General features: G+C 36.4%; 1 pseudogene; it reads right to left on the bottom strand.

The window, feature by feature from the left end:
* Positions 1 to 73,353: 73,353 nt before the first annotated feature.
* LOC122220683 lies at positions 73,354 to 125,556 on the bottom strand (annotated as a pseudogene).
* Between the last annotated feature and the right edge of the window lie 18,623 nt (positions 125,557 to 144,179).

Raw genomic sequence — 144,179 nt, 5'->3', positions numbered from 1 at the left:
ATCTGGCACCATCTGCTCCCCTCCTCCACAGTGGAGCCTCTCCACCCTGCTGACGAAAGGCCTTTGACTGGCACCTGCAGGGTCTTTTGTCCTTGGGGAGGCAATAGCCCTGTTTCCAAAATACTCCAGGAAAGGGACTACTTTCTTCCAGCGTGCCCCGGAGATCACTACACTACGCTATGCACGCGAGACCAACTCTCTCCTCCCCAGGAGCACACACGAGGTTCCACTCTGGAAAAAGTTGCACATTTCCAAAACCTCGGAGTGTCAGCTCCAAAGGCTGTTTGCAAAAAAGAACTGGGACACTAGGTATTTCTCCTTCCTCTGTCTCCCTACAACAACTGTGGAGGTCCTTTTGTTGCACTGCAGTTCTATTTCCTGGGTGTTCCAAGTCATCTGACCCCAATACAGCTGTGTTTGAGGGACAAGAAAATCCAGGTCCCCCTACTTCTCCGCCATCTTAACTCCTCCCAAAGTTATTTCAAATACATATCTTTTTTAAAAAAAATTCTTTAAGAAATATCCAAACCCAACATGGGGCTCAAACTCATAACCCCCAAGATGAAGTCACATGTTCTACTGACCAAGCAATCCAGGTGCCCCTAAAGTACATATCTTTTAAATTACTTATGTGATTAGTTTTTAAGTTTAGAATTTTGCTATTTTTTTTCTCTTTTATACTCCCTTATTCTGGATTATCGTTAACTTTTTACTCCCTATTTTTTCTATGTTGGCTTTTTAACTATAATTCCTTGTTTGTTTCCTGTTTTATGGCTGTGCTAGGGATTGAAATATGCATAATGGTTTATGACAATTTATGTTACATTCCCACCAGCAAAGAATGAGCATTCCTGTTACTCTATTGGAGAAGCAATTACATTGATCTTCTGACAGCATTGTGGCTAGCACTGATTAATTTCCCTTTTAGTGTGTTTTCAGTGTTGATCTATGGCGTATTTTTACTTTTCTGTCAGATAAACTTTTGCCTTTCTTTAACTTTAAATCCATTTTTTCTTCATTGTCATCATTAGATAATTTTTTTTAATTGTTATTTTAGAGAAAGAGAGAGTATGAGTGAGGGAGAGGGGCAGAGTGAGTGAGAGAGAGAGAGAGACAGAGAAAATCCCAAGTAGGCTCCATGCATGGAGCCTAACACAGGGCTCAATACCACAACCCTGGGATCATGACCTGAACTGATATCAAGAGTCAGATGCTCAACTGACTGAGCCACCCAGACATTCCAGGTACTTTTATTTGGGTTTTTGTTTACTACACACCTAGTAAATTGCCTAATCTAGTATCTTGGTAGGTTTCCTTTACATACTAAAGATTGTTAGAAAGTTGAACAGGAAAATTCCAATATATTTTAAACTTCCAATATATTTCTTAGTTTGTGAAAATAATTTCTAATTAATTATGTCTGGATTGCAAACTCTTCTGATTGTAAATTCTTTAAATGTCAATTCTATTTTTTTTAGTTTTTATTTATTTTTGAGAGAGAGAGAGACAGAGTGCAAGGAGGGGAGGAACAGAGAGAGAGGGAGACACAGAATCTGAAGCAGGCTCCAGGCTCTGAGCTGTCAGCACAGAGACCGACGCAGGCTCGAACTCACGAACCATGAGATCATGACCTGAGCCGAAGTCAGATGCAAACCAAATGATCCACCCAGGTGCCCCAAGAGTGTCAATTCTATAACCCTAGAGTCCAGCACAATCCTGGGAACTTTGGAATGGCTCAAAAAAAGGTGTTGGTAAAAAAAGGATTATTGCCTGGAAAAATATTACCAGCATTGCCATCTTGTACTATATCATCACACACATTAACAGCCAAATGAGAGAGTTGGGATTGAGATATTAAAGTTAAATATTAGGAATTGATATCATGGTCTTAGCTAGGGAGTATGTTCAAGTGGAAGGAGAATATTGGACAAAAATTAAGGACAGTAATCACAAACATAATTCAAGAAGATAGTTGGGGCTAGAGTCAAAAGGCAAGGCAGTCAGATTCATATTTCTCTAGCCTTTATCATTAATCCCAGCCAAATATAAATCTATCCTTGATCACCATTGGCACTGAATATTGATATCAAATTTGCTTCATTGCACTAAGTTGTGGTATCCTATATTTCAATAACAATTTCTCTTTATTTCAAATGCATCAGTCATCACATTTTTCAGGGTTTGGAAGTGAGGAGACTATCTCATTCTTGCTAGCCTCTGAAGAGTTGGTTTAATGCTTAAACATAGGAGTCCCTCATCACGTGTTTGTTTTATGCGATTGAATATCAAACTAGAATCAGAGGTGAAAAATCATGACACAATTCAGATATGAAAGTATTTTGCAAATTATGATGAGATTAGGAAGTATGAGATGCCATCATTTTCAGTTTGGCAACCTGTAAAGGAAAATATTACTATTGGCAAATAATTTATCTAACAAGTAATAGAAAATAAATATTTGCCATTTAACTAACATGTTTTTAACAAATTAAAGGGAACAGTATAACTTAGAGCATTGGGCAAAAAATAATTTTGTGAAAACAAGTCTCTTGGGATACATCCTCTTTAATAAGGGGAATTATTCAGTATTCCAAATATAGGGGTGAGTTCCACTTGGGAGGCCGGTGTGAATAAGAGGAGGGATTATGCCTCCAAAGAAGCAAGTGATCTTGCTTGAAATTCATTCATTGATCTGCCCTGAGTGGCATGAGATGTAGTCATTATAAAATGGCCCCAGATTTTTTGTGATTAAACATAAAAATTGCAAAGAATTTAACTATTACCTAATGATACAAGCATCTTAAAACCTCAGCTACAACCAAGGCCAGGAAAACAGCGATAAAAAGTCAATTTTAAAATACATAAATAAAATCTTGAAATAAACAGCAGTACAAAGAATGAAATTGGGAAAATAAAAGCAGAAATGTGCTGAGCAAAACACCTTTTGGATTGAGGATAGCTATTAGTGGAAAAATCCAACAAGATGAGAAAATGAATGAGACTCACAAGAGCTGGAACACATGGTTTTAAAAGCTGAGGAAAAGAGAAGCCTTTATTTTCTTCGTAGGTAGCTGATTATGATCTTAAGAGGAAACACTTCATTGAAACCACATCTGCCTGAACGATTTTCTCTGAAGGGGCTGAAAGCTCAACAGATGAGTATTAATGAATAAATTGAATGATTGAATTAAGGCCAAGTCCCTGTACACAGAGATAATCCTAAATATCTGTAAGTGTTACTTTATCAAGGCCCATGAAATTTCAAACTAGTTAAAATTGTTAGCCTATTTTTCTATCCTTTTTTCCAAAATCTGATTTTCCTCTTACCCATTTTATATGGCTTTTAAAAAATCAGACTTATTTATTTTTATTTTTTTAATTTATTATTTATTTTTTTCTTAATTAAAAAAAATTTTAGCATTTATTCATTTTTGAAAGGCAGAGAGAGACAGAGCGTGAATGGGGGGGGGGGCAGAGAGAAAGGGAGACACAGAATCTGAAACAGGCTTCAGGCTCTGAGCTGTCAGTACAGAGCCTGAAACGGGGCTCAAACTCACTGACCGCGAGATCATGACCTGAGCCGAAGTCAGCCGCTTAACCGACTGAGCCACCCAATTTATTATTTATTCTTGAGAGAGAGAGAGAGAGAGTAAGAAAGAGCGTCTGAGTGGGGGAGGTACAGAGAGAGAGGGAGAGAGAGAGAATCCCAAGCAGGCTCTGCACTGTCATCATGGAACGCCATGTGGGGCTCAAACCCACAAACCATGAGATCATGACCTGAGCTGAAATCAAGAGTTGGATGCTTAACCGACTAAACCACCCAGGCACACCCAAAATCAGACTGTTTAAACAAAAATCTAAGGTTTCAGATAATGGCAGTTAAATAATAAATTCACTCGTGATTTATTCATTTGACAAATATTTTTCGTGTATCTATTGTTCCTAGTGTTACATATATATAATGGTGGGCAACATAGATATGGTCCCTGACCTCACAGGTTAGATGAAGAGATGAATGTAAAACACATCGTTTCCCAAACCAACATATAATTATAAACCATGATAAGAACTATGGAGACTTTTTTTTTTTTAAAAAAAAAGGACTATGAAGGAATGATTTCAGACAGAGGGAAAAATAGTATGAGCTGAGAAGATGTTACAGTATTGGTTGTTAATGAAAAGCATTGTATTCCTTCAAGGATTTTCTTTATGTGAACAGAGGACCAGTCCACCCACATAGGGTTTATTATTATGATAATACAGTGGTCTACGAGATTTTTCTAATTCTCAATGATTCATACAACTTAGAATTATATACATTAAAATTTGTTTAAATCCCTCTCTCACCTTCTCCTTGGTATTATTAAATTTGTATCAATTCATACATAAATTTTATACAGGCGTGTACATATTTTTTACTTTTATTTTTTATAAAATGGGCTCATACTATACACATTCAACTGCAACTTGCTTTTTTTACTTAACACTATGCCTTGAGAGCTTTCCTTTCCGGTACATAGAGTACACATACCATTTATTATATGTATGCATGATATTCATATATATCTGATGTATGTGATATATAGATATAAATAATGACTATATCATAATTTCTATAACTATTCTCCTATAAATGCGCATCTAGATTGTTTCCAAGATTTTGCTACTTTGAGCAATGCAGCCAAGCACATTTTTGTACATAAAGTTATATCTGTGTATTTCTTTAGAAAACAATTCCTTGGATTTAAAATTATAGAGTCAAAGGTCACATTTTAAAATTTGAGAGCTTTTATAACCAAACTTCATTCCTCTCCAAAAAAAGTTTTCTCACTAAAAGCTACAAAGGTCGCCATTTTTTCCCACATGTTTGTCAAAACTAGATATCATTAATCTGTAAAATTTTGATGGAGAGTGTTTGACACGTTTTCTCTTCTACACAAAGTCAATTGCTTTTAGAGTATAGTAAGTAGCATCATTATTTGTATCAGGATAAAATATCAAGGGGTAGTTATTGTGTCAAAGTGGAGAAGGCCTGGCTTGCATGAAGGCATTGAAATTCAAATCAAACACTGGGACAGCCAAATAAAACAGGTTTGAGTTGGAGTCCACCAGCTTGAATTTGCTAATATAAAGGGTCTGTAGTGGAAAGATCTTTGGCCCCAGTATTCTTGTCCTCCAAATCATTCTAATTGATTGTCTACTCAATGCCACATATACAGAAACTGGGCCTGGTCTCTGAATAGGCTTTTAGACCGACATATATGAAGATTCCTCATTAAAGATTGAGATGGTAGAATTTCCCTTTCTGACACTTTAAGATGTGGATATTTTCATGCTCCTGAGGACCAGCCATCCATGCATGAAAGTCAGTCAATATAATAAAAGAAACATAGAATATATTGAAAGGGATTTCTTGTGATTTTAATAGGTTTCATGCACAAAAATGAAGACAATATTTCAAAAACACTATGTGCTCTGTACAGATATAACATATTAGCTAAAAACAGGAGACAATTACCTTACAGTAAAATTCTATGAAACTGATACACTTTTAAGAAATATTTATTTTTGAGACAGACAGACAGACCTTGAGTCGGGGAGGGGCAGAGAAAGCCAGGGAGACACGGAATCTGAAACAGGCTCCAGGCTCAGAGCTGTCAACACAGAGCCTGACGCGCGGCTCAAACTTGGGAACAGTGAGATTATGACCTAGGCCGAAGTCGGATGCTTAAACAACTGAGCCACCCAGGCGCCCCTGAAACGGATACATCTTTAAAGGAGAATTCTAATCCTTTTTGTTTCACAGAAATGTAATTTAGTAAGTTTCAAATGACTGTTTTCCGTGATGGACTGATTGAAGTCATAACATTGAAAAGTAGAACAGTGTAGATGAATCAGAATGAAAATATTGTCAACACACAAATGTTTTCTCAGCCTGGAAGATTTTGTCTCTTTTCCCAAACCTAATCTGAACTGTATAGTTGACATATGTTGATGTATCTGAAGGCCATGAATATAGAGAACAGCTGGGCAACTTACTAATCTCAGTGAACATTTTTTTTCTGGTTTGTACCCCAGTGCTTTTCATGTCAATGAGCCTTGAAATTTTCCTTAGCTAGAGAAATCAAGGATAAAATTTAATTTTCTCTAATTCAGCATATATCTACTTTAATGAGCTCTCCAGGTCTCTCTTAAACTTAAGGCATTCCAGGTTTGCCTAGATAACTGCATGATAACAAGAATTCTTACAGAATGTCTCTTATGATTGAAATGCATGTCAGCCCCAGGTGAAGAATTTGTGAAGTCAGCAAAACCGAATGGGAAAGTGACATGATAGGGGTGGTGTGAACTTCAGAGTTAGTAGGTTTGTTTCAAATTCATGTCAGTCATTTCTCTGTGATTGCTGGGTGATTAATTACCACTGGTTTGTCATGTGCATTTGATGAGATTGAGTGTGTAGGGCACCTAACAGGGGGCCAGCGCATGAGTCTCAGTAAATGTTATTAGTGTGCTGTGAGTGGTTGTTCTGTCTGTCTCTGCAGTTGCCCTTCCCTCTTTTTTTATTTCCTACGTAGCTTTTTGAAAGTACGGGGTTCTTAGAGAGAAATGGTCTTCTGTCAAAGATCTATGAAGAGTGTATTCAAAGTAACTTCATCCCCCTGCTTGCCATCCAACATCACCTCGTTTGACCAAACTCCTTTGACTCTTCCTATTGGCTGATACCAATCATCCCTACCATCATCTCCTGCAAGTTTGGAGTAACTCCCAACCTTTCTCTCTCCTCTGTATTTCCCCCAACTAATTAAAAAGCAGCTTCTGAAATGATACATAGTCAAGTGATTATGCCTGTATTGAACTGGAGATTATGTGTTTGCCAGACAATATCGGCATAGCAGTATTCCAGCGTAAAATGGAAATGATGTCATGGGATTGGATCTGAGCAAAGCTAGTAAGCAGAAGAGTAGAAACGGGTGATTCAGAATCACACTGTACCATTTCCTCTTGCTCTATAGCTTCTCCATCTACCTATAGCTGTGGAAAAGTAAGGTCTAGCTTTTATAGTTTCTGCATAATCTGTTAGCATGGTTGGTCCTGAAAGTAGTGAAAAAAATCCTTCCAACGAGTAGCACTTTGGGTTGTGCCTTTGGCCATTTACTCCAAGTAGGAAGACAGCTTGAGGTATAAATCCATAGTGATTCAAGAAGAGGAACTTACAGGTTGGGCAAATGGTCAAGGACGTGGAGAAAACAAGGGTACAAAATTGACAATGAGGATTTTGGGGGTGAGGGGTATATAGTATGGGTACTGAGTATGATGAGATTTATATTTCATATAAAAGTTTCCCAGAAGTCTTCAACTGATGAGAAGGATTTTGGAGGTACACAATCCAGGTCCTCCTTTGGGTCAAGATACCCCTTCCCCCAACTATTGGGAGTGTTAGCTGTTGATAGATCATAACTGCTTCCTTCTCTCAGAATTACCTGAGTTGAAGTGAACTGACTGATGCAAGAATAGTTTCCCTCTCCAGTGCAGACCACATCCAGTTACTAGTAGATGTAGTAGTAAAACCCTTCACCCCAATTTAGGAAAACTTTAAAGTTTCCTCAATACATAGCTCTTTGTAGAATTGGCTGAAGCCTCTGTTTAAACTATAGTTTCTTCAGATTTATCAAATTAAAGTTTCCACAGATAAAATAATTCAAATATTTCCCAAGAGGTTTATTATTTTGTTTGCATTAATGATTTCATATCACGTTAACAACCATGAATATTTGACAATTTGACTGACTATGGATATATGGGTTTTATAATTTGAGTACGGCTGACCTAATGGTGCAAAAGAGATGTGTCTACCTGTACATCTGTTTATGAATTGTAACATAGGATGTGAGCATCAATTTTGCCAAATTGGCAAAATAAACAAGGGAAGTTAGCTTGAAGGAGATTGTTGCAAATGCATGAAGGATTGTTGATTCCAGTCTGGCTGAGAAAAACAGATCGTAACAGATCCACCTGACTATTTGGAAAGTAGAGCTACTTTCCCTTTGGCTGTCATCACCTGTGATCAACATTCCCAGGATTTCTGAGAAGTGCCTGTATTATTACCATTAGGATAGCCAGTCAGAGGTGCTGAGATCCAGATGGTTGTCATGTATGTATGGAGAAAGACTAACATAATTAGTTTAAGGCATATTTTATGAAAAAGGTTGGAAGGAATAGAAGTCATGACCACTTAACATGCTTCATTGGGGTGTCTCTTCATTTCTTTGGCAGTATAGCCAATGTACCTTGGGCATCCTCTGGGAGGCATTTTCATTTTACGTTAACGGATTCTAATTTATTTATTGGATAATTGATTCTATAACATTCTGCACAAAAATCAGAGGAAAATATCATTGTAGAAGCTCATGGTTTTCTTGTGTATGACATTATTATGTATGACATTATGTTCCCCCAATATGACTTAAGACCCAGGATAAATGTCCACGTGAATAGCTGTCCTCATTCAAGAGGTTTGTTATAATTTTTTGGTAGTGATACTAAGGATGATTATCAGTTAGGGATTACATTTGGCATGAGGTAGTCTCAGTGTGCCTATAGCCTTATGTCCCATCATTCTTGGTGTGTGGCTATCAGACTTATGGTTTTATGATAGCTGCTTCAGATGCAGACCATATTCTAGGCACAAAGAAGGAAGGAACAAGAAAGAGTAGGAGAATTGTTTCTTTAAGTAATACGAAGCATTTCTAGACACCCCTAGCAGAATATGGCTTATCTGTCATTGACCAGAAATGTGTCACAAAGCTATCATTGCTGCAAAGGAGGCTGAGCAAATCTGATTTGTTTTTTTTTTTAATTTTTTAAAGTTTATTTATTTTGAAAGAGAGAGAGAGAGAGAGCACAGTCAGGGGAGAGGCAGAGAGAGAGGGAGAGAGGGAATCCCAAGCAGGCTCCATGTTCTGCACAGAGTCACACATGGGGTTCAATCCCTCAACCACTAGATCATGGCCTGAGCCGATATCAAGAGTGGATGCTCAACTGACTGGGCCACCCTAGCACCCCTGAGAAATGCTAATTTTAGTTACCAAATTGCCAGTATGTACAATTGTAAGAATGAAGGAGAGAATGGATATTAGGTAGGCAAACGGTGGTTCTAACAAAATGGGTTTCCACTCTTATTTTACCTTTATTCCCCAAACTATGCCCACCATTGCTAGATTTTTTTTATCTGCATCATTGTCTACCTAAACACTAAAGGGTTAGTGATATATTTCTCTAGAGTAATTCTGTGCTTATAAAATAGAATTAGAGTATGCATAAAAATCTCTCTGGGTAGTCATTTTTATGAGAAGAGCCGTTTTCAGCGAAGAGGTTGCCAAATTATCTTTGTAATAGTTCTGCCAAATATGTAATAATATTTCACTACTAAGAAAATTACTATATTAAGCATGATCCTTGATTAATTAACTTTGAAAGGTCACCTTTTGATCAATGCCATGTAAATGATTTTATTCTTAGACCAGAGAAATCATCTTTACCATATATGAGTATATGTCAGTTTTAAAAAATAGATGAAATGTATTTTTTTTCTTGCATCTGACAATATTCAGGTTGGTTTCAGCAATTTTAATATCCCTGTAGTTCAGTTACAAAAATTATATTGCTAGTTTCATTAGCAATAGAATGACTTTTTTTAATGACTAATTCCTTGCTGAATTTCACTGGCATGCTCTTCCTAAAGAGGAAAGCTACAAAGGACAAGCTTCCCAGATTGCTAAATTTCATTAAAAAAGAGTCCTCTGGGAAGGAGACAACTTGAAAAGAAATTCAATATTTGTTTACTGTCATCATCAACTTCTACTGTCATATGGAAATGTAAAAAAAAAAAAGTCAAATGGATGCTCATGGCATTTTCAAATCCAAAGATGAGATTGTAATTGATTTCTTATTTACCAAAGGGAAAAGAAATCTAGGGGCAAAATGTTGTAGCAACTGAAATAATATAATTTTAAAATTGGTTTGTTATTATTAATCAAGTAGAAAATCTCTGGATGCGTCTTGACAGACATATTAGCATAAGATTACAATGTTGATAGTTTTTTTTATAAGAAAGTCATTAGAATTGTTGTTTTGCTGTTGTTAAATAAAGTGGTATTTGAAGGTACAGAGGAATAGTAGATGTAATAAATGCAGGAGATAAAGGGGAAGAAAGACAGAGGAAAAAAGACATCTTAGGTGAATTTTGATTTACTCTGTGTTTAAGAAGCAATTTAAATTCACACAGCTTTCTATTTTCTCACAGCCATTTGTTGACATTGACCAGCAGCGTATTTAACTGAGGTGAAAGACTGATATTTTGGGACAGACACTGGAAACATTTTTAAAAAGGAAAAAGGAATAGGTTGGAAAATCCTAGGACATTTAGAATTAACCCAGTGAATTAAATAAAATGAGCCACTTAGTTATGCTCTCCCTGAACATCCATTTAATGTATAGTGTGCTCATGGGGCGCCTGGGTGGCGCAGTCGGTTGAGCGTCCGACTTCAGCCAGGTCACGATCTCGCGGTCCGTGAGTTCGAGCCCCGCGTCGGGCTCTGGGCTGATGGCTCGGAGCCTGGAGCCTGTTTCCGATTCTTTGTCTCCCTCTCTCACTGCCCCTCCCCCGTTCATGCTCTGTCTCTCTCTGTCCCAAAAATAAATAAAAAACGTTGAAAAAAAAATTAAAAAAAAAAATGTATAGTGTGCTCCAATAGATCTTTTAGTTGAGAGCATCAAAATAACTTGTCAATCAAGACTTTTTGCTGGAGGTAAAGTCTTCACTGTCAAAAGTAAGTAATTGAAATAGTTCTCGATATAATTAACACACACACACACACACACACACACACACACACACACACACACACAGTAGCAGATCCTGGCCAAATTTCTGGTCTCCTATAGTAGGTCCCTGTGACTTTGCAGTAGGCATGATCTCTCTCATGTCCTCAGTCTGCCAAGGCTGGAAGTTCTGGGCAGCAATGCCCCTAGAAGCAGCCTTCATCAATGGTGTTGGGAGTCCAAAGAAAAAATCCCTCAGCTTCCTTGCACGTGATAATTCAGTTTACACATTCTCCCAGAGTTTCCCCAAGATAATCAAGGCCAAGCTATCAAGAGAAGTAACTGGTTCATTAGTACACCCTTTATTCCTTCCCTTCTTGATTTTATTTGCCTTCTCCTATGCTGGTGCTCCTGAACATAACATCACAAATAAACTATTACTGTTAAATTCTTGCTGCAGGGTCTGCATGTGGCAAAACTGCTCTTAAGATATAGCATGCCATTTAATCTCAATTACTTGGCTTTTACAGAAAAGAATATTGTGAGTTTTTAAACTTCTTTCTGACTGCTATGATTTATTTTTGCTGAAATTATACAGTTAATTAATTCTTCATTTTGGTTTTATTTATTTTTATTTTTTTATTTTTTATTTTTTCAATATATGAAGTTTATTGTCAAATTGGTTTCCATACAACACCCAGTGCTCATCCCAAAAGGTGCCCTCCTCAATACCCATCACCCACCCTACCCTCCCTCCCAACCCCCATCAACCCTCAGTTTGTTCTCAGTTTTTAACAGTCTCTTATGCTTTGGCTCTCTCCCACTCTAACCTCTTTTTTTTTTTCCTTCCCCTCCCCCATGGGTTTCTGTTAAGTTTCTCAGGATCCACATAAGAGTGAAACCATATGGTATCTGTCTTTCTCTGTATGGCTTATTTCACTTAGCATCACACTCTCCAGTTCCATCCACACTAGGAATTTACCCAAGGGATACAGGAGTACTGATGCATAGGGGCACTTGTACCCCAGTGTTTATAGCAGCACTCTCAACAATAGCCAAATTATGGAAAGAGCCTAAATGTCCTTCATTTTGGTTTTAGAGCCCCAGCTTTTACGTGCAATATTTGTTTATATTTATTTTCTACAAACAAGTGATAAAATAAATTGAGAGCTTGGGTAAATGCCTAGGAAGAAGTAAAAATGAAAAATCTCCACCATTTTTTTCTATTTACTATTTTGTCTAATCTCATAATTTGTCTAGCAATATCTATGAAAAAGTAAAATGTCACTATGAAACAAATTGATGTGATTAGATTCATTTAAGAGATATAAGCATTCCCACTTAATGGTCTATCACTCATTTTTCTGCCATGTAAACCAGATAATCAGAATAAGAACTTCCCCTGCCCAAATTACACATTGTGTAAAGTTTGTGTTCAGTGCTTTTCTCATGCTTTTCTTTCCTAAATTTACACCCCAAATTCTTTTTTTGGGAGTCCCATTATGCCACAGCTTCATATCTTCTTCTGCCTGCTAGCTATCCAATAATCCCCACCGAAGAATCTCTTCCTAGCAGACTTCATAAATATTCACTGAATAAATGATTGTGGGAGTAGCTTCCTGATCTTTGATCACAGCAAGACTGTTAAATCTTGAAGTAGAAGTTGTGTCCGAGACAGCCTGATGGTGGCAGAGTAGAAGTCTACTCATTAGCCAGTTCAGCATTATTTTCCTGAAAGTGATTTCTAAGTGTCCCACAGAGAATTCCTCTAACCCTCACAATAATTTTGTAAACATCTAATTCCCTATATAAAACTCCATGCTGTTTAAAATACCCAGAGTGCTTTCTGTTACAGTGAACCAAAATAGTACCTGATACCCAAGGACTTATAAGCAACAGACCTCAAATAATAGAAATAGAAATTTGTTGTTTGACCCAGTTAGATTTGAAGGCGGTCAGGAGTAGGTTATCATTAGAGGATGACATATTCATTCATGACATCAATCATTAAAAATTTAAAGACAGACCAAGTAGTGATTGCCACAGCATGTTATGGTAAGTGTAAAATCTCCAAGGACTATGGAGTGAGGCAATTTCTTCAAACTCTGCTAGAGAGAAAACAATAGAATCAGGGCTTTCAATTCCACACTCAAGGCAGTAGTATTAAAGAATCAGAGAAAATAGAACCACTAAAAAATATCTTTCATCAGAGCTGCAGGGTTTAGTAGATAATTATCAGGTACAGAATCTGATGTTGTCATTTCCTAAATAAACATAGATTAATTTTGCAGTCTCAAAATATCTTTTGTGGAACTTAAAATTTATTAGGAGTGAACATTGAGATATGGAAAGAGGTATTTTGGAGGATTCAGATACACCTGAGTACCTCAAACTCCAAAATTTCACAGAACCTTCCATATCAGTAGAAGCTGTTCTTCATCTGTTGGAGGATCATGAAGTTTGTTATCTGGCAAGTGGATGCCAATTGACATTTCTAGTCTTTGTCAACTGCTTATTGACTTCTCCTGTAACTAGAGTCTTAATGCCCATTGGTTTGCAAACTCCCCCCCCCCCGCCCCCCGCATGCCCCTTACACAGAGGGCAAAGGAGAGACTGAAGAAAGCGGTAAGCCACTCCAGATTGGTAGATGGCAGTTTTAATTAGCAAGGAATTTAACAAACATGGCTTGTCTTGGTAGCCACAAGATGAGTAAATCTCCACACCTGCCTGCCAGAATCTTAAAACTTTATAAAGAGGTCTTAATAGGGCTCGGTCATGTATAACATCCAGATGATCTCAGCACCACATTGCTTTCTCCAGTCTGTGTCCTTGAAAATAGCTCCAGCTGTGGGAACAGTAGGCAGAGCATATATTCCAAGGACCAAGGGAAGGGTTGACAGGAGCTTCCAATTTCCTGGGTCCAGCTTGAGGGCTAATGGGCAATCATGTCCTCTTGATGACCTCCAACAATCCCTATAGTGAACAGGGTCAATTGTAGATTCAGACCCCAGAGTAAAGGTTTACACATGGAAAGATTTTTAAAGCTTTTAAAATCTTGGGGATTTGTGTTGCAATAGATGCTAAGAGGGAAATATGATTTTAAGTAAGGGCTGGATTTATTCATCTGAGGGTCTTAAAAGAGACTGCCCTAGTTTGAGCAGCTGAGAGAAGTTTGGTTTGTTAACTAAAACTAGGCTAAAGGGAAGCCTCAATTTAATGAAGCCTGAGATGCCAGAAATTACTAATATAATGTAGAGGAAGGAATCCAAATGTTTAGGAAGGGAAGGCTCAGAAGACTTTTTCTTTACCAAAACATCAAGAACTACATTGATAAGGAGGACACCATCTTGCCTGAAGAGTTCTGTTGTGGTTGTCTTGGACCTGGGAAGAGGAAAAAAGGTAGGAGATGCTGCCTATAAAAAAAAGTTACCTGATTTAAAGAACCCTTTATTTCTACTGACTAGGTGGGCATAGTTATCCAGATAGGGCATAATCTGAGGAATCAGAATGGCTTGAATTTTACCGACTTCTGCAGTATTGAGGACTGAAAAAGAGGGACCGTGCACAAAATTCCTCTCTTGGTCTGTTTAAAAAGTTTATTTATTTTTATTTATTCATTTAATTAACTAACTAATTAATTTATTTACTGAGGGAGATAGAATCCCAAGCAGGTCCCACGCTGTCCGTGCAGGGCCCTACATGGGGCTCAAACTCATGAGCCACAAAATCATGTTCTGAGCCGAAATCAATAGTTGGATGCTTAACTGACTGAGCCACCTGGGCACCCTTCTTGGTCTGTTTAAAAAAAGAAAAGCTAACTTGAATTATGGTCTGTCCTCAAACTAAAATGAGAGCCAGTTCACTCCCTCCATTGTTTAATGGGAGAGTGGCCAGGTACATTTGGGGAAGGCCCATTATATATACATATTTCAAATCTTCCTTTTGTATTCTCACAGACCTGTAGCCATTTACTAAAGCAGTACTGGACTTGATAAGGTGGTATACTCAGACCTTTACAGATTTTTAAAAACATTTTTCTCCAAAGTAACAGATTCAGAATTCTATTGAGTACTACCAGTCAGAGCAGGGAAATTAAGGCAGTCAAGTAAATGGAGTTTTGACCCAAATCCATACCTCATGGTGGGCCTAGTGTCTGGGAAAACTTTCTGTGGCTATTTTATCAGTTTCTGATTTAATAATAGGAATGAGTATATTCAGCAACTTACAGAATCACCTCACTAACTAGTGAAGGCACTTATGGTAAAGAAGGTGATGTGGGAGGTCTAGAAATTTCCCATTATTACCAAAATATTAAAACAACGTCACTAGCTGATCCCTGGGGGAATTAAGTTAGTGACACCATCATAGTCTTAAAAGATGGATACAAGGATGAGGATCTTTTTATACACCTATTTACATTGACAACTTGGACTTTACAGAAGACAGATCCTGTAGGAGAGCGGATCATCAAGGGGCGAATGCAATTGTGGATGCTAGCTAGTCCACATGTTATGTATTTAGTGAGGCAAATCAGTATAACCAGTGGTGGCTATGTGACTTGATCTGGTGGAAACATTTTTTAAAAAAAAATCTAAGTGAGTAAGCAGTTTGCTTTCATCTTATTGACATAGAAGTATGTCTTCATTTTGCCTTAAAGTTAGAACAACTTTCCAGCTCTCTGCTATATGATTAATTATATTGATGATACTGTATTGGTCGTTCCCTGATGAGGAGGATATAGCAAGATGAATTGATGAAATAAAAATGTAAATGTTTGTTTGTTTATTTTTGAGAGAGAGAGAGAGGTGTGGAGGGGAGGCAGAGAGAGAGAGAGAGAGAGACAGAGAGAGAGAGAGAGACAGAGAGAGAGAGAAGGAGGCACAGAATCCAAAGCAGTCTCCAGGCTCTGAGCTGTCAGTGTGGGCTCAAACCCACAAACCGTGATATCATGACCTGGGCCAAAGTCAGATGCTTAACTGACTGAGCCACCCAGGTGCCTCAATGAAATGTGAGTAAACTCTATGTAGGCTATGTTGGGTGTGGTTAATTTTATAATTTGTTCTAAGATTTGGCAATGTTTCTTTATAAAGGACCGGATAGTAAAATATTTTAGGCTCTTTAGGTTGAGACCAAATCAAGAGTATTAGATACGTACTTATAAAATAAGAGAGAAGATAGACTTCCATATTATCTCAATTGGTCAAATTAAAATATAATAATAATTAAGTACAGTTTTTTAGAATTTATTTATTAATAAATTTTTTAAAATATTGAAGTATAGTTGACATACAATATTAATTTCAGGTATACAGCATAAAGATTTGACAGTTCTTTACATTATGTAATATTCATTATGGTAAGTGTAATTACCATCTGTCACCATACAACGTTATTGACTATATTCCCTATGATGTACTTTTCATCTCCATGACTTATTTATTTTATAACTGGAAGTTTGTACCTCTTAGTCTCCTTCATCTGTTTTGCTCATCCCCACATGCCTGCCTCTCCCTCTGGTGACCAGTAGTTTGTTCTCTGTATTTATGGGTCTGTTTCAGGTTATGTTTTTTATTTGTTTTATTTTTCAGATTCCACATATAAGTGAAATCATATAGCATTTGTCTTTCTCTGACTTATTTCACTTAGCATAATACCTTCTAGGTCCATCCATGTTGTTGCAAATATCAAGATCTCATTCTTTCTTTATGACTGAACAATATTCCTTTTTCTATATATATAGTATCTTCTTTATCCATTCCAATTGATGGACACTTAGGTTGCTTCCATATCCTGGCTATTGCAAATACTGACGCAATAAACGTAGGGGTGCATATATGTTTTTGAATTAGTGTTTTTGTCTTCTTTGGATAAATACTCAGTAGTATTTATACTGTAGTAGTATTTATACTGTATCATATAGTATTTCTATTTTTAATTTTTAAAGAAACTTCCATACTGTTTTCCACACTGGTCTCATCAATTTCCATTCCCATCGATAGTGCACAAGCCTTGTCTTTTCTCCACATCCTTGACAACATTTGTAATTTCTTCTCTTTTTTATTCTAGCCATTATGGCAGGTATAAGGTGACATCTATTGTGGTTTTGATTTGCTCAACTGTACTGTGATTTTATAAAATAAACTAACCATAACTTTGTATGGAGATGGATATCTTACTTTTTGTTTTAAATTTTGACAGCATGGGAAGTGTCTAAAGCAACTTGACACTATATGTGATTCCAAAACATTAGCTGTCATTATAATAATTTTATCATAGCATAAGTTTTGCATATAAATGTTGCTAGCCTTGTAATTTTAGGTTGAATTCATGAAGAAAAAGATCAGCAAAAAAATAGCAAAAGCGAATTTCCAAATCTATCAGTGTTCAATAATAATGGTTGAGGGTAGTTCCCATTTAGGAAAAAGATTAATCTTGGCCTGAATTTAAAAAAAAATTGCAATAAACTTTAGGCCATCAAATTACTGTATAATGGGTGCAGGTTAGGACATTCAGCTTGTATTTCTGATAAAAATTTATAGAACTGATGACCGTTAGGTTCACGAAAGTGAGTAAAGTTTACTGTTGACTTATTGGTTCAGTAACATGACTAATCCAGATGTTTTCTGCAAAGTACTTGGTGATAAGTAATACAATGAATAATTATAGATTTTAAACACTGCATTTTTACAGGATTTGTACATTTGTCCAACTAAACACTTTTGTTTTTGGCTCCAAACATATTTTTACTACCACCATTTGCAACACATCTTAGCAGATGTCATTTCAGTTTGTCCTGAGTTAGTGTTTTCTCAACTTCTTTCAAAATATTCTCTTTGGCTGTTGTTCCACTCTGTTTATTCACAGAAGCTATTATTTTCCAGCCACTTCAAACTCAGTATTGACATCTTAAACAACTGAGTAGTATTGGCAACATGTCTCCTTTTTAAGAAATTGACTATTTGATTCTTCTCCTAACGTCTTTCACTCTTTGAACTACTGTTCTTACCGAAAGGCTAATAGTCACAAAGAAGTTTATTTTCTCTTGACATATTTCCTCTGCTGCAATCAATATTGTGTAAGTAATTAGCTTGATTATTTCAACACATATTGTTCTTTTAGCACAGCTACAGTGCCATTGCATAATAAATACAATTCTTGATGATCTGAAGCGCTGCACACTTGATCTGTGCTTTAAAAGTGCAAACCCAACTTTTGTTTTGTTTTTACAGGAAGAATATGCAGTGGTGATTACAAAATAAAAGTTCCAACATGGTGATATATGACATATAAAAAGCTGCCCAGTTATAACTATATTATTGTGATTTGTGCACTGAACTGCAGTGAAAAGTAACACAAATACCCCATATACTCTCTGTTGCATCCACTCAGCTCTGCTGTTATAGTACAAAGGGAGCCATAGATAATGCATAGTGAGCATGGCTGTGCTTCAATAAAAATTTGTTTGTGGACATTGAAGTTTGAATTTCATGTAATTTTTATCTTGTGACTTTTGTCAGGAATGCAAAATTATATACCCTAAATACATGGACAAGGGTGCCTGGGTGGCTCAGTCCCTTAAGTATCTGACTTTGGCTCAGGTCATGATCTTGCAGTTTGTGAGTTTGAGCCCCGCGTCGGGCTCTGTGCTGACAGCTCAGAACCTGGAGCCTGCTTCAGATTCTGTGTCTCCCTCTCTCTCTCTCTCTGCCCCTCCCCTGCTCGCACTCTGTCTCTCTGTCTCTGTCTCTGTCTTTCTCTCCCAAAAATAAATAAACATTAACAAATTTTAAAAAAATACATGAAGGTATTCAAGTTAAGTAATGAAAACCCAGAGCACAATCATCAGTTGGTTTAAAAGAATCATAGAATGTGTAACTGTATATTAAAGGATGTTGCATCTAACTCAGTTAACTTATTAAAAAATAAATTGAGACTCTGAAATGTTAAGTTACTCATACAGGTCCTGCAGTTAATGACAGTAGTGGCTAGAAACCTTGATTTCAAATTTCCTACGTAAACCATTTCTCTAGGTACAACATGAACTTTATAAATACATTTAATGAATACTCATTTTTATTTGCTTTAAAGTATTTTTTTACTTTTTAAGCTAAAATATAAGCATAAAAGTGTTCAAAATATAATGAATACATTATTAGTAATAATAATAATAATAAGGCAAACACCAACGTACTTATTAAGCTTAAAAAAGGCACATGATGATATCCATAAACCTGAATTTTAATGCCTTTAATGTTTCATAATTTTCTATGATACTTGCTGTAACTACTTTTTCTTTTTAAACATAGATTCCCTTTCTCAAGTTAAGGAAGTTCCCTTAGTTTTCTAAAAGGTTCTCTAGTACTTTTCTGCCTTCTGGCCTAGAACTAGGGGTTTATTTATCCTTCTCTGTTGCCTCTTCTGGTCACTGTGCCTATGTCTGGGGCCAAGTATTATAGGGAAGGCAGAGAAAGGAGAAAAGCAAGGAGGCTTGCCTGCTCTATCATCTTAGGACCATCATCACTCCTTCTAAAGGAGAGAAAAGTTCCCATTCTTCACATTTTAGGCACGCATGCATGGGCCCTGGCTGTTGCCAATGGCACTCTTGTTTATCCCAATGCAAGGTTTATACCCAGCTTAGGGGCTGGGACATGAGTGAACAGAGAATGGGAGAGTTCCCCCTCCCCAACTTTCTCTGAGTATTAGGAGACTCTTTTCCCATTCTTAAAGACAGAACTTGAGGGTTTCTTGAACTATCTGTTTCTCCCGTGTGCCTGTCCTTTGGTGTGTTGGGCTGCCTTGCATCAAGGTTGGATGATACCTTAGGACAAAAAGGAGAAACTCATCATCAATTTTGTGGTATTTCAAATTCTGGTCTTCTTTTCCAGTCCACCTGCTAATTATTTATTCTTCAGACACCATGCATTCTGTCCAAGCACTCAGTGGGGAAGATGGGATACAGTGTGCCTACTCCTCCTTATCCAGAATTAGAACCTACAGGCTAAACTCATTTTTTCAGCTCTCCCCAGAATGAAGGTCTAGACAGGCAACTACATTTACCTTCTTCTTCCATGGGCCAATTTTTAGCCAGCAGACCTTGTGGAAGTTTTGCCCTTCCCTTCAGGGATCTTTCTTTCTTTTTTCACCTCTATTTTATTTTTTAAAATTTACATCCAAAGACAAAATCATATGACTTCACTTATGAGGACTTTAAGGGATCTTTCTTTTATGTGGAGGAATTCACTATGATCTTTTGCCCTGCTTTGTCTCTAGGCTTTGTCTCTTGCCTCTGTACTTAAACACAGGGAAAATGGTTGCTTCAATGCTCTTGTTGGGTTGAAACCTTCTTGGGAGCTTCCTGAGTGTAATCTAAAACTGATTCCCATATGTGGAGGGTAGGGAGAGACTAAAGAAATAGGCAGGCCATTCCAGATTGGTAGGTGGCAGGTTTAATAAACAAGGGAACTTATGAGGCTAATCTTGGATGGCAGCAAGATGAGTAGACCTCAGCACCTGCCTACCAGAATGTTAAAAGTTTATACAGAGGTCTTAACTGGACTCAGTCACATACACCAGCCAAATGACCTCAACACAGTACTGTGTCAAGGCTATGTCCTTGGGACAGCTTCTAAGAGTGGTTAAGAGAAGCAGAATGCACATTCCCAAACAAGGGAGGGGATGAGGAGCCTCTGATTGTCCAAGATCCAGCTCACAGGTCAGCAAGGAGTGACATCTTCTTGATGACTTCCCCTAACACTCCACTCCTCCTGACCAGCTCTTATAATTTCACACACACCCCTGTTCCACACTGTGCCCTGAGCAGCCAGCAGGGGGTTTCACTGGCATGGAGGTAGCTCCTTTGGTGGCTTTTTGGCTGCCTTGGAGGCAGATGCCACAGTAACAATACATACAAGAGAAAACAGATTAAGACAATGGTTCCCAAAGTCAGTGATAATTTTTTTCAACCAAGAGCCCCATTATTCAAACCATTGATTTACTAAGCCCTCTAGGCTAGTGGTAAATTCATTCAAGGCATTAAACTGTGTCCTTATGTGATCTAATGAAAATAATCATTAGCAGGTTTATCAGGTATGAATATAAAACATTCTGTTTGGATAATCGCATAGGTGCCTTTTTGAGAGGCAGTAATAATGTTCAAGGACATCCTATTTTGGAGGATTGCTTTTCTCATTAGAGACATTAGTGTTCAGTAAGGGCAGGCTGTGTTGGCTATTGTTTAAAGCCTGCTTTGTGAATTTAGTAAGGGCTTCTATGTGTGCTATGATGTTCTCTAGGTCAACGGAGGGAACAAATATGGTGGCCAAATGATCATACCAGTGGAAAACAGAACATGCCCACCTGGCCTTGGGGAGAGGGAGGTTGGCAGTTATGGGAACTTGACCTAGTTATGCATATGATACATATCGTCTGGAAGAGGCAGCCCCAACTGGCATAAGGAGATGAACTGGTGGTGGGCTATGCCAGACAGGGACCCCCACCTTCTCCCCTCTTTCAGGGGTATGTGTTCTATTCCAGGCATAGTGTGTTTCAACAAGTCCAGCTTGCAGGAGGACAGTGGGACCCCAGGGGAGATTGAGTATTTCCCCCTCACCCGGTGGGGGGGGGGTGATATAACTCACCCACTCCCATGGAACATCCCATTGCAAATTCCAGTAGATAATTCCCTTCTCAAGCCTCATGGCTTGTGTTCTCAGCAGCATAGCACATTGATTCATAGTGAGAGTTGGGGGCAAAGCACATTAGAGTATTGGGTGCCTTGGCAAGGTTTCCTGGTCTGGCATTTAGGGCAACAAGCCCGACTGAATGGTCATTCAAATGTATTAAAACAATGCATAGTACTTTAATCCACTTGGCCAAGGTGGTTTTACCTGTTCATAAATTAATCTGCAGCTTTAATATTCTGTTTTTCCTTTCTATCAACGCTGCTGCTTGCAGGTTATAGATGACATGGAGCCTCCATTCAATGTCATGTTCTTTTGCCCAGATTACAGACCATGGCCTTTGAAATGTGACCTCTATTTACTGTTTAGTCAGTGAGGGCACATGCCACTCAACTTCTCCAATTCCATAATGTCGGCAGCCTGGTTTGCACATTGGCAGAATAAATCTTGGGTTAGGCAAAAAATGGTGTCCATATAAAACAAGGCATATTTAGAACAGTCACTAGGGTCAGTTTTATGTTCCCTAACTGGTTGGAAACTCCAGTGGATTGCTCTAGACTCCTTTTGCAGTTTCCTTGGGTATGGTTTAGAACACGTAAGACCTATTGTTGCATTAACCAAGTCATTATATTTCAAGGGCAATCCACATCCTTGGCAATTTGTCATCCCACCTGGGATAAACAGTGGCTGTTTTTTCTATGCACCCACTCTATTGTGTTTATTGAAGGGTCAATTGTTAGATTTATACCTAAGCAAGGGCATCAGCTTCCTGACTGAGGGGTGTCAGTGCTTTATGAGTTTGGATGTGGCAAATAGTGGAGACTACTTCAGACTCTTGTGGGTAGACCCAAAAATCTTTGACCCCACATATCCTGACCCCACAAGGGCTTCATTCATGTTCATTCATGTTCATCTACCCTTTGGCTTCCCATTATTCAAGCCATAGGCTTAATCTCTTTAGAATGGCCTGTCAGTGCAAAAGTTTAACTGCTCATAAGTGATTATGAGCAATCTGAATTCGGCCTTCCTGAGAGGCTCTACCTGGAGGAGTGCTGTCTATACTGCTGGAAGCTGTTTCTCCATGAGGGTATATGGAGTCTCTTTCTCCTTCCAGAGTTATCTCTTTTTGTTGTCTTTGCCACAGTGCCTGACCCATACTTTCCAGAGTCACAGACACATCTAACTCAAATGGTAGCCTGCTTGGAAGATGCTCAGAATTTTAATATGATTCACTAGTATTTTTGCCTTCCCAAGATGCCTCACTACTCTGATCCCCAATTCTACATATGCTCTTTCTTTACCAGGAGACATAATGGACAGAGGCACATGCCAAGTCCTCCCCAAACCCTATATCCCTACAAAGACCTGCACTTCTTTTAGACTATTAGATGTTGAATAAGCTTCTCTGTTGTGAATCACAGCTTTGGGGGCAATATGTGTCTTACTCAACCAAATGGCTCCCCAAACCTTTTGGTGGTGCCTGTGTCTTGAATTTTCTGTGGGTTCAGCACCTATCCTCTTTCCATGCAGGTGTTCCAGCAAAGCCTGCAGAATTTCCTGCAGCAGGGGCAAGTCACATGTTAACAGTATATTATCAGTGTTATGAACCCATTTTACTGATGTGGAGAAGAACAGAGACAGAGCTTGGGCTACCATCCCACAATGTAGTGGGGCTGTGCAGGTAACCTTGGGGAAGCATGTGGAAGGTCCATTGTTGACCCTTCCATGTGAAAGCAAATTGCTCTTTTGACTCAGTAGCCAGGGGTATAGTGAAAAAAGCATTTGCTAAGTCCAGCACAGCATGGTACACTCCTAGGATTGTGGCTAAGGTATCTAAGATGGTGACAATATTGGGCACAGTTGTATAAATGGAGGCAGTGTTTTCTTCAACTTTTGGTAGTCCATCATTATTTGCCATATGCCATCTGGCTTTTTTGCTGGTTATACTGAAAGCATTATGGCCAGGGAGTATAATACCCACTTGGTGGAGTTCTTGGATAGTTTCCCTTATCTCCTTATATTCCCCAAGAAATTTATGTTTTTGACAGTTACCACTTTTTTTTAAGTTTATTTATTTATTTTGAGAGAAAGAGAGCATAGGGGTGGAGAAGAGAGAAAGAGTGAGAGAGAATCCTTAGCAGGCTCTGTGCTATCAGCACAGAGCCTGACATGGGGCTTGATCTCAAGAACCATGAGACCATGATCTGAGCCAAAATCAAGAGTCAGAGGCTTAAACAGCTGAGCAACCCAGGCACCTGAGACTTACCAATTTTCAAGGGGTGGCAGGCTTATCAATTCCCAGTTGGTGTTTCCACTCAGCACTATTTGATTACTCTAACCCAGAGGAGGAATTTTCTGATAGAGGCTTGCAGAGTTTGACTTTATAGAATATCAGTGTCCAATATGTTCTCTGGTGTTGGAGAGATTAAAAACTTCATATTCTTGGAGGCAGAATGCCCAATTTTCAGTGTCAAAAAGATCTTCCTGTCTATAACTGCTTGCCCACCGTTATCATCAATTGTGCTGGGGGTGGGGTGGGCAGAAAACTTCTGGGAGTTACCATTTTTAGAGTATGTTTAGCTCCAGCATCCACCAGAGCTGTCATCTCTTATTTATTTCTGGAGGATCAGTGAGTAGTGATCTTGACATGATGTCTCTAGTTACCTTCAATGGCCCTCATCTGGAAGCAGTATTGGCTTGTATCCTATACCTGGGGTGTGGGAAGTACCCACCAGAAATAAGACTGTATCCCTGAAGGCCTCTGTTGAAGAAGATGGGCCATCAGGGATGGTAGGACAAAATGGGGCAGGTCTGAACTCTTGTTCAGGTTTTGTCTTTCCACACGTTGACCAACACAGGCTTAGGTTGTCAATCTATCTGTTTAGATGTGGTTCTCACAGCAATGAAGTCAAATTACCTTTACTTCCAGGTTACATTTACTGGACACTTTATAGCCTTTTGGGATACCATTTTTGCTCTCCAAGTTCCTCTCTCAGGTCTTTCCGACAGCCTGTCCCTGCCCCTGGGATTTGTCAGTTTCTCCCATATAATCAATGACTTGCCCAACACATAAATATCTTGTCTCACCATTGGGCTCAGCATAGATCTCAGCGTCCCATACCCAGAGTGAGGGCACACTGGAATATCTTGCTTTCATTTCTGCAGTGAATGTGGCCTGATCAGGAACTTTAAAGACAGGGGCATAGATTCTGTCTCAATTCCAATTCCGTAATAATTTGTCTTTACTTTTCTGTAGAAATTAAGGGTTCCACGTGTTGAGAAAGTTCTCTCTCATTGAAAGCTAGAATGTTTCAGTATATAAGAGAATGAGCACTTGAACTGTTCCCCTATCCCTGAGCAACATGGAGGTACTACTCTGCCTCTTGCCCTTGCTCAGTCAGGGAAATGGCATCACCCCCTGTGTCCCACGGCCACATTAATCTGGATACTTTTTCTGGTCTTCTGTTAGAGCTTGGCAGTTACATCAATAAGCTCAGTGGGAGTATATTCTCTCATCATTTACATTTTCTGAGCTAGAGACTACCCCACTGGCTAAGGTTGCTATTTTCGTGCTTTGTTTTTTGCTTTTCTTAGTATTTTATTATTATTATTATTATTATTATTATTATTATTTTTTACTTGAGTATAGTTGACACATAATGTTATATTAGTTTCAGGTGTAAAACTCAGTGATTTGACAAGTTTATACATTATTTTATGTTTAACACAAGTGTAGGTAGCTATCATCTCTCCCCTTACATTGCTATTACAATATCATTGACTGTATTCCTCATGCTGTGCCTTTTATTTCTGTGACTTATTTATTCCCTAACTGGAAGCCTGTATTTCCCTCATCCCTTCACCCATTTTTCCCAACCCCCCACCTCTCCCCTCTGACAGCCATCAGTTTGTTCTCTGTATTTATAGATCTGATTCTACTTTATGTTTGTGTGTTCATTTTTTTAGATTCCTGTTATGAGTGGATAAATCATAAATACTTGTCTTTCTCAGTCTGAGTTATTTCACTTAGCATAATACCCTCTAGGTCTATCCATGTTGTCTCAAATGGTACCATATTACCCTTATCCTGTGTAATATTGCATTATATGTACAACATATATATATTATATGTATATATATAGTATTATATATATAACATTTTTTTTATCTATTTGTCTATGATGGTCACTGAGGTCACTTCCATGTCTTAGTGTAAATAATGCTGTAATAAACATAGTGGTGCATTTATCTTTTTGAATTAGTGTTTTTGTTTTCTTTGGGTAAATATTAGTAGTGGAATTATTGGATCATATAGTATTACTATTTTTATACTGCCTGTAATATCTTCTAGGATTTTTATGGTATCAGGTCTCACAATTAGGTCTTTAATTGATTTTCAGTTTATTTTTGCATGTGATGTTAGAGAGTGATCCTATTTCATTCCTTCACAAGTAGCTGTCTGATTTTCTCAACATCATTTATTGAAAACACTGCCTTCCCTGTTGTATATTCTTTCCTCCTTTGCCAAAGATTATTGACCACATAGTTGTGTGTTTATTTCTAGGGTCTCTATTCTATTATATTGATTTACATTTCTATTTTTGTGCCAGTATTGTGCTGTTTCAATTATGCAGCTTTGTAGCACATCTTGAAATGTAGGATTGTGATATCTCCAGCTTTGTTTTCCTTTCTCAAGATTGCTTTGGCTATTGAGGGTATATTGTGATTCCATATAAATTTTAGTATTATTTGTTCTAGTTTTGTAAAAACTGCTGTTGGTATTTTGATAGGGATTACATTGAATATATAGATTACTTTGAATAGTATGGATACTTTAACAATATTAAGTCTTCCAATCCACAAGCCTATATATGTATGTATATTTATAGTCTATCTATTTATTTTGAGAGAGAGAGAGAGAGAGAACAAGTGGGGGAAGGACAGAGAGAAGGAGAGACAAAATCCCAACCAGGCTCCAAGCCATCAGTGCAGAGCCCGATGTGGGACTTGAACCCATGAACCATGGGATCATGACCCTGAGCTGAGATCAAGAGTCTGACACTTAACTGACTGAACCACCCAGGTGCCCCCATGGAATATATTTCTATTAGTTTGTGTTATCTTCAATCTCTTTCATCAGTGTTTTATAGTTTTCAAAGTATAGATCTTTCTCCTCTTTGATCAAATTTATTCCTAGGTATTTTATTCTTTTTGGTGCAATTATACATGGTGTTGTTTTGTTTTTTAATTTCTCTTTCAGCTACTTTGTTATTAACATATAAAAAATGCTACCAATTTCTGTGTATTAATTTTGTATCCTGCCACTTTACTGACTTTATTACTTCTAGTAGTTTTTCTTTTAAAGTTATTTATTTTGAGAGAGAGAGAGAGAGAGAGAGAGAGAGAGCAGGGGAGGGGCAGAGAGAGTGGGGGGAGAGAGAATCCTAATCAGGCTCTGCACTCTCAGAACAGAGTCCAATGTGGGGCTTGATTTAATGAACCATGAAATCATGACCTGAGCCAAGATCAAGAGTCAGATGCTTCACCAGCTGAGACACCAGGTGCCCCTACTTCTAGTAGTTTTTGATGGAGTCTTTAAGATTTTCTATATATAGTATCATGGCATTTGCAAATAGTGATAGTTTTAACTTCTTTACCAATGTGGATGCATCTTATTTCTTTTTCTTGTCTGATTGTCTACAACTTCCAATGCTATATTGAATAAAGGTAGCAAGAGTAGACATCTTGTCTTATTCCTGATATTAAAGGGAAAGTTCAGTTTTTCACCAATGTGTATGATGTTAGTTGTGGATTTTTCATATATGACCTTTATTATGTTGAGTTATGTACCTTAACCCCACTTTGTTGAGGATTTTTATCATAAATGGATATTGCATCTTGCCAAATGCTTTTTATGAATCTACTGAGATGATCATATAATTTTTATCCTTTTTGTTGTTGTTGATGTGGTATATGATGTGGACTGATTTGTGAATATTGAACTATCCTTGCATCCTTGGAATAAATACCACGTGACCATTGTGAATGATCTTTTTATTATATTGTTCTATGTGGTTTGCTAATATTTTGTTGAGAATTTTTGCATTTATGTGCATCAGGGATATTGGCATGGAGTGTTTTGTTTTGTTTGGTGTCTTTGTCTTGTTTTGGTATCAGGGTAATGCTGACCTCACAGAATGTATTTGGAAGCTTTCCTTCCTCTTCTATGTTCTGGAATAGCTTGAGGAGAATAGGTACTAACTTTTTAAATGTCTGGGAGAATTCCTCTGTGAATCCATTTGGTAAGTACTTTTTAAAAAATATTTAATCACAACTGTATCTTTTTTTTAATGTTTATTTATTTATCGAGGGAGAGAGAGAGAGAGAGAGAGAGAGAGAGAGAGAGAGAGAGAGAGAGAAGGCTTGTGTGTAATGGGCAGAGAGAGAGAGGAAGAGAGAGAATTCCAAGGAGGCTCCATGTTGTCATCAGGAAGCCTGACACGGGGCTTGATCTCATGAACTGTGAGATCATGACCTGAGCTGAAATCAACAGTTGGACACTTAACTGAGTGAACCACACAGGTGCCCCCCTCTGGTAAGGACTTTTATTTTTTGATTATCAATTCAATTCCATTACTTGTATTGGTCTGTTCAGATTTTCTATTTCTTCCTTGGTTCAGTTTTGGAAGGTTTCATGTATCCAGGAATTTTTCTATTTCTTCTAGGTTGTCCAGTTTGTTGGCATATAATTTTTTATAACATTCTCATAAATCTTTTTATTTTTGTAGTTTCCGCTTTTACTTCTCCTCTCTCATTTCTGACTTTACTTATTAGGGTCCTTTCTCTTTTTTCCTTGATGAGTCTGGTTAAGGGTTTGTCAATTTTTTAAAAATCTTAAAAAAAAAATTTTTTTAATGAAAGAGAGAATGAATCAATGAAATGAAGAGCTTGTTTTTAAAAAAATATTTTTTTTTAAAATTTTTTTTTAACACTTATTTATTTTTGAGACAGAGAGAGACAGAGCATGAACAGGGGAGGGTCAGAGAGAGGGAGACACAGAATCTGAAACAGGCTCCAGGCTCTGAGCTATCAGCACAGAGCCCGACGCGGGGCTCGAACTCATGGACCGTGAGATCATGACCTGAGCCGAAGTCGGCCGCTCAACCGACTGAGCCACCCAGGCGCCCCTAAAAAAATATTTTTATCTTTAAAGCTCTTCATTTTATTGATTCATTCTCCATCTCTGTCTTTAGTTTTTATGTCATTTATGTCTACTCTGATCTTTATTATTTCCTTTCTTCTACTCTTCTTGGGCTTTCTTTTGATTGTTCCTTTAGGTGTAAGGTTAGATTGTTTACTTGGGCTTTTACTTGTTCTTGAGGTAACCATATATTGCTGTATACTTCCCTTTTTGAACTGCTTTTGCTATGTCCCAAAGATTTTGGACAATTGTGTTTTAATTTTCACTTGTCTCCATGTATCTATTTATTTCTTCTTTGATTGCTTTGTTGACCCTTTGGTTCTTTAGTACCATGTTGTTTAGTCTCCATGTTTTGTGTTTTTTCCATTTTTTTCCTTGTAATGTATTTCTAGTTTCATACCATTGTGATTAGAAAGATGCATGGTATGATTTCAATTTTCTTAAATTTACTGAAGCTTGTTTTATGGTCTACTCTGTGATCTATTCTGGACAATGTTCCATGTGCACTTGAAACGAATGTTTATTCTGTTGTTTTTGAGTGGGATGTTCTGTATATATCTGTTATGTCCATCTGGTCTAATATGTCATTGAAAGATAGGTTTACTTATTGATTTTCAGTATGGATGATCTATCTACTGTTGTAAGTGGGGGTATTAAAGTCCCTTAGTATTATTACCATAAATTTCTCTCTTTATGTCTGCTAAATTTGCTCTATGTATTAAGGTGTTCCAGTGTTGGGTGCATAGATATTTCCAATTATTATATTCTCTTATTGGATTGATCTTTTTATTGTTATGTGATGTCCTTCTTTGTCTCTTGTTTCAATTTTGTTTTAAAATCTATTTTGTCTGATATAAGTATGGCTACTTCAGTATTTTTTTTGCCTCCATTTGCATGGTGAATATTTTCCCATCCCTTCACTATCCATCTGTGTGTGTCTTATGTCTGAGGTGAGTCTCTTGTAGGCAACTTATAGATGGATCTTACTTTTCTGTCCTTTCTGCCACCCTATGTAATTTGATTGGAACATTTAGGCCATTTACATTTTTAATTTATTTTTGTTTCCTTTTTTTAAATTTAAACTTTAGTTAAAATACAGTGGAAATTGGTTTCAGGAGGGGAATTCAGTGATTCATCACTTACATACAATACCCAGTGCTCAACACAACTGCACTCCTTAGTATCCATCACCCATCTAATCCGTCTCCCACCCACCTCCCTCCATCAACCCATAGTTTGTTCTCTATCACTAAGAGTCTCTTTTGGTTTGTTTCCTTCTCTTCTATTTTTTCCTCCTTTCCATATGTTCATTTCCTTTTTTGTTAAATTCTACATATGAGTGAAATCATATGGTATTTGTCTTTCTCTGATTGACTTAGTTTGCCTAGCATAATGCATTTTAGCTCCATCCATGTCATTGGAAATGGTAAGATTTTATTCTTTGCGATGGCTGAGTAATATATCATGTCTTTATCAATTCATCAGTTGATGGACATTTGGGCTCTCTCCATAGTTTGGCTATTGTTGATAATGCTGCTATAAACATTAGGATACCCTTTGAATCTGTATTTTTGTATCCTTTGAGTAAATATGTAATAATGCAATTGATGGATCATAGGATAGTTCTACTTTTAATTTTTTGAGGACCTCCACATTGTTCTCCAGAGTGACTGCACCAGTTTGCATTCCCACCAACAGTGGGAGAGGGTTCTTCTTTCTCTTCATCCTTGCCAACACCTGTTGTTTCTTGTGTTTTTAATTTTAGCTATTCTGAAATGTGTGAGGTGGTATCTCCTTGTGGTTTTGAAATGTATTTCCCTGATGATGAGTGATATTGAGCATCTTTTCATGTGTCTGTTAGCCATTGGGTTGTATGCTTTAGAAATGTGTCTATTCATGTTTTCTGCCCATTTCTTAACTGGGTTATTTGCTCTTTGGTATTGTTTGATGAGTTCTTTACATTTTGGATACTAAGCCTTTATCAGTATGTTGTTTTTCAAATATCTTCTCCCATTCTATAAGCTGCCTTTTACTTTTGTTGATTGTTTCCTTTGCTGTGCAGAAGCTTTTTATCTTGATAAAATCCAATAGTTCATTTTTGCTTTTGTTTCACTTGCCTTTGGTGATGTGTCTAATCAAAAGATGCTCCAGCTGAGGTTAAAGAGGTTACTGTGTTCTCCTCTAGGGTTTTGATGGGTTCCTGTCTCACATTTAGACCTTTCATCTATTTTGAATTTATTTTTGTGTATGGTGTAAGCAAGTGGTCCAGTTTCTTTCTTCTGCATGTTGCCATCCTGTTTTCCCAACACCATTTGTTGAAAAGACTTTCTTTTTTTCAGTTTGATATTCTTTCCTGCTTTGTTGAAGATGAGTTGATCACATAGTTGTGGGTCCATTTCTGGGTTTTCTATTCTGTTCCATTGATCTATGTATCTGTTTTCATGCCTGTACCATCCTATCTTTATGACCGCAGCTTTTTAATATAGCTTGATTTTAGAATTGTGATGCCTCCAGTTTTATTTTTCTTTTTCAGGATTGCTTTGGCTGTTTGGGGTTTTTGTGGTTCCATATAAATTTTAGAATTATTTAGTCTGGCTCTGTGAAAAATGCTGGTGTTATTTTGATAGGGATTGCATTAAATGCATAGATTGCTTTGAGTAGTATAGACATTTTAGCCCAATCTATGAGCATGGAATGCTTTTCCATTTCTTTGTGTCCTCTTCAATTTATTTCAAGTGTTCTATAGTTTTCAGAGTATAGATCCAACTCTTTAGGTCTCTTATTGTTTCTGGTGCAATTGCAAATGGGATTTATGCCTTGATTTATTTTCCTGCTTCTTCATTATTGGTGTATAGAATGCAAGTATTTCTACACATTGATTTTATATCCTGCAATTTTGCTGAATTCGTGTATTCGTTCCAACAATTTTTAGTGGAGTCTTTTAGGTTTTCCATATGGAGTATCATGTCATCTGGAAATAGTGAAAGTTTGACTTCTTCCTTGTTAATCTGGATGCCTTTTATTTCTTTGTCACAGACCCTAGGTTTGCTGAGGTCACAAGTCTCCTGTGATAACCATACCTGCCAGTTATGGCATCCAGACCAGCCTGTTATGGTGCCCAGACTCTGCTCCAGTCTGTGCTTTTAAGGTAGAGTGGGAATATTAACTGTGTCATTTTCCAGTCCCTCTGACCTGGAGAATATTCTTGCAGCTCTGGCAGAGTTCTACCACTTGGCAGAGTTCTAGTGTTGTCTTTTTTATATGCTAGTTGTTCTCTTAAACTGTGGCTTTTTTTCTATACCCAAGGACAGAAGAATTTGTTCCTGGTCCCTTGGTAGTATCCCTCCCCATTGCCATTTGCAGCATAGGGGTTTGGGGTTCCTTTTATTACTGTGTCTTCAGCACTCCTGCTGTTGTCTTGCCATTCTCTCTATTTTTGGTTGTTCAGCAATTGTTCAGTCAGCCCTCAGTGCTTCTTCAGGAGGGATTTTATTATTAATAGTTGTAATTTGGTACATTCCAGGGAGTGGGTGAGTTCAGGGTATTCCTACATCACCATCTTGGACCAGAACTCACTGTGCTGTGCTTTTGCTCTCCTTTGCGTTAGGGATTGGATGTCAGAGTGTTTTGTCCATTTCATGGACAGTCACCACAACAGCCTCCTCTTTGCTCTTCTCAATTTTCCAAGGATTCTTTTAGTCATAGTGCACTATGCAGAGTTTTGCAAAGAAGCACATAGCTGCAGCTAGCATTTCTGAGGTGCCCCCTTACTCATGGAGTGGTCCATAAACATAGAGAATATGGGCCACCCCTCTCCACACAGAGGTTACTGGCTAAATGGACTTTCCCTAAAGATGACCCTAAGACCCTAAGACCCATTTCTTTTAGTCTCCCGGCTGCCTCACCGGCTGTTTGCTTACAACATCCTGGGGAGCTTCCCGGGTGCAATCTGAAACCAGCCCTCATGAAGAAAGCTGGTACATACTGAAGAAAAAGCAGGACACTCACACTGGTAGGTGGTAGGTTTTATAAGCAAGGGAACTTACACACAAGCCCTGCCTTGGGTGGCCACAAGATAAGTAGATCTTGACACTGCCCACCAGTACCTTAACAGTTTTTACAGAGGCTGCAACTGGATTTAGTCATGTGTACCCATGGTGGTAACACCACAACATTATTTCAAGTCTGTGTCCTCAGAGCAGCTTCTGGGTACTGGGAAGGCAAATAAAATACACATTCCAATGATAGGGGCAGGGGTGAGAAGCCACAGATTACCAGTGTCCAGCTCATGGGTCAACCAGTGTCATGTCCTCTTGATGACTAGCCTCTACCAGTTTATCATAGCTCTCTGGATTCAACTTTTACCTTGCTGTTTCTCCCCTGAGGATATTCCTTATTTTAAGGTAAACTCAGCCATGCATTGAGAAAAGGTAGACTGTTTTTAATGTTTTATATAGCTTTATACATGTTCTCCATTTGGAGATTTGTTTTTAGCACTGATGTCATACTTGCTTGTTATAGAAGTTTTGATTAATTAAAAAAATAAAATTGGTGGTTTTTGATGTGATATAGATATGATTCTAGGGAACTGCTCTAGAATGTTAACCTCCAGTTACAGTACCTTAGTAAATTAAGGACTCATCAGCTCTATCTCTATATCTAATATTTCTGTCTCGTTTTACTTCTCTCTCTGTCATATTTTTCTAGGAAATTTTGTAAACACTTACGACAAAGCAAAGTCAAACTGACTTGACTTCAGGTATTCATTTTATTACATGGATATACTCCCCACTAGATTAGAATTCATTCCCAGGGCTTGGATAGTGCCTGATTCTAAGCACTTAAGGAATATACTTAATGTAATGTAAATATCAATGACTATGGTTAATATAAGCTTCCTGAAATTTGTCACATCCATCCGTAAATATATTTAAGAAGTAACAACTTTTATGAAAATAGCTTTCTTTTCCTATACCCTATATCCTCATATTCTCTTCTTGCATTGACTTTCTGAATCTTCTCTCTGCTCCTACAAGACAAAACCAATAAATAAATAAATAAATAAATAAATAAATAAATAAATAAATAAATAAATAAATAAAGTATTAGAATAAAGTGTTTCTTCTCCTAGGGATATTTGCATTTTGCCATGCTTAAAGCCTCGAGTTATGTACCTATGATAAACAAATTTCAGGAATTGGAGAGGATTTGGAGAGAAAATTCACCCTAAAATTCAGTGTATGATTGTGGCATAATACAAAAAGAATGGCTTCCAGATTTTTATATTTTGAATTGATTTGTTGTAGGATTTTAGATGGAAAAGGTGGTTATTTTCTATTATGCCTGGAGGTTAGCAGTACATTTCAGTTCCCTAATAAAAGCCAGTGATGTTCAGTGAGATTTACAACAAGAGTATTTCAGGAATGGTGAAATACATAAAGACAGCATATTTTAGGACAACTCCATCATAGCAGTATGACTCCCTATGGTAAAATTTCTTTCAAAGGCTTATGAGCCTGATAAATTCTTCAGTAAGAGGATTCTACCGGACAGGGGATTAGGTATATCTAGAAGGCCCAAAGGGGCAAGTGCTGAATAAGATGTAATTTTAGGATTTTAAATTAGGTTTAACAAAGCCTATAGGGAAATTGAGTCCAGTATTCTGTGAACACAGCAAACTTAATGTTTGTGGCCTTAAAAATATCTGTGTAGAGATTAGTCTGTCCTCAGTGTAGAAGTCATTGCAACACTGAAGAGAGGAACTGAAGTTTATGGATGTGTTGCAGTCCAATAGGTAGTTTAGAGTTATTGCAGTAACACCTCTAGCTTATGTACTCCATGTGGAAGACTTGGAATCCCCTGATACATTTGGCTTCCTAAGTAACATGTCTGATCCTGATGAATGCCAACTCTTGCTATACTTGCAGAGTAAATAAAACCATCTGAGTTGTTGAAAGTGAATGTCAACAGCACCTCTGCTGTGTGAATCAGAGATATATGTCAGAGCAAAGAAAAAATATGCATATGGAACAAATGAGTGTCCTTACATCTAAAATAAGGATCAGGCCTAGGCTGGATGTGTCACATAGTCATCGACCCAATTTTGTTTGGTCTGGGGATGCAGCCAGCCTTGGGCTCCCATGAATCTTTGCTGTGCATTTTAGAATGAAAGTCCATGGGTTACCATGACACAACACTTTCAGATTGTGAGTATAGTGGCTCATTGGTTTGTTTGGCTTCCCTTAAGCTGTAGTAATAAACATGCACTGAGCCAGTGAATGTTGGAAAATCCCCTCTAGGCTTCCTCATTAGTCAAACCAGAGATTTAAGTATTGAACAAAGCAGATGAGCTTCATATGACTCAATTGTCCATTACATGCATTTTCCCCCTGAATCAAGCAACCTTTACAAACTTCTCTCCCATAGGCCCCTACTAAAACAAGATACTTAGAGAATGGCTCACTTGTTATCTCTCCTAGTAGATGTAGGGAGTTCAGACTGATTTATACCATTACTGTTTCTGCATTCCACCTTGCATTTTAACTACTGGTGTTTCTAACGATGCTCGATTAATATGCTACTACAGTAGCATGACCAGAGCTTCATAAAATGGTGTCTGGTATCTCCTTAGTGCCCAAGTCTCATGTTTAAAAATTAAAACACAGTTATCACCTGTGGGATGTCAGTTAAGTGTCTGACTTGATCGCAGTTCAGATCTTACTCTCAGAACTGTGAGTTCAAACCCCGCATTGGGCTCTGTGCTGGGTGCAAAGCCTGCTTAAAACACACACACACACACACACACACACACACACACACACACACACACACACACAGTTATCACCTGACATCTGCTGTTAACAAATATTCCTTTTCTGTCATTCCTACTCTCAAGCTAGAGGTTCACAAAGGAAGGGTTATGGACTCAAAGTTTACACTAACTTGACAAAGGCTATGCCTTCAAAATTTGACACCTAAAATGCTTCCCTCTCTCATACCTACTCTCTAGCTAGATGTTCATAGGCAGGGCTTATGCACCCCCAAATTACCCTTAATTGCTCTTCTTCCTGTATTTAATCTAAAAAGAAACACACCCAATGTTTTGCAGACAGGTGTGGCAGACAGACCTTAAGGTGACCCTGCATTACCACTGCTTTCTAGTATGCATGTCCTTTTATAATCTGTGGGCAGGAAGTGAGACTTGCTGCTAATCCATAAAATATGGCAAAAATGGAGGAATGCTATCCCTTGATTCAATTATGTTCTGTGACAAAGGTGCAGAACATGCATTGTGATTAAGGTCCTAAATCAGTGAATTTGAAATAATCAGCAGGGAGATTATCAGGTAAAATCAAGTGAAAGCCCTTGAAAGAAGACTGGGACTTCTCTGAGTAACAATCTCTCCTCTGGTCTTGAAGAAGCATGCAGCTAAGATGTGAAGTGCCAGGGCCACATGGAGGGGAACTGAAAGTCGCCCTCCGGGAGCTGAGGGCCTCAGTATTATAATCATAAGGAACTGAATTCTACCAACAACTTCATGTGCTTAGAAGAGGACCCCTCACCTCAATGAAAATAAGGCTCTGGCTGACACCTTGATTGCAGCTGATGAGAACTTCAGCAGAAGACACATAGTTTAGCCATTCCCCAGGTCCTGGCTCACAGAAACTATGAAATAATAAATGTATGTTTTAAGCTGCTTATTTTGTGGTAATGTGTTATATGTCCTGACAAACAAACAAACAAAGAAAAAACCTAATCTAGATGTAATATATGAGGTTTAGGATTTTATTTGATTGTAGATCTATACCCAAATGAGAGGTGAGCACACACTTGATGCTCACCTAAAACCTGTAAAGGAGGACTCCTTCCTTAACATTTGCACCTGTGATGGAGAATTAGTGGCCTGACTGGCTCAAACGATAAATCTGCCATTTACTAGCCAAATGAATTCCAGCAAGTTCTTTAACTTTTAAAAATTTGCTCCTGCATTATAAAATGAGGATAATAATAGTAACAATGATTTTGTAGTATGGTTTGGGGGTAAAGTAATGTATGCAAAGTGCCTAACCCATAGATGATGCACAACAAACTACTATCCACCAAACTGTTCTTTGCACTTGCAGTGCTCTGCTCTCTTTTGTGTATATATTTAAATCTCACATCTACTTTTAGACTCAGCTCTCATTGTTTTTGGTTACATTTTGCGGGTCCATGGGCTGGAGTGGAAGCTTCTGGAAGATAGGAACACGTATTCTTCTTGTATTCCTAGCATAGAGTGCAATGCTTGGCACCACTCAGATGCTCCTGTAACACTGTAGCTCAGATGAGTCTCCTCCCTTGAACTCAAATGTGTTTGTTTCTATGCCATTTATTTGGCAATTAAGGACTACCTTTCCTACTTTTCAAATGCTAATTATACTTTTGATATTTGATTGTCACATGCAGGTCTCAGCCCACAAACAGATTGTAAACCCCTTTAGTGTGGCAATCAAACATATTATTTCTTTATATCCTATACTTTGCCTATAACCCTGAAAACACACATAGCACATGTTAAAAGAATACAAAATTGAGGGACTTGGATGGGAATATTAAAAACAGAACATGGACCTTAATTAAATGTTTATGGGTTAAAATAATTGGAGCTTTTACTTAGGGCCCAAATACTTTGAAGTTCTGATATTTGCTATTATTAAGTAGAGTTATTATTGCCCCACTTTTTTTTTTTTGTACACTTAAATATGGTTTTACTTTACTGTCATGAATCAGACCATTGATAGTATTATAAGGTGTGAAATCTGGCCTGGGGATTGTGATGAAAAATTAGTGTTGGAGAACTTGTTAAATTTGCTTTTTAATTAGAACTCATCTTATTTGCATTTTATTGCAGATTAATTTTGAACTATTTTAGGATTTAAATAAATGAGAACATTCTTGAAATCAAGAAACCAATGTAACCATAAGAAATAGCTATTTCTTAATATGAAATGAGAAACAAAACATTAATTTTATCTGAGAAGTCACTCTGTTAGCTAAAAAAAATTGACAAAAGGCATTTTATGTTAAAGCTAAGAAAAAGAACATATGTTAATTTAACTATTGATAAAGAAAGTTTGTAGCTTAGTTTTACTAGCTGAAGAGAAGGATCAGAAATCTGGAAATTGAAGGTAAGATTTATCTTCATGATTTATCTCCAATTATTGCCCAATCTATTTTTATGTTTTCTAACTATTATAACATTTAGAATTCTCTACATAGTATATTACTTATTCATAAGTTTTGTTAGAGAGCTATTAAGATTTAATTGTCTTCTCTTTGCTAATTTTATATGATAATTTCCTTTCGTAGCTATGTTATTTGTCTAAATCTGTTTCTTTTGGCTTATCAACTGTCCACCTTGTTTTCATTTCCCTTCTCCTTTACCACTGTCATAATCTATATGAACTACATTTCTTTCTTTTCCTCCACTTTATGCACTGCATTTCTATAAAAATTCTACAGCCTAAATATAACATATCTGTTTTATCACAATCAGTAGATTGAAGGTATAAGACATCCCATTTCCCAGTTTTACATCATGCAGATTGTCCAGTTGCTTTTTTCAGCAGCAGTGCCATGACTAAAGGTGCCTTTAAATACACACACACACACACACACACACACACACACACACACACACACAGAAACATGCACCAAGCTAACAAAACTAACAAAAGTTAGCAGATAAAAACACACTATGGGATTGAATACAGTTAAGTAATTACATGATGTGAAAAATAATGTTCGTCCCTGTACTATCTCAGTGAAGTTCTTTATAACACATACTTTATATTTTTTTCTTAGTTTTAACTCTGTAAACATTAATGTCCATAAAAAGGGATAAAAACTAAAGTATGATAGCAGGAATGATTTTATCCAGAATTATTAGGGAGTGAATGTATGCTTTTCTCCTCCTGGTTCTATAGTAATTTCATACATAATGATTATTCCATTCAACCCATTTCAATACGATAATGCCCTTTTTGGAGGCCATTTTAATTTTTCTTCCTCTGAAGAAGTCCATTTTCTCTGCTAAAATGGATATTAGGTAACATTTTTAGACAAAACAAAGCCCATATCCATTCAGCATATTGGTACATTTTAAAATAAATCATTTTCTTACAGTAGAGTACAGACTGACTCTCTTTACATTATAGGAAAGTCAGTTTCAACTTCTTCAATATGACCATATAAGTATCCTAAATCTACATTTGATTCTAAAAACCTACAAATGTATTTAAAATTTATTAAATGATTTGGATCTTATAACATTCTTGGATAGCTTATATTTTTAGATCGATTTTGCAGACATAAACCTTGGGCGTAGACAGCATGACCATGCACAGAAATTGGCAAAAGGGGGACTCCAGAATAGGAGTTCATATTCACTCCATCATGTCTTGCTACATTTTTTTTAAACATTTATTTAATTTTTTTTTTTTTTTGAGAGGGAGAGAGACAGAGTGCGAGTGGGGGAGGGGCAGAGAGAGAGGGAGACACAGAATCTGAAGCAGGCTCCAGGCTCTGAGCTGTCAGCACAGAGCCCAGCACGGGGTTCTAACTCACCAACTCAGACATCATGACCTGAGCCGAAATCAGACGCTTAATGGACTGAGCCACCCAGAAGCCCCTATACATCTTAATAATGACTTGTGTCTGAGTATTTGTGAGTTTTTGGTTTCTCAGTTTTCCTCATATTTTCCTTTTTTTTCTCTTTCACGATTCATGTAGGTAAGAAATTCTAAACGTCCGTGTTTAACTTCATAAGAAACTGCCAACTGTTTTTCAAAGTGATGTTCCATTCTTTATTACTCCTACCAGCCATGTCTGAGAGTTCCAGTTACCCTTCATTTTTGCCAGAACTTGGTATTATGTATTATTCTTCTGTTTAATTTTAGGCATTCTAATATATGTATAGCAGTATCTCATTTTGATTTTAATTTCCATTTCGTTAAACATCTTTTTATGTGCTTACTGACATTCAATATATCTTCCTTTTTGAAGTGACTTTTTGCTATTTCTCATTTTAAAAAAATGGATTTTTTTCCTGAGTTTTGAAAGTTCTTTATGTTTTCTGGATACAAGTGCTTTGTCAGATAAATGATCTGCATGTATTTCTCTACGAATCTATAGTTTGTCTTTTCCTGCTCTTGACAGGATTTTTCATAGAACAAAAGGTTTTTATTTTTTTACTAACTTGGACTTAGCAATTTTTCTTTTGTGGATTGTGAATTTTTATATTTAAGAATACCTTGCTTAACCAAAGGTCATAAGAAATTTTTATATTTTTTTCTAAAAGTTATATTTTTCTCTCTCAAAATTAAATAAACTTTGAAAAAAAATTAAAAAAAAAATGGGTGCCTGGGTGGCTCAGTCAGTTGAGTGTCTGACTTTGGCTCAGGGCATGGCCTCACCGTTCATGAGTTCGAGCCCCGCCTCGGGTTCTGTGCTGACAGCTTGGAGCCTGGAGCCTGCTTTGGATTCTGTGTCTCCCTCTTTTTCTGCCCCTCCCCCACTCAGGCTCTGTCTGTCTCTCTCTCAAAGTTCAATAAACTTTGAAAAAAATTTTTTTAAGAATTCAAAAAATAAAAGTTCTGTATTTCTGTATTTTATACTTAAGCCTATGATTAAAGTTAATTTTTGTACTAGTTTAATTTTGTACTAAATTTGTACTAGTTAACTAGTTACAGTTAATTTTGTACTGGTAAGCATTTGCCTACCAGGTATAAGCTGAGGTCTTTTTCTTTTTTCTTTTTATGCTTAAGGATGTCCATTGTTTCCATATCATTTGTTGAAAAGATTATCCTTTCTCTATTGAATTGCTTTTGTAACTCTGTCAGAAGTAAAATCATATGGTCTATTTCTGGACTGTCCATTTGGTTCCATTTGCCTATGTCTGCCTTTCCACAATACTACACTGTCTCAATCACTGCAGCTGTATAGTATGTATTGAAATCAGGTAGGACAAGTCTTCCAACTGCATTCTTCTCTAAAAGAATTGTTTTGGCTTTCTAGTTCCTTTGTTTGTCCATATTTTAGAATCAGCTTATACATATTTTGTAGAATCCTATTAGGGTATTGATTGAGATTATATTGAACTATAGAGCAATTTGGCAATACTTAACATCATAAGAATATTGATATTTCCAATCAACGAATATTATATATATCTTTATTTATTTAGATCTACTTTGATTTCTTTCTTTAGTGTTTTATAATTTTTCAGCATAGAGAACCTTCAAATATATTGTTAGATTTTTACCTACTTACGTTTTGAGTGCTTTTATAAATAGCTTTTGGAGGATCTTCTTTTAAGATCACTTATAGTTCTTCACAACATGGGCCTCTTCATTGGGCTCTTCATGACATGAAATCTTGCTTCCTCCAAAGCAAATGATCCAGGCTATAGAAGAACTTAGATGGAAGCCATAATATCTTCTATAACCTAATATCAGAATTGGCATATCATCACTTTTTCCACATGCTATTGATCATACAGAACAACAATGGGACAATGTGGACAGGGCTTATACAACGATATGGATATAAGGAGGCAGGCATTGTTTGGGTCCATCTTGGAGGAGGTTATTGCGTAGGTGTTGGATTAAGATGATTAGTTTTTAAGTTTCCATTTATTAGTTATATATATGTTTTTTTGTATGTATGCCCTCAAAGAGGTCATTTTTACCTCTTTCCTTCCTTCTCATCCATGAATTCTAGCTATGTACTTTCTAAAGCATTTGCCTACCAGTCTTTGCCAACCCTTCTTTGACTCTTTTGTCCTTGGCCTAATAACAGTTACATTATGGCAACAGTGGCAGCATCTGAGTAGGGAACAGGACAACCAACACTTAGAAACATAAGGCATTTCAAACCTAAAATGAGTTATGAGGGAAAACTGCATACATTTCCAAGTAGTAGTCATGAATCTTCAATAAGGCCTTTGTCCTATAGCTGAGTTTCAGCCTCAGATATTTGTAAGTTATCCAGGTGTATAAATTTTGTTCATTAACTCAAGTGTTACTCATTGCACATGTTTTTCTGAGTTTAGATTTCTTTTGAAAAAAGTCCTCATATTTACCAAAGGGCAGAACATCCTAGTTATAAGTGGCAATTAATAGTTAATGAAGTTAAAATAAGAAAAAAAATGTATTTAAAATTTTCATTGTGTTTTATTATCTTTTGTGCATGATCGAGTGCATTTTCTGGCAAATTTTGATATAAATATCTGCTCAGCCTGTTATTTTTTCCAAGGAAGCAATTCTCAAGGCATGCCTCCTTCAGTGAGGCCCAAGAGATTTTGTTTAATGGACAAATGGAGGAGCCATTGAGCTCTTAATTATAATCACTTAGTTTCTTGAAAATTTGAGATAATAAACTTTGAGGTGGTTTTTTATGGGTAATAATAGCAAATGGGCAGAAATTACAGGATATTCTATGCCTTGTTGATATTCTCTTGTTAATTGTATTTATCACTCTGAGGTCTTATTGTTACAACATATGTATGAACTAAATTCACTCAATTAATTTGTACATCTTTTAGGAACTGCATTTATTAAGCAAAACAATGCCAAGATTCTCTGGTACAATTAAATGGCTGTGCTTAGGAGATAACAGCATTCCTTTAATTATAATTATTCCTGAAGCTTAAAAGTGTTATATATGTGGGACAACTGTTCTCCCTCTCTATACTATCTTTATGTGGACAAAGATTAGTCTGGTTAAGAAGTAAAATAATGAAAATGCTACTTGGTTTTTATTTATGATCATTTTATGCCAATTTTGATGCTGAAATAACCAAGGAAATTTAAATGTAAAATTAAGTTTGGTGCCATCAAGTGTAGTGAATATTGAAAAAAAGGAAGTAATAAAATATATGTAGAAAATAAACCCTGGGTTCTTGGCCTATTTCTCTTAAGAAATTTGTAATCTAGGGGTGCCTGGTGGTTCAGTTGGTTAAGCATCCAACTCTTGATTTCAGCTCAGATCATGATTTCACAGTTCATGGGTTCGAGTCCAGCGTTGGGCTCTGTGCTGATGGTGCAGAGCCTGCTTGGGATTCTCTCTCTCCCCTTCTCTCTCTGCCCCTTCCCTGCTTGCATGCTCTCTCTCTCTCTCTCTCCCTCTCTCAGTCTCTCTTTCTCTCTCTCTCTCTCTCTCTCTCAAAATAAATAAACTTAAACAAAATTTGTAATCCAGCATTGGCATTTTCTCTATGCATATGTCTATTTTCTCCAGTAGATTTTAAACCCTCTGAGCAAGGACTGAGCTCTGTTTATATTTTATCTACCATACTGTATACAATATATAGACCATATTAAGTGACTTATAAAATAATGATGAATTTGTTATGATCCTGGTCAAGATACACTGAGAAAAATTGCCTATAAGTAGTAAATAATTAAAATATATAGTATTAATATTAGAAGGGTGAAGAATTGAATCCAACTAAGGGTTGTAAAAATGTGTTTCAGATACAGGGCTCTTCCATTCAGCCTCAGGAGAAAAAAAGATGTGGTCACAATTAGAACTATGTTTCTATCTATAGGAGGTAGCTGAGTGTGTTTGGAAAGTGGATGGCACCAGGTCAGTGTCCTGCTAGCTTCTTCTAAGCCCCAAATAGAGTTGTCCTAGTAATATTAAACATGTCTAACCCTTTATATTGGGAAGAAGTCATCTAGGCCCTCCCGGTGTGCATGAAGGATTGGTAAAACCAAATATGTTTGGTAAGGTTTCAATAACTTTTTTCCAAAATGGCCGAGATACTCTTGACTCTCAAAGCTATACCATACAGGTTGATTGGCATTTCATAAGGTAAAACTAAGAATTCATGTTTACTAATCATGCATTTTAAAATCCAGATTTAGTATATGGTGCTGAGAATGACAAAGTAAGAGTAGGAACTCCACAAGAGGTATGAAATGCAACGTAGTAAGATGAAAATCACACAGATTTTGGATTAAGGTTACTAGCATCAAGTCCTAGCTTTTTAATTTACTGGTTGTATGAACTTAGGAGAAGTCATTTTTACCCCTTTGCTCCTTAATATCTTCATTTGCATAATGGAGATTTTATTGGTTGCTATGAAGAACTAGGAATAGGGCTTTTGAGTATTTGAAATGTCAACAAATGTTAAATATAGGAGGAGAAAAGGACCTTTCTGGAGGAGGAAAGGATATGATCTGTGAAGAAGAATCCTTGATCCCTCTGGTGGTAGGAAGATGGAGAGAGAAAGACAGATATACAGAGAGACAGAGATGTCACAGAATTAAATTTTAAAATGTTTCATAGTAATTCAATGGGCTAAAGTGAAATTGTCTTTATTATCTAAGAAAGATTAGTTTAGGCTCATTTCTCCAAGGAGGAAGAGAAGTAATATGTTGTATAATAAACTGGTGAATTTGATTTTTATTATAAATTAAACATGTACAGGTGCACCTGGGTGGCTCAGTTGGTTACGCATCTGAATTCAGCTCAGGTCATAATCTCACAGTTCATGGGTTTGAGCCCCATGTCATGCTCTGTGCTGACAGCTTGGAGCCTGGATTCTGCTTCGGATTCTGTGTCTCCCTCTCTCTCTGCCCCTTCCCCACCCTCTCTCTCAAAAAGCAAATAAACATTAAAAAAATGTACCATTTCCACCTATCTGATTTAATTTTATTTTTTTTTAAGTTTTCACATTATTCGCTCTATTACCAATTTCATTTTTCCTTCTTTTCTTCCCATCACTTAACTTGTCCCCAGTACTTTGGGCCTATGGACTGGTGTAGCTGGTTATGGATATGCAATCTCTGTCATAAGCAGTCTGGGAAGTTCCTACTAACTATCTTTCAGCTCTCTGATTCTTTCCTTTGCTGTGTCCAATCTACTGATGAGTGAATCAAGGCATTCTTCATTTCTGTTAGTGTCTTTGATTTCTAGCATTCCCTTCTGTCCTTTCATAAAGTTTCTATCTCTCTGCTCTATTATTCAGCTGTTCTTGGGTGTTGTTTACTTTTTCCATGAGAGACCTAACATATGAGTCATAGTGATTATAATTCCCGATAATTCGATATATAATTCCGATAATTATAATATCCGATAATTCCCTAACATATCTCATGTTTGAGTTTGATTCTAATGTTTGTTTTTTGTTTGTTTGTTTGCTTGTTTTTCAGACTGCTTTTTCTTGCCTTTCGGTATGCTTCCAACACCTCTCTTCCATTCCCTGCTGCCAGGGCATAGCCCCCCAGGAGCTCCAACTGATAATCTGTAAGTGCCCATTTCCCTAGGAGGTTTTTATCTTAGTACCATGAGATTGTGGAAAATTCCATTCTGCTTTTCAGAGTTTTTCCTGTTTGAACTCATTTCTTTAAACCCTTGTTTTGCATAGCTGAGTAATTCAGCAACTTTCTTGAGAAGGCTGCCACATGTTAAGATCTCTCAATTCTACAGTTATGTCATTCTGACTTCACAAGATCATCAACATTTTATTGGTTTTTATGTCCCTTAGAGGCAGTCTAGTTCCCAAGGGAAGTCTGAGTTTTCAGATGCTAGCCCATTTTCAGAACTGGAAATTGCTCACAGGGAAAAGGTGGTTGTCCATTTGATAGTTGCTCTGAGGTTCTTATTTTTTGTAATGTTAGCTCCTCTGTTCCTCATCACTTTTGCAGATCCATGGTGCCTTGAAACTGATGACTTCTTTAAGTTCTATCTGGAATTTTTAGTTGTCCTTGGCAGGAGTGCTGGTTTGCTACAAACTACTCGATCTCACTTTGAAATGGAAATTCTCCAAATCATACTATTATTATTTTTTAAGTCTATTTAATTATTTTTTTGGGGGGAGAGAGTGCAGGAGGGGCAGAGAGAGAGGGAGAGAGAGAGAGAGAGAGAGAATCCAAAGCAGGCTTCATACTGTCAGTGCAGAGCCCCATGTAAGGCTCAAACTCTCGAACCTTGAGACCATGACCTGAGCCAAAATCAAGAATTGTATGCTAAGCCAGCTGAGCCACCCGGGTGCCTTTCCAAATCATATTATTTAAACTGACACCCTTATAAAAATTGTTCTCAATATTATCTATTCTGCAGCAATAACACTGTGGATGTGGAATAAAATTAATATATGGTGTAATAAATTTCTTTAGGTTGAATAAAACATAGATTTTGATCGAATTGAAACATTTATCTCTTTAAATAAAAATTATTTATGGATAGTGATGTCATAGAGTTTTCTAAATGATCGTTATCCATAATTTTCTAATTTTATAAATGCAAGTTTTGAGATCTACAGTAATGCATTTTGTTCATTCACTTATTTTTCTACTAATGATTGGGACTGATTATCTGCTGAAAGCAGCACCAGTTGCTGAGATTAGAAGTAAAATTCCTGCCCTTGAGTGAAAACTTTAACTGTGGTAAGGATATAAACAATAAATAAGCAATTCTGGAATCATGTACTTATAAAATATAAGTAAGTATGGGCTCTATATGAACATATTAGAAGTAGTAATTAATTAGGGAATTCTGAGAGAGATTCACAGAGTATTTTAACTGAGTCTTTAAAACTAAGAATTTATTTTGAAAAGGGCATGTGAAGGGTAACAAATATGAAACAGCAAATATTTTACAGTTTAGAGTGTGAGATGGGTTGTTGGTGGTATGTCACAGTGATAAGAAAGTAGAAAGTCAAGGTTTATACTGTTAAGGGCCTTATACACCTTGTGTAGGAATTTGAACTTCATTGTGCTGGAAGGGGAGTGCTATTAAAGTGCTCATGCAGGTGAAGTTTGACTAGAGTCAGGGTGACCAAACTGAGGTTCAGTGACCTGTATATCATTTCACAGGGAGTAGAGTTAAAATCTTGATTGAAATCCAATGTTCTTGTCCTTATGATAGGCTGACTGTTCACAACGAGTGTAATAAAATATAATAACATCAATAATAATTATTATACATTTACTATGTGTTAGGTTCCAAGTGCTTTATTTTTTTTCCTAGTTAATCATCACAAGGCTATGTAATAGAGAAGAGTTCTGCCCAGAATGACTTGCTGATTATAAGTCGAAAATGATGCCTTTGAGAGAGATATTGTGATTTATTCTTTCCCCCAACTCTTGTAGATCTGGGAACTGGAGTTTCTTTTTGGAAACTAGAAGAGTGAGTAAAAAAAAAAATGGTACCTGTATCACTTCAAGAACTGAGAGACCATTTTGTGAACTTTCAGATAAATCCATTATATTATCAAGACAGCTCAGCTAGAATAAAGTACATGGCAAGGGGGAGAATGGCATATGGCAAGGTGAAGACATTGAAGAGATAACATGAATACCTTGGATAAGTTACTACATAGACCAAAAGTGTGCCAATGCCAGTTCACACCATACTAGAGCCATCACAGAGAAACAGGACTCAGGGTACAGGGATGTAGGTAGAGGATGTCACTCTATGTCGCAAAGTGAAAGATTTTAGTGTTCAACCAGGAGATTAGATTAGTCATCTTGACATGCTTCCAGGAGTAGGGGGGCTTTTGCAGCAGCATGAAATGAAGAAAACCTTGCTTCTATTAATTTGTCTAGTGGGTGTCCAAAATCTCAAAGTAATTTTAATAAGATCCATACAGTTTGGGTTGTATTCTCCAAGGTTGAAGGAGAAATTAGAAAGACATAAAACAGTCGAGTTGGGTTAGATGAGAGGATTATAAATTATACTCAGAAAATAGGAAGCAGCATGAGAGCATTAGTTAAATGCTATGAATATGACTTCCTTTAGTTGAGTCTCTATTTCATTTATTATTTAAAAAAAGTTTCCTTTGAAATCTCAGGATAAAAATCACTTAGAAGTAAAAATCAATTTTTTTTTTTTTTAAACAGAGTCGATGATTAAGGTTGAGGGTATAGCAAAGCCTTTTGTTACAAATAGTCTGGTATGTAAGATGATATCCTCTGGAGTATATTTATCTTCCATGGTTTTAACAGAGTAATCATTTCAGCAAAGACTTGAACTCTAAAGCACTAGAATTTGTTTTGATCATATACTGCATTATTGTAAAATGCCCAGGCAGTAAAAGCAAACCCATTCTGTCTTCCTGGAATATTAAATTGACAGAATTTTGAGTTTTGGTAGAATGCTCATTCATTTGATGTTACATTCTCAGATGTGTGACCCTCATGCACGCACATTATGGATAGTGCCCAGTAATATATAAAAAAGTCTTTCTCCTTAGAGGAAAGGATGATGTCTTTAAATGCTCCCAGTCTTTCTCCAGGTTTCTCCTGTTTTTCTGGGAGCAGAGGTCAGTGCATTGGACTAACCTAATTCTGGTCTTTCAACATTTTCCTACTGACGGGTTATGATCAGAGTCAACCTGCCTGTGTCTCCAAAAACGGCTCTGATTATCCTCACCTCCCAAAGGAACAGAAACTAATCATTCCAGGGTAGTAAGGATTGTATGCAATTGTTTTATTAGGATTCTATTGATAGGGCTACTATCTACCTAGTGAACAAGGCTTTGAGGCGCTGCCTTGTTAGAACACTGGATGGCTAAGATAAATTAGCCTAGAAAAATTGTCCCTAACACATAACTTTATGGACAGACTAAATACTTGTCCCATTAATAGTCAAAAGGAGATAAGACAATGGGAAGAGTAAGATTAGGGAAAGAATGAGGGAAGAAGCAGAGGGAGACAGAGGGGAAGTTTAAATCAGGTTGATTTATGGGAGGGATGGATTTCAATCCACAGATGATAAGGGTCCTGACAGCAGACTAGAGATAAATTATTTCTCAAAAAGAAATGACACTGAAGATTTCCTGAGAAAGAGAAATGAACAACCTAAAGAATAAAAAAATGAGGGAGTTGCCTAGAAGAAATAAAACCCCACAGAAAATAGCTTTGGTGTCCACAGTTGCTATGCAAACATACTCATCTTTCAGAGATAAAATGAGAGTACTGTAAACATCAGGAGACTATTTTACTATTTTATCTTTTAGTTAAACAGACTTCAAATAAAAGAGGTTAAGAAACACTATGCTATTGAAGCTTGTATGAAAAGTCAAAAGAATATCAATCACGGTATGCAGCTGAGTACTTGCGTATTCAGGAATGGATGGTAATTTCTGAATTATTTATGCTTCTCTGTTAGTAAAACCCCTGCCTTTCAACACACATTATCTTTGTATTTTTGAAGATTGGCTGCCAGCCTCAGTTTATTAGGGGGGTACATGATTGCATTTGCATTTGTATAAGAATTAAGTTTGGAATTTACAGGTGATGGATCATTCAGGCCTCCAACAGAAAACAGATGGTACACTCAATTACCTAAAAATAATTTAATACAAAGCTTTGTACAAAGGTGTATTCCAAGTGATGGGAACCTACAATGGTTCATAAGGCAGCCAGACACTACCAGGAGCAGAGTCTGTTAGAATTCTAAGGCAGGAAGCAGTTGGAGCTACAACCCCAGTGCCAGAATTAAGCTGGAGGTGTGATGGGATTGGGGTCAGTAAATATTCCAACCCCACTTCTTCCTTTTCCCACTTTGATCTTTCAGAGACTCCCAGACATTAAACCCAACAGGAAGTCAGAGGCAAGAAAGCCATTGTAATGTAGTCTGTAGAGGTTTAAGCCTCTGAAATAGAGCATGTAGGAAGGTGATTCATTTGGTACATAAGAAAATTAAGTTTGGGAAATAATTTCCTTGATGCACCTACAGAAATCCAGATGGATGTTTTTAGTTGGAGCTGAAGAAAAAATAGTTAAACCTAGGGAAATAGATTTAGAAGTAATCAAATATTGGGGCACTTGGGTGGCTCAGTCGATTAAGCATCCAACTTTGGCTCAGGTCATGATCTCATGGTCCGTGAGTTCTAGCCTCAGGTTGGGCTCTGTGTTGACACCTTGGATTCTGAGTCCCCCTCTCTCTCTGCCCCTCCCCTGCTTGCACTCTGTCTCTCTCTGTCAAAAAAAAAAAAAAAAAAAGAAGAAGAAGAAGAAGAAGAAGAAGAAGAAGAAGAAGAAGAAGAAGAAGAAGAAATCAAATATTTGCCCTTACATTTAGTCTCATACTCAGGATTCTGCCTAAAACTTTCTTTCTTTCTTTTTTTCTTTCTATCTCTCTATAAATTGGATGAGTCTATTCACTTCCATAGCTTACATTTGCATTATTATGTTATTATGTGGTCATTTTATGTTTGCTTGATATAAATGCATATTCTATTATATTTGGGCGTGATGCTTATATGTTTAATAGCAACATATTCATATCAATTGCTTCAAGGTTTTCTAAGTTTTGCAGTTCAATTCTTTGATATTATTTCTGTTTTTTTAAATGATGACTGTATCAATTGCTGATACGTATTTTAGAAATCCTCCAATGGATTGTAAATTGCGAATTTATTCTTATGAGGTTTTTTTTTTTCTTATTTTTCCTTTATATGTTTAGAAGTTATGTTACAGGGGCATAGACCTTTAGATTATTATATCATCATGTTGAATTAAACCTTTTTTTCATTGTGGAAACTTCATAATATTTAACTTTTTTTTTCTTTTACTTTAAAGTTCCCTTTGTTTGGTCCTAATATATTTTCTTTCAATCAGATTTGTCTGATCTCATTTTCTATATTTTCAGTGTCAAATTTTTTCTTTCTTTATATTTTAGGTATGTTTTAGGTATGTTTCTTATAATCTATATATTATTGGGGTTTTTAGAAACTTGCTCTGGTTATCTTTTTCTATTAACTATAGAGTTTTAGCCCATTTATTTTCATCAGGTTACTGATGTATTTGGATTTCTTACAACTATTGTACTTCTATTTGACCCACCCATCTGCCCTCCTCCCTTTCTCCCTTTTCCCTCCCTTCCTCCTTCCTTCCCTTCCCTTCTCTTCCCTTGCCTTCCCTTCCCTTCCCTTCCCTTCCCCTTCCTTCCTTCCTTCCTTCCTTCCTTCCTTCCTTCCTTCCTTCCTTCATCTGTTCTATTTTTTTCCTTCTCTGTTTCCATTCTTTTAATAGTTTCTATGAATTTAACATACACACTCAACTTTACAAAGTATAAACATTAATCAGTGTATTTACCTTCATCCCCAACAATAAAAGTATAGGACAATTTAATTGCAATTACTCCAGTGCCAATGCATATACCACTCTTATGTTTCAATTCTGCATCTTTAGCATCATGAGCTGGACACTGTAGCAGACAGACCCTGGAATGGTCCCTGATTTGGTATCTATGCCTTTGTATAATCCCCTCCCCTTGAGTGTGGGTGGGACCAGTGTCCCGCTTTTAGTCAATAGAATATGACAAAGATAATGAGATGCCACTTCTGTGACTACTTTATGACTCATAGAAACTGTATGATAATAAATGTATGTTGTTTGAAGACCATGTTTGTAGTACTTTGTTACACAGTCATATAAAATGAATATAGATATTAACATTGCTTTAATTTTATTTATCAGTGTCTACTGATGAGCCCATCAAAGTTGTTCTTCATTTTACTTGCAATGTTATTTTTATTTATAGCATTTCACTTTGATTTCTTCCTAAAATTTTCATTTCTCTGCTTTTCATTATCTCTGCATTACCTGTCTATTCTTGCATGCTGTCCACTTGTCTATTGGAGTCCTTAGCACATTAATCATAGTTATTTTATATTCGGGTTTGATAGTTCAGAGTCTCTGCCATATCTGAGTCAGGCTCTGATGCTTGATTTGTCTGTTCATACTGTGTTTTTGCCTTTTATCATGCCTTAAAAAGGTTTTTTGTTGAAAACTGTGTATGGTATATCAGGCATAGGGAATTGAGGTAAATAGGCCTTTAGTGTAAGGTTTTATGTTCATCTGGCTAGCAGTGAGGCTGTGCTTACTGTTCGCTCTAGCTGTAGATATCAGAGGCTAAAATTTCCTCTAGTGTCTTTCTTTTTATATCTCCCATTTTCTTTGGGTTTCTCTACAGGTTTAAAAAAAAAATGGGTCTGAGCCTTGTACTTCTTTTCGCTGTAATTCTCTGTTTTATATATATATATATATATATATATATATATATATATATATATATATATATATATAACACTTCCTTTCTCCACACACCTTCTCCTCATTGTATCATTCAAGCTCATATATAAATATATATATATATATAAATAATTCAAAAATATATATATTTTTATATATGAGCTTGAATGATACAATGAGGAGAAGGTGTGTGGAGAAAGGAAGTGTTATATAATCCCATGATTAGGTCTCAGTTTTGTGGTGGGCCTGGGCTTCTGGACTGTGACCTTCACAAGAGCTTCTTAGATTATTTTTTTTTCCCTCTCAGTTGAGACCAGAGGACTAGATCAACATGGGGTTGGGCATTTCTCTTCCTCCTGGTTGGTTAGTTAGGCTCTAATGAAATTCTAGTTCAGCTAGGCTTTGGTAAAATAGTCTCCCTTTGAGAGCAGGCCTTTGTTACGGCATGAAGACAGATTGTTCTTTGATCGTTACCCTGAGAATGTGGTGGGGCCACTAGAGGTAAAACTCAGAAAAGTGTGGGGCCCCTAACGTTGGGAGCTCAGGAGCTTTTATCTTTTAGGTTCATCCACACTCTCCCTCCAGCAATTAGTCAGTGATCCTTAAAGTGCTCCTACCGATTGCTGGCTCCAGTAGAAGTTTCTGTTCCCTTTTCCTGATAAACTGGGATTCTCTTTCTGCCTCTGCTCTTCAGGTAGCAGTTTGCCCTGTGACCTGGATTCTCTGATGGATCTAAGCACGGTTGACTTTCAGTCTGTTCAGATTTTTGCTGGTTGTGAGGCAAGAGTGGCAACTTCTGATCTTTATACATATCGAACCAGAAATGAGAAGCTTCAGGTTTTTTGCTCAACATTCATTCTGGAATTTGAGAGTGCAGATTGTATCACTTTCCTCCAGTCTGCAGAATTGTTACCTTCTGATACTCCCATTTCACATATATTGGAACATTTTATGTTATTTCCCTGTTTCATAGCTTCTCATATATGCCCCTTGCCTTTTTCTGTGCCTCATGTTTGATCATCTCGTCAGGTCTAACTTCCTATTTGTTAATACCTTTCCATTTTTTCTCCCAACTGGAATTTATCCATTGTGTTTTCAAGTTCAGTAGTAATCTTTAGTAATTATATTTGTTTCTTTTTGAATATGTTTGGTAATTTTTATAGTTTGTATTTCTCACTTATATTTATAGTTCTCTCTTTTGTTTCTTTAAATATATTTGACACATTTATTTTATGTTTGACTGGTAATGTGACTATCTGAAAATTTGCAGATCCAATTCTGTTGTCTGTTATTTTCAGAAGTTCTTTTTCATGATATCCTGCTTCCTTATGTTTTATGATTTTTTTAAAATTTTGGATCCTTAGAATTTTATCAGGATAATTTTTGAAGCTTTTTTGAAGATGAATTCCTTTAGAGGACATTGATTCTTTTTGGTATGTGCCTATAGGTACTTCAATTCAGCATCCCTTCAGATGAACAAAAATTATGGCTTTTGGTGGGGGGTGTGTGGAGGGCTTGAGGGAGCAAAGCAGCACTACCATTCTGAGCTACTTTATGATAAATTCTGACTGAGGTTCATAGGACTACACAAGTAGTATAAATAATTTTTGGCCACAAATATGCATAGGCTCAAGGGAGAACCTATCTCTTACTACTCAATGCTGGCAAAATTTAAACATAATTTGGGACACCTGGGTGGCTCAGTAGGTTAAGCAGCTGGCTCTTGGTTCCGGTTCAGGTCATGATCTCAGGTTGTGAGTTTGAGCCCAATGTCGGGTTTCACGCTGACAGTGAGAAGCCTCCTTGGAAAATCTCTCCATCTCTCCCTCTTTCTCTGCTCCTCCCCCACCTCAAAATAAATAAATAAACTTAAAAAAATAAAAAAAATAGCAACTTAATTTATGGATTTCCAATTGGGTCTCACCATATTGGACACACACAGATTTTATATATGGTTTTCCGTGTCATATGTGACTATCAAAAGAGAAGCTTCAGCTTGCTTGTTTTCTAACCCTCTGGACTCCATATTCATTATTTGCACTTTTAGTTGGTTTCATGAGGAAGGTGTTCAAAGTATCTAAACTTCTGCTCAGAATACAGTTCTCTCAATTTTTTGTATTAAAATTTTTTTTATGTTTATTTAGTTTTTGAGAGAGACAGACAGAGCCCAATGGCTGAGGGGCAGAGGGAGAGGGAGACACAGAATCAGAAGCAGGATCCAGACTCTGAGCTGTCAGCACAGAGCCCAACGTGATTCTCAAACCCACGGACTGCGAGATCATGACCTGAGCCAAAGTTGGATGCTCAACCGACTGAGCCACCCAGGTGCCCCTAGTCTCTCAATTTTTTAACAGGCATTTTGTAAAAGGAGTACTTTCTAAAGTCACAGACCTACTTTCTAAAATGAGAAAATTGTTTTAAAGCAGACTTCCATTTTTGTAAATTGTCAGTCTGATGGCACAGAAAAGAGAAATTTTCAATAAGAATATTAATGAACATTCTTTACAAAACATTTCTTTTTCCTACTCTCTCTCTCTTTTCCTCATGGAAAAGAATCTAAAGAAACAAAGGCAGAAAGAACAGCAAAATCAGTTAGGAGACTACTGCACTTATCCAGGCAGAGGTGTTAGAGGCATGAGCCAGAGTAGGAATGGTTGGATGGAAGAAATGTTGCAAACAGGATATATTTTTAAAATAGAGCCAAAAAGATTTTCTGTGTATTAGATTCACTAGGTGTGAAAAAGAGAAGATTCAGGGGTGACTCCAAGATTATATGTCAGAGAAAAAGAACATGTTTGTTATACAACAAAGCTACAGGTAATCCTATGACCCTCCTACTAAACTGGCTCTAACCCCCCCCCCCTTTTTTTTTAAGATTTTATTTTTAAGTAATCTCTACTCCCCAGGTGGGGCTTAAACTCACAACTCCAAGATCAAGAGTTGGCGCACCCCTCGAGTAAGCCAGCCAGATGCTCCAAAAGTGACTCCAAATCTTTTAACTTGAAGAGCAAATATATTCATATTTGTTTACAACCATAATAATTTTCAGAGATACAAGGAAATTTTCTTCAAAAGTTTTTTGAAGGGGCCCCTGGCTGACTCAGTTGGTTAAACATCCAGCTTCGGCTCAGGTCATGATCTCCTGGTTGGTGAGTTCCAGCCCCATGTTGGGCTCTGTGCTGACAGCCTGGAGCCTGTTCAGATTCTGTGTCTCCCTTTCTGTCCCTCCCCTGCTTGCGCATACACCCTCTCTCTCTTTCAAAAATAAATAAACATTAAAAAAAAAAAAAAGAAACTTGTTAGGGTAAAGGGCCTGCTTTCTGCTTCAAGTTCCCTTTTCCTGAACCTGGGACTAAGTAGAAAGTTAAAAGAAAATATCCTGGTACTGGTACATTTTCACATTATAAGTCCAGTAAAATTCTCACCCTCAGGTTTCTCTGTTCTGTGATCTGCTTCCTTTAGCTCTTGCCATTTGAAGTGCTATTTATCCTCTTACTGGTTTAAACCACATCATTGTAATGCTTTACAGTCTATTTCACAGTGAACCCATCTCCTTGTACAAAATGTTTTCTCTCCCACTTTTGACCAAGACAGACAAAGACTTTTAAATACAGCTACATTTATTAGAAAAAGCTTTGCTGAGCACTCACTATATGCATTGAGCTTGATGGGGTTAAAAAGCAATATCTGACATCAGAATGAGTGGAATGATTTCATATAAAAATTGTAAGTATAGGAAAATGCAAAAATTGGCACAGAGAAATGAACTGTGGTTAATACTAATGGTTAAATTTTATAAAAAGCAGTTGCTATGCATTAGTCACTATTCCAATTTAATCCTCAGGACCCTCTGAGATAAATTAATTATTATATTTATTTAACATTATAAAGGAACTCAGGAAGAGAAAGGTTAAATTCACGATTTTATAGATGAGAGTTTCTAGAGCCAGAATGTAATCCCAGGGATTCTGTTCCCATGTCTGTGTTTTCCAGTGCATTTCTGCCTCTGAAAGATAGGAAAAATGGGTACTATGATTTATCAAAAAGGAATGAGTCACAACAGACCTTGGAATATTTAGTCATACCTGTCTGTTGAAGTTGGGGTTTGAGGCATCACTCTGAGATGAATAATTCTAAATGATTGTTTTCCTAAAATCTGATGTTTTAGACACTTTCTGACAAGAAAATGGTTATAATGATATCTTAAGGTTTTAAATTCTGTAGTTCTATGATCTTTCCCTTTGAAGTAGGAAGCAATTTTCCCTTTGTCATTCACATGCCAGAGACATAATGGTTTTTTTTTTTCTTCCTAGAATATCTCATGCATCTGCATAACCACAGGATTCTCTGACAGTAGTAAATATTCCTTTCTGCAGCATATGAAATGCAGTAAAGTTTATTCTTCACATTTTTGGCCAAACAAAAATAAAGGATACCAAGGCATAGAGAGTTATACATTCTAGATGGTGATGGCTAATTAATGGCTCTCCCTGTTCTAATTCTACAATGCACAACAAAGACATCAATTGTATATTACACATGTTTTATCTTAATTGTTCCTCAGAGCGTTTTAATAAAAATTGGAGCCTATCTTAAAACAATCAGTTTGCTCTCTGAAAGCTCTTTGTTGAGGATAATAAATTAATAGCACCTGGTATGCCGGCTTTTCAGCAAACACAGGAAATGGTAGCCTTTAATTTTTTCCAATTTAATTTATTTTTGTACCGCAGAAATAAAAAGGCTTGGTTAATGATTGTGCTTATAAGTTTATAATATATTTGATTCCATCCAATGTTAAAGGAAGAACACTTAATCTTTCATCAACATTGTTATGATAGCTTTGTTTCTATTTCCTGAAACTTTTCTGCCAAGATTTCATCATGTGTACACAATATTTTAATCTCCTATTTCATATGCAGTTGGAAGAGAAAACATTTGGATAGAAGTGAAAAGTAAGCCTAAACTGTCACCAAACTTACAAACTACCTCCATCTGTAATCATCTTTTCTTATTATTAGGTGGGAGGAAGAATCCCTCTTCTTAACCATGGCTGACTCCTCTTCCTCTGCTCTGGATCCCAAACAGGAGCAGACCTTCAATAAATTAAGTTGGATGTATGTATGTATGTAGTATGTATGAATGCAATCTTTATTGTCCTTGAAAAAGGAAGCTTATTTGGGACTGTGTAATTTCAGCCAAGACCCCACATACCAAGAACCACACAACAGATGTCAAAAATTCTCACATTCAAAGCAAGGTGCAAAACTACTTAAACTTATTTACCAAGGAAGTGGCTTAAGACCAAGGTTGGAAGTTTCTTTGGGAGAATACAAAACAGTGTGGTTAAAGAGATCCGAGCATTAAGGCAGCTCTGGAGCCATTTTAAAGAAGCTTTGTACAGGAGGGCTGCCTTGGGGGGCAGTGAGGTCCTGATGCAGTGTCTGTGCAGAAATGAGCCACCAAGAATCCGGGGCTGAAGTAGGCACTATAAATGTTCACTTGGAGAATAAGCTGACTCTTTTGTTTATTTGCAGTGAGAGGGCACCAGCAATAGAATGGAAGATATTTCTGAAAGGGTCTCACAGACTGATAGGAGAAATTATACAGGAGTCTAAGCTCAGCCTTTTAGTTAACACCCCGTAACATGTCTAGCAATCATTTCCCATTAGGAAATAATTTCTTTATATGTGGGAGATAGTTAACTACTATGGTTGCAGTTGATGCAATGTTTGAAAATTATCTATACTTTCCTGATGTAGTGATTCACTTTTTCAAGCACTTTTTTTTTTTTGATAAAGGCACATTTTTTTTTTCCTGTAAGGATTCTGTAGGAATTGTATACTATCTTAATGTAAATGAAAGTTAGTAGTTCTGTAGATCTGGTTATAAATTGATATTTAATATGTATAATGTTTATAAATCTTTAACATTTGATATTAAAATGTATAAGCCTAAATGACATTTAAGTCTAGAGTAAGAATTTAAAAATTTGTTTTAAATGTTTATTTGCTTTTGAGAGAGAGACAGAGTGTGAGCAGGGGAGGGGCAGAGAGAGGGAGAGACACAGAATTCAAAGCAGGCTCCAGGGTCTGAGCTGTTAGCACAGAGCCCGACACAGGGCTGGTACTCATGAACCATGAGATCATGACCTGAGCCTGAGCCGAAGTCTGGTGCTTAACGGACTGAGCCACCCAGGCGCCCCTAGAGTAGGAATTTTATCATTGGGCTTTTCTCATTGAAATACAACAAGTACTATGTGGAATCATATAATTTGTTCAGTTGCCCCTCAATAGTCTATGATTTAGATCCCTTCAAAATTCATGTTAGAATTCCTACCAAAATTAGTAATCCAAGAATCATCTATATGAAGAGATAACTTAATGATATTATACTTACTTTCTAATCTAATTTAGCTTTCTTAGAGACAGAGAAAATAAGAATCAAGTAGTTATCTGTACAATTACTAGGTCAGCACTCATTTCTGTGTCACTATGATATCAAAATTGACAAAAACTGAGCATTTCAAGTGACTATTATACTCATAAAATGAAACATAGTGTTTAAAATTCTGCTTTTTAATAATTATATAAAAATGATGATATCAAAGATAAACAATATCAGGAAGGGAATGGTGAGATTTCTACTCTCCCTTCTTTGACATATTGTCAGTTTATAATCCATTATAATTATGCATAGAGTGCATTAAAAATACATTCACTGTTGAATATTCAGGCTTTTGTTTTTACAGATGACACTGGGTCTCAAAATAGCTCAGTAGTTGTTACTGTGCAAATAAGCCAAAAGATATTATTACTTTTAATCTGACAGAATTTGCAATACAGCATTAATCTCTTGCAGTTAAAAAAAAAAACAAAAAACTTGAAGAACTGCAATGTATGCAAAAAAAAAATAGATAAGGAGAAGAAATCATTGAAATTTTATTTCAAGGGCGTGACGTTTAAAGGACCTGTAAATTGCTCTACTTTATTTTACTTTATTTCACATCTGAGCCTATTTACATCTTGAGACTTGGTGACTTTGCTCATGCACTGCCACATTTAAATCTCACAATAATCCTGCAAGGTAGAAACTGTTATTAACCATATGTACCAAGGAGGAAGTTGTAGCTCACAGAGGTTAAATAACGTGTACAACGTTGCACAACCACAAATTGACTAAAATGGAACAAATTCAGGCTTGTCTTCTGCAGAATCCTTGTTTTACCCACTGGATTTAATGGAAAAACAATATATGAATACCACAGATTCATACTGGACCACAGATTTTCAATCAATACATGTAGTTCTTTCCTTCTTGCCCCAGGCACTGATCTTAAGCATTTTCTAAGTTCATAATCAATATCCAACAGAAAGTTTTTGATATATTTTTCAATATGATGGTGAATAGGACACATATATATGGACTGATACTTACATTCTCTGCTTTTCACTCTCTTCTCCATTCTGCTTTGGAAATAGGTCCCCCAAATTAACCTCATCGTGTGCATGTAAATAGTAATAAAACAGGGCCGCCTGGGTGGCTCGGTTGGTTAAGCATCCGACTTCGGCTCAGGTCATGATATCACAGTCTGTGAGTTCAAGCCCCGCGTTGGGCTCTGTGCTGACAGCTCAGAGCCTGGAGCCTGCTTTGGATTCTGTGTCTCCCTCTCTCTCTGCCCCTCCCCTGCTCATGCTCTGTCTCTCTCTGTCTCAAAAATAAAATAAAAACATTTAAAAAAATTAAAAAAAATAGTAATAAAACATAATTTATTTCTTAATTCCCAGGAAAGTCATCTCCAAGGAAGGCAATTTCTAATTCTGTTACAACAGTGGTTCTCAATCAAGGGTGATTTTGCACACACTTCTCCCTCAGAAGACATTTGGCAGTATCTGAAGAGATTTTTGGTTGTGAAAATTGGGGGTGTAGGTGTGCTATTGGTATCTGGTGGGCAGAGGACAGAAATGTGCTAAATCTTCTATATGGCACAGGGCAATCTCCAATAACAGAGATATATCCTGCCCAAAATGTCAACAGTGCCTACGTTGAGAGCCCTGTGTAGGGAAATGAATGGAGAACAAATAGAGAGTCGCAGTCTCTAAACTAGTCACACAATACATTTTCTGTTCATCAAAAACACCTTGGCCATAAATATAATATTGTGTCACTTTCTTAGAACTTCCACTCATTAAAGAAAATGTTTTAGAATGGCTTATGTCAACGATGCGTGTGTGCACATGTATAATTTTATTCAGTATCATTATTAAAATATAAGTAGAAACCCTGTTATGAATAATTAGGCCAGGTCTAGGCTTTCTAGAGTCAGGGCAGATGGGGAAGCAAATGTTGTCCTTTCCCATGGCAATCTTAATGCAAATCTTTATGGGGGCACATTTTACTTATGTATTCTTTTTATGTTCACATTTTCCCTGTGAAAGTTTGACAGAGGTGATAAAACTGAGACACGGAAACACAATTACATTCGATCCAGCAGCTGTTGCTACACAAGGGCAGAAATAAACTTTGTGACTTCCATTGTGTTTTCCACCCCCTTACTCTGAGATAGATACAGACTTTGTATGCACATTGTATCTTATAAATCAGAGTTGACAGCTCTATAATTTTGAACTTGAAGAAAAGAATGAAAAGCATCCATAAAGTAAGCACACTTTAGAACTTAGAAAAACCCAAACCAACAAATTATAATTTTGTATTTAATGTATCACTGTTGCAGCAACACCACTACCCCTCCTATCACCTGACAACACCCCAAACAACCTGGAAACAAAGTGAATACCCATTAAATAGTGAATAGAATAAAATAAAGAGATATGTGTGTTGATATATTTGGAGAGTTTTAAAATGAGTGGCATGCAGTATTCTCTGGTGTGAACTCAGACCCTCTCCTTCATTCTACGTTCCAGAATAAGCAGGGTGGCCATGGCCATCTGGCCTGCATATTCTTAGATAAAGCTTTATTTGAAGCATCACTAACATATTGAAGTATCAACAATAGATATTACAGTGAATAAGCCTATGTTGGGACAAATGGACTTTGTTTCTCCACTTCATGTGATATTCCTTGAAATCCTCATTTATTGAATCTTAATCATGTCATGGTAGCAGTATTGAGAAGGTTTATATTGGAGGACTGGCCTGGAAAAGAGACCCAATAAATTAGCCTGATTTTTATCTAAGCTAATGCCTGCTGCTAGTTTGGTCAAAAGCTGTCTATGAACCCTTATACAGTCTAGTCCAATTAGCCAGGTACCTACAGGACAATTAAGTTGCATGAAAAACAAAACAAAACAAAACAAAAACAAAACAAGAATAATTTCTGCATATCTGGCTTAAAATATTGCATGTAAGGCAATAGTATTTATTGAGAAGGATAGATTAGTTGTTGGTGATGGAGGATAGTTCTCTTTTTAAGCTGGAAATAGGAAGTTTTATAAAGATTATAACATAGTGAAACATTTATGCTAGAGAGAATAATTTAGGGTTCATTGATGTGTAGTTAGAACTTAAAATCAGAGAAATAGATAAGCTTCCTTGGATGGGTAATATATAGAGAGAAGAGAAAGAGACCCGGGACAGCTTTGGACACATCCCAATATTAATATGTCAAGCAGAGGGAAGGGAAAGGTAGAAAAGGAGTCAAAATAGGTAGCATGAAAACCAGCAGAGATGTTGTAAATCTGCCATAAAAAGAGTATTTTCCAGTCATGTTCATTCGCTAGCTATTTTGAAGAATGGAGAGGGAAGCTGAATGTGATATGAAAAGAATGACTTTTTTTTGTATTTTTTTGTTTGTTTTTCTTTAAGGTAGTAAGTATTATGCAGTGATGGAGAAGGATGCACTAGCGACATAGAAATTGGTATGGTAGAATATAAGAAGGAAATTGATAGAAGCTTCCTGCCAGAGGAATAGAATTCTAATCAGAGAAGATGTGTGAGCCTTTCGGGGCGGGGAGCAGGCACTGCACTGATCTCTTTGGTGTGGAAGCAGAACTGTTACAGATGAAAAGACAGACAGATGGGGCTCCTAGGTGTGTGATTACTAGCTGTGGTGCTTCTCTTTTTCTAATGAAAAGAAAGACAAAGCCATTCGCTGGGGCAGGGGAGGGGGAAATGTGTGGCCCACTTGTCAACAGAAGAGTTTGAAATGGTCTTTTTGGACAGTGGAAAATCAAGCATACCAGGAAAATGTGCAGGGTTGCTAGGCAATGTTGTGATCTTTAGTGATCCGTGGACATTGCTGAGTGGAAGAACATTTCGTAGGTGGTGATGACATCATGGAATCAGGGACCCTACTCTATGTTTCCTAAGAGAGATGAATAGATCCAAGTAAATATCTATGGCTGTACTTGTTTCCTCACTTGCCCTTCTGCCCTGCATTTTAACTGAATCTGTGTTTCCACTTCAGTGTTTGCCTATTTTTGGATCTGAATCTACCATACATTTTCTACATTTAGGATTTATTGTAAGAAATCTGTTACATTATGGGATGTGAATAAAGATCAAGGATATATCTGATGATATGGTTAGATAGATACAAAGACCCCTAGAAGAAATATACCAGGACCATCATGAGATACTATTTCAGCTATCTATTGAAAGAAAAAATCTGTGAGATAACAAAACTCAGAGTTCATTGCAGTAATCTAAACACCACAAACAAAGCAAAATAATTTTTAAAAAAGTCACCAACATTAAACAAATAAACTCTACATGTCAGATTTTGACTCTTAATTATTTTACAGAATTCTCTATGAAATATTTAAAAGAGAATCATAAAAAAAGTTCTAGGAGCTTTTGATTTTGTCTCCTATTATATATAAATGCTTTTTTTTTTCTTAGAGAACAAATCTGTTTAAAGGAATCTCTAGGGGAGGGTCTTGGGAAAGTTGGGAATTCCTTTATTTGGAGATCTTGGATTTTTCCTATTGTCCATAACAGAAGTAAATGTGCCAAATTCTCACTGCAGCTTTGTCTTCAAGATTTATAAAATTAAAAACTCTGCAAAAAGTATCCTATTCCTCCAACTCTAATCAAGCATATCTGAGACATCACTGCTTCAACTTGTCACAAAATAAGCTAATTTTATTGTTGCTGTTTTTTTCTCACTCTGTGACTTGTTACTATTTGTGTTTAGACTTTCTATATTGCTTGTGAAAAACTCAATCTCTGTAAAAACATGAAACTTGTCTGAGGAAGAGAATAACAATTCAGGAAAGAGGCATTACCACTAAACATTACAATAATATATAATATAATATAACATAACCATATATAACAATATATTATATAATATGTAAATATATTTATAATATATAATGTATATTAAATAATATGTAATTATTTAATATATACTATAATATGTAAAATATATCCAATAATTAGATAATATTATAATATGTAAAATATATCCGATAATTATATAAGTATAAATCTCCATTAAAATTTCTCTTCTAGCTCCCGGTGTTTCCAGAAATGAGGTCCCTCTCTGTGTCTTCTAAGTTGTTTCATTAAAAAAAAAATTTTAATGTTTATTCAATTTTGAAAGACAGAGAGACAGCACAAGCAGGGTGAGGCAGAGAGACAGGGGGACACAGAATCTGAAGCAGACTCCAGGTTCTGAGCTGTCAGCACAGAGCCCAATGCAGGGCTCAAACTCACAAACCCTGAGAACTCACAAACCTGAGCGGAAGTTGGACACTTAACCGACTGAACCACCCAGGCACTCCTAAATTGTTTCATTTTATAAGGATGATCTTAGGAATATAGAGGCCGGCAAACTTTTTTGTAAAATACACGTTTGCCCTGCTTTCTGCATGGGCTGCAACTCTATTGATAATCTATCTTTATATCTAAGTCTTCTCCACATATTTCTATGGACTCTGTTTTGCCCTAAAAATAGGACAGTACACAAATTCTTTTTTAGGGACAACAAAAGAAATAAGTAAGGTGAATAGCTATATCATCTACCTTTCCTGGTTCATAGCATCTAAATCCATGGCCCGATTTTCACCCATATGCTGATGACCATCTAGGAAAAATGTGCTAGGCTTTTGGCTGAATAGTACCTTTAAGAATCTGGGGAATTTCATAAGTCACTTGTGGTAGGAGTCAGAAACACATTCCCTGCTTCCTTAGCAGCTAGGGCATAAATGTGTACAGCCTAGCGGATAACCATTAAACATAGTCGTGTGAGACTTAGTTTCAGAAATAAGTGTGAAGGGGCACCTGGTGGCTCAGTGGGTTAGGCATCTGACTTCAGCTCAGGTCATGATCTTGCGGTTTGTCAGTTCAAGCCCTGCATTGGTTTCTGTGCTGACAGCTTAGAGCCTGGCGCCTGTATCTGATTCTGTGTCTACCTCTCTTTCTGCCCCTCCCCCACTTGTGCTCTCTCTCTCCAAAATAAATAAATATTAAAAAAATAGAAAAAAAGAAAAGAAATGAGTGTGAAGAGGCAGATGCCTTGGAATCCGTTCTTGTTGGACTGGCTTCAGAACCATTCGGAGGCAACCTAAATTATGTTAGTATATAGTGACCAGCATCAATGGTGCAAGTCACTGTGTTTTGAAATTTAAAATAACTTCAGCACCGCTGGGGAGAAACAATGCTCTCAAAGAGCAAGTAGCTTTTGTGTTTGTAAAATATAAAAACAGAAGGAATGATGTCGATGTAGCCAAAACCAAAGTCACTCCAAGGTTAGTTCATATAATTAAAAAAAAATACCAGGAGAGTAGTGTCTAAAGTCATTAGGGGGTGAAATGGTGTAAGCGACTAGTTGCGTCAGGGGCAAATATTAAAAAATACAAATGAGAATTTATGAACCATACTGTGATTGTCGTGTCAAGGATAGGAGTCTCAGCAATTTGGCAGATATCAGATCCACGAGTAATTGTTGTCACCATTATCATTATCATTCACATCCAATAGGAAGTAAATTGGAGTGTTAAGTATTTCAAGTCAAGCATGGGCTTTGGCACAAGACATATGTTAAAAGAAATAGTGTGCAAAATACTTAGTACAGTGCTTGTCACAGATTAGACATTAATAAGTGTGATTTTCCTATATGCTAGCAAATATGATTTTATGCTTTGAACATTCTATATGTTAAAAAGACTGAAACTGGTGGACCATGAAATAGCTGTGAGAACTAGAAGAACAACTTGAGAGATTTAAGATAGATTTAAGATTTAAGTACAACATCTTGGCTCACAAAATTTTTGAAAGAAAAAGATAAGGGTTATTTTGTGATCTTGATTTTTTTTATATGAAACTTTCTCTAGATTTAAACATTGGAATTTCACATACTTGGAATTTGAGAGAAAAGAAATGAGCAAAGGGAATAAAAAGAGATAGAGAGAGGCAAACCAAGAAACAGACCCTTAACCATAGAGAACAAACTGATGGTTACCAGAGGGGAGGTGGGTGGGAAGATGGGTCAAGTAGGTGATGGGGACTAAGGAGGGCACTTGTGATCATGAGCACCTGGTGATGTATGGAAGTGTTGAATCACTATATTGTACACCTGAAACTAATATTACACTGTCTGTTAACTACCTGGAATTCATATACAAACTTAAGGAAAAAATATACATGCAAATAAAAATTGGAAAAAAAGAAAAAAAAAACATATTGGAGTTTCAGCTGCTTATAATGGCAGAGTAGCTTGGTACTTTCTAATTTTCCTAGAGATAACAATTATAAAACCCAACTATTTCTGGGCACTGGAGAGCAATAAGAAACTAACAGAAACTGTATAATTTATCCTTGAAAGAGTAATTGGAATGTGAAAGTTTTGTGACTTTGTGAACCTCTGCCTGGGAGAACACCCTGATTCACAATTAAACTTGAAATTCAGAAAATCACAAGTGTATAAGCTTGAGGTGTCAAAAGATAGAGTTAAGGGCTAGAGAACTAAGAAGTTTAAATAAAATATTCTGAAAGAGAGAGGATCAGAGGGAAGCTGAGTCCCCAAATTTGCCCAAATAATTAGCTAACTCTTAAATTACACACAATTCAAAATGAAAAAAATTATATTATTATACATAGACACCAAGGGGCCCATGAAAAAGTAGCATCAAGAAGCTAAACAAACAAACAAACAAACAAACAACTAAGCAGAAATGTCAACTGTTGCCCACTTATAAAGAAGAAAAGCTTTAGAGTTTTAGTTTATCTGAGTTAAATGTACCAGAATCAAAATCACTATTCAGAGACTATAGAGTAGTCTTCTTTATTCATCCAAAAGTTATAGACATATGAAAAAAGAGAAAAAAAATATGAACCATATCTAAGAATGAAGCAGTCAATAGAGGCCAACCCTGAGATAACTAAGATGTTACAGTTATTTAAATCGGGCATATAAATAAGTTCAAGGTTTATAGGAAAACTTCCTTAATGAACGAACAGATGGGTAGAAGTCAGCAAACAAGTAAACATTATAATAGTGATCCAAATGAAAATTCTAGAACTACAAAGTACAATAGATTTAATGAAAAATTCACTGAATGGGTTTAATAATCAGCTGGAGCTAGCAGAAGAGAGAGTCAGTGAACTTGAATCCAACCTGAAATATTAGTAAAACCTGAAAAAAATGAACAGAGACAAAAAACCTGTAAGACATTAACAAGCAATCTAAAATAGATATTTTTAAACGTTTATATTTGAATTCCAGTTAGTTAACATACAGTATAATATTCATTTCAGGTGTACAGTATAGTGATTCAATAATTCCATATGTTACCTAGTGCTCATCATGGCAATTACACTCCTTAATCCCCTTACCTTTCACCCATCCCCTACCCACTTCCTCTCTGGTAACCATCAGTTTGTTCTTTATAGTTAAGAATCTGTTTCTTTGTTTGCCTCTTTTTCTCTCTATGCTCATTTGTTTTGTTTCTTAAATTCCACATGAGTGAAATCATGTGATATTTGTCTTACTTACTTCATTTAAGAAAGGGTCCAGTTTCATTCTTCTACATGTTGCTGTCCAGTTTTCCCAACACCATTTGTTGAAGAGACTGTTTTTCTTCCATTGGATATTCTTTCCAGCTTTGTTGAAGGTTAGTTGATCATATAGTTGTGGGTTCATTTCTGGGTAATCTATTTTGTTCCATTGATCTATGTGTCTATTTTTGTGCCAGTATCATACTCTTTTGACCACTACAGCTTTGTAGTGTAGTTTGAAGTCTGGAATTGTGATGCCTCCAGCTTTGCTTTTCTTTTTCAGGATTACTTTGGATATTCAGGGTTTTTTGTGGCTCCATACAAATTTTAGGATTGTTCGTTATAGCTCTGTGAAAAATGCTGGTGGTATTTTGATAGGGATTGCATTAAATGCATAGGTTGCTTTGGGTAGTATAGACATTTTAACCATATTTATTCTTCTAATCCATGAGCATGAAATGTTTTTCTATTTATTTTTGTCCTCTTCAATTTCTTTCATAAGTGTTCTATACTTTACAGCATACAGATATTTCACTTCTTTGATTAGGGTTATTACTAGGTTTCTTATTGTTTTTGGTGTGGTTGCAGATGGGATAGATTCCTTGATTTCTTTTACTGCTCCTTAATTACTGGTGTATAGAAAAGCAACCAATTTCTGTCATTGATTTTATATTCTGCAACTTTGCTGTGTTCATGTATTAATTGTAGCAATTTTTTTGGTGGAATATTTTGGGTTTTCCACATAGAGTATCATGTCATATGCAAAAAGTGAAAGTTTGATTTCTTCCTTGCCGATTTTGGTGCCTTTTATTTCTTTTTGTTGTGTGATTGCTGAGGCTAGGACTTTCAGTAGTATGTTGAACAATAGTGGTAAGAGTGGACATCTTTGTTGTTTTCCTGACCTTAGGGAGAAAGCTCTCAGTTTTCCCCCACTGATGTTTTTAGTGGGTCTTTCATATATGGCCTTTACGATGTTGAGGTATGTCCCTTCTATCTCTACTTTCTTGAGGGTTTTCATCAAGAGGATGATGTGTTTTGTCAAATGCTTTCTGCATTTATTGAGAGGATCATGTGGTTCTTATCTTTTCTTTTATTAATGTGGGGTATCACATTGATTGATTTGCGAATATTGAACTAGGCCTGCAACCCAGCAATAATTCCTACTTGATCATGGTGAATAATTCTTTTAATGTACTGTTGTTCAATTTGCTAGTATTTTGTTGAGAATTTTTGCATCCATGTTTATCGGGGATGTTGGCCTGTAATTCTCCTTTTCAATGGTTGTTTTTTTTTTTTTTTTTTTTTTTTGGTCTGTTTTTGAAATTGAGGTAATTCTGGCCTCATAGAATGAGTTTGAAAGTTTTCCTTCCACTTCTATTTTTTTAAACAGTTTGGGAATAAGTATTACTTCTTCTTTAAATGTGTGGTAGAATTCCCATGGGGAGCCATCTGGTCCTGGACTTTTGTTTTGGGAGATTTTTGATTATTGATTCAACTTCTTTGTTGATTATGGGTCTGGTTAAATTTTCTATTTCTTTCTGTTTCAGTTTTGGTAGTTTGTATGTTTCTAGGAATTTGTCCATTTCATACAGATTGTCCAGTTTGTTGTCATATAATTTTTCATAATATTCTCTTATAACTGTATTACTATGGTGTTGGTTGTGATTTCTCCTCTTTCATTCATGATTTTATTTATTTGGGTCCTTTCTCATTTCTTTTTGATAAGTCTGGGTAGGGGTTTATCAGTTTTGTGTCTTAGTTTTGTTCATCTGTTCTACTATTGGTTTTTTTTCTTGTTGTTGTTGTTGTTATTGTTTGTATATTATTTATTTCTACTCGTCTTTATAATTTCCCTTCTTCAGCTAGCTTTAGGTTTTATTTGTTGTTTCCTTTCTAGCTCCTTTGGGTGTAAGGGTAGGTTTTGTATTTTAGACTCTTCTTGCTTCTTGATGTAGACCTGTATTGCAATATACTTTCCTCTTAAGACTGCCTTTAGTGCAGTTTTGGACTGTCATGTTTTCATTTTTATTCGCCTCCATGTATTTTTTTAATTTCTTCTTTACTTTATTGATTAACCTATTCATTCCTTAGTAGGATTTTCTTTAACCTTCATGTATTTGTGGTCTTTCCAAATTTTTTCTTCTGATTTCCCTCAAGTATCATAGTGTTGTGGTCTGAAGTTATGCATGGTATGATCTCAGTCTTTTTTTACTTGTTGAGAACTGATTTGTGACCCAGTATGTGATCTATTCTGGAGAATATTTCATGTGCACTTGAAAAGAATGTGTATTCTTCTGCCTTAGGGTGAAATGTTCAGAATATATCTGTTAAGTCCATTTGGTCTAGTGTTTCATCCAAAGCCATGGTTTCCTTGTTGATTTTCTGCTTAGATGAGCTGTCCATTGTAAGTGGAGTGTTAAATCCCCTACTATTTTTGTTTTCTTATCAATGAGTTTCTTTACATTTGTTAGTAATTCATTTATATATTTGGGTGCTGACAATATGGGGACATAAATATTTATAATTGGTAGATCTTCTTGATGGATAGACCCCTTAATTATGTTAATATGCCCTTTTTCATCTCTTGTTACAGTCTTTGTTTTAAAATATAGGTTGTCTGATAGAAGTATAGCTACTGTAGCTCTTTTGACGTCCATTAGCATGATAGATAGTTCTCCATCCCTTCACTTTCAATCTACAGGTACCTTTAGGTCTAAAATGAGTGTCTTGTAGGCAGCATATAGATAGGTCTTTTTTTTTAATTCATTCTGATACTTTATGTCTTTTGATTGGGCATTTAGCCCATTTATATTTAGAGTGATTACTGATAGATATGAATTTAGTGCCTTTGTGTTACCTGTAAAGTTAGTATTTCTGGTGATGTTCTCTGTTCCTTCCTAGTCTTTTTTTTTTTTTTTTTTTTTTTTTGCTTTTTCTAGTGTTTTTTCTCACCCCCCCCCCCCCCCACCCTGAGTCCCCTTTAATATTTCTTGCTGGGCTTATTTAGTGGTCACAAACTCTTTTATTTTTTGTTCATCTGGGCAACTCTTTATCTCTCCTTCTATTCTGAGTGGCAGCCTTGTTGGATAAAGTATTCTTGGCTGCATCTTTTTCCTGTTTGGCATGCTGAATATATCATGCCACTCCCTTCTGGCCTGCCAAATTTCTGTGAATAGATCTGCTGTGAACCTGATCTGTCTTCCCTTGTAGCTTATGGACTTTTTTTCTTTGCTGCTTTCAGGATTCTTTCCTTGTATGTATATCTTGTTATTTGACTATGAAGTGTCTTGGTGATGTCTGGTGTTTTTTGAATTTGGAGTTCTCTGTGCTTCTTGGATTTTGATGTCTGTTTCCTTCCCCAGGCTAGTGAAACTTTCTGCTATAATTTGCTCAAATAAACCTTCTACCTCTTTTTGTCTTTCTTCATCTTCTGGGACTACTATGGTATGAATGTTATTACATTCTAAGGAATTGTTGAGTTCCCTAAATCTATATTCATGGTCCAATACCTTTGTTTCCCTCTTCTTTTTGCATAATTGTTTTCCATAATTTGTTATTCTATATCACTGAAATCCTTCTTCTGCTTCATTCAACCTCATTGTCCTGACATCCATTTGGATTTGCATGTCAATTATAGCATTTTAAATTTTGGCCTGACTCGTTTTTAGCTCTTTTATCTCTGCAATAAGGGATTCTCTAGTGTTGTTTATGCTTTTTTTTTTTTCTAATGCAGCTGGTATCCTTATAATTGTTGTTTTAAATTATAGTTCAGACATCTTATTTATATCTGTATTGATTAAATTCCTGGCTGTCCTTTCTTCCTGTTCTTTCTTTTGGGGTGAATCCCTCCATCTTGTCATATTGTCAAGGTAAAAAAACCCACAAAACAAACAAAGGAAGCTATATCCTACTTCCCCTACAAATAAAGCATTGCAGCATTCTATGGTCAGTAGACTTGGTGCATGTGAGTGTTTTGTGCTAGTCTTCTGGGAGTGAGGCCTGCTGTGCTGATTGTCAGGTGGACTTGCCCTATTGGAGATGTACCTGTAGGGCACAGAAGAGTGGGGTTTGGTGTAAGCTGCTCTGGCCTCCACTTGGTGGCACTGTTTTGCTCACTGAAGTCCGTTGTGCTGATGGGTGGGGTGAAAATGCATCATTCTGCTCTGTCATCCCCAGAGCAGAGAGCTCCGCTTACCCCTCTTCAAGAAGCCCCCACAGAAGAGAAAACAACCACCTGTCTTATGTCCCCTGCTTCCACCAGATCCCTGCCTTCACCGTCCTATGTCTGAGCTGTCAGCCTGCCTGCAGTATAGCACCATTATGTTTTATCTCAAGCACTTGGCTGGGTTTCAAAACTCCCAATTTTAGAGGTCATGTGGCATGGACCTAAGCTGATCCTGTAGGAGAAGGTCTTGCTGCACTTTGGCCAGTGCAGGCTTGTCCCAGAAATTGAATGCACAATTGTGCAGTGGTTCAGAATTTATAGTAGAGTGCAGCAGAAAGCTATCACCAGGGCTTATTGCCCTCAGTCAGTATCCCTGTTCCTATGTTAGTGAACAGAGCAGCTCAGTGGTGCCTGCCAGGTCTTTTGCTCCTGGACAGGCTGTGTCCCTTCTCCCAGATACACTCCAAGCAGGGGAACTCTGCTCCTGTGGGAACCAAGGGATCTGTAGTCTACACTTCCCACTCCTGTGTTCCCATCCTCCACCCCCACTGGAGGACCTGTAGGCCTACCAGGTGTGACCCTGATGATGGCATGGACCTTTGAAACTTCAGATTTGGTGCTCTGCTGGCTATCAAAACCTGCCATATTCAGCCCCTCTCTTTTTCCCAGTCAATGTTTTTGGGGAAGAGTTTTTCTTCTGAAATTCCCCACACACGCACTTTTACTCTTTCTCTTTTTTTCTCTCTTCTCCTCTCTCCACTATCAGGGCTCCCTCCCCATCGCAGCACCATCAACTCTTCTTCCCCTCACATCAACTCTCCACTGCTCCTACCTTCCATGATGTGGTGGTGTAGCAGGATTCTTGCATAGAGAGTCATGACACCGAGGTTTGTCTTTCCAGGAAACAACTGTATTCCTGTTGGCACCATTCAGTTGGGTTCGTACCCAAAGAACTGAGCCCCGAATGCCACGTGACGTAGTTTTTTTTTTTTATATTATATTTTTTACTTCTTTGTCTCCCATATATGGTAACACACAAACATGCAGTCTGATTAAGTGGTCTCATGTTACAAGGTCACAAGGGATGTTGTCAAGTACTTGAATAGCAAAGTTGCCTTAAGGTTTTTTTTTTTTTTCTTTCCTTAGGGAGGGGGCCCTCCCACAGTGGTTTTTTCATCTCTATTTGTTTTTGTCTTAAGTTTATTTATTTATTTTTTGAGAGAGGGTGAGCATAAATGAGGGAGGAGCAGAGAGAGAGAGGGAAACACAGAATCTGAAGCAGGCTCCAGGCTCCGAGCTGTCAGCAGAGACTGATGCAGGGCTCAAACTCATGAATAGCAACATCATTACCTGAGCTAAAGTTGGATACTTAACAGCCTGAGCCACCCAGGTGCCCCTCACCTCTATTTGTGCATTTTTGCTCTTTCAGTCCTCAGATCTATTTCTTGGGTGTTCAGAATGATTTGATATTTATCTAGCTGTGTTTGAGGGACGAAGCAGCCCTAAGGTCTCCCTACTCCTCTGCCATCTTAACTCCCACCAAAAGGCATATGAATGTTTAAAGCAAAAGGCTTTAACATTGCATTATAGGGTCTGTAATATGTATACTTGCATATAAAAGGAAAACATAAAGGACGGAAAATAGTAAGTAAGCTACATTATTTCAGATTTTCAATATTTACATATAACAATACAATGTTAACATTAACTGAATTATAATAGTTTAGAAATGCATATTTTAATTCCCAGAACAAGCACTAATAAAATAAGATGAATTGCTAAAACCAAAGATGAATCAAAACAGAATACAAGGGACCATTTGATTATTCTGAAAGAAGGGAAGAATGGAGGAACACAGATGAAAAGTTAGACAAAGGGAAATAGAAAGCAAAATGGAATTACTAAATCCAACCATATAGGTAATTACATTAAATATAATTGGAATAAAACTTTAAGTATAAGGTAGAGATTAGTAGGTTGAATAGAAAATCAATATTCAAGTATATGTTCTGGAAAGAGACACACATAAATTTAAGGAAACAATATGCTACAATAAAAAGATGGAAAATTTTATACTAAAACATTACCATAATAATCACTACTATGTTACAATCAGACCAAATGGACAATCATTGTTAGAACTACATAAATCACTATTTACTATTTATTATTCATAAATCACTTAACAATAGTAGAGATTTCCTAACCCAATTATCTTGGCAACAGATAGATAAAATAGAAAAATAGAAATATTTATATATGAAATATATATATATAACTTTAATGTTTACATCATATATTTCATATGTATGCATTTCATAGATACATTTTTTTACATGCATTTATGTTATTCTACTCACATTGTACAATTGTTAAACAACCTACAAAAAGTACAAAAGCCTCGTCCATTTTCCAATACCAGGTGAGAGCTAAGTTGCAAAAAAGGAACAGTACCATAAGTTACAAGGAAAGTTTGGGTGTCCTGTACAAGTTATACTGTTCCTATCTATGCAGGCTCCTTAGATCAATGTGTCTTTTCTTTTGAGGACAGGAAGGAGACTTTGAACAGGTCTGACATTGGAATGCTTCTACTTGATAAGCCTTAAAACTCTTTTGGCATTTGTAACACAGTTGTTTGAAATTAACCTTATTAGTTCCAGAAACGCACCACACATAAGCACTCTCCCACCTGGTCTTACAATCTTTGCAGCGAAAATAGCCATATTTTGGTTCCAAAAACTGGAAGTTGGGTTTTCTGAGCAAATCTGTTCCGCTGACTTCCCGTCTGCTTGCTCTTGCGTTCCTGAGGGCTTGAGGCATCTTCCTCCCCCCAGCTCATACTGGCAAAGCTACTCCCTTTTGCACTCTTCAGAACTTGGAGTTGGTGGTTTCTGGTGCTGCTGGCTGTCCTCTGCAGGACCCCAAAGTGCCTTCCTCTCCTGGTCTTCCCCCTCCTTCTGCAGCTGGATAAAGCTCCTATAACCTATCCCTGGTGAATAGACTCCCCAGACCAGCAGGGGTACCTTGTGGCTTGTGCTGCCCCAGAGGGAGAACAGTGTGAGAACCCAGCGATACAGACTTGACCATCCGCAGGCTCACCTGCACGCCCACCTCCCTGGTGTTAGCCTTGCAAAGCCTCAGGCTCAGGCTGGCATTCATCTGGGTGAGAATGGAATTAAGCTCCGATTTCTTTGAAGTTCCATAAATAGTCAGAGGCATTTGCAGGCACAAGGAAACAAGGCCTGGCCAGGAAAGTGGGGGGACCAGTGTCTTGCCTCCAGTCAGGCTGAAATATATGTATATATATATATATACATATATGTGTGTATATACACATATACACACATATATGTATATATATATATGGAATATATATAGGCAATAAATATATATAAATGTACATATATGTATTTATATATACATGTATAAATATTCATAAATATATATACATATATATGCAATGTATATATGAAATATATGTAAGTTATATATATTGTATATATATTGCATATATACATTGCATATATATATTTCATGTATACATTTCGTATATATATTTCTTATATATGTATTATATATATAGTATATATATATAAGTAATATATATGCATCTGTATGGTTTATTTATACATATATTTCATATATAATGTGTATATACTTTGTAATATATACATTGCATATATATCGCTTATTTTTATATATTTCATATATATATTTTGTATATATGTATTATATATATTTCATATATATTATATATCATAATATATTATATATTATATATATATCATAATATGTTACGATGATATAACATATATATCATTGTATGTTTCATATACATATTTTTGTATATATATTGTATATATATAGTGTATATATATGCGCAATATATATATGTTGCTTATTTATAAATATATATTGCATATGTATATTTCATATAAATAGCATATATATCCAATATATATACACAACATATATATAGCATATATATTGCTTATTTATATACATATTTCATATAGATATTTTTCATATGACATATTTTTCATATATATATATATTTTGTATGCATATAGCATATAAATATGAAATATGTATATAAATAATATATATTGCATATATATTTCTTATTTATCTATATTTCATATAGATATAATATGCAATATATATAAGCAATATATATGCATATCTATATACATTACTTATTTATATATGAAATACACATATATTTCATATATATTGCATATGTATATATTGCATATATATATGCGATATATATATGGCATATATGTATTGCTTATTTATATATATGGCATATATGTATTGCATATATATGTATTTCATGTATATATAGTTCATATATATAGTTCATATGTATATCTTTTGTATACACTATATACACACATATATATGAAATATATAATGAACTATATATATTAACTATATATGAAATACATATATGAAATATATATGAAATTTATGTATGAAATATATGTATGAAAAATATATGTATTACATATATGTATATGAAGTAATATAATTGAAATATATGTATATGAAATATATGTATTTGTAATATATATATGAAATTTATATGAAATATATATATGAAATATGTAATGTAAACATTAAATATATTTAGCAAATATGAAGAATCATTTTTAAATATAGACTGACATTGAATATTACCTAATATTTTTATATAAAGTCTATTTTTTCTGATACAAACATGATTCTAGTTTTCATTAATTAAAATATTTTTTCTTTATTTTCCAGCTTTCAGTATATATGTGTTTGAGGTGTATTTCATAAATATATATGGCTGAGTTAATTTTTAAAACCCAAGTTGAGAATTTCTAGAATGACATCAGCATATGGCTGATTCATCACTCATATCCCACACTCAACTATAACAATTTGTCATCCATCCATCTAGTGGAGAAACTCTTGCACATTGTTGGCAGAAAAAAATGTGAGTTTGGATGCATTAGAGAGGGTAAGAGGAACATTTGACTTTACTTGCATCACCTCTTCCACCATGTGGCACAGCCTAGTGCAAAGAGTTCTTGGCTCCTGATTTCTCCCGTGGGGGAAAGTAAGAGCCTATGAATGGGTGCCTGTTTCCTTATCTGTGCATTGTGCTGCCAAAGAGCCCATTTGTTTCTTGCTTCATTCAGAATACTGCATCATGAGTTGCATGACTTGGGGGGGTGGGTGGAAAGAGGCAGCAGAACAGCCAATGAGACTCTCAGAGGGCTTTAAAGGGATGCAGATTCTACTAGTAACACAACAGACTCCATCAAGAATCCTACCCATGAGCTTTCAGGGACACAGGTGATAATTGTATTAGATGTTAATGGACTAATCATGCTAATTTAGTTCAGAAATTGTTAGAATGGATAAAAATTGAAACAAAATCCAACTATTTGCTATCTAAAAGAAATGTTCTTTAAATATAATGATAGGTTGAAAGTAAATAGACAAAAATATATACAATGCAAAGTAAAAATATGAAGGTTTGCTCTCAGATAATATCAGATGAAATAGATTTCAAAATTGCATGCATTATCAGAAATAACAAGGGACGCTTCATAAATGATATAGGAGTTAATTCAATAGGAAAACACTGTAACCAGAAAGATTTGTGCCTAATTACAAACCTTCAGGATTTATTTACGTCTTCCTTTATTTCTGTATTATTCAATATGAGTTTTTATTAAAAAAAAAAAAACAAAAACAGCTAACTACAATGTCTAGATTCTGCAAAACCCTTCCTAGAACTCTCCCAACTTCTCTTGGTTAGGAGGTGGCAACACACTCCTCCGTCTGTGCCTTGATTGATGGCTTGCCAGAGTTGCCATCTTCCCTTTACAAAATTGATATTTGTGCTTCAGCTGGGTGTTTTCACCTTCCTCACATCTTCCATTGCTGTAGTTCTTGTCACTATGCTCTGGCTGTCTTTTGGGACTAGCCATATGTTAGATTATGTTTCCTGGTTCCCAAACTAGCCCGTATCCTTATCCTTTTACATTGTCTTATACTTAGAAAATCATAATTCTCATGCTTTTTCAGTCATTTTATCTACACTCAATGTATATTCGTAGCCCATACCAGTTCCTTTTATTATGTGCCATGAAGGTAATCCCTTCTATTGACTGAAATATAAAATAACTGCATCCAGTAATAAAATATACATGTGTCACATACTGTATGACTAATCTGCAAATAATATAAATATGTAGCACTCATTGCCCTGAATAAGTTAATCAATAAATCAACAATATTTATTTTACTGCTATTATGTATGTATAATCATGGTATGAACTATCATGTATTCAATACAGTACTGCCAGTATTGGACATTAGGCTCATAAGATTTACAATCCACTGGGGGAGAGAAAATGATTAATCATGGTAAAATTAGATAGCAATGAAGTAGATCACTACTGTCCAAAACTACACTAAGGCCTCAAAAAAAAAATTAATGTGAATGGAGTTGTTAAATTATTTCATAGAAATATTATAAATGAAATGTGGGAGTGAGGATCCTTACATGTATGTATACCTGGAGTATAACACCTGTAACTTGGCTATGTTAGCTATAGAATGCTTTTTGTTTAGGAAAGTACTTCCTTTAGCCAAATTGCTCTTTGACTGCTTTTTTTCCTCAGCCAGGAGAAGCTGGAAGAGTTATCAGATTGCCTTATTATAAAGGCAGGTGTGTTATGTTTGGGAAAACAATGAAATCAGGAGAGTTGAATTTATAGCTTTTGTTCTTTCACTTCATACTTGCATAGCCTGGACATTTCTGAGACTTAGCTTCCTTATCTTTTAAGGACACAATAATACGTTCTTTCTAAGCCATAAAGCACTTTTAAAGTATGAGCTGTGATCTTCATTAGCTATCTGACTCAAATATTTTCAATTACATGTAAAGCTAAAAATTGTGGACTGTGTTTCTAGGTCCTAAATTCTACAATAATCTTGAGATGTGAAGCCAAATATTAAATGAAGGAAAACATAATGAATTTTTAACTTAGTGTTACTTCAAACCAATATAGAGTTTTCTCATTTCTTTTTGTGTTTAAAAACACATCTCTTTAAGAGAATATTCAAAAGTATAGTATAAAGAATGCTGAGTAAATTTATTTTGAACGATAATGAATGACATCTCAAGCTAATTGTGGTGTTTGGAATAATAAAATTATTGCAGATTTTATATAGAACAAAATCAATACAAGAAAGAATGACATTTTCCTAATATGCGGCTATGTTGGATTGATAAAATTAATCCAATTAATTCATAATTATATTTGTGTTCTCCAGCATGTAAATAATACTAAATTGATGTTTCATAAAACTAGCCATTAAAGAACTTACAAGTTGATTTTCACATAAAAATTACCAGATTGATGAGGGCAAGATGGAAAAACTAATGGCAAAAAGTGACATAAAACATGACTATTATTTTACAGTTAAACAATGTTATGCCATGAAATGGAAAAGGCCATTACCAGCTGGTTGTTAATACCCTAAGAATGCTTTTGTGCAATAATTAAAATGCAAAAGCTAGTCATTCCCATTTTATTGGGTAGGGGAAGCCATAATGTAGATTTTTATAGGAACATTCAGAGTTACTGCTGTTATCCATAACTCTTCTGTCTTTTAAAAATGTAGCCAACAAATGTACATTGTTTTCAGTTGTGCTGATTTATGACATAATCACAGCAATTATAGCAGGGCAAGTCCTATTTGAGAAGTCAGTCAAGCCCTTTTAGCCTGATGCTGTTGAATTACAGCTTTCAAATGTACCCTTGAGTCTTTAAAGTGTCTCTCATCAAACCTTGAATGAAACCAATTTTATAAACATAGCAGAAATTAAGGGTGCTACTACATTTTAAGCTGTCACTTTAGAAGTTTGTGCATCAATTCCAACACATCTATCATTGTTCAAGATTATTTTGTGACTTTAAGAATTATTGAAATGGACTATTTTACATATTCTCAAGGGCAGAAAATCTATTCTATGTGGAGGATCATAATATCTAAAAATAGATGTAATTGTTTTGGAGGCAAGACAGAAGAATGAATATATGAATATATATGTATATGTTTCTATATATTTGTCTATATATCCCTCTATCATTTATCTATTATCCATCTATCTATCTATCTATCTATCTATCTATCTATCTCTATCTATCTATCTATTTATCTATCTATCATCTATCTATCTATCTATCATCTATCTATTTATCTATCACCTATCTATCCTATCTGGGTAATAGTGAAAAAATCCCAACTTTTAAAATAAAATAACTAATATTCTCAGTGGCACATGATCTACTTTTGTGGCAAAATTATTTCCAGAAAAAGTATTTGTGAGGCATTTTTTAAAGAATTATTACTGAAATAGTTCCCAAAGAAGATACTTTTCTGAAATACGAAGCATAATTTGATATGTAATTTATGGCATGCTTATGATTAAAAGATCTGTCTCACTCTTTTGTAATTGCATTTTAACTAAAAAGAGCTTTAGTTGATTGTAAAAATGATTTGCTTTTTGTATATTTTTAACCTTTTATTTTGAGATAATTTCGGACATACACAAAGAGAGAACTGAAAGAGAACTGAAAAGTTGCAGAAATAGAACTGAAAATTCTTACACAAAAAGTAATAGTTTCTTTAACTCAAGTACAAGGATCAAAATAAAAATTAACACTGATGCAATACTATTAACTAATCTATAGACCCTGTTTAATTTCCAGTTGTCCAAATTGTCCAGTCCAGGATCCCATATTGCATTTAGTTATGTCAGTCTTTTTTTTGTGTTTCATGGTCCTACGTTTGAGGAGAAATGGCCAATTGTTTTGTAGAATGTCTCCCAATTTGGATTTGTCCGATGTTTCTTGATGATTAAATTCAGATTATGCATTCTTTGTAAGAGTGCCAGAAAAGTAATACCATGTCTTTCTCAGTATATCATAGGAGGCACGTAATGTTTATAGATGTTATTAAGGGTAATGCTAGACAACCTGGTTCAGGTGGTACCTAAAAAGTTTCTCCATTGTAATGCTATTATTTTCTCTCTTTGTAAATAATAATTATCTTGTGGGAAGATACTGTTAATTATGCTAATATCCTGTTTTCTTATTAAGCTTTTGCCTACTAATTTTAGCATTCATGGATGAATCTTGCTGTGGCAATTTTTACTGTGATGTTGCCAAATAGTGACTTTTATTTCCATCATCCCTTCTACATTTATTAATTGGAATTTTACTAGAAGGAAGAACAGCCCATTTTCCCCTTTATTTCTTCAATGGTATATTTATATTGGCATTGACTCCTGGATATTTTATTCTATGATTCATAGTTCATTATTATTATTTATTTTTGCTCAAATTATCCCGGATTTGGTCATGGAAATCCCTTCAAATTTATTCCTTTCTATATCTCCAATAATTTGTTGTAAGCATTCGCGTACTTTCAGGCAACATGAAGTATTCCATTCTAATCTAGTACTTTTCCTGAAATCAGCCATTTTCTCAGAGTCCTTTCATTTTTATTGAAGAATGGTGTTCAGAAAACAAAATATGGGCACTAGTTATGCTCATTGCTACTGTAGTGTTACTGTTCTAGGTCTTCTTAGTGGGTACACATGGACATCTATACCAATATCTATATTGATTTCTATGTATTTTTCTATGTGTTTGTTAAGAATTGTTAGTACATACTGATTCATCTGGTTAAGTCCAACACCCAAGGGTTCATTCTAGCCTTCCTCAATTCATATTTATAATTCCTTTCTCCTACAATAAGAAAACTGCATCTCATTATTCACATTCATTTGAAGGTGAATAATCCTAATTTCATAATGACAAAAATCCCAATTTTATAATTACTAATTATACTCTTGTGAGTATAGAGTAGAATATTTGTATGTAGTTCATTTTGTCTTAGCCCATTAGCTTACAGTCAAATAATGCAAATAATGTTTTACTGAGTTAACAGATTAGTTCTTTTCTTCCCCACACAGTTTTGTGTGGTTTTGTTAGGCATTTGTAATACAGTAAGTTTGCTTTATTACTGCTTGTACCTCATTTTGTGCTTTCCCACATTCTGGATAATTTTAATTATTTACAAAATGTGTGTATATCATGCATATATCAAACTTTACCGTGGTACTAAAAGTCAGAATTATACCCAGAGGCAACCTCAGAGCCATTCTTTCTACCCCATTTTAATTGCACTGATTTTTCTACCATATTACCACCTATATTCTGTAAGTTAGCTAATTATATTAATTTCTGACTTTATGCCTTTTATCTGTTTTCTTATCTTTTTTCCTTCTACAATCTTCTTTGTACTTGTCTATTTCTTTCTGGAGTCTCCAGGGCTATCAGTTTGCCTATTTCAGCTGTATACCAGCTGGAGCAATCAATCCACAGTCAAAAATAAAGGTTTAAGTTAACATTGCCCCAAGGATGACATCATTTTTAGCAAAAATGAAGAAATTTGCATTTATATGACAACATCATGAGAATAACCTGTTAAAATACGAAAGCATATTATCTACAGCAGGACAAAGAATGAGCAGAAACAAATGATGAAAATTAAGACATATTGTGTGTTCACAGAGACTGCACTATGGTATTTAGCCTCTCTGCCCTTTTTCTAACTCTCTCTTTTTTAGAACTTTCACCACTGCTTGAAATTGTCAACTAAACATTAATTTAGATCTGAAATCTTGAAAGACTTTTAAAACAAAATATTTCAAAGATACGATTAAAATTGCTTGTTATTAATTTTTCATAATTTAATTTTTAATAGACTATTTTTAGGGCAGTTTTGGATTTGCAACAAAATTGAGACGCAGGCACAGAGATTTCCCATATATATCCACTGCCCTATGCATGCATCATCTCCCTTATTATCAAAATCACTCATCAAAATGGTGGTTATTTGTTTCTTTCTTAAAAAAAATTTTTTTTAACATTTATTTATTTTTGAGACAGAGAGAGACAGAGCATGAACGGGGGAGGGTCACAGAGAGAGGGAGACACAGGATCTGAAGCAGGCTCCAGGCTCTGAGCTGTCAGCACAGAGCCCGACGCGGGGCTCGAACCCACGGACCGTTAGATCATGACCTGAGCCGAAGTCGGACGCTTAACCGACCGAGCCACCGAGGGGCGCCTGGGTGGCTCGGTCGGTTAAGCGTCTGACTTCGGCTCAGGTCATGATCTCACGGTCCGTGAGTTCGAGCCCCGCGTCGGGCTCTGTGCAGACAGCTCAGAGCCTGGAGCCTGCTTCCGATTCTGTGTCTCCCTCTCCCTCTGACCCTACCCCCTTCATGCTCTGTCTCTCTCTGTCTCAAAAATAAATAAACGTTAAAAAAAAAAAATTTTTAAACTAAAGATGAACATATTGAAACATAATTGCCCAAAGCCCATAGGTTTACCTTAGGGTTCATTCTTGGTGTTGAACATTCGCTGCCTTTGGACAACAGTATAATGATTTATACCCATCATTATAATACTATACAGAGTATTTTCACTGCCTTAACAATCCTCTGTGCCCTGCCTATTTATCCCTGCCCCCCCTTCCTACCACACCCCTGGAAATCACTGATCTTTTTTACTGTTTTCAGTTTTTCTCTTTCAAGAATTTTATATAATTGGGACCATACAAGATGTAGTCTTTTCAGATTGACTTCTTTCACCTAGTAATATGTAGTTAAGTTTCGTCCATGTCTTTTCAGGGCTTGATAGCTCATTTCTTAGCACTGAATAATATTCCATTATCTGGATACACCATAGTTTATCTATTTGCCTACTTATAAGGACATCTTTTTTTTCTCCAAGTTTTGGCAATTACAAATAAAGCTGCTGTATATAACCATGTATGGGTTTTTGTGTAGATGCATTTTCAAATGTTTTAAGTAAATAACAACAAACACAATTGAAGGATAATATGATAAGATTATGTTTAGTTTTGTAAGAAACTGCCAAACCGTCTTCCAAAGTGTCTGCAACATTTTGCATTCCCACTAGCAAAGAATGACAGTTCCTTTTCCTCCACATCCTCACCTGCATTTGGTGTTGCCAGTGTTCTGGATTTTGGCTATTCTAATAGGTGTGTAGTGGTATTTTATTATTGTTTTAATTTGACTTTCATTGATGATATATGATGTTGTGTATCTTTTTAAATGCTTTTTTTCCATCTGTATATCTTCTTGGGTGATATGTCTGTTAAGATCTTTGGCCCATTTTGTAATTGGGTTGCATGTTTTCTTATTGTTGAGTTTGAGAGTTCTTTGTATATTTTGGATGACAAGACTTTATCAGGTGTGTCTTTTGGAACATTTTCTCCTACTCTATGGCTTGTCTTCTAGTTCTCCTGGTATTGTCTTTCACAGAGAAGTTTTTATTTTTAATAAAGTCTAGCTTATCAGTTATTTCTTTCATGGATCATATTTTTAGGTGTTTTACTTAAAAACTCCAAGGTCATCTAGGTTTTCTCGTATGTTATCTGCTAGGGTTTTTATAGTTTTGCATTTTAACTTTAGCTCTCCAGTCCATTTTGAGTTTCTTTATATGAAGAGTATAAGGTCTGTGCCTAGATTCATTTTTTTGCATGTGGATGTCCAGTTGTTCCAGTATCATTTTTTGAAAAGATGATCTTTGCTGCAGTGTATTGCCTTTGCTCCTTTGTCAAGATCAGTTGGTTATATTTATGGTGGTCTATTTCTGGGCTTTATATTCTTTACCATTGATCTATTTGTCTATTCTTTCACTAATACCACATTCTCTTGATTACTGTAGCTTTATATTAAATCGTGAATACAGGTAGTGGCAGTCCTCTGTCCTTCTCCTTTAATATTGCATTGGCCATCTGAGTCTTTTGTTTATCCAGTATAATCTTTATTTTTTTTAAAAAAAATTAACGTTTATTTATTTTTGAGACACAGAGAGACAGAGCATGAACAGGGGAGGGGCAAAGAGAGAGGGAGACACAGAATCTGAAACAGGCTCCAGGCTCTGAGCAGTCAGCACAGAGCCCGACGCGGGGCTCGAACTCACCGATCGTGAGGTCATGACCTGAGCTGAAGTCGGATGCTTAACCGACCGAACCACCCAGACGCCCCTCCAGTATAATCTTTAAAGTCAGTTTGTCTATATCCATCAGCTAATTGCTGGGACCTGGGATTTCACAGAATTTATAGATCAAGTTAGGAAAAACTGACATCTTGACAATATTGAGTCTTCCTTATCCATGCATGTAGAATATTTCTCCATTTATTTATTTAAAACATTTTTTTAATGTTTATTTTTGAGAGAGAGAGACAGAGCATGAGAAGGGGAGGGGCAGAGAGAGAGACGGAGACACAGAATCTGAAGCAGGCTCCAGGCTCTGCGCTGTCAGCACAGAACTCAACATAGAGCTCAAACTGATGAGCCATGAGGTCATGACCGGAGCCGAAGTCGGACACTCAACAAACTGAGCCACCCAGGCGCACCTCCATTTATTTTATTCTTTGATTTCATTCATTGAATTTTGTAGTTTTTCCTCTGATAGGACTTATACATATTTTGTTAGATTTATAACTAAGTATTTCATTTTTGAGGTGCTAATGTAAATGACATTGTGTTTTTAATTGCAGGTTCCACTTGTTTCTTATTGGTCTATAGGAAAGCAATATAGTTTTTTTTTTTTTTAATTCTTTAATGTCCATGGGATCAGATGAGCCCTTCTTTCTTTCTTTTTTTTTAAAAATTATTTATTTATTTATTTATTTTTAAATTTACATCCAAATTAGTTAGCATATAGTGCAACAATGATTTCAGAGTAGATTCCTTAATGCCCTTTACCCATTTAGCCCATCCCCCGTCTCACAAAAACCTCTGTTTGTTCTCCATATTTAAGAGTCTCTTATGTTTTGCCCCCGCTGTTTTTATATTATTTTTGCTTCCCTTCCCTTGTGTTCATCTGTTCTGTATCTTAAAGTCATCATATGAGTGAAGTCATATGATATTTGTCTTTCTCTGACTGACTAACTTCACTTAGCATAATACCCTCCAGTTCCACCCACGTAGTTGCAAATGGCAAAATTTCATTCTTTTTGATTGCCGAATAATTCTCATTGTATATATATACCACATCTTCTTCATCCATTCATCCATCGATGGACATTTGGGCTCTTTCCATACTTTGGCTATTGTTGATAGTGCTGCTATAAACATTGGGGTGCATGTGTCCCTTTGAAACAGCATACCTATATCCCTTGGATAAATACCTAGTAGCGCAATTGCTGGGTCATAGGGTACTTCTATTTTTAATTTTTTGAGGAACCTCCATACTGTTTTCTAGAGCGGCTGCACCAGCTTGTATTCCCACCAACAATGCAAGGTATATCTTCTTTCTCCACATCCTCGCCAACATCTGTTGTTGCCTGAGTTGTTAATGTTTGCCATTCTGATAGGTGTGAGGTGGTATCTCATTGTGGTTTTGATTTGTATTTCCCTGATGATGAGTGATGTTGAGCATTTTTTCATGTGTCAGTTGGCCATCTGGATATCTTCTTTGGAGAAGTGTCTATTCATGTCTTTTGCCCATTTCTTCACTGGATTAGTTTTTGTGTGTGTGTGTGTGTTGAGTTTGAGAAGTTATTTATAGATTTTTGATACTAACCCTTTGTCTGATATGTTGTTTTCAAATATCTTCTCCCATTCTGTCGGTTGACTTTTAGTTTTGCTGACTGTTTCCTTTGCTGTGCAGAAGCTTTTTATTTTGATGAGGTCCCAGTAGTTCATTTTTGTTTTTGTTTCCCTTGCCTCTGGAGACATGTTGAGTAAGAAGTTGCTGCGGCCAAGATCGAAGAGGTTTTTACCTGCTTTCTCCTCGAGGATTTTGATGGCTTCCTGTCTTACATTTAGGTCTTTTATCCATTTTGAGTTTACTTTTGTATGTGGTGTAAGAAAGTGGTCCAGGTTCAGTTTTCTGCATGTTGCTGTCCAGTTTTCCCAGCACCACTTGCTGAAGAGACTGTCTTTATTCCATTGGATATTTTTTCCTGCTTTGTCAAAGATTAATTGGGTCCATTTCTGGGTCCTCTATTCAGTTCCATTGATCTGAGTGTCTGTTTTTGTGCCAAGGAAAGCAATATACTTTTGTGCAATAACCTTGTATCCTGCAATTTTGCTGTAATGCTTCTTAGTTTTAGGAGTTCTTTTGTCAATTCTTTCAGATTTGCTATATAGAAAATTATGTCATCTGTGAACAAAGACAATTTTATATATTCTTCCTCAATCTGTATATATATTATTTTCTTCCTTGAATTATTGCTTAAGAAAGGACTTCCAGTTTGATGTTGAAAAAGGCAGGTAAGAGGGACAGCCTTGCCTTTTACCTGATCTTAGCAGGAAAGCTTTGAATTTCTCATCGCTAAGTATAAGGTTAGCTGTAGATTTTCTCTGCATAGTCTTTATCAAGTTGAGAGAAGTACCCGTTAGTCCTAGCTTACTAAGAGTTTCTTTGTGAATAAGTGTTGGATTTTGTCAAATGCATTTTCTGCATCTATTGATACAATCGTGATTTTTTTCTTTTTTTATCTTGCTGACATATGGAATTTAGTTCTATTAGTTTTTGTCTTATGTAATTTGATGCTGTATTGTTAGATACATACATATTAAGAATTGTTATATCTTCTTCCAGAATTTGCTCCTTGAATATGTAAATATCTCCCTTATCCCTGATAATTTCCTTACTTTGAAGTCGTTTGTGTCTGAAATTCATATATCTACTCCTGCTTTATTTTGATTAGTGTTAGCATGGTATATTTTCTTCATCCATTTACTTTTAATGTATATGTGTCTTTATATTCAGAATGGTTTTCTCATAGACATATATGGCTGGTGGTGTTTTCTGATGCAATATGACAATCTGTCTTTTAATTAGTGCATTTAGACCATTGACATTCAAAGAGATTATTGATATGGTTAGATTAATATCTACCATATTCGTTACTGTTTTCTGTTACCTTTGTTCTTTTTGTTGCTCTTGTTCTTTTTGCCTGTTTTTGTCTTCTGCTCTTTTTCTTCCTCTTGTGACTTTAATTGAGCATTTTATACAATTTCATTTCTCTTTTTTGTTAGCATATCATGTTATACTTTTTAAAAATCTTTTTTATTGATTGCTCTTCATAATTCAAATTTATTTCTCATTTCCATAGAAGAGATCAGACTGCTTAGAAGACTCCCTCTGGAACATGTTTATGAAAAGGAAAAAATAAATTCTATTATAATGGAAAACTCTTTTAGTATACCACTTCCATGAAGAATCATTTTTGTGGGTAGGAGATGATTAAATATGGAAGAAAAAGGATTGATTTAAATTCAAGGAATAGGAAACTTAATAGGCATGGGCTAAAAAAATAGGTGGATTTTAAATAGGAAGATGAAGTTATCACTAGTGAACTGTCACTGGGCTTCTGCTGGGTTAGAATTAATGATATAATGACTTTCTATGAATAAATAACCTCATCCATGAGGTAAATAAGCACTAAAACTTTAATTTTAGAGGCTATAACTGGTTTGAAATGAAAATATCTACTTCCCTATATCAAAGTAGAAAATATCTACTTCCCTATATCAATTTCTTCATCAATTTTTTTTACTTTAACTTCCAGAGTTAGTGGATCATTGATTACCTACTGAAGTAAAATAATTATCATTGTTAATGTGGACAAATTCAACATTCATAGTAAAGACATAGCTCTATAAACTTAAAAAATCCAAGAAATATAACCTCCTATAGAAATCAAAAGAATTATTTTTACAGCACATAGCATCAGTCCTTATCAGACACACTGAAATATATTCCAGCAAAGTACATATATGTGTGTACATATATAACATATCTATCTATCTATCTATCTATCTATCTATCTATCTAACATCTATCTTGTATTTAAAGTGATTACATGTTGTATATATGTTGTATAGATATTATATATTATTGTGTGATTTGTTTATTATTTTTAGGTTAAGGAGTGGAAAGCATCTGTGTTTCTTTCTCATTCTGCAGATTATATAAGTACCGAACAAGAAGTTGAATCAGATAGCTATATGTTCAGTGTTACTTTAGTCACTGCCTACAATCAGTTCCAATCACTTGTGTTGAAATCATATTTCTAAAGTATCATTGTCTGTTTTGCAAGGGTTTGATGGAAATATTTAGCTGAGCACCAAGTTATCAAAGGGCCAACATCTAATTTTGTTTCAATATTAAGTATACCTTCTTGGGGGCTTCTGGGCGGCTCAGTTGGTTAAGGGTTGGACTTAGCCTCAGGTCATGATTTTGCAGTTTGTGGGTTCCAGCCCCACACAGGGCTCTGTGCTGACAGCTCAGAGCCTGGAGCCTGCTCAGATTCTGTGTCTCTCTCTGCTCCTCCCCAACTTGTGCTTTGTCTTTCTTTCTCTCTCTCCCCCAAAATGTGTGAACATTAAAATTTTTTGTTTAAAAAAAGTATACCTTCTTGCTGCTTGTTCTCTATTTAAATGTTGTTTGTTTTGTCTCTCTTGCCTTTTAAAAAACTTGTAAAATATTTACTAGTGTTTCTTTTTATTTTTTATTGGTTTTTTAGCTATGCCTCTGTGTGTTTTTTGTAGTGGTTAAACTATAGATAACAATATGTAGACTTAATTTATGACAGACTAACTTAATTACCATTATATCATTTCATTAACTACATAAGAATCTTAAAATCCTATAATTCCGATCATTGCCCCGAATACCTTTATTCTATTGGAATATAATTTACTTATAATATATATTAATATTTCTTGTAGTGCAGGTCTGCTGCTAATTTCTTGTAGTTCAGGTTTGAGCTTTCGTTTGTTTGAAAGTGACTATTTCACAGTTATTTGTGAAAGACAGTTTTAGTGGACATAGAATTATAGGTTGCAGGGTTTTGTTTTGTTTTCCCCCCACTTTCCAGAGCTGTCAATCAATTAGCTTCTTATGTCAATTATGTGTGATGAGAAATAGACATCTAATTTTTTTTTCTCATAAATATAATATGCCTGGTTTTCCTGGTTATGTTTAAGGTTTTCCAATTTTATTTTATTTTCAGCAGCTTAACTATGATTATGCCTCGCTCTCATTATCTTTGTATTCATCCTGCTTGATTCTTGAACACGTGGTTGATGACTGTCATGAATTTTGTAAAAACTTGCAGCCATTATCTCTTGTGGCCATTTCTTCTTTCTCTCTGGATTCTGATTACTAGATATTGATAATTTCAAACAGGGGTCTGATTCAGTGATCCTTTATTCGTCTATGGGCATTCTACCATAAAGTCTATCCAATAAATTCTTAATTTCAAATATTATATATTTCTCAGTTCTACAATTTCCATTTGGTTCCTTGTTAGAGTTTATATTTATTTTTATAAATACTCCCACTCCTTCTGCATTTTGTCTTTTTCTAATCTTTTAACATACAAAAGATTTTAAAGTCCTTATCTGCTGTTTTGGACACTTGGGTCATTTGTTTGTCTGCTTCCCTTGATGGTTTTAGTCCTGAAGATAGGGAACATATTTTGCTTCATATATTTTATATTTTTCTAGATTTTATGCCAAATATTGTAGATAAGGTATCATTAGAGATAGAAATGCATATTGCTTTTTTCCAGAAAGTACTCACTGTTTTAAATGTCAGATATCCCAGGATAAGGGGTGATCTCTTTGAGCAAATTGGGATTGAACTGTGTTGGACTTGGGTTACACCCTTACTTAGTTTGGTTCACCTCTAACATTAAAAGTCTTTAGGATGAGATTGGGACCCTTCTCCCAGCAATGCTTTGGATCCTTAGCATTGTAGAGAAAAAAAAATTGTCTGTTTTTCAGTCCAGTTCTGTTTCCCATGATCTTGACCTCTCAAAAAAAAAAAATCCTATGGGGGGCAGGGATTGTTGATTGAGGAGAATAAGCCTTGTGTTTAGGGCTTCTTCAACTTTAATTATTATGTCAATCCACACTGTTTTTAAGTTTTTATTTAAATTCCAGTTATTTAATACAGTGTAATATTAGTTTCAGGTACAAAATATAGTATTTCAACACTTACATACAACACCCGGTGCTCATCACAAGTGGCCTTTTTAATCCCCATCACCTATTTCTCCCTGGTAACCATCAGTTTGTTCCCTAGAGTTAAGAGTCTATTTTTGGTTTGCTTTTCTCTTTCTTTTTTTCCCCTGTGATCATTTGTTTCTTAAATTCCACATATAAGTGAAATCATATGGTATTTGTCTCTCTCTGACTGGCTTATTTTACTTAGCATACTAGTCTCAAGCTCTATCACATTAAAAAATAATCAGCTCATTTTTCTGTGTTACAGTATAGTCTTCTAACCTTCTTAAGTGCTAATATCCAGACAAGGAATTAACTCCAGAAACAAAAGTTCATCTCTTCTCTGCTTACCATTCTCATCAATGACTTTAATAAAAATCACGTTTTAAAAAGATTTCATGATATTTCTGGTTTTTATGGTAAGAGCAATGCTATTTGGCAACTTTCTGTATTCTAACTGCAATTGACACACTTATTTCTTTAATCTGAAGTTTGAATCACTGCTTTTGTTGCATTACTTCTGTACTTGGGGAAGTTGTATGGTCAGCAGTGAACTCTTATTAACAGTGAACCACGGGGGGCACCTGGGTGGCTCAGTAGGCTGAGCGTCCGACTTTGGCTCAGGTCATGATCTCACGGTCTGTGAGTTCGAGCCCGCATCCGGCTCTGTGCTGTCAGTTCAGAGCCTGGAGCCTGCTTCAGATTCTGTGTCTCCCTCTCTCTCTGCCCCTCCCCTGCTCATGCTCTGTCTCTCTCTCTCTGTCAAAAATAAATAAGCATTAAAAAAATTAAAAAAAAAAAAAAAACAACAACAGTGAACCATGACAGAACAACGTACGGGGAAACATTTGGAAAAAAAAATACTGCTGTAGAGCCATTATATTAGGCAAGATAGTGGTTTTAATTTGTTAAATTGTCCTTAAGTCTAGCCACATTAAACATTAATAAAGCAGGTAGACCTTGTTTCATTGTTTGCATTATAAACTCTAGCTGTTTGGATTCTTGTCTGTGCTTCATAGTACTGTCAGGAAGGGCACAACTATTACAAATAAATACCATTGCTGGTATGGATGAATAATTAGGGCACAGTGAGAATGTGAGAACTTTACAAGCAACATTTATTTTAGAGTCTTGGTAAAATGATGGCAGATGAGATTAGACAATTATTTAATAAATACTCATTGACTGGTGACTACATCCAAGACACCATGGCAGGGATGATAACCAGGAAATACATTAAAATTTGTATACCAGTGTGTACTTGGAAGCCAGATATAAACTAGGAACTCCTGCCGTTGGAGACATATATGGGACAGAATCTTAAAGGTGACCTTGTTTCTCTTTTTGCTCTTTGAAGTTTACCTCCTTCCCCTCTTTCTTTAAGGAATGCATAAGAAAATGGAAATGTCATCAAAAATAGATCAGACCATTTCTGTTCTATTTGTGAAGGACTTATTTCTAAAAAGATCATTTGTTATGGGCGTATTAAAAGGCAATTGAGAATATGTCATTAGAAATTCTTGACTCTCGTGTTTGATCCTGTATTCTCTAAATTAGGGCAAGATGCAAGGATGAGCTAACAAAGGTCAATAGAAAAAAAAAAGTAAGTGACTTGAGGAAGTGTCTTGAAAAATAGAAAATATCCATGTGCATTTATTTTAGGAAACTTTAAAGTCAATGCTTTTTGAATGCTATAAGTGAAAAGCTAACTATTTTAGTACATTGTGACCCTACTCATCAGATATGCAGATTGATGTGACTTTTAAGAGTGAGCAATTAGTATCCTCAAATAGGACATTAGAGTAATTCTTTCACAAAAAAGCATAATACCTCTTGCTTTAAAGCTGCAATTATAACATACTACTTATTGTTTCCAATGTCAGATATAAGTATATAAGTATTTCAACAGACATCTATTTTTTTTTTTACCAAGTATGTCCCAGATACTGTTTGAGATGCTAGAGATATAATAACAACAAGATGGGTGACCAAATATTTCCTCACCAAAATGAGACCCTTGAAAATGGCCCTAAATAATTATACCTGAATAATAAATGTAAACTGTGACTATGACCACCTAAAGGTACTTAAAAAAAAAGGCACAGTCTCTCTAAAGCTTATTGGCATAAAAGAATAAATAAAGTAGTGGATGTTTACAATACTATGTAATAACTGTTAAATTAAAGACTTGTGGGTGGGGTGTAAGAGCAGAAAGCTGATTGTGGTGGTTAGCCTGTAGGTTGACCCTCTCTCCCAAGAATCCTGTTTATGCCCTTGTGGAGTCCCATTTTCTCATTGAATTAGTGCTGGCCCTGGGTCACAAAGCGTACTTCCTAAAAGGACTTGTAGCATTCGGCTTGGTCCCTTGAAATAGCTGTTCTTAGGGCTCTGAGCAGCCATGGAGGGAGTTAAACCACTCTAAGTGGCAGAATAGAAAGAGCATGTAGAGAGACCCCATGGAGAGGCCATGAGACCACATGATCAGAGAGATTCCCAGGAAGCACCAAGTTGTTCTAGCCCCCCCGCCATTTGCAGTCAGCCTGGCCATATTACAGGCAGCGTAGGCAAATCCTCCTCAACTGAGTTCCGCCAAATCGAAGATTTGTGAGATTAAAAAAAAAGATTTGCTTCTGATTTAAGCAGCTAAGTTTGGAATAATTTGTTATAAAGCATAGATAACTGCAACAGAATTTGGGATGCTGCCATAAAGTGGAATGCTGCTCTAACCCAAAACTAATATGCGTGGCATTGGTTTGGGGACCAGTGACAGAAAAATCTGGAAAAGCCACAAGGTGATGATTAGAGAAAGCTAGAAGGGAGTTGAGAAGGTTGGTGAAAATTTAAAGGACAGTGAGAAAACTATTATTTTAGGCTGGAGAAAATTTGCATTCTGGCAAAACAGTGAAACTCTTGCCTGCAGTACCATGGGAAATAGAAAATATTATCTAATGATCTCAGGCTCTTGCTGAAGAGCTTTCCAGATAGGATGCTAAAAGTGCCAACTGTCTAGGAGGGAATATGAGATGAGCCAGATGGATTAAAAAAGAAATATTTAGTTTTCATACAGAACCTAGAGGAAATAGAGAAGTCCCAGAACAGGTTTTTTTTTTTTTTTTTTTTCCAAACAGCAAATGTTCTCAAAAAGAAATGGCCTCAGGGCAGAGATCAAAATATGAAGTATACCTATAATATTTTTTGCTAGGTCCTCAGAAATGTGTAAGTTTGCACCTCCAGGTAAATAATAGAGCCACCAATTGTATTTAGGGCATGCCTTATCGTGCTTCTGAAGAATGTTAGGGGCATTTCCTCACAATGGCCACACATACAGCCTAGATACAGAAGAACATGTCTTAGAAAGAAATGGGGATGTGATTTTTGCCTAATGGTATGAAAGACAATTTGATACATAAGAGGCCTACAATGTTTTCGAAAGAATCATATTATGTTGGGATTTGGGTTTTTTAATTTCCAGTGATTAATAACTGGAATAGCAATCTGAACAGGAACCCTTTCCCTCTACCTTCAATGCCAAGAACCTTGCCTCTCGTGAGCCCAGGAGCTAGAGGGAACTTCTAGCTTCTATGTTTAGATGGGTTTCTTTTTCTCTGTTGAACAGCTCAGGGATTGTTCTCCTGTGTGCTGAAAAATTGATTGGAGACAGATACAAAGTCTAAAGGCACAGACCAGCAAGTTTAATCATAGGAAGTTCTTGTGATTTGGATCTATGTAGTGGGGGAGAAAGGGAAGGGAAGTTGTTTGATAATGACCTAGACATGAGTGTCCATTGCCCTGAGGCACAAATAGCTAGTGAGAAACTGAGCAAGTGGGATGAGTCTTTCCTGACAAGTCTGAGGAGTGTGGGACACTTAAAAGCAGACAGGCTGCAGGTAGAGTAATAGTGCACAAAATTGGACAGCGTGTTGTCTTTCTCCGCTGCAGGATTCTTTTTATTAATGATATCCCAGCTATCAGATATAAACCCAACTGGCACACAGAGAAAACAATCACCCATCAAAACTGATTCGTCTTTCAAAACGAGAATGATTGGAATATGAGAACAGTCAAATAAAATCTGTCCTAGGAAGGAGGAATGAAAGTAAAAAGAAAAATAAAATCACACAAGAAGAACCAAGTGTAATGTAAAATAAGAGAGTTTGGGGTTCCAAAATCATGATTTTTAAAATATAACATTCAGTAAATCATAGGAGATAACCGCTTGTGAGAAGTTCATGTGCAACAAAGAGCTCCTAACAGAGCATTGAAAGAGAAAGGGAAAGAAATCATAAATAAAAAGATAAAGTACTTGAGAGATCACTTTAGGAGACTCAATATGAGTAAAATAAGTGATCCAGATTGAAAATCCAAAAAAGGAAAAACAATAAAGGAGGGACAATAATTAAACAATTAGAGGGAAAGAAACTTCCCTAACTGCAAAAAGATCTGAGTGTAAAATTAAAGTTTTACCAATTTCCATTCTGGACGATAAAAAATAATATGTGAATCTGAACATAGCCTGACACATGAATTGTACATCTGAGCATGAATTCCTATAATGAAGAGAAAATTCATACATTTCAAGATAAAAAATTACAAACTTTTGTGTAGAGAAAAATATCTGATGGTACTGCACACCTTATTTGCACTGCCAGAACCTAAAATACTGGAATAAACCAGCAGATTGCTGAAACAAAAGGATAGAAGTCCTTGACTTGGCAAAAATATCATTCACCCATTCTAGAAGAAAGACAAACATTAAAGATGTGCAAGGAATCTGAGACTGTATTATTTGCATTTTCCATGTACAGAGAACACCTGTGAAATGACTACATAAAATAAATGAATAAATAGAGGTAGCGAAGTAGGGGGAGATAAAGAAAAAGTAAATAATCTTGGGAAATGAGCCTGGTGACATAAGTAATTTGCAGATAATAATAAACTTACCTGGGGTCTGTAATATGAATGCCAATTAAGAGCTGTTTAAGTACATGAGAAAATTTCTGGTAGGTACTAAATTGTCTCAGAAAGACTTGGGAATGTGAGGGATGTGGGTGGGAAGTAAAAGTGTTCCAGAAGTCTTAGCCAGGACTGGGGCAAAGGAAGAGAGAAAGTGGAATAAAATATTCTAAAAATCTAATCTTATTGGGAAAAAAACAAGACTGGGAAGAATCTGTACCTTTGTGGAGAAAACAGTGATTCTAAATATGAAAGTAGTAGGTATCTTGTTTATAAAATATTAAAGCCATCAGTTCCTGATTAGAAAGTTATATAAGTGAAATAGAAAATAATAAAAATGGGAAGAATACATCACATATGGGTATTATTACAACCAATGTGAAAAAGGGGTTTTTATATTGGGTTAAAAAGAAAAGCACTAATCTAAGCTGTTCAAACAACTTAGCGCACACACACACACACACACAGACACACACAGACACACACAGACACACACACACACACACACACACACACACACATTGAAAACAAAGTGCCTTTAGTTTTAAATGTTAAAACTAACAGGATGGATAAGGGGATACCCAGTCCAGATAAAGAACAAAAAAGCAGGAATGATGGTATAAATAACCATAAATGATAGAATTTAAGTTTAAGGATATTAAATGAGATAAAAATTATTGTGCAAGGATAAGAGGTAAAACTGAAAAAAAAATTAGTGGTGTTTATGTTAGGTCATTAGATGTGATTTCATTTAGCACATACATACTTACTGAAGTTAAACCTTTATTTTCTTCAGTTTTGCCTTTTATCATGTTTCTGAAAGCAGAAGATGGATGCCTCAGCTCGAACAAAGAGGGAGTAAATTCACTCTTCCTTTGCGTGTTTTTCTATTCTTACCCTCAGTGGATTGGACAAAGCCTACACAACCTGGAGAAGGCCACCTGCTTTATTCCATTCACTGATGCAAATGCTTATCTCTCTGGAAACACCTTCACAGACACTATAGGGATAATGTTTTATCAGTATTCTGAGCATCACTTAGCCCAGTCAAGTTGACACATAAGAGCAATCATCACAATCATGTTTATTTGGTTCTAAGACTTATTGTAAAATGCATTACTATTTTAATTACAGCTTCCTGGATGAAGGGGAGAAAATTGCATTACATGCACACATTTTAAATGCATCAATGTGTGGAAAATCTGTCTTAAAACTGGATAATACAGAAATCCCAAGGGTGCCATGATGGCTCAGTCGGTTAAGCTCCCGACTTTGGTTGGCTCAGGTCAAGATCTTGGGGTTTGGGAGTTTGAGCCCCGCATTGGGCTCCTCAGCTGTCAGCATGGAACCTGCTTCAGATCCTCTGTACCCTTCTCTCTCTGCCCCTCCCCTGCTTTTGCTCTCTCTCTAAAAAATAAAATAAACATTAAAAAAAAAAAACAAATCCCATAAGCCTTCACATAAAATGAATTTATGCAATGACTTTGAGGATAGGCTGAAAGGTGGAGCCACAAAGATTTATTTGGTAATAGAATATTTAAATCTTGGTACTCAAGTCTTCAAATGTTGAGAATAAAGGTGAAAGGTTGTAAACAGTTGTTTCCAAAGTTTCTAACAGAAGCACCTGTGCAAATGATACTATTACTAACCAAGTTGTAAGATACATGAAGAGAGGTGATGTGAAAGGAAGGAAGTTCAGTATGGGCCACTTTCAATTTGAGGTGCTTGAATAAGTTCTGAGTAGGTATATCCAACTGTATATATAAAAAAATTTATCTAGAGTGCAGGATAGAATTTTTGCTTTTGACAAAATTTGAAAGTGCATATGCAATATTAATACTATGCTACAATTGATGGATAGTGAATTAGTGGCTTTTCTTTTATTCAAATTAGTATTATGCAGGAATATTTTATAAATATAGACCACAATTCATTAATTCTAAGATGATGATATTTGAGGGGAGCCTGGGTGGCTCAGTGGGTTAAGCATCCGACTTCAGCTTAGGTCATGATCTCACGGTTCGTGAGTTTGAGTCCCATGTCAGGCTCTGTGCTGACAGCTCAGAGCCTGGAACCTGTTTCGGATTCTGTGTCTCCCTCTCTGTCTGCCCCTCTCCCATTCATTCTTTGTCTTTCTCTGTTTCTCAAAAATGAATAAATTAAAAAAAAAATAAGATGATGATGATATTCGAACATTTCTAAAATCAGGATATATCTAACAGTTACCATCAGCCAAATGCTGTTGTAGAAAGGTTATCAGTCAGTGCATGCACACATTTAGTCAATTTGTATTCGTGTTGTCATCACTGAAGTGAAAAAATTGGATTTTGTATACGAGTTATTGAGTTTGACATTTAAAATGTTTTTAAAAAAATCATTCTATGATTTCTTATTAAATCACAAAGTTGTGTACCCTGAAAAACGTGGAAATAGAGCAGGAGTATGTAAAGTTTTCACTATTTGACAATGCTTTACACATTAATAGTACCTACCTATTAAGTACCTACTTAAGTTGAAAATATTTTATATTGTTGAATATCGTCTATCATTTTTCCAATTAATACAGAAAAATCCAGACATCATTTTCATTAACATGTCAGATAAAACTTAAATTGGAAGTTTTAAGTTCAATCTTATCAAAAGAGCTCATCATTCTATATGTTGAAAAAAAACCCAGTCATTCTTGATTACATTGTTACTATAAAGACTCTAACAAAAAACTTTATTTTTCTCTCTTTTTTTAATTTTTAATGTTTAATTTTGAGAGATAGAGAGCATGAGTGGGGAAGGGGCAGAGAGAGAGGGAGACACAGAATCTGAAGGAGGCTCCTCTCTAGGCTCTGAACTGTAAGTACAGAGCCCAATGGGGGGCTCAAACCCATGAACTGTGAGATCATGACCTGAGCCAAAGTGGGACGCTTAACCAACTTAGCCACCTGGGAACCCCTTTAGGAACTTTTACCATATAAGGTAGTAGAGTATGTTTGTTCAGGAAGTATATTATTTGTTTCAGTGCAGAGAGTAACCAGTACAATGTCTGAGCCTTATATTCAAGTCATATGCTTCATGTAGATAGTCTGGGGCATCAAAGCACAACAAAACATATCCAAGTCAAATTCCACATTGTAAATTCTGCATGTGGATAAAAGAATAGAAAAAATAATCATGTACAAAATGTCAAAAATGGTCTTTTTCTTCTCTAATTTTCATAAGAATTCTACAGTTATTTTGGTAAGGCTCTATGCTATGTCCTCTTCAGTCAATTGTAAAATAAATACCTTTGTTTTACCATTGACTATAGTGAAAAAGAAAGGCAACACACATTTTTTTAAACTGCTAATGAGGGAAAAAAAACATTTGACTCAGAATCACAGCTTTCAGAGCTGGAAGAAACCCTGTAAGTCAAGGAGCCCAATTCTCACTATTCACAGATGAGTAAATCAACACCCAGGTATTGTTTTGCCTGAAGGCCCAGAGCCATTTAGCGGCAAAGCTAGGATTAGAGTCTGATGCTTTCACGGTCCTCATTCTAGACACTCCATTAGAACTTTTGCAATGAGCATCCATCCACAAGAGTCAACACTATTGCTTCTGTGTGTCATGAAGGGCAAAGAAGATACTTTTCATCCCATAAATTGACATATAACCCTTGTTTCTGATTGTAATATATGTGTCTGGAATGCTTGGAAATTTTAGAGACCAAAAGTTCCACAAGGAAGCCTTATACCATGTTACATACATAAATGCATTCTTTATTAGATATTAATTAAAATACTAATGATAACTTTTATATCATTAATTTTAAAAGATGATAATGTATGCAGTAGAAATTATTAATTAATTATTAATCAAAATCAAAATATAAATCAAGGATGTCATTAAGGATACAAAATAAAGATTATTTAGCACCCTCACTGGCAGTGATTACACAGTATGTCATATGTGTTTCTGTTTCTTGAAATGCTGAACTAATTCTTTGTGGCATCCATCCTTTGTGATTTTACTCTCTTGTATTTCTTTGGCTAGGAATCAATATATAATATCAGAAGAATGTCTGCTAAGCTCCAAGGAAATTGAGACTTTGACAAGCAGAAACTTGAAAGAGAAAGGGCGCTCTAGTAAAAACTCATTTCACTAACAAAACGAAACTGTCAATTTGTTTTAATACCAGAAAAATTTTCAGGGTCAGAAGCCAGCAAAGCAAAAGCATTTAATGACTGGGTGCATAAAGAAAAACTATTTATAAATAACATGTGATGGCAAGGAAATTACTTCTTTTTGCAAAACAAAATGGTGATTTCATCATAAGTGTGTTTCTAATATGTTTACTTCACTCATAGATTTCAAGTATATGTCATGAAAATCCATACTATGAAAACATATAGAATGAGGGCTACTCTCATTTCTTTTTAATTAGTTTACCTAAAAGCAATTCTTACCTATATCACAGGTTTTATAAGTTTTGGTTATAAAATGTGGTATTCTGACTTTGATTTCTGAATTAGAAGTTCTCCAAACATTGACAATTTGGTTTCTATACTAAATATTAAATATGTGAATAAACTGAGGTTAAATTATTTTCTATATTCAGCTTACCCAAAAAAACCTCAAAAAAAGAATTCAGCTCAGCCTCTTCTGGCCATTGGAAGGTGTTCAAATGATGTCAAGTAGAGGTCTGAAACGGAGCCTCAAGGAAGTAACAAGGAGGCATTTTAAACAGGTCATTGCCAGCTACTTTCTCAAGTTACAAGATGTGCTACACGTTTGCCCCATATCTTTTTTCCCTTGGACAGTTACCATCAAAGTATGTTTTTATCAATCATCATTTTCTCTTTTCAACAAAATGCTTGTTTGAATGGACCAGGTAAGGAAGGCACATAGGCTTAATAAATGCAACCTAAAGAAAAACTTGAACCTACATTCTCTCACCCGTCTCCCTACTCAGCCAGTCTCCCCCTACCCTGTCACACCTTTGTAACTATACGAGTACTTTGAATTAAGTACCATTTGTAATTCTTTTGTATTCTTTTAAAAAAATTATCACCGAAGCATAGTTGACATACAATGTTATATTAGTTTCAGGTGTACAACAAAGTGATTGGACATTCATATTCATTACTTGGTGCCACCATGATAAGTGTAATTCCCATTTGTCATTCTACAAAGTTATTATGATATTATTAACTTTATTCCCTATCCTGCACTTCTCATCTCTGTGACGTTTATTTTATAACTGAAAGTTTGTACCTCTTAATCCTCTTCAGCCATTTCATCCACTCCCCCGCCATTTTGCATTCTTAAAAATAATTAAGAGACAACCTTAGTAAAAAGTTACTATGGGCAAGGCACTTAATTTTGTGTCCTTTCTTCTCTCCACCTGTCCTCCAGTGTCACTTAATGTTTGACTGGTACCCCAGAAAGAGGACTCTAAAATAATTATATACAACAGTGAGAGAATGATGTCAGAATTGAAAGTCATAGTAACAAAGAATTATGGGACTGGGAAAGGGAACGGGTAATGGATCAATAAGTCTGTAGATAGAAGTAGAGCTTGGGAGGGGAAGAAATGAGGGTTGAAGTACAGGAAGATGGGACTAAGATGTGGTAATAAATGGGGAAGATAAATTTGACACACTTGGAAATCTTAGCAGTACATAAATTCTTTCCTGGAAAAGTTCTGAAAAATGTATCCAAGATAGAAATCCTCTCTGGCATTTTGACCGAGTCTAGTGAATGGGTCTCCTCTATGGTTAATTTGGCCTGAAGTAAGAGATGCATCTCTTTAGCGTCAAAGTGCTTTTAAGGAAATTGCATGCTAAATCCTCCTTGGTGAGTCTTAACCACGGGTGCCACCCATTTCCATTAGGTTACTTTCGACACTATTGCTCTTATTAAACTCCATATCCAGAAGGGATTGCCTGCTTCTGCAGAGGTTACTTGTAATCATTGGGAGTAAGCCTGCTGGCTAAGAAATCATTCTTACGTTATTGTTCTTGTTGCATGTATCCTAAGTGGATGGCTTTCACACTGTTTTGAGACTTGCAGAAAACAAAAGATACACTTTACATCTTAACTCAGTGTACACACACATGCAGGTAACACACACATATTCATATATGTATATATTTAATTTTTAAAAATAACAATAGGGGTGCCTGGGTGGCTCAGTGGGTTGAGGGTCCAACTTCGTCTCAGGTCATGATCTCATGGTCTGTGGGTTCGAGCTCTGTGCTGACAGCTCAGAACCTGAAGCTGCTTCAGATTCTGTGTCTCCCTCACTTTCTGCCTCTCCCCGGATTGTTCTCTCTCTCTCTCTGTCTCTGTCTCTCTTTCTCAGAATGTAAATAAACATTAAATTTTTTAAAATAAAAAATAAAATAACAATAAATACTTACTCTGCAACACACCTTGATATTTTCTTTTCTATTTCATTAAAAATATTCTAAATTGACTTCAGTATCCGCTAATGTATAGAAGGATGCTTGCAATTTGAAACACTGACCGAATTTATTTTTAAAATAAATTTGTGATTTTTCTTTGAAGCTCTTACTGTGTTTGATCCAGGAGTTTTGGGTGCAAGTACAAATAATTTTCCATGGGTACTGGAACAAAGAGTGAAATACACACACAGTGAAAGTCATTTCAGGCCAACAAGTAGTGAATCAAACATGTTATTTAACACATATTTGGGGGTTCTATTCTGATCCAGGTACTGCTAGGAGCTCAGAATACACAACAAATAAGAGGTGGAAGATTTCTGCTTTTAGAGAACTTAATCTTTTAGAGAAAAAGATAATTTAATAAGCAAGCAAACAGTGTCTGATGAGTCTAATAATAATTAGAGGAAGTCTATTCTCTTATATGCAGAGAGCATAAAGGCTTCATTTAGTTTAGAGAAGGGGAGAGTCCCTGCAGAAAGAAAGTCTTGAAAAATAAGTTAGACCGGTACAGTATGTTGGAGCCCTTAAGAAAAGAGGGATGAGTGGGGAGGATTAGGAAAACGTTTTAATAACAGAGGATGATGTATTATAATGCCTGGGGTTGAGATTCTGATTTCAAAGACTGATCGGAAGTGGTAAAAGTATATGGCTTAAAAACTCTCCATTGTTCATACAGAGTACAGAGAGGTGGCCCCATCTAGGCCAGGAGTCCACAGATAGATGTGGCGAAAACAGCCTGAACTATAGGCAAAAAGCCAAGAGAATAAAATGTTACAGAGCCAAGATTGGAAAATGTCGGCAAAGAAGGGAAGGAATAAAAGGAGTAGATGAGATAAAAAGTTAAACATAATAAGGACTAAAAAGGAGCCAATGAAATTAAGTGTATGCAGGTCTTTTCTAAGATTAGAAAGTACAGATCAAGTGTGGTAGTAAGAGTGAAAGCCAGGGGATGAAAAGTTGAAAGGAGACGGAATGAAGGTAGGGGAATAGTAGTATTAGTCTGGATAACTTAGTCATTTTGTTGTGACGGAAATGTGAGATAGAAGCTATTCGTGGAAGATGTTAGGGAAAATCAAAGTAAGATTTTTTAAAAAGATAATATGGAAAATTTCAATTATATACAAAAGTACATAAACTATCGAACTCCCATGTAATCATCACTCAGCTTAAACAATATCATTTTCTGATATTGCTTCAATTATACTTAAACCAATTGCTCCTTCATCTGCATTATTTTTTTTAAGTTTATTTATTTATTTTGAGAGACAGAGTGGGTGTGAATGGGGGTGGGGCAGGCTCTACACTGTCAGCACAGAGGCTGAAATCAAGAGTTGAACTAACTGAGCCACCCAGGTGCCCTTTGTCTGAATTATCTTTTTAATTTTTTTAAAAGTTTATTTATTTATTTATTTATTTATTTTGAGAGAGAGAGAGAGAGAGAGAGCAAGCACAAGTTGGGGAGGGGCAGAGAGGAGAGACAGAGTCCCAAGCAGGCTCTACGCCATCATTGCAGATCCTGATGTGGGGTTCAAACTCACACACTGTGAGATCATGACCTGAATCTAGATCAGGAGTCAGACATTTAACCGACTGTACCACCAAGGCACTCCTCATCTGCAGTATTTTTAAGCAAATCCTAAACACTGTGTAATTTCATTAACATGTAATGTAGTCTATTTCCCTCAAAAGTTATCTGCTGTTTAAATTAATCACAATATGATTGTACTACCTAAAAATTGATAGTAATTACTTAGTATTGCTAAATATCCATTCAGTGTTCAAATTGCTTCAATTATTCTGTAATTCATTTTACCATTTATTTAAATTTTGGATTGAAATAGAGCCTTTACATTGTCATTGATTATTGTGAGATAATACAAACTATAAGTTTGTCCTGTCTCTGTTTCCTAGCACAGGGCTCCTAAAGCCCGTATAATTTCCTAAGTGATAAGGAAATACTAGGATCACCTTTTGTTCTGTTGAGGTGACTGGGTGAGCTCCTGAATGGCTCCTGGATGAGGGTTTGTCACCAGAAAGACCAACCCATGATTAGAAGCTTGGAATTTTCAGTCTACCCTTCCATCCTCCAGAGAGGGGAAGGGGGCTCAAAATGAAGTTAATACTTGATCATGGTTATGTGAGGAAGCTTCCATGAAATGCCAATAATAGAGGATTCAGGAAGCTTCTAGTTAGTGAACAAGTAGAAGTATGGAGATTCCCAATGCTACACTGGTGGTATTTACTGAGTGTTGTTTAGAATCACAAAATGGTCTTTTATTTTACAACGAAGCTGCATTTTAACAAGCAGAGAAGCTCAGAAGGAAATGCAGAGGTATAAATAAAGGAGAGGTATACTCAATGGAACTGAGGAATATACAGATTAATTTTTCTTATTATTTTGGCTCTAAATGGAAATTTTTTATGTCAAATATATACAGCCGGCTTTTCATAAATTTCTCCAAAAAACAACTTGAGAAAACTGTTCTTTTACTTTTGTCTGAACACAGACCATCTATTGCCATACACATAGTGCATGTGAACATAAGTGTTTACGGAGACTGCGTAACTATGAATTGTGTGCAAAGGGGCTCGTGTCACGTGTCTGCATGCACAATTTTCAGTACCCTATCCTAGTGCCTGGTAACACAGAGTACAATTTTATAGTTTTATTCAGTGGACTTAAAGTCAAGAAGCCATCCCAAGAATTATTTACAATTCAGTAACTGAATGATTATCTGATCACGATACATCGCAGAGCTATTCTTACATCATGAATGCTGATACTGTGCATCTGGGTGGTAACCTGGTAACTTTTATAAATCTGAGGTTTAAATCGGCATATATGAAAGTAACCAGAGCCTGAAGAATGTGGTGACAGAGGGGTTTCTACCACAGATGATTTGTAGTTTCATAATGGAACACAGGAGAACAAGGAACTGAGAGAAGCCATGGAAACTCTCTGCCCCTTCCCACATATCTTATCCTGTGAATCTCTTCATTTGGCTGTTTTCATCTGTATCCTCTGTCATATTCTTTAATAAACTGGTAAATTTAGGTGTTTCCCTGAGTTCTATGAGTCACTCTCGCAAATTAATGAAACCCAAGAAGGGAGTCCCTGAAACCTCCAATGTATAGCTAGTTGGTCAGAAGCACAGGATAACCTGGGTTTGCGACTGGTGTCTCAAGTGGTGGCTGCGGGGAGAGGCGGGGAGGCAGTCTTGTGGGACTACCCCTTAACCTGTGGAGTTTGACACCACCTCCAGACAGTGTCAGGATTGAGATAAATTGTAGGACATCCAGCTGGTGTCGTGGAGAATTGTTGGTGTGAAGGAACTTCCCATACACACAGCGGAGCTAAGTCCCGGAATCACCCTTTAATAATGTCTTTTGTCTGACATATTTATTTACATATTTATGTATTTATTTACTATTAAAGCATAATTGACAAGCAATGTTACATTAGTTTCAGGTGTACCACATAGTGACTTGACAAGTCATTACGCTCTGCTCACTGCAAGTGTAGTTACCACGCAGTGTTATTATAGTCCAATTGACTATTTGCCTATGCTGTACCTTTTATCCCCATGACTTATTTATTCCGTAACTAGAAGACTGTGTCTCCCACTCTCCTCCACCAATTTTGTCCATTCATCCACCTGCCCTCCCTCTGGCAACCATTAGTGTGTTCTGTTTATAGGTTTACTATTATTTTTTTTGGTTTCACATATAAGTGAAATCGTATGGTATTTGTTTTTCTCTTTCTGACTATTTCACTTGGTATAATACCCTCTAGGTCTATCTATGTTGTCACAGATTGCAAGATCTCATCCTTCTTATGGCTGAGTAATATTCCATTGTGTGTGTGTGTGTGTGTGTGTGTGTGTGTGTGTGTGTGTGACATCTTCTTTGGCCATTTAGTCCATCCATGGGCACTTAGACTGCTTCCATATATTGGCTATTGTAAATAATGCCGCAATAAACATAGGGGTGTATATGTCATTTTGAATTAATGTTTTTGTTTTCTTGGAATAAATACCCAGTAGAGGAATTACTGGATCATATGGTATTTCTATTTTTAATTTTGGGGGGAAGCTCCATACTATTTTCCATGGTGGTTGCACCAATTTGCATTCCCACCAACAGGGTTCTTTTTTCTCCACACCCTCACCAACACTTTTTATTTGTCTTTTTGTTCTAGCTATTCTGACAGGTGTTAGGTGATATCTCATTGTGGTTTTGATTTGCATTTCCCAGATGATTAGTGATGTTGAGTATCTTTTCACGTGTCTGTTGGCCATCTGAATGTCTTCTTTAGAGAGATGTCTATTCAGTGCCTCTGCCCATTTTTTAATCAGTTTATTTTTATTTTATTTTATTTTTTGGTGTTGAGTTATATAAGTTCTTTATATATTTTTGATGTTAACCATTTATCAGATATATCATTTTCAAATATCTTCTCCCATTCAGTAGGTTGCCTTTTTGTTTTGTTGATGGTTTCCTTCATGCTATAAAAGCTTTTTATTTTGGTGTAGTCCCAGTAGTTTAGTTTTGTTTTTGTTTCCCTTGACCCAGAAGACATATGTAGGAAAATGGTGCTTTATGCCCATTGTCAAATAAACCACTGCCTATCTTTTCTTCTAGGGTGTGTGTGTGTGTGTGTGTGTGTGTGTGTGTACAGTGTAGGAAAGTTTTCCAGTTCCACTTTTTTGCATGTAGCTGTCCAGTTTTCTGAGGACACTTTGAAAAGACCGTTGCAGCCACTCTGGAAAACAGTATGGAAGTTCCTCAAAAAGTTAAAAATAAGAGTACCCCACTATTCAGCAATTGTACTACCAGGTATTTACCCAAGGATACAAAAATACTCATTTAAAAGGATACATGCACCCCAATGTTTATAGCAGTATTATCTACAATATCCAAATTATGGAAATAGCTGACTAATGAATAGATAAGGAAGATGTGGTTATATATACTATAGAATTTTATTCAGCCATCAAAAGGAATAAGATCTTGCCATTTCCAATGACATGGATGGAGCTACAGAGTATTATCCTAAGCAAAACAAGTCAGTCAGAGAAAAACAAATACCATATTATTTCATTCATATGGGGGAATTTAAGAAAAAATAACAAATGAGAAAAGGGCAAACAAAAAAAGAGAGACAGGCAAACCAAGAAACAGACTTTTAACTAAAGGGAAGAAACTGATGTTTACCAGGAGGGAGGTGAGCAAGGGGAGGGGTGAAATAGGTGATGGGGATGAAGGAGTACACTTGTGATGAGCACCAGGTGGTATATGGAAGTGTTGAATCACTTATTGCACACCTGGAATTAATATTACCCTTTATGTTAACTAACTGGAATTTAAATAAAAAATTAAGAAAATAAAAAGTAAAAATATCTACATCTTAAAAAAGAGACTGCCTTTTCCTATAGTATATTCTTGCCTCTTTTGTTGTAGATTAAGTGATCATACAAATGTGGGTTTATACCTGGGCTTTCTATTTTGTTTCATTTATTTCTGTGTTAATTTGTGTGACAGTACCATACTGTTTTGATTACTATAGGTTTATAGTATATCTTGAATATGGGATTGTGATACCTCCAGTTTTGTTCTTCTTTCTAAGGATGTGTTTGGCTATTCATGGTCTTTTGTGGTTCCATACAAATTCTAGTATTATTTGTTCCAGCTATGAGAAAAATTCTGGTGGCATTTTGACAGAGATTGCATTGAATCTATAGATTGCTTTGGGTAGTATGAACATTTTAACAATATCAGTGACTCTAGTCCATGAATATAGAATACCTTTCCATTTGTTTGTGTTGTCTTCAATTAATTTATCAATGTTTTAGAGTTTTCAGAGTACATGTCTTTCACGTCCTTGTTAATTTAGTTCCTAGTTATTCTATTCTTTTTGGTGACTTATAAATGGAATTGGTTTCTTAATTTCTCTTTCTGTTACTTTGTTATTAGTGTATAGAAATGCAACTGATTTCTGGGTACTAATTTCGTATCCTGCAACCTTACTGAATTTATTTATCAGTTCTAATAGTTCTTGGGTGGAGTATTTAGGATTTTCTTTGTTTTTTAAAATTTTTTTAATGTTTACTTTTTTTTGAGGGGGAGACAGTGTGTGAGTGGGGGAGGGGCAGAGAGAGAGGGAGACACAGAATCCAAAGCAGGCTCCAGGCTCTGAGCTGTCAGCACAGAGCCTGATGCAGGACTCGAACTCACAAAACAAGAGATCATGACCTGAGCCGAAGTCTCACGCTTAACCAACTGAGCCACCTAGGCACCCCACTAGTTGCCCTTTTAAATCACAGGGTTTTTTTTCTCTGCCTTAGGACAGATGAATCTGCTCATAGTCCCTTAGTACTATCCCTCCCCACTGCAGTTCACAGGATCAGATGTGAGGATTCATTATCATGTCTTTGTCTTGCTCGTCATTCTCTATGTGGTCTCTTTTTAAAAATTTTTTATTGTTTTTTTTTTTTTTAATTTTGGAGAGAGAGAGAGCAAGCACAAGCAGGGGAGAGGGGCAATGGGAGAGAGATTCCTAAGCAGGCTCCACCCTCAGCGCAGAGCCCGATGTGGGGATTGATCCCACAACCCTGGGAAATCAAGAGTCAGACGCTTAACCCACTGAATCACCCAGGCACCCCTCTACGTGGTCTCTTTATCTTTTGTTATACAGAAGCTATTAAGTCAGCCCTCAGTTCTTCTTCAGGAGGAATTGCTATATAAATAGGTGTGGATTTGGTGTGTCTGTGGAGGAGGTGAGGTCTTCTTCCATTGCCATCATGGACCAGAACCAGGCCAGGGTCTATACTTTGACCAGCCCTGCAGACCCACCACCAATAGGCAGGAGACTTCCAATTGGAAAGAGGATGTGTCCTCCTTTGGAGCACAGAGAGGAATCCTCCCATATCTCTTTTAAACTATAGGTTTCTTCTCCCGCACTCCTTCTTCTTATTGATTTTTTTGAGCAAATGGACCATTTGTCCTGCAGAATGTTTCATGGTTTGGATGTTGCTAGTTGCTGAACTGTGCTATGTAATATGTTTTCTATGCTCCACATTTTCTTTAAATTGGTACTTAAAACTGGAGTCTTGATCCTCTTGTAGTTCAATTATTTTTTGAAGACTGCTTCACATGTTGCAGTTTGTTCTTTCATCTGGAGGCACAAAATGTCCCGTTGTGTTTTTTATTGTGAAATCAGCAGCCTTTGAGAACCTTTGCCTGGGTCTATTAATTTATTAAGAGTTGCAAAATGTGATATTGACTTGTCATTCATTAGCTGGAATAAGTCTGTAAATGAGACTTTTCCTCATTAACTATTCGGTTACTCTGAGGTATAATTTGTATGGACAGTGATTAGTTTCATTTATTGACCAGTTTCAAAATTCTGAGTTAATTATCTGACATCCTTCAAAGAATACCTGGGCATTTTTAATTTTTTTCAAAAATGGTTATTATGAATGCAAGAATTTTAAATGGCTTCACAAGTTTCCACCCACTGTAGCTATTATTCTCACTGATGCTTAAACTATACCATGTTTGGACCCTGCAAACCTCTTAAAATTGGTGAGTCATTTTGACAAGTCCTCAGTAGTTTTTGATAATTTTCTTGTCTTCAGATATGTAAAATGTGACAGACTCATTTGCTACATTTTCTAGCCCAGACTTGGATTAAAAAAAAAAAAAAAGATTTAGGGCACTCAGTCCGTTGAGCGTCCTACTTCTGCTCAGGTCATGATCTCATGGTTCATGGGTTTGAGCTCCACATCCGGCTCTGCTATCAGCGCAACGCAGAACACTCTTCACATCCTCTGCGCCTCCCCGCCTCCCCAACCCCGCTGGTGCTTTCTCAAAAATAAACATTAAGGGGGCGCCAGGGTGGCGCAGTCGGTTGAGCGTCGGACTTCAGCCAGGTCACGATCTCGCGGTCCGTGAGTTCGAGCCCCGCGTCGGGCTCTGGGCTGATGGCTCGGAGCCTGGAGCCTGTTTCCGATTCTGTGTCTCCCTCTCTCTCTGCCCCTCCCCCGTTCATGCTCTGTCTCTCTCTGTCCCAAAAATAAATAAAAAACGTTGAAAAAAAAATTAAAAAAAAAAAACATTAAAAAAAATGATATATAGGTAAGGCCTAATTAAAAAAACAACTAACAGCCTAAAGAGGGGTAAGTTGAAGATGCCAAAGGACAAGGAGGGACGATGCATAGAAGGCATTTTCCGAGAAGGAGGGGTGTGCGTGGAATCCCAGAGTTTGGGGCGAAGTCTTAGCTGTACAGGGAGGAAAGGAGGAAGGCATGGAAATGGGTTTAAGTTTATATGCACAGAAATAGGAAGTTGAGGAGTTTCAGTCCACGAATTAGTATTTTCTCCCTGAAGTGGGTGGGAAAACCACCTGTTAAATATGAGGGAAAAGGAGGGTAGAATTTGTTGAGGAGAAAAGGAGGAAACTAGTCCATCTTAATCCTCATTTTCCTAAAATCCTAGAAGAATTGAAGGTCCTGCACTCCCTAATGATTTCAGTTGTCATTTTTGTTTCACGATTCTCTGCTTTTCTTTTTTCTTATCTTTTTTAATTAATTAATCAATTTATTTATTTATTTATTTATTTGAGGTGTAGGAAAAAATCATGGTTTCCATTATTAATTTACACACACTTTAACATAGGCTTATAATTTTAATAAATAGAACAAATGTTCTATAAAACAACAAATACTCCTTGATGATTTCAGTTGTCATTTTTGTTTCATGATTCTCTTTTCTTTTTTCTTCTTATCTTTTTTCTTTTCTTTCTTTTTTTTAGTAAAATGATTTAGGATTTAGGATTTTTAGGAAAAAAATAATGGTTTCCATTATTAATTTACACACACTTTGACATAGACTTATAATTTTAATAAATAGAACAAATGTTGTATCTATAAAACAATAAATACCTTAATAAAGTTTGAAAAATTTGGTCATCATTTGGCTGTCTTATCAACGTGATGATGTCTATATAAGCACTTGAAAACACTTTTGATGTTTGGATTTCTCAGATTTGTTCCAAATGTTTCATATTTGTAGACATAACCATGCCATATACAGAATATACAATAGCAACAGGCCATTTGTTGTAATATGGTAAATTAAAAAAAAAAACTGCTATCTTGCTAGTGAGGTAATGCATGTAGAAGATTCTTGCTTCCACATTGTTTTGACTTTTCTATTTTAGGTTTGTGTATATTTTAATTACATTAAATATTTTTTACAAAACTCTTTTCTTTTCTTAATGTCTTCTATATTTGCCTAGAACCACATATGACATTATAAGCATGGTCACAACCCTTATTCTATATCATGTTACTATTTTAATTTTTTAACATAAATGTATTCATATATATGTGTATTTAAATATAATTTTACATGAATGCACACTTAGCAGCAGATCATATCTGCTGTTATATAGTTATTATTAGTGGTATTTTTCTCTTTCTTTTTTACTTGGTTAAGTTCTCTATCTTCTCCCATGCTTCACCTAAACCACTCTTCAACTCTGTAACATATGTTTACACCAGCATTTCTTCTTACATATTTTCTTCACGTTTATGTAATTGTATATAAGCCTCTATATGTGCACACATACAAAAGTCTATCTATCAGAAATATGTTATTTTTATCCCAAATGGGATGATCATGTATGTTTTTTCTGCACATTTTTTTTTTCACTCAGAAAGTTATGAAAATGCTTTAAGTCAATTGGTAAAATTTAAATTTTTTATAGTGGGCTACATAGTATTCTAAAACATAAATATAACATAATTTAGCCAACCCTGTTCCTATTGATTGATATTAAACTTTTCCCCCAGTTCTTGGCATTATAAATAATATTGCAATTAATAATCTTTAGTTATATCCTTACATAGTAATGCTTTTATTTTTATTAGGTTCCTAGGAATGCCATTTCTAAGGTCAAGTGTGTATTTCAGATTTTAAAAGATGCTGCCAGATTGGTTTCTGAAAAGGATATAAAACTTGACATTTCCACCACTGGGAAAAGAATATCCTTTTGCTGGGCTTCTCACCATAGGACATATATCTCTCTCTTTTTAGAAAATGTTTGCAGTTCTAATAAATAAGAAGTGATATTTTCTTATTAATCTAATTTGCATTTTAGTTATGACTGGGGAGGTTGAAGATTCTTTTATGTTATTTTTCTCTTTCAATTTACTCCTATGAATTATGCCAACAATATCTTTGCCCATTTACTCATTTGCACTTTATATCTCTCTTGTGTATTTGTAAGGACTATTTGTGTTGAGTATGTGTGTTGGGTGCATGTGCTTGTATATGTGTCTGTGTTTGCCAGCTATATCAGTCATTTTCTGAATGTTCTGTTTATTAACCCTGTTTGTGGGGTTTTTTTTGGTAACTAAAATTATATTATTAAATAAGTTTTTTTATTCTGTTATGTATAATTTTCCAGTCTTGTATAAGAATGTCTCCCCTGGTCCTGATAGGTGTATATTCTTCTTAACTTTTTTTACAAATTTTATCTTATTTAAATTTAAATTCAGTTATTTAATGTACCTGAAGTTTACTTTCTTTTTTTTTTTAATGTTTATTTTTGAGAGAGAGAGAGACAGAGTGTGAGCTGGTGAGGGGCAGAGAGAGAAGGAGACACAGAAGCCAAAGCAGGCTCCAGTCTCCAAGCTGTCAGCACAGAATGCAGGGCTCAAACCCACGGGCTGCGAGATCGTGACCTGAGATGAAGTCGGATGCTCAACTGACTGAGCCACCCGGGTGCCCTTACTTTCTTTTTTAAATGTGTCAGATTCTGTGGGTTGGCTTATTCTCTAACAATGCCACAAATCCTGTTTCCTGGCATTTCTCTATTATCAAGGATAGAAGCTAATATTTGATATCTCAGGCTCCTTTACAGTTTGGGGGCCATATGACTTTGGCTGGACTATTGGCAAAAGTCCCTGGAGAAGGCATCCTTTCTGAGTAAAATCCAAAGCCTGTCAAAAATCAAACAAAAACCCCCCATGAAACCTCTTTTCCCTATGTCCTTTTACCCTTCTTTCTTGGCTATAATTTGGATATTATGCCTTCAGTGAAATAGGTTAAAATGAGAGTAATAATGGTGTCTACTTTATGTGGAACTTATGAGGGGCAAATAAGAGTGCATGTATAAGTATATAGCACAATATCTATATAGCGTTAACATTGAATAATTGTTGGCCATCATCATCAGACCCAGACATACTTGTCTCAGTGATGTAGAAATAGGTCCAATAGAAGTTACCAAGAAGTTTTCTTATTAACAGTGAAACTGCAGATTTTACCTTCCTTCTTGTGAAAGCAGTATAAAATTCCCTATATTCCCTGATTCTTGCTTGTCCATGAAAAAAAGTAAGAGGAAAAACAGAGAGCACTTTTGTTCTAATGTCTTCTCCTTCAGCTAACAGTAGCTCTCAGTAGGGTGAATAGCAGTATAAAGGACTAATCTAAGGTATAGGAAATGATTCATAAGCTGTACCTTTTCTTCTTTTCTATCCCAGGCTGTTGAAAGCTTATAAAGTGGATTAAATATACATAGTGTATGTAGAAGCAAAAAAAATTATAAAAATTGTTATTATTCAATGGCATGATCACTACTTTAATTAGTTACAACTCTCTTCTAGAAAGCCTGTACAAAGTGCTATGCTCTTTGAAGCTTTCTTGGAGGCATTGTGTGCGTGACTTATGCTTAAGAAAACATAAAGCATGAGGCAGAGACTTAGCATATCTTGCTCAACAACGCAGAATTATTAAGATTCAAATAACCGTTCCATTAATCAGCACTGCCACTAATGAGTAGTTAATACTTTAATAATCGTTATGTCTGTTTGATATTCCTTGTGGAGGATGTTGTCTAGGATGTTTCTTTGATCATTTACCTTTCCTTGACATAAGTACCTTAATGATGCATAGAATGTCTTTAAAATTTCAGAGGCTTAGGAAAGGAATTTATAACTGAACACGCTTAAAGAGCAGCACATATTTTTATTATTCTCCCCACTATTCCACAAAAATGATTACTCTTTCCAGTTTGTAGAAGTCTGCTTTGGATTGATACATTCCTAGATTTTAATTTATCCTAAGAATAAATTTATTCTAGGAATGAGATTCCTTATATCCATTGTTGTAGGAAAAAGGATTGTAAATTATATTGTGGAAATTGGAACAGGGTCAGGAATGCAGAAAAAAGCTTGCAAATAATTTGAGACATTTTAAAACTTTCTATTATGCTTATACTGATAACATAAAATACAAAATAAAGTAATTTGGCTATTTTTTGTTTTTTTGCCTTAGAAGTCAGTATTAGAGAAGTTCTTTTTTTCACTGCCTTTTTTTTAAGGATAACAATTTTAAGTAGTTTACAAAAGAGGTGGATTAATTAATATTCCAATTATAATCAATAAATGAATAGCTGTTTATGCAAACTAATTTTTACTTATAGATTGATAAAATGTAATATTTACTTAAGGTAAATTTAAGTACCTCAAAACAACTATCTTTTCTAAAAATTGTTTTTTAACATTTATTTATTTTTTGAGAGACAGAGACAGAGCATGAGCGGGAGAGGGACAGAGAGAGAGGAAGTCACAGATTCTTAAGCAGGCTTCAGACTCTGAGTTGTCAACACAGAGCCCGATACGGGGCTTGAACTCACGAACCGGGAGATCATGACTTGAGCTGAAGTCGGATGCTCAACTGACTGAGCAATCCAGGCACCCTAAAACAACTATCCTTTTTTGTCTCGAAGAGATTCATTAAGAAAAATGACATTTTTTCATAAAAAATAATCAGTGACGTCCGCAGTACTTTTTGAAATTATCTATCAGCTATTGCAAATGATCCTGAATTCAGAAATGCTCGATTAATAGCATTGTTACAGGTAATTAACTTGAAAGTTCTACACATTCTGTTAAGTCGCATTTAATAGTACCTAACTCTGTAATGGTTAAACAACAAATAACAAGTAAACATAATGTGTAAGGTTCTATTATTCTATGACAAAACAGAATAGATGGAACAGAAATAAACAAGTTACTGTTTGAGGCAATTGCAATAAGGGTATCCAAGGTGAGTTAATCATTGTTACAAATGGGCCAAGAATCAAGGCTGAATTTGCTAAATGTCCTTTAAATGGCCAACTCCTCCATGAAATATATTCTTTTTTTTCTTCCAGTTTTATTGAGAAATAATTGACATACAATACTGTATAAGTTTAAGGTGTATAGTACATATATTGTGAAATGATTACCACAATAGGTTCGGCTAACACTTATTTTCTCATACAGATACAATAAAAAGAAAAGAAAGAAAAAAGTGGAAAAAAGTTTTCTCCTTTTGATGAGAACTCTTAGGATTTACACTCTCTCTTTTTTTTAAGTTTATTCTGAGAAAGAGAGAGGAAGAGAGAGAGAGAGAGAGAAAGAGACAGAATCCCAAACAGGCTCTGTGCTGTCAGCACAGAGCCCAACTCAGGGCTCAAACCCACAAACCATGAGATCATGACCTGAGCTGAAATCAAGAGTCAGATAGATGCTTAACTGATTGAACCATCCAGGTGCCCCAAGGTTTATTCTCTTAGGAACTTTCCTGTATATCATACAGCAGTGTTAGCTGTAGTCATCATGTGGTACAGTACATCTAAAGTGTTTGTAGATCTCATGACTGGGAGTTTGTATCTTTGAACCACCTGCCTCCAATTGCCCCTCCCCACACCCCCCACCTCTGGTAACCACAAGTCTGATCTCTTTCTCTATGAGTTTGTTTGTTTGGTTCTTCTTTTTTTTCTTTTTTTCTTTTTGGATTCTACATATAAATGAAATCACACAGTGTTTGTCTTTGTCTGACTCATTTCACTTAGCATAATGCCTTTAAGTTGATCCATGTTGTCACAAACAGTAATATTTCCTAATTTTTTGTGACTGAATTGTATTCCATTGTATATATATACCACACTTCTTTATCCATTCATCCATCTATGGACACGTGGGTTGTTTACATGTCTTGGCTATTGTAAATAATTGTGCTGTGCTTATGGGGCCACAGATATCTTCCTGAATTGGTGGTGTCGTTTTCTTTGGATATATTCCCAGAAATGGAACTGTTGGATCATATGGTAGATCTTTTTTAAATTTTTTGAGGATCCTCTATACTGTTTCCCATGGTGGCTGTACCAATTTACAGTTCTACCAACAATGTGTGAGGTTTCCTTTTTTCTACATTCACACATAACACTATTTGTTATCTCCTGTCTTTTTGATGATGGCCATTTTACAGATGCGAGGTTATATCTCACTGTGGTTTTAATTTGCAGTTCCCTCATGACAAATGATGTTGAGCATCTTTTCATGTACTTCTTTGTCTTTCATATATCTTCTTTGGAGAAATATCTTCAGGTTTTTTGCCCATTTTTTAAATTGGATTATTTGTTTCTTTGCTATTGAGTCATGTGTGTTGTTTATATTGTTTTGATGTTAATCCATTACCAGATATATGGTTTGCAAATATTTTTTTCCTATTCAATAGGTTGTCTTTATGCTTTGTTGATTGTTTCTTTTGCTGTGAAGATTTTTAGTTCAATATGGTCCCATTTATTTATTTATTTATTTATTTTTTAGTGTTTATTTTTGAGAGAGAGACACAGAGAGAGATAGAGTGTGAGCTGGGGAGGGGCAGAGAGAGAGGGAGACACAGAATCTCAGTAGGCTCCAGGCTCTCAGCTGTCAACACAGAGCCTGACACAGGGTTTGAACCCACGAACTGTGAGATCATGACCTGAGCCAAAATCAGACGCTTAACCAACTGAGCCACCCAAGCACCCCTGGTCTCATTGATTTTTATTTTGTTGCTTGTACTTTGGGGTCATATCTAAAAAGCGATTACCATGCTTTATTCTTATGTTTTCTTCTAGTTATGGTTTCTTGTCTTATATTTTAATCCATTTGGAGTTAATTTTATAATCCATTTGGAGTACATTTTAATCCATTTGGAATTAATTTTTGTGAGTGGAGTAAGATATGGGTCCGTTTCATTCTTTTACATGTGATCCAATTATGCCAGCACCATTTATTGAAGTGACCTTCCTCCATTAAATATTTGTGTCTCTCTTGTCAGATATTGGTTAACTGTATATGCTTGGATTTATTTCTGGGCTCTCAATCCTGTTCATTGATATATTTATCTGTTTTTATGCCAGTACCATACTGTTTTTCTGACTATGGCCTTATGGTATACCTTGGAATAAAGAAGTGTGATGCCTCCTACTTTGTTCTTCTTTTCAGGATTTGTTTCATTATTCAGGGTCTTTTGTGGATCCATATAAATTTTAGAAGTGTTTTACATCTGTAAAAAATATAACTGGAATCCTTATAGGAATTTGATTAAATCTGTAGATGGCTGTTATATTATTATTTTAAAAATAGCAATTCTTCTAATCCAGGAACATAGGATACCTTCTTTGATTTACTTGTGTCTTCTTTGATTTCTTTCATCAATGTCTCCTTAGATTTATTTCTAAGTATTTTATTGTTTTTTATACTCTTGTAAATGGGATCAATTTCATTATTTCTTTTAGAAAATTTCTTGTTAGTGTATAAAAATGCTACTGATTTTATATGTTAATTTTTTATCCTGCAACTTTGCTGACTTTATTGATTAGATATACAGTTTTTTGGTTGAGTCTTCAGGATTTTCTATATATAAAATTATGTCATTTGCAAATAGAGACAATTTTACTTCTTCCTTTACAATTCTGATATCTTTTATTTATTTTTCTTACCTGATTGGTTTGGCTGGGACTTCTAGTACTATATTGAACACACATAGTGAGAATGGAGATCCCTATCTTGTTCCTGATCTTATATGAAAAGCTTTCAACCTTTCACCATTGAGTATGATGTTAATTGTGGGTTTTCCGTATATGGCATCTATTATGTTGAGGTATATTTATTCTATGCCTAATTTCTTAATTTTTTTTTAAACTGTGAACAGATGTTGAATTTAGCCAAATGTTTTTTTTTCTGTATTTATTGTGATGATTAAATGATTTTCTTCTCTCATTCTATTAATGTAATATATTAGATTGATTGATTTGCAAATGTTGAACCATTCTTGCATCCCAGGGATAAATTCCACCTGATCATGATGAATAATCTTTTTAATGTGCTGTTGAATTCAATTTGTTAGTATTTTGTTGAGAATTTTTACATCTATATTCATCAGGATATTGGTCTATAGTTTTTTGTTTGTTTTTTGTTTTTATTTTTGTTTTTGGTAGTGTCCATTTCTGGTTTGGGGATCAGGATAATATTGACTTCCTAAAATGAGTTTGGTAGTATTCCTTCCTCTTCATTTTTTGGTAAGACTTTGAGAAAGATTGGTGTTAATTCTTCTTTACATTTTTGGTAAACTTCACCTGTGAAGCCATCTGGCCCTGAGCTTTCCTTCTTTGGGAGATTTTTTAAAAATGTGTTGTTTTTTTTTTTAATTATTATTTTTTTATTTTTTAATATATGAAATTTACTGTCAAATTGGTTTCCATACAACACCCAGTGCTCATCCCAAAAGGTGCCCTCCTCAATACCCATCACCCACCCTGCCCTCCCTCCCACCCCCCATCAACCCTCAGTTTGTTCTCAGTTTTTTAACAGTCAAAGCATAAAAATGTTTTTATTTATTTCTGAGAGAGAAAGACAGAACATGAGTAGGGGAGGGGCAGAGAGGGAGACACAGAATCCGAAGCAGGCTCCAGGCTCTGAGCTGTCAGCACAGAGCTGGACGCAGGGTTCAAACTAACAGACTGCAAGATCATGACCTGAGCTGACTGAGCTCAGCTGAGGTCAGCTGACCTGACCTGAGCTAACTGACTGAGTCACCCAGGCGCCCCTGGGAGATTTTTTATTACTGATTCAATCTTTTTACTAGTAAGTGGTCTATTGAGATTTTCTATTTCTTCCTGATTCAGTTTTAGTAAATTGTTTATTTTTAAGATTAAAAAGAATTTTTTTTCCAGGTTGTTCAGTTTGTTGGCATAAAATTGTTCACAGGTCTCTTACAATCCTTTGAATTTTTGTGTTACTAGTTCTAGTATCAACTTTTTGATTTATAATTTTGCTGATTTGGGTTCTTTCTCTTGTTTCCTTGAGTTTTCTAATGAAGATTTGTCAATTATTTTTTCAAAGAACCAAATCATAGTTTGGTTCATCTTTCCTATTGTTTTTCTGTATTTCCTTTCTCCTGCTAACTTTGGGCTCAGTTTGTTCTCTCTGTGTCTTTTTTTTTTCCTCCTAGTTCCTTAAGGTGTAGACTTAGGTTGTTTATTTGAGATCTTGATTTTTATGTAGGTGTTTATCACTATGAACTCCCATCTTAGAACTGATTTTGCTGCATCCTACAAGTTCTGGTATGCTGTGTTTCCATTTTCATTAAAAACGTTCCAGAAATTTACCCCCAAATTTAATTTCTTCTTTGATCCATTAATTGTTTAGAAGAGTGTTGTTTCATTTCCATGTGTTTCGTTTCATGAATTTTCCAACTTTCCTCTTGTTTTAATAGTTTCATGTCATTGTGGTTAGAAAAGATATTTGATATGATTTAAATCTTCTTGAATTTGCTAAGGCTTGTTTTGTGGCCTAAGGCATAGTTTATTCTAAAAAAAATTGTTCCATATATGCTTGAGAAGAATATGTATTCTGCTGTTGTTGGATAGGATGTTCTATATATGTCTGTTAGGTCCCTTTGGTCTAAAGTGTTGTTCAAAACCACTGTTTCATTATTGATTCTCTGTCTGCATGATCTATCTGTTATTGAGAATGATTAAAGGCCTCAACTGTTATTTTATTACTGTTTATTTCTCCTTTTAGCACTATTAATTTTTGATTTATATATTTGGGTGCCTCAATGTTGAGGACATAAATATTTACAATTATTATATCTTCTTTATGTATTGACCCAGTTATTATTATATGGTGACCTTTGTATCCTTTTACTGTTTTTTATTTAAAGTCTATTTTGTCCAATGTAAGTATAGCTACTCCTGCTTCTTTTGGTTACCATTTGCTTAAAATATCTTTTTTTTTCATTCCTTAGCTCTCAGCATATGTGTATCTTTAAAGACTAACTAAATCTCTTGTAGGCAGCATATTATTGGATCTTGGCGTTTTGTTTTGTTTTTTTCTTTAATCCATTCAGCTATTCTCTTTCAATTGAATAATTTAATACTTTTATTTTTAAAGTACTTATTGATAGGTTAAGGACTTATTATTGCTATATTGTTAATTGTTTTCTGGCTGTTTTGTAGATCCATTGTTCATTGTTTCTTACCCTGCTGTCTTTTTTTGTGTGTTGATGTTTTTTCGCATTAGCATGCTTTGACTTCTTTATCATGTGCTTTTGTGTAATAACTACAGGATTTTCCCCTGTGTTTACCATGAGGCTTACACAAAATGTCTTAAATTTATAATATCTTATTTAAACTGATAACAACTTAAGTTCAATAGAATTCATAAAATTTACACTTGTATTTCTTCTCACTCATATTCTATGTTATTACTATTAAAATTTACATGACTTAAAAAAGATTGTGGGGGCACCTGGGTGGCTCACTTAGTTAAGCATCTGCCTTTGGCTCAGGTCATGATCTCATAATTCATGAGTGTGAGGCCCACATTGGGTTCTCAGCTCTCCTCACAGAGTTGCTTCAGATCCTCCTCTGTTGCCCTCTGTCTTTGCCCCTCCCCTGCTTGCACACACTTTCTCTCTCTCTCTAAAATAAATCAATTAAAAAACTTAAAAAAATATTGTGTACCTAATAACATATTATTATACTTTTGGTGTCATATTTACCTGATTTTCATAATCCTTACATTTGTACCTGCATATTTGAATAATTGGGCTCCTGTTTCAGACTTTACAGATTTCCTTTGGCAGAGATAGCTTTTCACCAGTCATCTATTAGTTTCTGGGTGTGTCTACTGGTAATGTATGTCCTTGGATAGGTGGGGCCTGCCATTATGGTCCGATTTTGGGTGAGGCAACTGTTCAAGCTCTGAGGGTAGGGAATGAGAGAGTGTGGCACTGGCTGAAATAGTTGGATGGGACTGCTAGCTTGGTTCCCTACTCAAGGAGGCTGAAGGATGGGCTTCACAGTTGCCTGGATTCTCTGGTCAGATTTGTAGGTGGTTGGGATTAGGTACTATATTCAGTAGTGGATGGGGCTGTGACTTAGTATCCCTGCCCTGGCAGGGCAGCTGGATGGGACCCAGAACCTATACCGTTTGTTGTTTGAGGACCCAAATCAGAATGGTAAATTACCTGGTCAGGTGAGGCTACTAGTTTTGCTCCATAGAAGGAGGAAGCCATGGGCTGTGCTCTCTGTTCATGTGCTACTTTGCTTAGGGTTGTTGAAAGGGTTATGCAGCTTCTCACATGCTCTGGTTAGGTTTCCTGGTTGAGCAGGCTGAAGGCTGTATTCAACAATGAGTGGGACTATGAATTAAATTCCCTACTTTGGTTCGGCAGAAGCAGCTCTAGAGATGGTAAAACTCTTTGTTGTCTTAACTCAAGCTGACTTGCCCTCCAAGTTCCCTGACCAAACAGGGCCACTGGCTTTGCTCTGGAAGTGGTTAGCTCTATCCCCTCTTAGCTCACGTATCAGCAGCTCAGCTTCCAGGTGTTTTTACCAGCTCTTCTAGTCAGATGAGGCCAGAACACACTCTCCACAGTGGTTGAGGCTATTATTAGCTCTTTTGCCTGTGCAGGGGGAGGAAAGTCACTTCTGGCTACTCTCATATTCCCAAGCAGTCTCTCCAGTTGGGAGGAGTTGGAAGCTACCCTCAGCCTTGGCTATAAATCATCCCTGGCCTGTGCATAGCATGGGGACACTCTGTACCTGATTCTGGCTTTGCTCTGCAGGTGATCAGTCTTTCTTGCCCACCTCTCAGCTCAAGTGCCCCTGGGCCTCACAGCTTCCAAGATTTGTCTCTAACCCTTCTGGTCAGATGTGGCCAGAAGATACTCTACAGAACAGGTGGGGCTGTGATTCAGTTCCTTGCTCAGGCATGAAAACCCAGGCTCTATTGCCAGAAAAACCCCTTATCTGAGGATCTGCATCAGGCAGATCTGTACCCACCTGTGTTCCTTGGTCAATGTGTGCTCCTAACTTTGTTTTGCAGATGAGCAAAGCTGATGGTTGGTATTACTACCTGAGTATTGCTGGTATGAAGTCAGTCTTCAAGCCCTTTCCCCTTCTCCATCACAGTCAGATTCCCTGTGGCTGAGCCCCACAGATTCCCCTGAAATTTCAAAGGTGTGGGATCAGAGTATGGGTTCTTGCAAAGCAATACAAAATGCTGGTGGTGGGGGGGATTCTGGTTGTCCATTCAGGGTTTTCTTTTCCCACTGGAGGAACCAAAGGCTTGGGGGAAACCTCTCCACGTGGTACTCTGCTGGCTGGGGAGAGGGGCAATGAGGTCAATTTGTAGCCACTTCTCTTACCCTTCTAATGGTGTTTTCCTCTCTGTGGTACAGGATACTTCAGCCTCACCCCTATATTCTAGGATTCTCTCGGGCTGGTTTGTTCTTGAGTAGCTGTTAGTTGTTCTTGTGAGGGAGAGTTAGGTCAGAAACAACCTATGCTACTATCTTGGTGACATCGCTCTTGGTCTCAGTATAAACTAATTTTTCCTATTTTGTTCTTTCACAGCACTGCCTATACCTCTATTTATCACTTGATTAATTTGGCTTTTGTTGTTAATTATTTACATGTCTAGTCTGAACTAACCTATAAATATCTTGGGGGTAGAGGCAATGTCTTATTTGACTTTGCATGCTATAGCCCGCCAATAAGAAACACTATGTGTTGTATTTGGCATATTAAAAGAAACTAATAAAATCAAGTAAGTAAGCAAATAGATAACATTTTAACTGTGAGGTTTTACTCTAGTTCCTCAAATAAAAAAATAAAAGAGGAAATCATCTCAAGAAAGCATTTTTACCCTATCTTCTAATTAAGAGAAAATAATTATTTAATTAATTTTATCAGTATTTTTCATCAATATTCCTCTTTAATTTCTTGGTTAACCCATTAATTCTTTTTAAAAAATTTAACAATTATTTAATGTTGAGAGATAGAGATAGACAGAGCACGAGCAGGGGAGGGGCAGAAAGAGAGGGAGACACAGAATCCGAAGCAGGCTCCAGGCTTTGAGCTGTCAACACAGAGCCCCATCTGGAGCTTGAATCCATGATCCATGAGATCATGAGCTAAGCTGGAGTCAGATGCTTAACAGACTGAGCCACCCAGGTGCCCTCCCATTCATTCTTTACTAGCATGTTCTTTACTCTCCAAGTATTGTTTTCCAAATTTTTTTCTTGTGGTTGATTTTGAGTTTCATGGTGTTGTGGTCTGAAAATATGTATGGTATGATCTTGAGCTTTTTGTACTTGTTGAAGGCTGATTTGTGCCCCAGTATATGATCTATTCTGGAGAATGTTCCATGTGCACTTGGGAAGAATGTGTATTCTGCTACTTTAGGATGAAATGTTCTAAATATATCCGTTAGGTCCATCCAGTCCAGTGTGTCATTCAGAGTCATTGTTTCCTTGTTGATCTTCTGTTTAGATGATCTGTTCATTGTTGTAAGTGGGGTGTTGAAATCGTCTACTATTATGTTATTATCAATGAGTTTTTTTATGTTTGTCATTAATTGATTCATATATTTGGGTGTTTCATGTTGGGGACATACATATTTCCAATTGTTAGATCTTCTTGGTGGATAGATCTCTTACTTATGATATTATGTCCTTCTTCATCTCTTGTTCCAGTCTTTATTTTAAAATCTAGTTTGTCTAATATGAGTATAGCAACTCCAGCTTTCTTTTGCCATCCATTAGCATGATAGATAATTCTCCATCCCTTTACTTTCAATCTGCATGTGTCTTTAGGTCTAAAATGGGTCTCTGGTAAGCAGCATATAGATGGGTATGTTTTCTTTTGCATTCTGATACCTGTGTCTTTTGATTGGAGTGTTTAGTACATTGACATTTAGAGTGAATACTAAAAGATATGAATTTAGCACCATTGTGTTGCGCTGTTGAGCTGGTGTTTCTGGTGATGTTCTCTGGTCCTTTCTAGTTTTTGTTGCTTTTGGTCTTTTTTATTTCGTTTTGTCTTTTCTCCACTCAAAGGGTCTCCCTTAGAATTTCTTGTAGGGCTGGTTTAGTGGTCATGAACTCCTTTAGTTTTTGTCTAGGAAATTCTTCACCTCTCCTATTTTCGATGACAGCCTTGCTGGATAAAGAATTTTTGGCTGTATATTTTTCTGATTCAGCACGTTGAATATATGCTGCCACTGCTTTCTGGCCTGCCAAGTTTCTATGGATAGATCTGCTGAGAACCTCTTCTGTGTTCCTTATAGGTTAAGGGCTTTTTTTCCTTTGCTACTTTCATAATTCTTGCCTGTGTATTTTGTGAATTGACTATGATATGCCTTGCTGATGGCCACTTTTTGTTGGATCTGATGGGAGTTATGTATGATTCTTGGATTTTGATGTCTGTGTCCTTCCCCAGAAAGTTTTCTCTTATAATTTGCTCATATAGACCCTCTGCCCTTTTTCTCTCTCTTCATCTCCTGGGACTTTTATGATTCAGATGTTATTCCTTTTTAATAAGTCACTGAGTTCTCTAAGTCTTGTACCATGCTCTTTTGCATTTGTTTCCCTCTTTTTTTCTGCTTCATTATTCCCCATAATTTTGTCTTCTACATTGCTGATTCGCTGCCTTGCTGTCATGGCATCCATTCGAGATTGCATCTCAGTTATAACATTTTTAATCTCATCCTGACTAAATTTTACTTCTTCTTTTTTTTTTTTTTTTTATTCTGCACAAAGAGATTCTATGCTTCTATGCTTTTTTCAATTCTGGCAAGTATTCTTATTATCATGGTTCTAAAGCTTAGTTCAGACATCTTGCTTATATCTGTGTTGATTAAGCCCTGGCTGTCATTTCTTCCTATTCTTTATTTTGGGATGAATTCCTTTGTTTTGTCATTTTGGAGAAGGAAAAAAAATAATAAAATTAAAAATTAAAATTAAAAAATTTTTTAAAGAAGCAAAAATCAAATAAAGGAAGCTGGATCCTAGTTGTGTTTTGGTCTGCTTGTTGAAAGAAGCTTGATGGAATGGAGAAAAAAGGGAAAGAAAATAAAGAAAAAGGTTAAAAAATTTAAAAATATATAATAAAATAGAATAGAATAAAATAAAGAAAATGAAGTCGAATAAAAACATTTTAAAAGTAAAGTAAAAAATAATGAAAAAATAAAATATTAAAAAAAGAAAATAAAAATAAAATTTTCTCTTTCTTTATGTAAGAAAAAGAAAAGAAAGACAAACAAAAAGAATAGATGAACCAGCAAACAGAATGAAAGCTGGATGACGTTATAACCACTTTCACCTAGAACTCAAACTAGGAAGCACTCTATAGTCTGTCTACTAAGCAGGTGGAGGGACTCGTGTTGGTCTTCTAGGAGATGTGCTTGGAGGGTGCAGTTGGGTGGGGCTTGATGTAACGGCTCCATTGTCCACCTTGTGGCACTGCTTAAGTTACAGGGGTGGATCAGTGTGGTACACCTGAGTGTGTGGGGAAGAGGTGGTAATGGCTTCACCCAGTTCCCTAATCTCTGGCACAGGTATTTTGTGCTCTGACCAACTCGCGATCAAGCACCCCTCCTTTGTCTCAGGCCTCCATCCACTCCCCGCCTCTACCCTGTCGGTGTCCAAGCCATCGGCCTGCCCGGCAGCACCTCCCTCCAGAGTTTTACCTCAGATGGGGCTGTGTTTCAAAACCTCAAGCTTCGGAGACCTGTATGGCTCGGACCCATGCTGACTCTCTGGAGGAGAGTCTCGCTGAACTTGCCCTGGAAAACGTTCATGTGACCATGCAGTGGCAGAGCTTCAGAGATCATGGCAAATCACAACACACAGCCAAGGCCAGGTTTCACCACATTCTGGCGTCTTGGTCCCAGTATCAGCAACCGAGGCTGGTCTCTGGGATCTGCTGGGACTTTTGCCTGTTGGGAGGCCATATGGGCTGTACCAAATGTTCTCCAAGCAGGGGAACCACTGCCAAACAAGGGAACCACTTCTTCCATGTGGCACACGGACCCCTCAGACCCTGCTGCCTGCTTCTGGGGATTCACTCTGCTTCCTCACCAGCACCAGGCACTTGAGCTCCAAAACTTCAGACTCTGCAATCCACTGTTTGTATTAATCCTGCTGGTGTTGAAGGATACCTTTCTTACTGTCAGTGGTTTTGAGAAACAGATTTCTTGTTCATTTCCCTGTGAGTGTTTTCATTCTTTCTCCCTCTTTCTTTCCAGGTACTTTCGGGGGAATGTTTTTCCTGCACTCTCCCAATGCACTGCACTCTCCCCCTTTCTTTGTCCTCTCCACAAAAAAAGGTTCCTACCCTCCACAGCTTCTCTCTCCCCCAGTTCACCCCTCCACACTGTGTCCCTGCTGAGTTCTGTGGCTCAAGTTATGCAGATCGTTGTATTCATCCTCATAGCAATCTCCTAGGTGTGAAAAATGTTTTGGTGCTGATCTAGCTGCGTTTCAGGGATGAGACAAGCTGAGGGTCTCCATGCTGCTCCGCCATCTTAACTCCTCTTTTCCCCCAATATTCATCATTTTCAGTGGTATCTCATGTGAACTGGAAAGGCTGGGTCCTTTTCCCAAGTGTCAGTAGTGACAGATATGCAATTAAGCAATAAAGAGGAATTATCAAAAAATAAGTGAGATACTCATACAAAAGTTCAAACTACCTAATTTGAATTCTTGTGCAGTGAAGCTTATTGAGAAACAACATTTTCAGGACTTTCTATAAGCAAGATACTGGTGGTAGACATAGAGTATAAGAAGGTGTCAAGGATTTCACCCCTTTTCTCAAGAAGCAGACATATACAGGAAAGGGAGATTTGTATATATAAATAGGCCAATGATATGGTATAGTAAAGGTTGTAATTGCAAACCTCAAGCTGTTGATGAATTGAAGAAAGACTGAAGTACACTCATTAATCATACACATTTGTTAAAATCTTTAAAAAGTTTGATGAATTCCTACAGGAATATAGAGAAAGCAGAGGTGAAACATGCCTGAGCAAAGCGAGTTTCAGTGAAAAGAAGAAATTTGAGTTAAGGTTTAAAGGGTGATATGGATTTTATCAAGTCAGAAGGGTAGAATTTCAGGCAGAAGTTGTATCAACAATGGTGCTGCAACATGGACATATCAAGAACAGTAAATAGAGATCTGGTGCAACTGGCAATGAGCTAGAGCTGTAGATGACTTCAGAGAAGATGTGTACAATGATATGGAAAGGATTATAAAAATATAATTCTGATGCACAGGGATGGATATACTGGTGTTGAAGGACACAGGAAGCAGGGACAAGTGTTAGATGCCATTGTCCTAGTGAGAAATTATGGGGAGTAGAATAGACTAGGAGCAGGGAAAATAGAAGAAAGATGAAATGAGAAACTCTAAGAGGATAAAAATATTTTCAGTGTTTGCGGCAAATAATTATAACTTAGACAGCTATAGGAAGCATAGGAGAGGGAAACATTTTTAGAGAGTGGTGATAAAAATTTTCAGTTCGGTGGAAGTTGACTTTGAAATGACTGAAAAATTTGAGGAAGTGACTGAAAACATTTATCTACATGGACCTGGGCCTTTGTAGAGGTTTCAGGATTGGAGACAGATTTGCAGGCTCCTGCTGGAGATGGGCATTGAATTGCTGATGGTGAATAAGGCCACAAAGGGTGAGAGGGGGAGTCTGAAGAGAAAGGAAGGAAAGACCTTATTTATGGCCTATAGACATTATGCCAGCCTCTTCATCTACATTATTTAAACAGGGTTGAGTTTAGAATCCTAGAGAAAATTAGTATTTACTGGGTGAAATGAATGCAAACAAAGGAGAAACACACAGGGGAGAAGAGTCTTTCTAAAGCCACAGCAAGACAAATTTTCAAAAGGAAAAGTATCAGCTGCAGCAGTAGAATGAAGACCGTGTATTTATCATTTAGGGGGGTCATAAACACTTTTCGTTTTTACGTGAAAACATAAACTATCTCCTTTTACATCACTGTTGTTTCTCTAGTCAGCCTGGAACCATGAAATAATCCTTAGTCTTAAACAGCCCACGCAGAATTGGAAAAGAACATTTAGTCGATTGCTGCATCCTGTGTCAGCTGATTACCTCCTCCTCTATGCAGATCAGCTGCCGGACTCCAATTGCTCACAGTAGCATCTGTTGCCCCTGATTCTGCCCCAGGCAATAGCAGAGGAGGAGTCAAAACATGCTGTGGAGAAGGTAAAGGGATGTGGAGACTGTAGGGGAGGCACAATTTTACCCCGCCCTTCTTAGGGTGTTTCAGCTGGGCCCAGGAATTCACAGACATAAGACAGATTAACAGGAGAAAAGCTTACAAATGTATGTAAATTTTACCTGACACAGGTGCCCTCACAAGGAAATGAGGACCCAAAGGAGTAGGGACACCTTTGTTATACTACGTTTAACAAAGAGAGACAATTGTGAAAAGGTGACTAAAATAAATGGGGAGGCCAAAGGAAGCTACGAATTGTTTTAACAAAATCTGTACAGAATTCTCTCAGCTTTGACTCACCATCAAAGAATGTTCCTATCCTCTCAGTACGGAGAGGGTGTCTTTCACATGGGACTTTTTAATCTCCTGCTTTTAGGAAGAAGAGGGAAATTAGAACAGCCTTTTTGTATCTGCTGAGTTTTAAATGCCTTTAGCTCAAAATAATCCTTATTCCAAAGTGGCATATTTTGGGGTGGCATATTCTCCCATCCTTCAAGCCCATTTCTTATCTAGAGTAGAATCACTGCCTGTTAGATAAATACAAATAAAACAGCGGACCTGAAAATCAGAGGGGTTTTCCTCATGCTCTTCTGTGAGATTCATTACAGTTTGTGTGCAGTTAAAAATGAGAGTTGGTGGTCAAGGTATACTTAGTTATTTTACTTAGAGGAATATATTTTAGAGGTGCCTCAGTGGCTCCGTCGGTTAAGCATCTGACTTCAGCCCAGGCCATGATCTCACGGTTCAGGCTCTGTGCTGACAGCCCAGAACCTGGAGCGTGCTTCAGATTCTGTGTCTCTCCTCTCTGTCCTTTCCCCCTCTCACTCTCTCTGTCTCTCTCTCAAAAATAAATAAATTGTAAAAAAGTTTTAAATAATATATTTGAGATACTTTAAAAGGTAATTGTTGGGCTGCCATGTTATAGGTCCTTTCTGTTGAGATGAGGGGGTAGGAGGTGAAGGAGCACGTAGAGAATCTCCTCCTTGCTTCAAGGAGTGGAGTTTAGGATGGAGGGTTGCAAATCCCATCACATTCCTTTCCCAAGAAACAAACCAGAGATAAACAAAAACGAACACATAAACAAAAAAACTAACAAACTCGTGAAGGTTTATGAGCCTGAGCTCAACCAGGAGATTGGGTTTATTATCTTTTGTAAAAAGTCTTTGCTGTCCTTTAGAACCACATGTTTTATTTCAGCCTTTCCTGAGTCGATTCTATGCACTATGCCTAATTATGCTTGCCTTAACAACCATCCTTCTGACTCCCAGGGGCCAGCCTCTTCTAATGTTTCTTGGAAAAAGTAAAAGTCATGGGCCTTGTTAAAGAAATTGTATTTTTCTTTCCTGCTAAGAGTGTTTATAAATAGGTGCATTGCTCTGCTCTGAATTATCTTGGTCTCCCAATAGGGTGAAAGTAGACATTAATTATGTTTTCCTTTTTTCGCCATCAAGTTATTTGCTCTTATTGCTCATAACAATATTTCAGCACACTTTAATTTAGAATGCTAGGGTTCTTAATCCCCAAAAGTAACAATTTTCTGCAGGAAGATAAAAAGAGTAAAGTGATCAGTCTCCCTATCTTGAAATACAAGAAAAATATAACTGTCATTGCCTAGATAAGAGAGCCTGAGGCAATCATAAAAGTAATAATGCGGCAACGTCAAAGGCGAAACCCAGCCCAGTGCAGCACAGGTGAGGAAAAATGAGTGAGGCAATGAAAGAGGGGAAGCCACAGGAATGCATGGCCACACTGGCTACCACTTCATGGCCCCCTGCACAGAGACATAGCAGCTTCTTAGCAAGAGCATTGCTGGACACGGGGTTTCTCTGGAGGATGACAAGGAGAAATCTTATCAATGACAAAGACTATGACTTTGGGTGTCTATTGGACGGAGGAAGGAGAAAGAACTTAGTTGCCTCACTAACTTTTTTGCTTCCCGTAAGTCAAAGTTTAACCATAGTAGCAGGGAACTCCCGTATATTCTGTGATGCATCATTTGGCTATTCTTGTAGAAACTCAGACTATCAAGTCCTTTCTTGTGATGGGGAGTTGCATCAGATTTGGAACTGGTTGGCCCCAGGAGGACTGAGAGGATCACAACATACTCTATTCAACATGGCAGCCTCAGTGGTGAGCCAGTGTCAGGGAGGCTGCCATCACTGAGGGGGTCTGAGGAAGTATGTAAGATTTGTGTTTCATAAAATAGCCTGGATCTTTAAAAATAACAACTAAGTGGGGCCGCTGGATGGCTCAATATTGAGTGACTGATACTTGATTTTCGCTCAGGTCATGATCCCAGGGTTGTGGGACTGATATGGAGCCTGCTTGAGATTCTCTCTCTCTCTCTCTCTCTCTCTCTCTCTCCCTCCCTCCCTCCCTCTGCCTCTCTCTGCTCACATGCTCTTTCTAAAACATACATACATACAAGTAAGCAATAGAGAAGTGAGTGAGAGATTTGTCAGGAATTCTGTCAAATGTAGGTGAATGAAAAAACATGATGATCTTAAGTTGACTTTAAAAAACAGGCATCTTCTCTTATAATCAGACTCTCAAGATTTAGTTTTACACTCTTCAAGGTTTTGTGCAACGTGACACTTTGCGGTGTTATTTAAATTCTTTTTTTCCTACATTGGCATTCATGTCGCAGACTCTGCAATGAACAGAGTGAAGAATTTTGTGCTTCAAGTGATGTACTGACCACACACTGGGTGAAAAATGATAGCAACACAAGGAGATCCAGTAGAGCTTTCATAACTCAGTTGCAGAGTTTTTGGGAAGTAGTCCATATGATTAATGCTTTTGTATTTTTTCATATTCAGACTAACAATCAGCTTAATTTAGACCCTTGAGATTCTATGATATATTCATTGAAGCCAGATTTAAAATTGCTATCATGCTGCAGGAAAGAAAATGCCCTTTAAGTGCAAGGCGCTCTCATAATTCAAGGACTTACTCTTTCAGCTATTCTGTATGAACTAAGTTCAGCTGTGGAAGGAAGGAAGTGAGAACTCCTGCTCACAAAGTAAGATTCCCCCTCCCCACCCCACCCTTTTACCGTTAAAAATGTTGCAGCAAAATTAACAGATTTGTAAGGAACTTTAATTTACAAACAGTATGAAAGCAGAAAATTATTTTTCCTCTTAACTTTATACCACCGGGATATTCTGGGGCAGGGAAGTAGACTCCTCTACTAATTCCCTGCTAATTAGAAAGAGCAGATTCAGTTCTCCTTCTTGCCCTAATTCGTCCACTGAAGAGACATAGCAAAATGGCACCAAGGACACTCCAAATAAATCACCTCCCCAATGGACACAAATTAATAGTAAATTTACTTATGGGTTGGTTTGCCTAACAAAGTTAATTTTGGTCTCACCTTTGATTAGAAAAAAAAAAAAAAGAAAACAACTTGTTACTACTTGTTGTGTGCTTTCTAAATTCCAGTTCTAAGTATTCTTTTCCAAGTATTTTAAAATAATTTTAATGACTTCCCAACAAGTCTAAGAGGTAAGTACTATTACCACCCATATCATGTGGAGAAGAAAACAGAATCACAGTAACCTGCCCAGGGTCACAGGTAGCAAATAACATGGCAAAGCTGGGATTTGAGCAGTTGGGGCTAGCCAGTTTCCTCTTGGCTAAAAATGATCGCTTTCGCACTTCTAGAACTTTAAATAATATGTGCACATGCGTGTGTATGTGTGATATGAATATGAATGTATCTGACTTCTTGTTTGTCTTGTTGCTCAATAGCAAATATGGGACCTATTTTCTAAATGGGTCTAATTTTTTTCTGCTTTATCAGAGATTAAATGTAAATCAGGAAAGGCATCTGAGATACCCTGAAATTATCCTTTCCTAACTCTCATAAGCTTTATATCAAATGAGTTAAGGAATCTACCTCCTTGTCCTTCGTAAATGTGCTCAGGTTTATGAAACATGAAAAGTGACAGATTGTTTATTAAGTCATTTAATCACTAACACATTGCCTCTCTCAAATAGTGGGATATTACTACAGCTGTTAGGAAAGTTAATAAGCTCGTAACTAAGTGATTGAGAAGAGCTGTAATACATCTGTAACTGTCTCATAATGCAAGGTAAATAAGCTAGAATTTATCTTCTAGCTGCCAGGAGACAGAAAGCTTCTCTTCCAGTTCCTCCAGATTTATTTCATGTAAATTTTGCTGTCCTTTGCCAGAAAATATAAATTTAGGGGGTGAGGCGGTTGAAGGCTTCAGAAGACTTTACTCTTGGATTCTGCCCCCAGAACAACTCCAAGCATGTTAAAAGTTAGCACTTCCAATTTAAGAGGAAGATGTGCACAAATTCACAATAATTTCATCTTTGTCTCTTTCCATAGACATTCAGAGTCTTTTCCAGTGCACATCTACGTTTTAGACGAGTGTGAGGGCATCTCGCATCCAACTTTTGATCGTTGGATTTAAACAGTTATAGTCTCACGTTACTTACTTTATTTGGCTCAGGTCTAAACTCCTTTTTAAAATTTTCATACTTTTTTTTCTGGATCCTTTTTCTTACCTCCAACCTCCCGCTGAGGGTTCAGTCTCTCTTATCTCTGCAATTTGTGCAGTGAATGCTTCTAGGAGTTGCCTAGACTCATGCATAGCTGTGCTGTGCGATGAGCTTACTCACTCCCAATTACCAGCATGGGAGGCCCTGCTCAAAGTTAATTATCATATTAGATTAACAATACTGCAGGACTGCAGTTCAACTGGGCAATATCAGAATGAAGCTGATTGTTTTCTCTTTTACATTTTTGTCACAAGGGTAACTATTGATCTCACTACCACTTAGGGGATTGCAAATGTATAATAGTCCTAGCATGGCCATTCATGGCAATGATACCTTTCCCAGAAATCGCATTTGTAAATTCTGGTTCAGAATAAGGAGTTCAGCTACATTATGTGACTATAATACAGAAAAAATAAGTCACTCTACCAACTTTTATTGAGCAGTTGCTTCATGCCAGGTGCTGTGCTGGTTCTGAACTGCTAGTACTTGGAGAATTACAAATTATTGATTTTGTGTGAGATCGTTAGTCCTTAAAGGAGTTCCCCAGAATCTTAGAATTGATCCCTTAGCAAGTAGGAGTGCTGGCCTTGGCTTAGCCATATTTCTGAAATCTTAACCATCCAAAGGGCTTTTGAATTTTTATGTTTGCTTTGATATTTAATGTAGTTAACTTAAAAGTATATATTAAGTTATTCCTCTAAATATTTAATACTCTTATATAGTTAAAAAACTAATGTCTTATAAAGATAAATCTCTTAAGAATTTAAACACTGCAAACTTAACTAGTCAAATTCTTCTAACTTAACTAGTTAGAATTAAGTTAATTGCAAACTTCACTAGTCTAAATTGAGTAGCATTGAGTCCCACATGCCTACTTCTCCTAAGTGTCTTTAGCAACATAAACTCAGATAAAACAAACAAAAATCATGACAATAGTCACAAAATTTGTTTTCCTACATATGCTTAATTTTACAAAACACTAATACTAAATTCAATTGATTCCTCATACTGTGTAAATTTATTTTGTGCCAACTTCGAGTAACAGAATCATTTATATTTGTGATTTCAAAAGAAATCGATTCAAAAGAAAAAAGAACATTGCTTTGCATTAGTCAAGGTTGCAGTATCCGGACTGGGTCACTGAGTGCTGTATTGGCCTCCTAGTCGTCGTAACAGTTCACTGGTTATGTCGATGGGATTATTTGATCTATGCTTTGTAACTTGGAACTATTGCCACCTTCTTCATTCCTGCTTATCCATCTAACTACTCTTAGTCCCAATGTATTTCATCTGAGTTTTCTATGGCTGCTTATGTCTTACTGGAATTTTATTAGTGATTTGAGAAATTTTGTAGATAACATGAGAAGGTGCAAGTAGTTTTTATTTTTGTTTGCTTAGAGGAACTTCTCATGTAAAACAAATATATATGTGTGTGTGTGTGTGTGTGTGTGTGTGTATTTAATAATTGTAATTTTACATGGAATTGTAAGAAATAATAGGCACTTTACCCAGCTTCCTGCAATGGTAATATCTTGCAAAGTTATAGTCGAACATCACAACCAGGATATTACATTGATACAGTTAAGATACAGAACATTTCCATCATAAGGATCTCTTAGGTTGCCCTTTTATAAACATAACTACTTCCCTCTTGCTCCCACCCTGTTCTTTAACCCTGTCAACAACTAATCTGTTCTCTATTTCTATAATTTTATCATATCAAAAATGTTAATGGGTGAAGATGCTCAAAAGGTATAAGCTTCCAGTTAGAAGATAAATAAATCTTGGGGATGTAATGTCCTACATGGTGGCTATAGTTAACGATACTGTAGCGCACACTTTAAAGTGGCTAAGAGAGTACATCTTACGTGTTCCCACCACAAAAAACAAATGGTAATTCTATGAGGTGATAGAGATGTTAATTAATGCTATTATGTTAATCATTTCTCAATATATTGAGTATATCAAACCAACCTATTGTACACTTTATGACAATTGTATCTTAATAAAGTTGGAAAAAAGACATTTTTGCAAAAGAATAGTGTTCCTATTTATAACATTTATTCATAATAACAAATCACTCTTCAATATATATTTGAATAAAAAGAGAATTTTCATTACCAATTTAGTGAGATAAGATGCATAACAAAAAACCCATCGGAAAAGACAATCGTCTGTAATATTTCCTCCTTTATTTAAAGTGTTACTGTATTTAAAATTATACGAACTGAATACTCAAGGTCAAATCAATGTCTGCAAAGAAGTGGCTTTTCAAACAATGCTGAATTGTCTTATATCTATTATGATTAAGACAAAGAGTATGATGGTTGCCATCAAGCAAACAGAACTCACCATTCCACATTTTCTGATAGTTAAGCAAAAGATCTATTACCTGCCTGAATGTCCTGAACGATGAATGGAATGGAATGATCACTGAACTGACATCAGAACAGCTAGGCTCTGTCAATAACAATAACAAGCCATAAGTATGACCTTGGACAAATCACTTTACTAATGTGTTCATTGGTGGAAAACTGGATCAGATGACCTCTAAATACCTGCCAATTCAAGCAGAGTTTGTGGTTAATTTTTTTTACATTATTATCGCTATTTTTTTAAAAATGTTAATTTATCACTCATCCAAATTCAGAAAAGTAAACTGTTAAATTAATTTAGTTTAGGGGCACCTGGGTGTCTCAGTGGGTTAAACATCCAACTTGGGTTCAGGTCATGATCTCCTGGCTCTGGGGTTCAAGCCCCATGTTGGGCTCTGTGTTGACAGCTCAGAGCCTGGAGCCTGCTTTGGATTCTGTGTCTCCCTCTCTCTCTGCCCCTCCCCTGCTTGCACTCTGTCAAAAATAAACAAACATTAAAAAATTTTTTTTAAATTTAATTTAGTTTAGGGGCACCTGGGTGGCTCACTCGGTTGAGTGGCCGACTTCGGCTCAGGTCATGATCTCGCAGTCTGTGAGTTCGAGCCCCGCATCAGGCTCTGTGCTGGTAGCTCAGAGCCTGGAGCCTGCTTTCGATTCTGTGTCTCCCTCTCTCTCTGCCTCTCCCCTGCTCATACTCTGTCTCTCTCTCTCTGTCAAAAATAAATAAACATTTAAAAAATTAAAAAAAAATAAATTTAATTTAGTTTAAAAAAAATCAATGTGAGAAGATATGAAGAAAGAATGCTGTCTGTAGACAGCAGAACAATTATTTGAAGTGGATATCTAGATGTGAGGACCTCCAGGGTCTTATCTGATACAGTCCAGTGAAAAATGAGCAATCATAGGATTTACCCAGTATATAGTTCACCCTTGAACAACACATATTTGAACATGAGTCCACTTATATGCAGACTTTTTTTCCAATAAATATACTGGAAAACTTTTTGGAGATTTGTGACAACTTGAAAAAAAAACCTTGCAGAGGAGCTGCATAGCCTAGAAATAGTGAAAAAATTAAGAAAACAATTAGGTATTCTTACAAGAATATACCATTGCATACAAAATATGTGTTAACTGACTGTTTATATAATTGGTAAGACTTCTGGTCAACAGTAGGCTACCTGTAGTTGAGTCCGAGGAGTCAAAAATTTATGGCACGACTAACTCCCGTGTTTTTCAAGGGCCAACCATACTGATGAGGTTCGGGGCAGATGGCCCTAAAATGTGCCACTTTGACATGTGGATTACTTTGAGCTGAAGTCAACCAAGGCCCAAAAGACTCAGGAAGAACTTTTACCTCACTCCTTCAAGGCCTAAAAAGATTTAAGTAGAGGGCTTGGTCCAGGAAGAAACTATCACTATAGATAATTACAAAGTTTATAGGCTAGGTGTTGTAAACCAGGGCTCCACAAGGCCAAGAGATCTAATTCTTTTGTATGTCCCACTGTCTTTCCATGGTATAGTAAACACTTGTTTACCAAACATCTGCTTTTCCCATCATCCTATGAATTTTCTTCCCCCTCTTTGAAGTCTCAGACTTCTACCTCAGGATGATGGCATATAAGCCTCAATTGCTTGACTGTCTATGGGACCCAGAGTGTTATGGGGCCCTCATATGTCTGTAATTAAATTTGTTTTTCTCTTAAAAAGATTTTTTTAATGTTTACTTTTGAAAGAAAGAGAGAGAGAGAGTGCAAGCAGGGAGGGGCAGAGAGAGAGGGAGACACAGAACCTGAAGCAGGCTACAGGCTCCAAGCTGTCAGCACAGAGCCCGATGCAGGGCACAAACTCATAAACTGTGAGATCGTGACCTGATACAAAGTCAGATGCTTAACAACTGAGCTGCCCAGGCGCCCCTGTTTTTCTCTTTTAATTTGTTTTAGGTCAATTTAAACTACAGACTTTTTTTAAGGTCAATTTAAACTATAGCCAAAGAATCCAGAAATGTAGAGTAAAATTTTTTCCCCTGCTACAATACTAATAGATAGTCATACATTTCTTCTGGAATGTGAGTTATCCTGGTGACCAGGGCAAGTTGATCTTTACATCTTCCCTGTTTGGTACACTGTCAGGTTCATAATAAGCACTCAGTAAATTTATCCTGACAAATGAAATAGTACAAGAGGTAGTTGAGCTGTTCGTGGAATTACACATTGTGAGTACTAAAAAAGGCCTCATCCATCATGCAGCTATTTATTTATGTTATCTAAAATTCTCAACGTTGGCTGCTAAATAGCAAAAGCTGAAGAGATTTTTAAAACATATGATGCCTACAATCCATACCCACATTTTCTGATATTATTGATTTGGAGTGGGTCCCAGCATAGTGTTTTGTAAAAGCTTTCCAGGTGATTCAGCTAGGGCGGAAAAATGAGATCTTGCCTATTTTCGTCACTTTTCCAAGAGCCAGTCACAGAGATTTGAGGTAATCAGTATGTGCATGCCCATGTCAGCACAGCGGGAACCTGTTCTCCTGACAAGTGAAGCAGTCTTCACATAACCGTGGGTGGTTTCCAGAGGAGTTGCTTTTGCCCACAAAAGGTAATTGACCTACACGAAAACAGAATAAACCATTAAAAGTTGATTCCAACACTTTTTTTTAATTGTAGAAAAGGAGTATGAATTCCTTTTAAGCATTTGAATGATTTATACCTGTCACTCATTCCATTGTGGGTTATTTTTTATCCAAAGCAAGATTTCCTGATGGTAATTAACATAGTAGGTAATATAGACAGAAAATTTTCGGTTTGACTCCGACCTCCACAATTACTGTTTGTACTTGGCCATGTTGCTCAAGTCCTTTAAAGTTAAATTTCCTCACCCTTAAAAGGGAAATAATAACATTTCTTCCACAGAGTTATTCTAAGGGTTTAATGAGATCATATATTTTAGAGAAACCTGGATACAATCCTTAATAAAGAGAAAGCATTCTCTAAGCGGTACTTTTATTGTCTTTTTATGCTGTTCCTTGAACCAAAAAAAGAGAAGTTATTTGAAGAGATTTTTGTTAAAATTCAGATGTTGATGTCAATACATAGTTTTTTGTTTTTGTTTTTGGTTTTCCAATATTCAACCTACCTCTGTTACTTCCCTGTTTGTTTAATCATTGCAGGGAAGTAAATCCCTGAAATTTCCCTTGATGAGGAAATAAAAATCAGTTTATTTGTATCTACTGAGAAAGCTCTGAATTTAGTAAGGGTAAATGTTGAGTCAACATTGAAGCTTTTTTTTTTTTTTTTTCCCACCCAAAGAAATCCAACCTACACAGCTCTCAGCAAACTTACCCCAGACCTAAGAGAGAGTCTGGTGCTCCCAGCAATGGCTATTTTCACACTCACCACCACTGGGCTGCTGCTTCTGTCCCACTGAATGTCATGGGGAAGGAAACAATGGCATCAAGCTAGCATGTCACCCGTGGAGCCAGGTCTGCAACAGTGTATTGTTGCCACCTCCATCACCAGATAGTCCTATGAACACCACACCTTCGCACTGCCTGTAGCCACCCAGACAAAGAAGAACAACTCCTTGTGGAGGCAATGCTCTAGGTCCCAGAGGAATGGGTGAGCAGAGTGAGAGGTGAGGTTCCCCTACCTACCTCAAAGCAGGATATTATGCAAAAAGGCCCTTGCCTTCCTCTAGCCTCATTAAACAAAAATTGGAAAAAAATTTTGAAAGAATTTAAGAGGTGAGTTAGTGATAAACCATTTTTCCTACAGAAATTAAAAAAAAAAAAAGAGGAGAACAATATGAAAGGGGAGGAATTACATGAAAGTGTATATATAAATTCCCAACCAACTTTAAGGATAAATAAAGATAAAAAATGAGGCTTAATTCTTCCTGCTAAGAATAAAGGAAGAGATGTTCCTTCTCTCTTTTCTTAGAATATTTTCTTTTGTAAATTTGTAATTGTAAAATTTTTCTCTGTCCCTTTGAGTTATATGTACATCTTTTTTTTGAAAAAAAAATTTTTAGTGTTTATTTTTGAGACAGAGAGAGACAGAGTGCAAATGGGGTAGGAGCAGAGAGAGAGGGAGACACAGAGTCTGAAGCAGGTTCCAGGCTCTGAGCTGCCAGCACTGAGCCCACCGTGGAGCTTGAACCCATGAACCATGAGATCATGACCTGAGCCAAAGTTGGATGCTTACCCAACTGAGCCACCCAGGCATCCCATTGTACATCTTTGTTTTTAAAATGTTGCAAGTTTTACAACTCAGGAATGTGTTGTTCAGGGAGCTGAGTGTCATCTCTTTAAAATATAGGCATCTAGGGAGAGCACTCTCTCCCTTGTCTGTGAAAGGGTAGGATTCTAACTTTTCAGGCATCTTGCTCTTCCCTTTGCACTCAATATTCCCGTCTCACTGACCCAGAGCCAATGGTATTTTTAATAACGTAGCTTTGGACACGGTGTCTTAGTACTTACATTATAGACTCACCTCAGCTTATACTTGTGGTCAACTAACTTTTTTAAGCAATTTTTTTCCACAAGAATTTTGCCAAACCAGACATTATCCATTCTGAATTAAGAAAACTGATTTTCTTTTTGCAGCCATGTGAAAACCTATTTAACTCCCTGCAATTGGGCTTATTATTCCAGTATATTGAGTGTTTTGAGGTTTTATTTTATTCCCTAATGGGTTGATCATTCCTCCTGCCTCTGTGCTACTCAGTGTTTATGTAGTGAGCATAACTTATACTCATTATATATGTGTGTGTGTGTGTGTGTGTGTGTGTGTGTGACACACACACACATATATGTAATTTTTTGTGTGTGTCTGAGAGAGAGAGAGAGAGAGAGTGAATGTGAGCAACGGAGGGGGATAAGGAGAGGGAAAAAGAATCTTAAGCAGGCTCCATTCCCAGTGTGGAACCTCACTCGGGGCTCGATCTCACAACCATGAGATCCTGACCTGAGCCAAAATCAAGATTTGGACACTTAACCGACTGAGCTACACAGGCGCCTCTATACTCACTATACTTGGATAAGGATATTGAACAAGATCAGAAACAACATTTTTTAGCCTGTGACATGAAGTCTTCTGCAAGGTAGGGACACTTTTTCTTAAATATATATATCTTGGGGAACAGTGGTACCACCAGCTGTAAACCTAATTCACTATATTATTTTTCAGCTGATACTCAACTTCTACTCTTCAAAAGTTAAGAAACCTGTCCTTTTCTAACATTTTTTTTAAGAGAAGACCCTACTGCCTATTTTTTTCCTGTACCAATAGGAAGCAGATAAGCTAGAACTAATTTATTCTTGGTGTAATCTTATTATTACTTAATGATTATTATCTTTTGCGTTTTTAGCTGTCTTTTAAAATGCATTCTAGCATATTTCATGAAAAGAAGTCACGCTTATCTAACTACATTTATTCCCCACCCCCCATGAAAACTGGAATATTTAATACCTTAAACTTCTACTTACACTATTTGTTATTCTTCGGAGACTCTGAATGTCTGCCAGTGGTTGTTTGGTATCTGCAAGTTATTTTAGTATCTTGAGGGACTGGATGTTTAGCTTCACGTCTCAGGATTTTTGTCTGTTTCATTCTCTATCCACCACCTCCCACCCCCTGGCTGGCGTCTAGGACAGAGCTTGGCACCAAGTAGGTGCTCAGATGATATGGGAGTTTAAACAGTGAAAAGACGGTGGACTTTGGCATCATGTAGATCCAGGTTCAGACTTGAATTCTTGTCAGTTACCAACACAGTGGATTTTTTAAAAGTGGTTTAAACCTTTGTTTCTGTTTATACAGGCACCTATTACGCTATTAAGATGTTGTTCCTGCTCTCTGGCATTGTATGTTATTGCGGATTGTAGTAGATAGGGGGAAGCATTGCTCAGATCCCTCTTCAGGGAAGACCTCCCTGCCCAGCGATTAGGAACATGAGAGCCTCAGCTGTTAACATCTGGTCTGCTTTAGCTTCCAGGCCATGGTTACACTCTTCTTGGGGCAGCCTCTGGCTAATGATGAGCAAGAAGGTGGTGAGAGGGTCATTACTCTCAATGCAGGACTTCTCTAACAAGCTATCTTTGCTTCAGAGCTCTGGCTGGGCTGAAGGGAGACTTTGTCTAGTGTGCATTACAGTCTGATGGCTCTTCCATCCAGGAAATTTCTTTCTTCCTTTCTGCCCTTGAGTAACTCATACTCTTTAAGCTCGCAGATCAAGCACCACAGCTTTAGGACAATCTTCCTGATTAGGCCTGATTTCCCTATTAAAAACTCCCATAGCACTTTATCTTAGATGAACCTAATTTTTTCAACTATTTGATTCATATGTGTTTCCTACATTAGCCTGAAAGTGCCATTGTGTTTATTTTTGCTTGCTATTGTATTGCTTTGGCCTGGCACAATGGGTGATAGTTATTAAAATAATCAATAAACATTGGGGGAATTGAGGAAGTAGTATGTAGAGATTATAAGGAGTTTGACCTTCATACACCAACTAGTCATTTAAGTTTTGGTGTTTAGAATGAAATATTTCAACATATTTAGGACTATAGCTTTGACGGTAATACAAAAGATTATACAGAGGGTTGAGGTGATGAAGATAAAGAATTTAGAGAGAACATTAATAAGAATGAAGGAAAGGGAATAGAAACATAAGAAATTGGAGAGGAAGATACATTGGAGCTTAGTGAGTGTTGAATGTGAGAGGCTAACAAAGTGTTTTATTACTAGAAAAATGATAAATTAGTCAAGTTACTGTGAGTGAAGATTTCTCCTTGATGAGCTTTAACCACCTACTGGGTTTTTATTTACCCTGGTACCCTCTGTTGTGCTGAAAATAGCCAGAGAACCAGGGCAATTTAACACTTGTCCTTTTGCTCAAGGCTACATCTAGTAACTTAATTATTTCTTCCGTGCAGGGTAGAAATAGTTCAATTTATTTGCTTAGTGATTTTAATGAAAAACAGGTCATCTTAAGGAGATCTTATTCTACTCTTGTAAAAGTTAAGAACAGAGCAGGCAGTAAGTTTTCTGTTATACTCTACACTGATTTACTTGTATTTTCAACATGGAACTTATTTCTTTGAAGAAATACACAGTGCTTAACCTCTTGAAAAAGAGTTATCATTATAAGGTATTCCTGGGACTAATTACTGCTCTATGCACTAAAAGGTCAGCTCACACTTGCTGCCCATGGGCTTGCCTTTTTCCCCCACTCTAAACTTGATAAATTCTCCTTTCCATAAAAGCATAGAGAGAGGAAAGTGTACTGTGACCTTGTTAAGAGAAAAAGCCATGTTTGATTTTTCTTTGTAGCCATAAGTACCTGAAAAGTATTAGTAAGTGTTCAAAGAAGGCAGGAAGGAAATAAGATCCAGCATAAAAAAATTATATAAGGAAATGTAAAGAAGATATCATGAATGGAAAAGAAGAAGAAAATAAACTGGAGATGAAATGCTCTGGATGAAATGTTTGTTTAAAGAGAAATTGTAAAAGAGAAAAGGGAAGAATGGAATGACAGGAGGGAAGGAAGAAAGTGGAGTCGAGAAAGATGAGTGAGGAGGAGGCAGGAAGCCTGGGTCATATTTAAGTATTTGTTTGAGTGACCCTGACATTGAAATCTACTGGGCTTCTATATGACCAATAGTCATCTCTAGGGGCACCAAGTGCAATTAGCAGCTAATATAGGAATTGATATCTACTTATACTACTTAAAAATATAAACATTGCTAAGCTATGGGTATTGACTAGCTCTCTACCCCTTATCTGCAGAGGATACACTCCAAGACCCCCCAGTGAATGTCTGCAAACATGGGTATTACTGATGCCAGAAGGCTAGGTCCGATGACCCAGATGGGGTCCCGCAGGACCAGTCAAGAAGGTCCTTGGCTTCATGCAGAGTAGAAATCAAAATGAGACAGCAGAAAGTGAGAGCAGGGTTTACTGAAGATATAGTGAAAGCAGGTACAGATGGAGCATCCGGGAGACGCAGAGAGAAAATGGAGGATGAGTCTTTTCTTCGCTTGGGGTTTGGGGTTTTTATTGACAATTGTGGTCAAACTAAAGGACATAATTTTTAGGCATGATTTACCTAGACATGTGCCATATAAATTAGCAAAAAGCAGAAACTCCACTAAGGCTCTTAAAAAAATTATTTAAATTCTACTCACCATATAGTGTAACATCGGTTCAGGTGTAGAATTTAGTTATTCATCACTTACATAAAATACCCAGTGCTCATCGTAACAAGCACCCTTTTTAACACCTATCACCAATTTAGCCCAACCCATCCATCTCCCTTGTAGCAACCCTCAGTTTGTTCTCTATAGGTAAGAGAACTCCCTCTCTTTTTTCCACCAAGGCTCTTAAATAGGGACTTCCCTATTTTTTGCCGCCCTCTCTTTTTTCTACTAAGGCTCTTAAATAGGGACTTTAATAAGATACTTCCCTCAGTTATAAATTAAAGGATACAAAGAAACGGAGTTAAAAATAATGACAGAAAAAGTGTTTGCTAAAACTGAGACAGAGAAAGAACAACACTGAAAAATGGGAATATCCATTTTGTTAATTTTGAATAGAAGGTGGTTTGGGCACTGAGTAAGCACCTTTTTTATCCCCTGCCTTTTCAAACATTTGTGTAATTTACCAAATATGAAATCAGGAAGACACTGAAAAAGTGATGCAGATTTACCACTGCTTTGCTAGAGAAACCAATGAAACAGCATTATTATATATCATCATGGCCTCTTATCATAGAGGGCCAAATAAAAATGAGAAATGTATATTTTCCAATTAAATATCATCTTCTCTGATGGCTATTTTATATTTCACAGGCAGAATTGCGATAGATAAAAAAATGGAAATTCTTATAAATTAGTTGTTTATCAACTGGCTAAAGTATTTTTGGAGAACAGTGACAACTGGTTTTGTTCTGATTGCGTCTATAAAATAGCTTAGGAAGGAGAACTGAAGAAACACAATAGGATCCAACTGTTTTGTTGTTGTGTTTATAGCTTTTTATTATTTTAAAATTCTGTTTTCTACGTCTTCAAAGTTTAATTTACATACAATAAAACTCACCTGTCTTAGTTGTCCAGTTCAATGAGTTTGAGGAATGTAAACAGCCATGAAACCATACTATCAAGACACCCAACATTTCCATCAACCTAAAAGTTTCCATTCTGGGGTCAAGACTTTTGAGAGAAGATTATGATTTTATATTTGCTAAGTAAGCAAACATTTGAAAAAGTGGTTTCACGAAAGTGCTTTTCAGAGCCCAAGGTACTTTTTATACAAAGTTCCTAAATATTTTAGCAAAACCGAGTGCAAGGTGGATCTGAGTCTGTAGTGTCAGCAGCACTTTAGAGACACATATAGACTAAATGAATGTCAACAGTGTCACCACTCTGTTGGTATAAAATAAGATCCAGTCCCTGTAAAAGCAAATACTAAACATTACAGTAAATTGTACAC

Source organism: Panthera leo, chromosome B2 (genome assembly GCF_018350215.1).
Source record: "Panthera leo isolate Ple1 chromosome B2, P.leo_Ple1_pat1.1, whole genome shotgun sequence".
NCBI classification, from domain to species: domain Eukaryota; kingdom Metazoa; phylum Chordata; class Mammalia; order Carnivora; family Felidae; genus Panthera; species Panthera leo.
The sequence above is the reverse complement of the archived record's forward strand: the minus strand, read 5'-3'. Positions and strand labels throughout refer to the sequence as shown.